At 40.9% G+C, this 144,179-nt stretch overlaps 6 protein-coding genes and 2 long non-coding RNA genes across 8 annotated transcripts; 5 read left to right on the top strand and 3 right to left on the bottom strand.

The window, feature by feature from the left end:
• Positions 1 to 13,644: 13,644 nt before the first annotated feature.
• Positions 13,645 to 36,383, top strand: LOC124278392 (acyl-CoA-binding domain-containing protein 5-like). The gene is made up of 12 exons (XM_046714107.1): positions 13,645 to 13,725; positions 17,451 to 17,571; positions 20,335 to 20,407; positions 21,984 to 22,203; positions 23,116 to 23,313; positions 24,789 to 24,876; positions 24,959 to 24,971; positions 27,833 to 28,292; positions 29,768 to 29,973; positions 31,387 to 31,416; positions 32,659 to 32,768; positions 34,019 to 36,383. Exons 1-12 carry the CDS (start codon positions 13,659 to 13,661, stop codon positions 34,032 to 34,034), a joined length of 1,602 nt encoding a protein of 533 aa, XP_046570063.1. The 5' UTR covers positions 13,645 to 13,658; the 3' UTR covers positions 34,035 to 36,383.
• A 4,669-nt stretch (positions 36,384 to 41,052) lies between these two features.
• Positions 41,053 to 43,547, bottom strand: LOC124278395. The gene is made up of 3 exons (XR_006899078.1): positions 43,381 to 43,547; positions 41,830 to 41,895; positions 41,053 to 41,140 (listed from the first exon to the last, which is right to left on the bottom strand). It is a non-coding gene; the product is annotated as an uncharacterized LOC124278395 (long non-coding RNA).
• A 7,311-nt stretch (positions 43,548 to 50,858) lies between these two features.
• LOC124278413 (procathepsin L-like) lies at positions 50,859 to 73,203 on the top strand. Its single transcript, XM_046714125.1, has 9 exons — positions 50,859 to 50,973; positions 51,307 to 51,437; positions 53,284 to 53,389; positions 53,710 to 53,859; positions 54,302 to 54,425; positions 54,667 to 54,767; positions 55,066 to 55,337; positions 56,402 to 56,532; positions 73,100 to 73,203. Exons 2-8 carry the CDS (start codon positions 51,307 to 51,309, stop codon positions 56,499 to 56,501), a joined length of 984 nt encoding a protein of 327 aa, XP_046570081.1. The 5' UTR covers positions 50,859 to 50,973; the 3' UTR covers positions 56,502 to 56,532; positions 73,100 to 73,203.
• Positions 60,173 to 65,752, top strand: LOC124278414 (procathepsin L-like). Its single transcript, XM_046714126.1, has 7 exons — positions 60,173 to 60,299; positions 60,854 to 61,003; positions 61,775 to 61,898; positions 62,346 to 62,446; positions 63,282 to 63,457; positions 64,575 to 64,670; positions 65,533 to 65,752. Exons 2-7 carry the CDS (start codon positions 60,878 to 60,880, stop codon positions 65,630 to 65,632), a joined length of 723 nt encoding a protein of 240 aa, XP_046570082.1. The 5' UTR covers positions 60,173 to 60,299; positions 60,854 to 60,877; the 3' UTR covers positions 65,633 to 65,752.
• Positions 67,177 to 73,203, top strand: LOC124278411 (procathepsin L-like). Its single transcript, XM_046714124.1, has 8 exons — positions 67,177 to 67,288; positions 68,532 to 68,662; positions 70,289 to 70,394; positions 71,002 to 71,151; positions 71,364 to 71,487; positions 71,706 to 71,806; positions 71,974 to 72,245; positions 72,969 to 73,203. The coding sequence occupies exons 2-8, from the start codon at positions 68,532 to 68,534 to the stop codon at positions 73,066 to 73,068; spliced, it is 984 nt and encodes a 327-aa protein (XP_046570080.1). The 5' UTR covers positions 67,177 to 67,288; the 3' UTR covers positions 73,069 to 73,203.
• Positions 73,204 to 77,797: 4,594 nt separating this feature from the next.
• LOC124278410 (procathepsin L-like) lies at positions 77,798 to 84,086 on the top strand. Its single transcript, XM_046714123.1, has 8 exons — positions 77,798 to 77,940; positions 79,736 to 79,866; positions 80,694 to 80,799; positions 81,333 to 81,482; positions 81,910 to 82,033; positions 82,271 to 82,371; positions 82,666 to 82,937; positions 83,686 to 84,086. The coding sequence occupies exons 2-8, from the start codon at positions 79,736 to 79,738 to the stop codon at positions 83,783 to 83,785; spliced, it is 984 nt and encodes a 327-aa protein (XP_046570079.1). The 5' UTR covers positions 77,798 to 77,940; the 3' UTR covers positions 83,786 to 84,086.
• Positions 84,087 to 90,884: 6,798 nt separating this feature from the next.
• LOC124278415 lies at positions 90,885 to 91,997 on the bottom strand. The gene is made up of 2 exons (XR_006899082.1): positions 91,162 to 91,997; positions 90,885 to 91,106 (listed from the first exon to the last, which is right to left on the bottom strand). It is a non-coding gene; the product is annotated as an uncharacterized LOC124278415 (long non-coding RNA).
• Positions 91,998 to 95,544: 3,547 nt separating this feature from the next.
• LOC124278409 (ankyrin repeat and SOCS box protein 1-like) lies at positions 95,545 to 101,261 on the bottom strand. The gene is made up of 4 exons (XM_046714122.1): positions 100,960 to 101,261; positions 99,309 to 99,529; positions 98,105 to 98,450; positions 95,545 to 96,355 (listed from the first exon to the last, which is right to left on the bottom strand). Exons 1-4 carry the CDS (start codon positions 101,147 to 101,149, stop codon positions 96,213 to 96,215), a joined length of 900 nt encoding a protein of 299 aa, XP_046570078.1. The 5' UTR covers positions 101,150 to 101,261; the 3' UTR covers positions 95,545 to 96,212.
• Positions 101,262 to 144,179: the final 42,918 nt, after the last annotated feature.

The raw sequence follows: 144,179 nt of genomic DNA on the forward strand, positions 1-144,179 counted from the left end.
TAGACAAATGTGTAGTGAGTTTAATGTTTAACTTGCCGTGTCGATACTAAGTCATCTACGTTTGCTAATTGATTTCTTGGTTTAAGTTTTGCGTCATGATGTTCAGTATGATATAAGAGAGACAGAGTGAGCAACTACATGCACTGTCTACGTATATCTAGAGGAAGACGATAATGGTATATATAAAGCAAATAAATTTCGGATTCTACCGAATATAGATCATGATGGCTGGTACACCTGTCTGCTATCTTCATGTGCTTTATGGAACTTAGTGATTTGTGGGCTACCTTCTTGCTATGCTGAAGTATATTGTGTGGTCAGGGCCATGTCTATCATCTACCTGTTGTGTTTTGTCAACTGTCTGGCGTCCAATGCCTACTATGTTCTTGTAGAGCATTAGTCAACTGTGTGGTCTGCAAAAGTCTACTATGTTCTTCTTGTGCTTTAGTCACCTGTGTGTCTTGCAATGTCTTCTATCTTGATTAGTGTTTTTCCCAACTGTGTAGCCTTCAATGTCTTCTATCATGATTAGTGTTTTTCCCAAGCGTGTAGCCTTCAATGTCTTCTATCATGATTAGTGTTTTTCCCAACTGTGTAGCCTTCAATGTCTTCTATCTTCCCAACTGTGTGTCTTGCAATGTTTTCTATCTTGATTAGGGTTTTTCCCAACTGTGTGGCATATAATGTCTTCTATCTTCCTTAGTGCTTTAGTCAACTGTGTGGCATATAAAGTCTACTATCTTGTGTGTAGCATATACTGTTGTCTATCTTCCTTAATGCTTTAGTTAATTAACTGTGGGGCATATGATGTCTTCTATCTTCCTTAGTGCTTTAGTCAACTGTGTGGCATATAATATCTTCTATCTTCCTTAGTGCTTTAGTCAACTGTGTGGCATATAATGTCTTCTATCTTCCTTAGTGCTTTAGTCAACTGTGTGGCATATAATGTCTTCTATCTTCCTTAGTGCTTTAGTCAACTGTGTGGCATATAATGTCTTCTATCTTCCTTAGTGCTTTAGTCAACTGTGTGGCATATAATGTCTTCTATCTTCCTTAGTGCTTTAGTCAACTGTGTGGCATATAATGTCTTCTATCTTCCTTAGTGCTTTAGTCAACTGTGTGGCATATAATGTCTTCTATCTTCCTTGCTTTAGTCAACTGCTTTAGTTAACTGTGTGGGCATATAATGTCTTCTATCTTCCTATAGTCAACTGTCTTCTATCTTCCTTAGTGCTTTAGTCAACTGTGTGGCATATAATGTCTTCTATCTTCCTTAGTGCTTTAGTCAACTGTGTGGCATATAATGTCTTCTATCTTCCTTAGTGCTTTAGTTAACTGTGTGGCATATACTGTCTTATATCTTCCTTAGTTCTTTAGTCAACTGTGTGGTATATAATGTTTTCTATCTTCCTTAGTACTTTAGTTAACTGTGTGACATATAATGTCTTCTATCTTCCTTAGTTCTTTAGTCAACTGTGTGGCATATAATGTCTTCTATCTTCCTTAGTGCTTTAGTCAACTGTGTGGCATATAATGTTTTCTATCTTCCTTAGTTCTTTAGTTAACTGTGTGGCATATACTGTCTTATATCTTCCTGAGTGCTTTAGTCAACTGTGTGGCATATAATGTTTTCTATCTTCCTTAGTGCTTTAGTTAACTGTGTGGCATATAATGTTTTCTATCTTCTTTAGTGCTTTAGTCAACTGTGTGGCATTTAGTGTTTAGTCAGTTATGTGGCCCGCAATTGTCTATAATCTTCTCTGGTGTTTTTGGTGGACTGAGTTTCCAGTGCTTCGTTTATTATCATACTTAGTGTTTAGCAACCAATTTGGCCCGTGCTGTGTCTACCATCTTCCTGTAATGATTATAAACTATGTGACCTAGAGCTTTGTCTGTTATCTCCCTACAGTTTGTTTCGGCAGTCTACGGCAGTTTCTTGTTGTCTACCGTTGACGATTACAATTTAGGAAACTAGCGAAATGCCTGCTGTCTTAATATAGGGTTTTGATAATCTGAAAGACCAGTGCTTTGTCTACCGTACTGCGTTAGTAATGCCATGTCCACTATCTTCTTCTAATTTTTCAGAAACAAGTCTGGCCAGAGGTTTGATAATTATCTTATTTTAATAGCAAACACAATTAATCAATAATATCTCAGTAGGTAATGTGTCCAGTGGCATGTTTTCCATCTTTATGTAGAGTTTCAGTAAATTGTACGAACTGAGGGAGTGTATATTGTGTTCCTGTAGTGTTTAGTAAAAGCTGTGACAATGGCCATACATGAGCCTAAACACAGATTTGAGAGAAGCAGGTTGTCAGTGATTTTGAAAAAGAATCTGTTTGAGCTAATGAACAACTCAGTATTTAGTAAAACTGTGGCGAATTTAAGGAAACGTGTTAATGTTAAGTTAGCCAGATCTAACGAGGAAGAAAGATAGTGAACCCAGCCTTTAACAGAAGTAAGATATTTGATATCAGCTTAATAGCATTAAGGCCTTTCATCCCATTGAAGTGCTTCAGTAAACTGTGTTACCAGTGTCATGTCTGCAGGGGCGGTGGGGTAGCCCAGTGGTTAAATCGTTCGCTCGTCACGCCGAAGACCTGGGTTCGATTCCCCACATGGGTACGAAGTGTGATGCCCAGTTCTGGTGTCCCCCGCCGTGATATTGCTGGGATATTTCTAAAAGCAGGGTAAACCCATATTCAGTCAAGTCAGTCAGTCAGTCATGTCTGCTTGTAGTGTTTTATTGAATTGTATAACCAATGCCAGGTCTTCTTTGTTATGCATTGTTTATTTTTCGTGAACACAAGTGTCATCACTGAATGTTAGTGACTCATTAATATATTTTTTAATCGCTGTTTGCCTTTTACACCTAGTGGAATCTGTTCCAATGGATAATTGAGATGGATTGCTCTCTATCGTGGACGATTGAAAATTAGTAAACAGTGTGACCAGCGCCATGCCTGCCATCTTCCTCCAGTGTTTCAACAAACCGGGAGACCAGATTATATCTACTATAAAGTATAAAGTGTTAGCGGTGCCATGTCTCCTTTCGTCTTATAATATTTTCAAAACGTGTGTATCAAGTGGTTTTACACCTTCCTGTATTGTCTAAGTAGATTATATGACCAACATTTGCTATCTTCTAGTTGTGTTTACCAGTCTAATGAACTTTGCTTTGTTTGTAATCTTCATGAAGTTTTGAAATAACCCCAGCGGTTTATTTGCTATGTTCATGATGATGTTAGTAAATTATATGCAGAGTGTTGCGTTTACTATCTCCACGTAGTGTTTCTGTAGACTGAAAGTTTTGGAAGTTATTATATGATATTTATATAGCGCACATATCCAGGCAACTAGTGCTTGCTCAAGGCGCTGGTATTTTTTCCCTCGATCACTGGATGTCAGTCTCAACGGCACATCGTGTTATCAATCTCAACTCCCTGGGGACCGTACAACTCTTGCAGCCACTAGGCGCACCGAGTTATTGTGGCCTTAATGTTTAGTTGGGTATCAATGAAGGACGTTGTGACGTATTTTCATGTTTTGTTGAACTGAATGACTAGAATTGTGTCTACTGTCCTACTGTAGTGTTTAGTAAACTGTATGACGAGTGCTTTGGCTGCTATCTCTATTTATTGTTTCTGTAAACTATATGAGGGTGTTGTGTTCGCCATCTTCGTGTAGTGTTGTAGTAAACTGTGTAAAGAGAGCTTCGTGTGATATGGCCTCGTCATGATTTAGTAAATGGTTCAATTAGTGTAACATTTCTCGGCCTTTACTGTTTAGTAAAGTCTGTAAAGAGCGATTTGCGTGATGTCTTCCCATATTGTCCACCATCTTCCAGTAATGCAATCTTCCAGTATTTTTAATTATTTTTTATTTTTGTAAATTATTTGTCTAATGTATTTAATGGGTCACACGTACAGGTAGTATAAACACAGGTGTTGTTTCTGTCTGCTTGTCATGTGTTGCACACTGGTGTAAACAATGTCAAACAATTTGACACACCGGTGAGTTGTTGAAAGCATTGACCTGAACGTAGTGTAACACGGGAGGAGCTACAACGAAATGCTATTTTCTGATGTTGGAACTCCCAGGATAGTACTTGAGGTAGCGAAGCAGGGTTTAGTGGTGCTTTCAGAATTATTCCAGGTACACCATTCTGGGAGACTGTTGAGAATTGAACCCGGACTTGCGGCGTGACGAGCAACTTGCTAACCCAGCTGTCCATATATAGTATAGAATTTAGGAGTGTCCGCAATGGAGGCGTGTAGAGTTTAGACATATACCGCCAGGCAAAAGAAAGTCTACACCCATGTTTAATGGCAGCTGAAATGAAATCAGCAAGAAGGGTTTTTATGGTCATGTACTTTACACCGGTATCATAGTTACCATTTTGACCTAAGTTATGATATGGCGAGATATGATATGATATGATATGGTGTGATATGATGATATGGTATGGTATGATATGATATGGTGTGATATGATATGGTATGGTATGGTATGGTATGATATGGTGTGATATGATATGATATGGTATGGTATGGTGTATGGTGTGATATGATATGATATGGTATGATGATATGGTATGATATGGTATGATATGATATGATATGATATGGTGTGATATGATATGATATGGTATGATATGATATGGTATGGTATGATATGATGATATGATATGATATGATATGATATGATATGATATGATATGGTATGATATGATATGATATGGTATGGTATGATATGGTGTGATATGATATGATATGGTATGTGATATGATATGATATGATATGATATGATATGATATGATATGATATGATATGATGATATGGTGTGTTATGATATGATGTGATACGACAAAGTATGTGTAATGCGATGTTATATGATGTGCTACATTTTGATGTGATATGACATATTGTGATGTGACTATATTATTCTTTTCTATGATATTGTGTACTATGTTCTTGTATACTATGGGCCTGTGGCCTTCAGTATGAATAAAGATTGATTGACCTAAGTTAGCAATGTTTCATCCTTGGATTATTTTAGATTATTTTGCGCAAATCAATTAGTTGAAAGTGTACCTTTGCCTACTTGCATATGATATTACACCGTGTAGCAGATCTATACACTACCAAGTATGGTTTGTTCACCTGTTAGTTGAAGGCTTTGATCACACTCCGGTGTATATCACACACCTGCTAAAGCTAGATCTACACTACCTGTGGCAGGGTCTTACACCTGCTTACAAGAAGCTAGATCTCACTGCCTGTGATCTTACACCGGCTAGTTGAGCTACACACTGTGTGTGGGATCTTACACCTGCTAGTTGAAAGCTAGATCTACACTACATGTGTGTGGGGTGTTACACCTGCTAGTTGAGGCTAGATCTACACTACCTGTGTAGGATTTTACACCTGGTAGTTGAAGCTAGATCTACACTGTGGGATCTTACACCTGCTAGTTGAGGCTAGATCTACACTACCTGTGTGGGATTACTCTACACTACCTGTGTGGGATAGTGCTGAAGCTAGATCTACACTACCTGTGTGGGATGTTACACCTGCTAGTTGAAGCTAGATCTACACTACCTGTGTGGGTGTGTTACACCTGCTAGTTGAGGCTAGATCTACACTACCTGTGTGGGATCTTACACACCTGCTAGTTGAAGCTAGATCTACACTACCTGTGTGGGATCTTACACCTGCTAGTTGAAGCTAGATCTACACTACCTGTGTGGGGTGTTACACCTGCTAGTTGAAGCTAGATCTACACTACCTGTGTGGGGTCTTACACCTGCTAGTTGAAGCTAGATCTACACTACCTGTGTGGGGTGTTACACCTGCTAGTTGAAGCTAGATCTACACTACCTGTGTGGGATCTTACACCTGCTAGTTGAGGCTAGATCTACACTACCTGTGTGGGGTGTTACACCTGCTAGTTGAGGCTAGATCTACACTACCTGTGTGGGGTGTTACACCCTCTAGTTGATGCTAGATCTACACTACCTGTGTGGGATCTTACACCTGCTAGTTGAGGCTAGATCTACACTACCTGTGTGGGGTGTTACACCTGCTAGTTGAGGCTAGATCTACACTACCTGTGTGGGGTCTTACACCTGCTAGTTGAAGCTAGATCTACACTACCTGTGTGGGGTGTTACACCTGCTAGTTGAGGCTAGATCTACACTACCTGTGTGGGGTGTTACACCTGCTAGTTGAGGCTAGATCTACACTACCTGTGTGGGGTGTTACACCTGCTAGTTGAGGCTAGATCTACACTACCTGTGTGGGGTGTTACACCTGCTAGTTGAAGCTAGATCTACACTACCTGTGTGGGATCTTACACCTGCTAGTTGAAGCTAGATCTACACTACCTGTGTGGGGTGTTACACCTGCTAGTTGAGGCTAGATCTACACTACCTGTGTGGGATCTTACACCTGCTAGTTGAAGCTAGATCTACACTACCTGTGTGGGATGTTACACCTGCTAGTTGAGGCTAGATCTACACTACCTGTGTGGGGTGTTACACCTGCTAGTTGAGGCTAGATCTACACTACCTGTGTGGGATTCTTACACCTGCTAGTTGAAGCTAGATCTACACTACCTGTGTGGGGTGTTACACCTGCTAGTTGAGGCTAGATCTACACTACCTGTGTGGGATCTTACACCTGCTAGTTGAAGCTAGATCTACACTACCTGTGTGGGATCTTACACCTGCTAGTTGAGGCTAGATCTACACTACTACCGTGTGGGATGTTACACCTGCTAGTTGAGGCTAGATCTACACTACCTGTGTGGGATCTTACACCTGCTAGTTGAGGCTAGATCTACACTACCTGTGTGGGATCTTACACCTGCTAGTTGAAGCTAGATCTACACTACCTGTGTGGGATGTTACACCTGCTAGTTGAAGCTAGATCTACACTACCTGTGTGGGGATCTTACACCTGCTAGTTGAGGCTAGATCTACACTACCTGTGTGGGATGTTACACCTGCTAGTTGAGCTAGATCTACACTACCTGTGTGGGATGTTACACCTGCTAGTTGAGGCTAGATCTACACTACCTGTGTGGGGGTCTTACACCTGCTAGTTGAAGCTAGATCTACACTACCTGTGTGGGATCTTACACCTGCTAGTTGAAGCTAGATCTACACTACCTGTGTGGGATGTTACACCTGCTAGTTGAAGCTAGATCTACACTACCTGTGTGGGATCTTACACCTGCTAGTTGAAGCTAGATCTACACTACCTGTGTGGGGTGTTACACCTGCTAGTTGAAGCTAGATCTACACTACCTGTGTGGGGTGTTACACCTGCTAGTTGAAGCTAGATCTACACTACCTGTGTGGGGTGTTACACCTGCTAGTTGAGGCTAGATCTACACTACCTGTGTGGGATCTACCTGCTAGTTGAAGCTAGATCTACACTACCTGTGTGGGTGTTACACCTGCTAGTTGAGGGCTAGATCTACACTACACCTGTGTGGGATCTTACACCTGCTAGTTGAGGCTAGATCTACACTACCTGTGTGGGATCTTACACCTGCTAGTTGAGGCTAGATCTACACTACCTGTGTGGGATCTTACACCCTAGCTGCTAGTTGAGGCTAGGATCCTACACTACCTGTGTGGGATCTTACCTGCTAGTTGAGGCTAGATCTACACACTACCTGTGTGGGATGTTACACCTGCTAGTTGAAGCTAGATCTACACTACCTGTGTGGGGATCTTACACCTGCTAGTTGAAGCTAGATCTACACTACCTGTGTGGGATGTTACACCTGCTAGTTGAGGCTAGATCTACACTACCTGTGTGGGATCTTACACCTGCTAGTTGAGGCTAGATCTACACTACCCGTGTGGGATGTTACACCTGCTAGTTGAGGCTAGATCTACACTACCTGTGTGGGATCTTACACCTGCTAGTTGAAGCTAGATCTACACTACCTGTGTGGGTGTTACACCTGCTAGTTGAAGCTAGATCTACACTACCTGTGTGGGGTGTTACACCTGCTAGTTGAGGCTAGATCTACACTACCTGTGTGGGATGTTACACCTGCTAGTTGAAGCTAGATCTACACTACCTGTGTGGGATTCCACACCCAGGTGTTACACCTAGTTGAAGCTAGATTCACACTACCCGTGTGTGGGGTGTGTGGACACCCAAGCTAGTTGAGGCTAGATCTACACTACCTGTGTGGGGTGTTACACCTGCTAGTTGAGGCTAGATCTACACTACCTGTGTGGGATCTTACACCTGCTAGTTGAGGCTAGATCTACACTACCTGTGTGGGGTGTTACACCCTGCTAGTTGAGGCTAGATCTACACTACCTGTGTGGGGTGTTACACCTGCTAGTTGAGGCTAGATCTACACTACCTGTGTGGGGTGTTACACCTGCTAGTTGAGGCTAGATCTACACTACCTGTGTAGGATCTTACACCTGCTAGATCTACACTACCTGTGTGGGATCTTACACCTGCTAGTTGAGGCTAGATCTACACTACCTGTGTAGGGTGTTAGGATCTGCTAGTTGCTAGATCTACACTACCTGTGTGGGATCTTACACCTGCTAGTTGAGGCTAGATCTACACTACCTGTGTGGGATCTTACACCTGCTAGTTGAGGCTAGATCTACACTACCTGTGTGGGGTGTTACACCTGCTAGTTGAAGCTAGATCTACACTACCTGTGTGGGGTGTTACACCTGCTAGTTGAGGCTAGATCTACACTACCTGTGGGGTGTTACACCTGCTAGTTGAGGCTAGATCTACACTACCAGTGTGGGGTGTTACACCTGCTAGTTGAGGCTAGATCTACACTACACCTAGTTGAAGCCAGATCTACACCTGCTGGAGTGTTACACCTGCTAGTTGAGGCTAGATCTACACTACCTGTGTGGGGTCTTACACTCTGCTAGTTGAGGCTAGATCTACACTACCTGTGTGGGATCTTACACCTGCTAGTTGAAGCTAGATCTACACTACCTGTGTGGGGTCTTACACCTGCTAGTTGAAGCTAGATCTACACTACCTGTGTGGGATCTTACACCTGCTAGTTGAAGCTAGAGCTACACTACCTGTGTGGGATCTTATACCTGCTAGTTGAAGCTAGATCTACACTACCTGTGTGGGGTGTTACACCTGCTAGTTGAAGCTAGATCTACACTACCTGTGTGGGATCTCACACCTGCTAGTTGAAGCTAGATCTACACTACCTGTGTGGGGTGTTACACCTGCTAGTTGAAGTTAGATCTACACTACCTGTGTGGGATCTTACACCTGCTAGTTGAAGCTAGATCTACACTACCTGTGTGGGGTGTTACACCTGCTAGTTGAAGCTAGATCTACACTACCTGTGGTGTGTTACAGCTGCTAGTTGAAGCTAGATCTACACTACCAGTGTGGGGTGTTACACCTGCTAGTTGAAGCTAGATCTACATTCTACACTTGCTAGTTGAAGCCAGATCTACAATATCTGCGTGGAGTGTTACACCTGCTAGTTGAGGCTAGATCTACACTACCTGTGTGGGGTCTTACATCTGCTAGTTCAGGCTAGATCTACACTACGTGTGTGGGATCTTACACCTGCTAGTTGAAGTTAGATCTACACTACCTGTGTGGCATCTTACACCTGCTAGTTGAAGCTAGATCTACACTTCCTGTGTGGGATCTTACATCTGCTAGTTGAAGTTAGATCTACACTACCTGTGTGGGATCTTATACCTGCTAGTGTAAGCTAGATCTACACTACCTGTGTGGGATCTTACACCTGCTAGTTGAAGCTAGATCTACACTACCTGTGTGGGGTGTTACACCTGCTAGTTGAAGTTAGATCTACACTACCTGTGTGGTGTCTTACACCTGCTAGTTGAAGCTAGAGCTACACTACCTGTGTGGGGTGTTACACCTGCTAGTTGAAGCTAGATCTACACTACCTGTGTGGGATCTTACACCTGCTAGTTGAAGCTAGATCTACACTACCTGTGTGGGGTGTTACACCTGCTAGTTGATGCTAGATCTACACTACCTGTGTGGGATCTTACACCTGCTAGTTGAAGCTAGATCTACACTACCTGTGTGGGATCTTACACCTGCTAGTTGAAGCTAGATCTACACTACCTGTGTGGGATCTTACACCTGCTAGTTGAAGCTAGATCTACACTACCTGTGTGGGATCTTACACCTGCTAGTTGAAGCTAGAGCTACACTACCTGTGTGGGATCTTACACCTGCTAGTTTAAGCTAGATCTACACTACCTGTGTGGGGTGTTACAGCTGCTAGTTGAAGTTAGATCTACACTACCTGTGTGGGATCTTATACCTGCTAGTTGAAGTTAGATCCACACTACATGTGTGGGGTGTTACACCTGCTAGTTGAAGCTAGATCTACACTACCTGTGGGGGATCTTACACCTGCTAGTTGAAGCTAGATCTACACTACCTGTGTGGGGTGTTACACCTGCTAGTTGAAGCTAGATCTACACTACCTGTGTTGGGATCTCACACCTGCTAGTTGAAGCTAGATCCGCAGTGCCTATCTATTAGTTTGAGACTTCATGTCTGCACTAGAGGGGTTTACAGTTGAATGCTGTGGCTGCAATTACACTGCCAAGGTGTTACATCTGATAGGTGATGCTTGGTGGGGGGTTTACACCTTATAGTTGAGGCTATATCCTCACTGCCAGGGTTGGGTGCTCCACCTTGTACATAAGGCTCCATGCCGGTTTGTCATACCTACTTTCATTCACGTTACGAAAGGTACACCGGGAACTCACTTTGTACTCTCATTACCTGAGGACATTTACTTAGCTCCGCCAACCTGCTGTCTGTGGGAATATCAAGACATGTTCAGCTTTCGGTTCCTCTTTGTCCAGCACACAAGTCGGAGTAGATACACACAAGTCGGAGTAGATACACACGAGTAGATACACTGACATACGTGAACTAGATTGAACATCGACTCTATGTAACAAGCTACGCATCACACATGGGAGGGGTTAGCCTTGTAGCGAATCTGCTCCCTCGTAGCTTTCAAGACACTGTTCCATGTCTCAGATGGGCACGGTCGAAAACGCCCATGATTTTGTTTCCATTGCCAAGATTCGGATGGAATATTGCTCAAAGAGGCCTTATCACCTTCTTACCAACACGTTTGTATTTTTATAGCAAACATTTCAGAGAATAAATGGTTATGTAAGATAACATCAGGCTGGCTGGTTACGATATGCGCCCTCGTCTTATCGATATCGTGTTTTGGATCAGTGACGCATTATACTTGCCGGTGTCACGCCCTTTAGGGAGCATAGTTGCAAAGGCTCGGTTTAGTTGCAGTCAAAGGGAGGTAATCCAATTCATACAGTTGACCATCACTAAGATGAACGTGTACAGTCGAGTAATATCTGTCAACTTGATCGCAGGGCGGGATAATTACCTGAGCAGATTTACGTCCCTTAGAAGAGCCAGAATAGTATGATCGTGGGGTGATGTTTTGGCCAGCACATATATACCCCTGCTTGTGACTGACCCGTGAAGGTCCGGGTTAGAATTGATCTTCAGTAACCTATGATTGTCGTAAGATGCGACTAACGGGATCGGGTGGTCAGGCTTGGTTGACACATGTCATCGGTTCCCTGTTGCGCAGATCGATGCTCATGCTGTTGATCACTGGATTGTCTGGTCCATACTCGATTATTTACAGACCGCTGCCATATAGCTGGAATATTGCTGAGTGCGGCATAAAACTAAACTCACTCACTCACTCTTGCCAAAATGATAAACATCTATGACTTAAACAACGGATTTAAAAGTTTAATACCCCCACAAATTATAAATTTACACACAAAAAAATCAAATATGAACATACAAGAGAAGTGTGGACAGAAGTAATATTCAGTGTTAACCATTTTATATGGAAATGGCCATACCTGCTAAAACACCTGTATCTTAATGAACATACCTAAATTTATTACCAATCCATATTAAACATATAACGTGTTTATCCCTTTCTTCATTCAGCTGGAGGAAATAATGAATGTCTATCTCTATACCATCGTATACATAGTACAGTGAAGCCTCGTTAATCCGGACGGTTGCGTTTCTCAGCAAAATCGTCCGGATTTCGAATAGTCCGGACTACTGAATCAAGACCCAAGTTCAAGCAAGAGTTGCTTCCCTTACTATTACAAAAAACGACATGACTCTTGATAAAACAAATAAGCATTTAATGTAAAGCTTATAAAACGATGAATAGCAAGCACAACAATAAATTATAGTTACAGCAAAAAAGTATTTCATAGTTGTTTGTGTTCTTTTAACCTTCTTCATTGAATTCTTCACATCAGTAATTTTACCGAGTGACATCTCATCGCCGATTGTCTCAAAATATGTCACCAGACTTTCCAGGTATTTCTCTGCCTCAGTCGAACTTGGTGGAACGGGGGCTGGATCACTTTCCTCCTCTTCTTCTCCTCCTCTGTATCCTCTTTGCGTAGATCGGTGCTCATGATGTTAACCACTGGATTGTTTCGTCCAGACTGGATTAATTGCAGACCGTCGTGATATAGCTGGAATATTACCGGTACTAAACAACAGTGTGTTGTATTAAACAACAGGGGTAGCCCAGTGGTTAAAGCGTTCGCTCGTCACGCCGAAGGCCTGGCCGGTTCGATTCCCACATGGGTACAATACGTGAAGCCCACGGGGTGATATTGCTGGAATACTGCTAAAAGCGGCGTAAAAGCGGTCTGTAAAACAATCGAGTCTGGACCAGACAATCCAGTGATCAACAGCAGGAGCATAAATCTATGCAACTGGGATACGATGACGTATCAACCACGTCAACGAGCCTCACCACCCGATCCCGTTAGTCGCCTTAAAATTACGACAAGCATGGGTTACTGAAGACCAATTATAACCCGGATCTTCAGGGGTCAGTTTTTTAAACTGAGCACAAGCGATGTTTATAGAATATTGCACAAAATCCACATCTATGGGCACTACTGAGGATGTGCTACAGTCAGTTAGTCCTGACTAGCAGCTCTGACAGGCGGTGGGGTAGCCTAGTGGTTAAAGCGTTCGCTCGTCACGCCAAAGACCCGGGCTCGATTCCCCACATGGGTATAATGGGTGAAGCCCATTTCTGGTGTCCCCCCGCCGTGATATTGCTAAAAGCGGCGTAAAACCCAACTCACTCACTCACTGACAAGCAGTGGTGGCTATGGGGATCGATGCATCAGCCTTATTTGTCTTGTGGACTCAGGGGCGATGGAGTAGCCAAAAAGACGTGTAAAGGTGATACTTGTTGTTGCCCAGCCTGATATTGGGGATAAACATCCTTTCTCGTCCTTTGGTATTAGTGCTGCTGAGTGGCTTTACACAATGGCATGGTGGACTTACTAAAACAGGTATACGTTCTTCGTCACTTTTCATCTAGGGATCAAAGGGCAAAGGTGATAACCTACCCCGACCCTAACAAAACTAACCCTAAGGATCTTGGCGGCTCGAGAGATCAGTGACGCATTCTGTTATCACCCCTCTAATCATTTTACTGCACTTCAAAGAACGATTCTTTTTCAGCGGTGTAAGGGAAGCAACTCTGCGAATGAAAACGGAAGACGGTGAAGTCACGTGATACAACAAGTAAACATGGATGCAACTCCAAAGGCCAAATTTGATGCGGCTGTCAAAGTTATACGATCCTTGCCGAAAAATGGTAAGCAAAACCAAGGTTTGCGATGTCATGAATTATAGAGAACAACGTTATCAGTGCTGGTGCTTCTCAACGTAATGTTTGTTGAATTTACGGCGCAGTTTTCATTACAGGTCGGATCAGCTCTCCCAGTCAAGTGACAACTTAGCTTTATCTAAGTGTGGATGATTAGATCGTTAAACCATCGTATCTTGTACGTCTTGACCTACAGTTGACATACTTGATGGTGCATATTCTAAGACAAGTCGAACATTTGATAACTCAGGAGTTACCATGTGTCAGCAGTTATTATTTGTCTGAATCTTCCGTATCCATGCAGATAATAGAACTGGTCACAACAAGAAATAAGTGACCAGATTATCTGCTCATTGTTGTTATTACTGAAAAAAGTTTATATCAGTATGCGAATAAGCTGCCTTTCAACTGTCCTGTCGCGAAAACATTTCGTTCTTGTTTAAGATTATGATTGACTGACTGACTGACTGAGTTTGGTTTTACGCCGCTTTTAGCAATGTTCCAGCAACATCACGGCGGGGGACACCAGAAAAGGGCTTCACAAATTGTACCCATGTGGGGATTCGAACCCGGGTCTGCGGCGTGACGAGTCAACGCTTTAACCAATAGGCTACCCCACCGCCCCAGATTATGATTGAATGATTGATTGAATGAGTTTATTTCACACCCCTTTAGCAAAAATCCAGCAATATCAAGGCAGGGGACACCAGAAATGGGCTTCACATATCATATATATAAGTATGCATATTGTACCTATGTGGCAATTCGGTCCCGGCTCTTCTGCTAACTCTTTAAAAACTAGGCTACCCCACCTCCCCTTTGAGATTCTGAAATGTTGCCAGCTTATTTGGCTACTGAAAATTTAACGATGATTTTGTTTTTGCTTATCTCTTTGTTTATCAAAATGTAAAATTGAAATTGAAATAAGAAGATCACCTGTTTTTATTGATAAATACAACATCCAAAATATTAAAAATATATTATCCCCTTCATAACATTTGGCTCATAATTTGTAATTTTGGATTACTATTTTGATAACTTAGCAAAATCTCACATATTTATTTACCTAGTGAAATTTGGCCCACCTAGTGAAAAGCTGCGCCCAAGGGTAGAAACATTTTCAGACTATTCCTCAATCTGGTTTGAATCAATTTCTGTTACACCACAGAAGAAATGGAGACAGTGAAAATAGAACTTTCCTGCTGATGAACTGTGGCCGTTGTCACCATCATCTACTGTCTGCCGAACAGTTATCGCCATATTTTAGTGGTATTTACAAAATTATTCTGCTATTCGTTAAATTAATGAAACAGAATTAATTATAATACTTGATTAGCTGTTCAGCCTGTTCACTGCTGCCGATCGTGTTTTTATATAATATGTCCGAAGGGAATCATGGCAGTACAAATAGATGTTTTCTCACAACTTCACAACCTCCAATAATTGATTGTGTGACTAGTTGAATGTTTTTTTAAATGTAGTTTGATAGGGAATGAAACAATGACTTTTGTGAACGTGACCTTGCCATTATATAGAGTGTGTGACATCCCCCCGACCATGTTAACACTTTTTTATAGGGTTCATCACCTTAAAGTTTAATTTTTCTCTTATGTTACTTACCATGAAGAATTTTCCTTTATTGTTGTCAAATACTGTGGGAAAAAATGCCGGAATTGTAATTGACCAGAACTGTGCAAGCGGCAGTAACTGTTCGGCAGACAGTAGGCCTGGTACATGATCAAGGACATCTGTACAATCTCCATGGGTTCTTTGTCTCTGGTATCACATTCAGTTTCACATATTTCATTCATTTTTGATATGATTATGAATATGAAATGATTACTTTCAATTGCCAGAATTGTAATGACAGAACTAAATTTGAGTCTTGTCTTTGGAATTGTTTTTGTTCATATCAACTAATCACATGACACCCCTCATCTATTTTACCGTGCATTTAAGCATGGTTGTTATTTGGTTTTGTGATGCTGGAGTAAAACATGCACGTAATCAATGAAATGACAAATGTTAAACCAGTTTCTATAACGATGCTGGCGATAATTGATCTTTTGTGAAAACTAATTCAATACATTATGTAACATGTGAGGGGCGGTGGGGTAGCCTTGTGGTTAAAGCGTTCTCTCGTCATGCTGAAGACTCGGGTTCGATTCTGTGCATGGGTACAATGTGTGAAGCCCATTTCTGGTGTCCCCTACCATGATGTTGCTGGAATATTGCTAAAAGCAGTGTAAGTCTAAGTTCACTCACTACCGGTATATAAGATGTAAGAATACTGCCCTAGTAAAGTTTTTGCTGTTAAATGTGGTTATCAACAGCATGAACAGACAGGGGTAAGAGTATGTCAAAACAAGACATTGAACTGATTTTACAAATATTTTCCAAAACTAATGATGGTAGCATATTCATTCTTCAGCTATGAAACCTGAACTGATGAAGCTGCTGCTGCATGATATTGTGGAAACCTGTTGTGCTTCACATGAGAGAGTGAAGAATCTAATTAACTTACTACAGGGCAGAAACATTAATTAAAACTCTCCCACTATTAACATGTTCATGTGCGTGTTATTGTTCAACTTGGGGCAGTGGGGTAGCCCAGTGGTTAAAGCATTTGCTCATCACTCTGAAGACCCGGGTTCGAATCCCCTCATTGGTACAATGTGTGAAGCCCATTTCTGGTGTTCCCCGCCGTGATGTTGCTGGAATATTGCTAAAATTTGCGTAAAACCAAACTCAGTCAATCAGTTATTGTTCAACTGGGGTCAGTGGGGTAGCCTAGTGGTTAAAGCATTTGCTCATCACGCTGAAGACCCGGGTTCGATTCCCCACCTGGGTACAATGTGTGAAGCCCATTTCTCGTGTTCTGGATAACAATGTGATTAAAAGATCATGAGTATATTATAATTTATAAATAGGACACACATAAATACAAGATAAATAAACATATGATCATATATTTGCTATTAAAACAATGGTAGATATTGAAATACTTCAAATGAAATGGGACTTATTTACCCCCTCAGGCATTCTCTTCCCACAGAGGTTACTTGTCATATCTTCCTACGAACCTCTGTTCTAACACGGCCATATTTCCCGGTTCTCGTAAAATCCCCTAGCGGCAAAAGATCGCAACACGAATTATCTCCCTTCTTTCAATCCAATCAGAACACGTTTTACATCGACTTAGATTCAACTTGACTAACACAAGCAAATGTGGGGCCACAAATATCCCCCATCTGCCGGGGACTTGTGTTGATATTACACACAAGACGTTTAATGGCTAGCTTGTCCGTTGTCAACGAGGGCGATGGAGACGCCACTGATCCGCCATAACATGACTGAGTTCTGTCTAGAAGAAACGTTTGCGCATCGCGCAGGAGAAGAGGTTTAGTTTTCTCAAAGCATACGGAAATTACCGAGGCCTTGCGAATGATCACTTTTGAAACAACGTCGCTGATTGCACAACTAAATCTGATGGCCTCCAATCACGAGTCTTGAACGCTCACACCATGAAAGGGCCGTATTAGAACAGAGGTTACGTAGGAAGATATGACAGGAGTAACCTCTGTGGGAAGAGAATGCCCCTCAGGGGGACGCCAAATTTCTGTGCTAATATGTTGTTTCATGTAATTTAATGTACATTAATGTAACTGTTCTAGACACATGATTTTTGTTTTTTGTCCACTCTTCTGGTTTAGGTTCGTTCCAACCATCCAATGAGATGATGCTTAGATTCTATGGCTTCTACAAACAAGCCACGGAAGGCCCATGTACCGATGTCAAGCCAAGCTTCTGGGATCTGGTCAAGAAGGCAAAATGGTTGGTATATACATGACATATTTTGCAGGGCTGTTGATAATAATTTCAGCCAGTGAATATTTAATCTCCTGTTATCATTCACATTGTTTATTGCCCATGGTGGCAGTTGTCTGATGGTATATTTTAATCCAAGGCTGTTGGGTAATTATTCACAACTCTGCAGACATTTTCTTAACAGTTAGGAGATAAACGTACAAATATTAGATGAATGTTAGACTGAATTGATAGTGTCTAAATTCCATTTGAAACCGAACGTATAGCTATTTCTAATATAAACCTACCTTTATAGAAAGTTATCACTTTATTAATATGCCATGATTAGACTTGTGATGTTATCTTTTCTATTTCCATGTATTGAAATTTTCAGGACCCTCTAAATTTTCTGGCATCCCTTAAAATCATACATTTTTGGGCCTTGGGCCCATATCTTCCAAAACCTAGAAACAATACTGGTGGCTGTACATTGTAATTGAGTTTGAATATTCTTATAATAGAAGGTAATATGATAGTGAGGTTCCCTAATAATTGTGGAGGAAAAAAACATATAATTGTATTTTTTGAGTTTTAATAAATGTTTTATTATTAACATTTCCATCAGGTCCGTTGTGTTGATAACAGCCATGTTGGTGGGCAAGCTGAAGTAGTGTATACATGCGCAGTGAAGCAGTCATAAATATAGACACATTTTCAATCCAAATTGATTGTGTCTAATTTTATTGATTGTCCAATCAAATTCGAGTATTTCACATAGTAATAGTAGAATATTTAATTGGCATTCCCATTGCGTATTGTCCATGTTTACAGTTGTCTAATGGTATATTTTCTTCCACTGTGTCAGTTTGTTGGGTATTTTTACACCAATGTGCAGACATTTTCTTAACAGTTCCCCTAAAATGTTGCTACAGGTGACTTCTAGTGAGTGAGTGAGTTTAGTTTTACTCCACACTCAGCAATATTATATAGCCATATGGCGGCGGTCTGGAAATACAGACAATCCAGTGATCAACAGCACGAGCATCGATTTACGCAATTGAGATACGATGACATGTGTCAACCAAGTCAGCGAGTCCTGGACCACCTGATCCTGTTGTCACCTCTTACGACAAGCATGGTTACTGAAGATCAATCTTTCACGGGTCAATACATGTGATTTGTTTGTAGGCTGCCCCAAGTGTGCAACAGGTCACATAAACTCACAGCTAGACACGTCTAACTAACAATAATCAATAGACAGTAATATACAGTCTCTATAGTGGGTCCTAATGGTCGAAGTGTTCACTCGTCATGCTGAAGACCCGGGTTTGATTCCCCAAATGGGTACAATGAAGCCCATTTCTGGTGTCCCCTACTGTGATATTGCTAAAAGCAGTGTAAGACCAAACTCACTTACTCACTCTTGACTTTTCACAAGCTGACATTATTGGAATTTGCTAACTATATGAACTAGCTTCGGTCAGGCCCATGTATAACAGAAGGCAATTTGTACAAGTCGTGGTGTGTGGTCTTGTGCATAGAACCCAGATCACAAATCAGTTGAAGTTAAGCAACGTTGGTCAGAGAGTTCTTGGATTAGTGACCCTGCTTGGCAAGTTGACTCCTGGGAGTTCCTAGGACTTCAGTCCTGCCTTCAACAATGTACATATCACACATGTGGTCTCACCTTAGGCAAGTGGGTTTGTTCATGAATTGCCTCTGTACACCCAGCAGTGAATGGGTACCCGGTGGATTAAGATGGTCATATGAATGTTAAACATCTAGCGCGCCACACAGGCACCTTGGGTGAACAGAGCTAATATAGTAATTTGTCCTTAGCACCACTGAACATCCTTGAGGTGGGTATTTGCTCTACAAAGTCTATATACAGTCAAATCCCGATGAGTCGAATGCCGGTGTCTCGAATATTATGCATAACTCGAAGTACCTGTCGGTCCCGACCATTCCCTGTAATAGTTGTCATCATTTGAATACCGGTTACACGAATTCGTCTAATAAATACACATGATGACTCGAGAAGGAAATTTCGTCCCATGCGATTCAAACAATAGTAATCTTGTATACATAAGCCCGAAGTCAGTCAATGAGAAGTTGATTGGTGTAGCAAACTGAGCAAATTAACAAACCAGCGCAGCTCACACCTTTCCGCCATTGACGGGTGAGTTCAAAAGGCAGATTAGTGATTTAACGGGAATCACTGTCTGTGCTAATCAGACTGGAACTGATAAGGTGCCCCTATTAGGGATAGGGAAATCATGAGATAAACAAATGCTTAGGTGGAGGAATAAGAACTGGATCGTCTTTTTTCTACCCTCATAGACATACCTATGTCTCGAATACATCGATAAGATGAATTTATTACTTGGTCCCCAGCGATTCGACTCATCGGGATTTCACTGTATATATATTATCCTGATTCCTGTAAGTAATAGACAGTAGTAAACTCAAATAAATATTTACAGAGAGGTGGGGTAGCCTGGTAGATAAAGCATTCACAGGTCATGCTGAAGGTATGGTTTCGATTCCCAACATTGGTACAATCTGTGAGGCCCATTTCTTGTGCCCCCAATCATGATTTAGCTGTAATATTGCTAAAACTCAGGGTGTAAAAGTGGTTTTAAAGCCATACTCACTCACTAAAAATGATACATGTGTTAAGACTTAATTCATACTGAAAAAATAGTAAGCAGTAGACCAAATATATGTCCGTGGACTGCTTGCCATGCAAGTTTATACAGTGCTGATGCCATATTTCTATCTTCTCACCAGGGAGGCATGGAACAAGCTTGGGGACATGCCAAGGGAAGAAGCTATGTTGAATTATGTGGATGCACTCAAAGTTGTAAGTAACCTGTTGTTCAATTAACTTGCCTTTTGTTACAGAACGTATTGGTCATGTTGCTAGCTTATGGCCAACATGCTTGTTTCACCTGAGATCATCGAGACTATACTTGTTTCACCTGAGATCATCGAGATGATGCCTCAGTCAGAGTGTGTGCCACCTGAGATCATCGACAATGCCTCAGTCAGAGTGTGTGCTTGTTTCACCTGAGAGATTGAGACAATGCCTCAGACAATGCCTCTGAGATCAGAGCCTCAGTGAGTGCTTGTTTCACCTGAGATCATTGGTGCCTCGTCAATGCCTCACCTGAGATCATCGAGACAGTTTCACCTGAGATCACCTGAGATCATCAAGCCGCTCTCAGTCAGAGTGTTTGTTTCACCTGAGATCATCAAGAGATGCCTCAGTCAGAGTGTGTGCTTGTTTCACCTGAGATCATCAGATGATGCCTCAGTCAGAGTGTGTGCTTGTTTCACCTGAGATCATCGAGACAATGCCTCAGTCAGAGTGTGTGCTTGTTTCACCTGAGATCATCGAGACGATGCCTCAGTCAGAGTGTGTGCTTGTTTCACCTGAGATCATCGGTGACGATGCCTCAGTCAGAGTGTGTGCTTGTTTCACCTGAGATCATCGAGATGATGCCTCAGTCATGCCTGTTTCACCTGAGATCAGAGTATACTTGTTTCACCTGAGATCATCAAGACGATGCCTCAGTCAGAGTGTGTGCTTGTTTCACCTGAGATCATCGAGACAATGCCTCAGTCAGAGTGTGTGCTTGTTTCACCTGAGATCATCGAGACGATGCCTCAGTCAGAGTGTGTGCTTGTTTCACCTGAGATCATCGAGACGATGCCTCAGTCAGAGTGTGTGCTTGTTTCACCTGAGATCATCGAGACAATGCCTCAGTCAGAGTGTGTGCTTGTTTCACCTGAGATCATCGAGACGATGCCCTGAGTCAGTGCCTCAGTCAGAGCTTGTTTCACCTGAGATCATCAAGACAATGCCTCAGTCAGAGTGTGTGCTTGTTTCACCTGAGATCATCATCGTGTGCCTTTCACCTGAGATGTGTGCTGCCCTCAGATCAGAGACAATGTGCTGTGTTTTCACCTGAGATCATCGAGACGATGCCTCAGTCAGAGTGTGTGCTTGTTTCACCTGAGATCAGATCGAGACAATGCCTCAGTCAGAGTGTGTGCTTGTTTCACCTGAGATCATCGAATGACAGAGTGCCTCAGATCAGAGTGTGTGCTTGTTTCACCTGAGATCATCGAGACAATGCCTGAGTCAGAGTGTGCTTGTTTCCCTCAGTCAGAGTGTGTGCTTGTTTCACCTGAGATCATCGAGACGATGCCTCAGTCAGAGTGTGTGCTTGTTTCACCTGAGATCATCAAGACGATGCCTCAGTCAGAGTGTGTGCTTGTTTCACCTGAGATCATCAAGACGATGCCTCAGTCAGATAGAGTGTGTGCTTGTTTCACCTGAGATCATCAAGACGATGCCTCAGAGTGTGTGCTTTTTCACCTGAGATCATCTGAATGATGCCTCAACTGTATACTTGTTTCACCTTACACCTTAGATCATCGAGACAATGCCTCAGACTCAGATGGTGGCAGATTTTATGGACACATTAGGGACCTTCTATGAACTGGTGGATGACAAGTCTCCCATAGGCAATGCAATCAACAGCAGCTCACTGAGGTCATCACCAGAACGTGAAGAGGGCAAGGTGCTGATGGTGAAGGACAAGTCGTCCCCAGACAAGGAAGATGTCCCTCGAGTCAATGGAGACATAAGTGGTGGGTGTACCATGCAGCACATTTCCTATTGTAGTTAAACCATTTGGAAATCTATAAGAACTACTGTTTTCTTCAAGTCATATTTCAACCATGAAAAATCTGGTCTTCAGCAACCCATGCTTGTCCTAAGAGTTGACTAACACGATCGGGTGGTCAGACTCGCTGACTTGGTTGACACATGTCATTGTATGCCAATTGTGTAGATTGATGCTCATGCTGTTGATCCCTGGATTGTTTGGTCTAGACTTGCTTATATACAGACCGCCATATAGCTGGAATATTGCTGAGTGCGGTGTTAAACAACAAACCAACCAAGATCAAGTCATATTTCATGTAGACAAATTTTCAGCAAACAGGTTTATGAAAAAGCATTTCATTTTTGTGGTCAAACCATAGAGTATTTTGATAACATGAGAAATCTGTAATAAAATCGTTCCTGTTCAACATGAGACATCATCATTAATGTCTCAGACTGTTATATGATTTATCTCTCACTTGTCTGTGTGTCACAAACTGATGTCAAGTCTAACATAGTATACAGATAGTAAACTAGTATGGGTTAGGGTTTAAATCATTAAACACATCAACTAAAAACGCCTATTCACTCTGCTTGTAGTGTGTTGTTAAAGCAACTTTGTAAATCTGTTGTTGAATTATGTGCATGGTATATATCATGAATATTTGGAAACATTATTTGAATTTAAAAGTTTTTTGAAAATTATGATTCTGTGTAGAGATTAGAATGAACATGGGAATATAAGAAAATTTACAAATATTAAAGGTATGGTAGTCTGAAAAGTCAATACCTTTGAGGATAACAAGAGGACAGAATTATAAACTTTAAAAGTTCTTAACACTGATAACCATGCCATGGATTAGTATCGAGATGTTAAACATTCTTGGTTTGTCCAGATGCATCTTCCACGAACCACTCAGGAATTGTAGAGGAAGCGTTGTTGCGGGCAGGCCTAGGTGGTGAAGAGGCCATCAATGAGGAAGCAGTGTCACAGACAGGCAGAGTTGGTGGAGAGGTCACGGAGACGGATACCCACCAGATTAATATCAAATCACTGGACCAAAATGACAATGTTAACAGCGGCAAGCAGAATGGTATGACAAATTTCACACTCTTTGTTTATAAAAATATATTATTTTTATCTTTCCAAAGTCTTACATTCTTGGCATGTATTAACAATGCTCAATAGAAAACTTGCCTATCTCTGTGCATTGTTCAAAGATAGTGAAGGAAGGGAGGTAACTGTTTTGTAGATATGAATTGTCTCCCTTTAGGCAGTACACCAATAACACATTTTGAGGAAAAAAACAACTTTCTTTTGTGAGTGCGACATTTACAGAGTCTTGTACCATTGTGAAGCCGGAATGTAACATGAGGAGGAGGGCATGTATATATTTACAGTATATAACCAAGAAAATACAGGAGCAACATAATTAACATAACATTGGCTAGGCAACAAGTTGATTGAAGCCACAGAATTAACAAAGGGATAAGAGATGGAAGCTAGGGATGTAAAATCAAGGGATAGTTTTGAAAGGAAATGTTTACACAGTTGACTGGGCTTAGTTGAGTCGTGCATCATAGGCTGATGAGATGAAATATCCCTGATCTTGGTTTATGGTGGGCGTTTGTTATATTATGATGTGAACAGCTACTGTGAGTTTGCACATGCTAAAATCAGTTTGATTGTTTGCAAATATGATGATGTCAGTCCAGTTTATTTTATGACGGGTTTGGTTTGCTGATTTAGTAACAGAAGTTTGCTGTTCTTTCACTTGAGTGTCGATGGGTCAGGATGTTTTGCCTATGTAGCCGTGTCCACAATCACAGTTTATTTTGTAAATAATATTTCAGGTTGTTGTTGTTGATAGTTGGTGATTTTGTTCTGTAACCTTGAAGAAGGTTGTTAAGACTGGGAGATGAGGAGAAGGTGCTTTCTCTGCCTGCTTATTTTAGGAGTTTGCTGATTTAATGAGATAGTTTACCTATGTGAGGTGAGGTGAGGTGAAATTGGGTTTAACGTCGTGCCTGAGAATATTTCGCTCATATGACGACGTGCATGCGTGTGTATGTATATGTGCGGCTGCTTGTACTAGCCCAGACTTAAGCTGGTTATATAGTGCTAGCCCACTGAGATACCATGCCGCAGTGAAGCATGAATACCCCACTCAGACATATTATACTGACTCGAGCCGACCAGTCCTTGTTGTACCCATTAATGCCGACCGCCAGACAGGGACCAACAAGTACCATATTTTAACGTCTTTTGGGTATGACGCGGTCGGGGATCGAACCCGCGACCTTCCGCTCTCCGGGCGAACGCTCTAACCACTACACCACGGAGGCGGTTAGTTTACCTATGTAGTGAATTGAGATCTTAATGTTGATGGAAGGTGATAGAGTAGCTGCAATGGTTATGTTGACTATTTGGGATGGATAGTTGTTAAGTTCTACAAAGATTTTCTTCAGGTGTTCAGTTTCTTTTTGTAAATTTGTCAAGCAGATGTTCCAGCAAATGATATAAAACAACAAACACTAGGGTTAGCTCAGCATGTTATGATTTTCACAGGAGATGATGATGAACATCCTTTGACCAATGGCATGGAGGGAGAGGGCCAGAGAGTAACCAATCACGTGAACAATAGTAACAGTGACCTGTAACCATGGTAACTCTGGAGAGTGACAGTGAGGAACATCTATATATTGACTAGTCCTGTAATCAGGGTAATAACTCCTACCTGAACCTGTTCTGGTAACCCTGCTTCCATGATATTCCACCATAGTAACATAACCCTATATATTGAAGTATTCCTGAACTATTCCATTGAACTAGTCCTGTAACCATGGTAATAACTCCCTGTTCTGGTATATTCAGCTGTTGGTAACCCTGCTTCCGTATATTCCACCATAGTAACATAACCCTATATATTGAACTATTCCACCATAGTAACATAACTCTGTATACCATGGTAATAACTCCTACCTGTATATTCAACTGTTCTCATACACAACCACATTATGTGGAACTGCACTTCTTACTATGGAAACACAGAGCCACTGTATACTCAACTGTGCTGGTAACCATGTGAACATAACACTGTTCTGGTAAACAGAGCACAATATTACCTCAGTCATACAACCATCGGGGTAATGAGGCAGCCCAGTTGTTAAAGTGTTCACGCTAAAATAGATTTTACAGATGGGAAAACTGATGAAACATAGATAACTTAAGTACCTATACAGACAAACTTTATGGATAAACAACTTCTTTCTTTGGTAGATGCAATGTTTCGATACAGATTCTTGTATCGTTGTCAAGCAAGTATGCTTGATGTTGAATGCAACAATACAAGAATCTGTATCAAAACGTCACATCTACCAAATTAAAGATGTTGTATATCCATAAAGTTTGTCTGTATATTACTCTCCAACTTCTAAACAATGCCATTCAAAGAAACTTAAGTACCTACCAAATTGTTGACAAATGCCCTTACTTAACACAATTTGAACCTTCATATTACACGTTTGGCATGACATCAGTACTGTGATTTCCTGTTACCTTAACAGAACTTGTATAGGTATCGATTAGGGTTTTACGCGACACACAAATGGCCGTCCAGTATGCACAACTGTAGAGACTGGATGTAGAAAATAATTATCTGCGTCCAGAGTGATGATATTATTCTTATTATTCTCTGTACCCACAACACATCTATGAATTTGCTAAGTGTTTGGTTGTTTCTTTCAGAGCAGTTACTTGCATAATTTCATCCGGCATGTTCTCATTTAGCCTACATCCCAATTCGCCTACAGTCTTAAAACAACATTTCATGGTCTGTTGACTGTTGATTACGCAATGGTAAACTAGTGGCACCCCTATGATCTAAAAGTGGACTCTTCTAGTTAAAGTAGTTGAAGGACAAAAAGAATTTATTTCTGTTATTTGTCAGTTATTTATTTATTCTGTTATTTGTCATTTCCCGATCACAATGATATTCACATCATATCACAAATTCACATCATATCACATTAGTATTAAGGAAGTTAACTTGTGCAGATGTCCATTTAGGAGATAAACATACTGTGTTGGAAAATTAGAGGTTTATAACGAAATTATAATAGCTCTAAATTTGAATAAAAACCCTACCTGTAGCGTGAAGTTTTAAATACTAAATTTAGAGCTATTATAATTTTATCTCCATTCTACCATAGCCGTGTTATTAAGATTAAAAATAATACATACTGTATTGGAAAATCAGAGGTATATAACGTGATTATATACCTCTGTATGACTTTGATTAACCACAATCCAGTATTTACTGAAGGCATGGTAGAATCTCACTTCAACTTGATAAGGTGACCAGCCGCGTCGAGGTCCTAAAGGGGTGATCTTCAGAACAAATGTATTATGTTACCTACAAATACATAAAAATACCAAAATAGTTCAAGCGTTTTGAACATTTGTGATGTGCTTTCTTTGAATACAAATGTCAGTTGAAACATTTGGTAGATAAAACTTTTCGATAGACACAGAGACCAAACAAAGAGAAAGCCTTAAACTGGTTGTAAACAGTCTATATCCACATGTCCTATAGATTTAGATAAACAATTTCCAAACTGTTCGATGTAATTTAGTTTTCGATGCATTTTCAAATTTATTTGTACTTACCGAAAGTTCCACCTGTTGTCTCCCAGATGAATAAGATAGATATAACAATGATTTGTTTGTGAAAAGAACACTAAGTGGTGCTATTTCACTTACACCAAACAAAGGTACCAAAATGATTCTATTTTCATAAAGCTTGAGGTTATAAAACATGAAAGAAACCATGATATGGCTTCAGACTTTCTATAGTCATTAACATATTGTGCATGCAGAACAACAGTGAATTTGGATGTTAGGCAACATACAATCCATCTAATCACAGGATATACAAGGTATGATGGTGGTATTTGTAGGTAATTCAGAAAATCAGCCTTCAACTTCACCGATCCACCAACTTGTCACTTTTAGAGATTAGTGATGGCAACTGATTTTCATAAGAGACAAATATGTTGACTTTACATTGGTAAAAGGAATTACAAGGTGCAAACAATTCTACTTTGGACACCTTATACCTATCTGTGTACACTTTTCGTTGGAATCGAACACATATCCTTATAACAACAGTCGATCAAGATGTAGTATGGCACTGACCAGTGAGTCAGGTTCATTATAAGAGTAGGGGTGCAATTTCTAATCCCAATTAGCCTACAGTATTTTTGTATGTGAAATGGGATGGGCGAATTGAGATGTAGGCGAATAGAGACTAAACCCTTTCATCCATCAGTCCACACGATCAATGATTCATTCCAGGCTGTAAAGAAATTGTTAAAAACATACAGTTCTCTACACTGTTACTTCACAGGACCCTGATATTGCCTGCAAGGACCCTTAGAACTAATAATTGGGGTCCCTGGACTCCTATGTTTGTGAGTCGAGGTAAATCATTATTCAAATATATATGTGAATGGAGCTTCTACAAATGTAAAACCTTCAAACACAGTCTGTTGATGCTTTGTTTGTAAATGGATCAGTTATATAATGCTACCTGCTTTATTCATACTGTTTAGGTGAATATTCCTCGTAAGGAGACTCGTCTCAGTGCTTCTACACCTCTCAACAAGGCCGGGAACCATGTACGCTTCAGTGAGAACAACATCGTCCACACTGAGGTGGAGGTACACTCGGGCAGAGTGTCTCCCATAGAACCTGACTCTGGTCCATCAGGGCTGGAGGCGGCCACAATGCCGGGAACATATCCCTTCAGCCAGGGCCGCTACCTTTCGGAGAGTATGTTCGTGAATGCCCCATCTCAGGACTCTATGAACATCTCAGCCACAAGCCAGTTGAGTCTGGGTCGTGCAAGACTTGAGCAAGATTTCAGTGAAGAAAGTGTAATATCCTCTGACCTCAATCAGTCCAGCAGTGAGACAGCGCAGATGAGAGGAGGTGGGGATACGCAGAAGGGACGCCAGGGGGGCTACCAGCCTTTGGACAAGGGACAGACTGGGACCACGAGTGGCAGCAGAGGTACGGTGATCTGGGGTTGTGTACACATGTATCTAGGGGTGGTAGGAGGGCTACCAGCCTTTGGATAGGGGACAGACTGGGTCCATGGGTGGCAGCAGAGGTACGGTGATCTGGGGTTGTGTATGGGTGTCTAGGGGTGGGTGGGAGGGCGTATTCCAGCCTTTGGACAGGTAGCATACCATGGGACCAGGGCTACCAGCTGGGCAGGCGTGTGGATAGGTTGGGACCACAGGTGGCAGCAGAGGCCATGGGTACACACTGTATCTAGGGGTGGGAAGAGGGCTAACAGCCTTTGGGCAGGGGACAGACTGGGACCACAGGTGGCAGCAGAGGTTTGGACAGGGGACAGGCTAGGAACACAGGTGGCAGCAGAGGTACAGGAATATTCAGTTGTGTACATATGTATCTAGTCATGGTAGTAGGGGGCTACCAGCCTTTGGACAGGGGACAGACTGGGACCACAGGTGGCAGCAGATTGAATATTCAGTGTGTACATAGGACAGATATGGTAGGAGGTTGCAGTCTTTGAACAGGGACAGACTAGGACCTCTGTTGGCAACAGAGATAGGGTCTGATTTGGCATGAGAGGACAGATATCTAGTTGCAGTCTGTAGACAGGGGACAGGCTGGGACCACTTTGCATTGAGGAACTGATATTATTTTCTTTGCAAAACATATGGTGATACAAACTAGGCTTTCCATTAGATTAATCATGTTAGAAATTCTTTCTGCAGTTATGAAACAGAGACAACATTAAATGACCTAACATAATGAATAGGAGTGGCCTAGCATCAAGTTAAAATAAGAAGAAACTGTAAGAATAGAATTAGTTTATTTGTTTTTGCAGTTAGTTTAAACAGGTGTATGTGGATGGTGTCAGAAGCAGACATAAAATCATTCTTGCGTCAGGGTAAGTCCATCCTCGATAATCTCCACGGTATACATTATGATCACTCTCCACTATACCCTGGATGCATCCACGGTCCGATAATTATATTACCTCCCTTGGCTGGCTTTTTGATCCAATCAGGTGTCTACGCCGGTAAGTTGAGCGAACCAATCACAACTCACTTTCGCTTCTTAAATTATCTAACCGTTTAAACTTGGCAACACAATTGATGCACAGGTACTCTGAAAGAGGTAGAAGGAGTTCTTTCATATATTTTTTTTGAAGTTACGGATCTGTCAATTTGTCTGTATTATTTCCTAAAAAAATCTTAGTGGCACTGCGAACAAACCTTCGCGACTGCGACCGCTATCTTTGTTGACACTGGCAAGCTCGGATGTAACGGCGGCTTCGCTGATTGCTACTGTGAGACTGCGGAGCCAGCCAAAGGGAGGTAATATAATTATCGGGCCAAGCCGTGGATGCATCCAGGGTATAGTGGAGAGTGAATGTAACATATACCCTGGAGATTATCAAGGATGGGTAAGTCAAGAGATCTGTGATTCGATTGCCATATCATGTGTTGCAGGTTCCAACTCAGGTTCAGGAAGTGGAAGTCGACGGGGGTTGTTTTCGGGATCAGGTGGGGGTGGTCGCCGAGGAGACAGTGACCCCAACAACCCGGGGGATGTAAACGAACAGATTGCCATCGCCATGGTGAGACTGCAGCAGGACATGAGTGGGGTGTTGTCCCGACTCAGCTCACTGGAGACACTGTCCAGGCATAAAGCTGAGGTAGGTTGGTGAAATGTGGTGGCTCTGTTTGCAGGTACTGGTGTGATGGATCAGAATGCTTGACCAGTGTCCAAGAGTTTGTTCTGGAAAATAATAAGACCCTCCTATCCATGTCAGTATGGTGATCTACTTTCAGTTGCTAGTGATCTATAGCCTGTTTTTATATTGTAATTCCTAAATAGTGTCAACTTTTAAGTCACTTGCTAGTTTTAAATCTCTAACTGTGATATTCTAGTTCTTTTACTGTCCTTTGCAGACAGACTTTAAGATATAACATTCTTTAAATATGAATTTTTTAAGTCATGATATGGCTGAAATATTGCCAAAGTGACTATAAATTTTACTCACTCACCCACTCACTCACTCCTATCTATGCCAAGTTATGTTAAGCCAAGATTTGAATGAGTAGATCAGATTATCCATATCTACATTTACATCAAGAAATGTAAATCAATTTTGAAGACATTGCAGATTTTTCTACAGAATCTGTTTCCATGTGTGATGTGTTATTGTTTGCTCAGTGCTCTATATGGTTTGCACAAAGTTTTCAATAAATACGGCTGTTAACATTGTGTTTTTGTCCCCCGCCGCAACGCGGAACAGGGGACTATGTATTCAGCAGCGACCTTATCTTCACCACAATACTTTGACTGCTTTTTAAAGGCGATATCTCATGGACTGTTGCACCCAATGTTTTCAAGTATGTTGACAGCCTACATCAGGTGATTATGCAGACACCAGTCATTTCAGGCATCTTGTGTGTGACCCAAAAATAAAAAGTAGTAAATATAGATATTCCATTCTTTAGCGGCGGGGGACATTGCCATATCAGTGGCAAACACTTGTTCAACTTGTTTTGAAGGTCTGGGTACTGTAAACCAGTCCAAAGAAAAAGTATCCCATTCTTTTGTGACAGAGTTATTGAGTTAATCTTTTTGTCAGGAATGTGTATGTTATCACAAGAATTTGGTGAATGGAACAGTCGTTAAATAAGGGCAGTCTATTTGAACTTCTTTTCATAAAGCTCGTTCACATGGTCCTGGTTTGCTGTGCATTTGTCTGTTTTACTGAAATGAAAAGTACATTGGTAACTGGCTTCAGATTATAAAACTTGCTCCAGTTTATTGTAATTAACAATGTGATTATTAAGTCACAGGGATCTTCTGTTGGCACTTGAATACAAGGGATTTCAAACCTTGAGTTTGGTTTTACACCACTTTTAGCAATATTCCAGCTATATAACGGCGGGGACGCCAGAAATTGGCTTCACACATTGTACCCATGTGGGGAATCGAAACCCGGATCTTCCGCATGACCAGCGAATGCTTTAAGCACTAGGCTACCCCACGGCCCTTCATACACAGTAGCCTTTATCTGAGAATCATGACAACAGAGAGTCTTGTTCTATTTCAGGAGGAGGTACAGAGGCGAAGGTCAGCAAGGGTGAGTATTGAAGGGAATGTTAGCGATGTAAACATGCTAATTCCTCCATAATCCCCTGACCATGTCATGCCAAAATACGTTAAGAGCTAGTACTTGTTGTTACTCTCCCCGGTGCTCAGCATTAAGGGGATTGAGCTGTCCCAGAGTCAATATACTCTTCAGGGATGTACCCTAGGGAACTTACAAAGGATCCAAAGGATTCTGATGGCCATATGAAGTTATTGTGAATGAAACATTGTTTCCGTTATGCTATTGTCAATGTGATACAATTATAGACTGGTGATGAGGTCAATACCTGTTTTTATGGACCAGCGAAAAGCAATATTGACCGAGGACGATATTGTTTTATTATGTAATTACCGAAAAAAGCTTCTAAAATCCAAAACATGTCCATTTAGTCAAGAAAAGTAATGTTATTTTCACTACTAACCAATACCGTTCAGTCAGCAATACTGTGACATGTAAACAATAGAATGACGTCATAGCTGGACGTGAATGTTGTCATAGCTTGACGTCATAGTAACTCAGGTCAATATGACTTTTGGTTGGACCTGGGTTGGAGTCAATATGCTTTTCTGTCGACGGTCACGTGACCGCCTCTAGACCAATCAGGTAGCCGGAAAAATATGCTTGCATAATAATGAGGTTTTATGCCGCTTATAGCAATATTCCAGCAATATCATGGTTTGGAACACCAGAAATGGGCTTCACACTGTACCCTTTTGTTGAATTGAATCTGGGTCTTAGGCTTGATAAGCAAAGGCTTTAACCACTCGGCTACGCCACCGGCCTTATCAATGTTATAAATAGGTAATAAACAGTTAAAAATCCACTTTCCTCTCTCATAACTCTCACAAACTTCCATCTTCTTAAGTATTTGAATAAGGGTTTAGAATATGAACAAATATTCTCTTTAACAAAACACATTTCCACACAGTGGTGACTAGAATGACCAGAGATGGGTGACAGATGGATGAATGGATGTATGGGTGGACGGATGGATGGATGAATGAATGGATGGAGGATGGATTAGTGGATGGATGGCTGAATGAAGTGATGCATGGATGGAAGTATAGATGGATAGATGGATGAATGGATGAAGTGATGTTGTCTACGATAGTTTTGAGACTGTTTGGATATGAAAACTTCATTCCATATTCTTTTCTTTATATATCAGAAATACACAATATATATCACTCACACATAGAAACAATATGAATATACATACACGTTTTATTTCAGAAACCCAGTTGGTGGCCATTTCCTGATCTGTCTATAAAGAGTGCAGCTTTTGTCATACTGTGGCCCTTCATTGCTCACTACCTTATCAACGTGCTCTTCAAGAGGAAAAGGTAGGTTTGTTTATTATTGTGTGGTCAACCAATGAAAGGCAGTAGATGTTCCACATTGTGTATGCATTGTAGTTAATCTAAATGATGATGATTGTTTAGATTGTGCTGCAGTACTCATGTAGTTGTTGATGTAGTTCTAGATTCTAATTCCAGAACCAGGGGTTGTTGTAGATGATGTCATAATTAGGGCTGTAACGATGCATCAAACTATCGATGGATTTCTATTGTTGAGTGGGGCGGTGGGGTAGCCTAGTGGTTAAAGCGTTGGTTCGACACGCCGAAGACCCGGGTTCGATTCCCCACATGGGCACAATGTGTGAAGCCTATTTCTGGTGTCCCCAGCCGTGATATTGCTGGAATATTGCTAAAAGCGGCGTGAAAATAAACTCAGTCAGTCAGTCAGCTATTGCTGAGTCTCCGATAGCAGTTTATTCGATGGTAGAAACCAAAAACTATTAATGCATCGATAGTATGTGTGACTATCGATAGTTTAGTAATTGACTTATGGTGATAAATGCGCAGCACAATGTACAGGAAGTACCAGATTCGTTCACTTTTATTTAGAGTTATTTGCCCGTTACCTGTTAACGGTTTACTTGATCTGGGTTTCAAGTTTCTTGTCAGTTATTGAAAGAGACTGAAACTATTTCAACTTGTTTTTATTTCATATAAACTATACATTCGTTGAAGCCGTTGTAGATGTTGTAATGGTAGGATGAAGGGCCATGTGCATTGTTTGATAACAACATGTCATTTGATAATAACCATAGGAAACAATATATGGCTCCAATTTCATATATTCCAAGCATGATATTACCTTCATACCCACGAAGGTCTGGGTTAGAATGAAACTTCAGTAACCCATGCTTGTTGTAAGAGGCGTCGTCTAACAGGATTGGGTGGTCGGGCTCGCTGGCCTGGTTGACACATGGCATCGGTTCCCATTTGCGCAGATTGATGCTCATGCTGTTGATCACTGGATTGTCTGGTCCAGACTCGATTATTTACAGACCGCCGCCATATAGCTGGAATATTGCTGAGTGCGCGTAAAACTAAACTCACTCACTCACCTTCCATATCAGATTATTCTTTCAACAGATTTTTGTCATTGATAGGCAGCTTAAAGGTTTAGTGTATAACCCCTGTAAGATCCAACACATATAGAATGTTGTGTTGACAGTACTACAGGGCAATGAGGTGATGGATGAGAAACATGGCTGGATTCTAATGCTATGTCCTCCTTTTTTCAGGAGATCCTTGCAGTGAGGTTGAGCCCATGCATTAGGCTGACAGTGGACCAGGATGAATGATAGCAGCTGTATGAGATTGTGTACATTGGCAATGTGTTATGTACAATTTCCAAATTTTATAAGACAACAATGAAAAACATTCAGATGTAGCTTTGATTGGTTCATATGTATTGAGAAAAATGAGTGATATATTGTTTTGAATTTATTTGGAATGACTTCATCTATCTCTGTTTTTCTGAACATTTGAACAGTTTCCTAATTTATGAGACAAAATGAATTCAAGTTTAGATTCAACATTGATTTCTACTAGTTTCTACATGTTTTCCCACCGTCTCATTCATAATGTTAAAGAAATTAATCTTGATTCTCAGACATCAATGCATTTGCAAAATAACAGTATACTGCTCAAATGGAGTTAAAGAATACGAATGGTATGACAGAGTAACTATTGAAATATGGAAGAATGGGTGCTCTTTAACTTCATTTGTGTAGCATATCAATTATAAGAAAGCATTTTGTTTCAGGGTGGGGTAGCCTCATGAAAGGTTTTCTAATGCAAAAGCCCAGGCTTGAATTTCTTCATAGGCATAATGTGTGAACCATCTCTTTTGAGCGTCTGTTGGTAGTGATATTGCTATAAAAATTGGAAAATTTATGCACTCCCTGTTACTTTTACAGTACAGAAAATATATATTTTTATTACTGGTGCACACGAGGCTATCCAATCATCATTGCTTTTGAATCAACTGTTTTATGGAAGCAGTTTTGATCTCCTCTATTCAGTATTGATTGCAAAGGGTTTATACTGTAGATGTTCTAATGAGTGTTATGTGCACGTATTAATCGTGGTAAGTGGAAAATCTTGCCATTAGTGCTACCAGCATGTGTATGTTCAATGATACAGATGAATGTGTTCTATAATCAGCTGTGATATTACTGGTATGATTTTCAGTGTGTGTACAGTTATACATGAACATGTTTCCATTGCAAGAATGTAGTCATTGATTGTTTTAAAAAATTCATAATAAAATGTGTAAAAGATGCATATGTGCAATTGGGAAGTGAGAAGCTCTGATTTTTGAAAGGCATGTTTTTATATGATGACAAATGGTAAATGGTATGAGTAAACACACCATGTGTTTAACAGCTTGAATCAATTGGAAGTATTCTTTGCTGTGATTGGACAATGTGGCAGTGTTTTGGAGTAACTGGGTTGTAATTGGATGAGCTTGCAGCTTTGAAAGAAGCTGTGCTTTGATTGGATTGGATGTGGCCTTAGCTACACAATTTTTGCACAAGTATGTGTAAATCCAGGAATTTTAATTAATGAACACTTAAGAATGACTTCAGTATGTCCAGCAAGCAATATTTGTAATCTCACTGAATGTGGCCTGAGATTACTGCTACAAGACATATTTGTTTCACTTAGAAGATAGTCATATGTGAGCACATTTCAGGCCATCTCAAGTCAGATTCTGTTGACAGTTACTGTACATTTCTGTGCTGGTCATCTTTTCATGTGATGAGCCTTGACATTCAATAAAATATTTTCATAGTCATAATGAGAAGTATTTTAGCAGTATTAGTGAATGAATGGCACCTTTCTGTGCAATGATTTGTGCATGGAGAAGACAGAATATCAGCTCTATAGTGGAAGGTTGACATATTGTATACTCGGGATTGACAGGTGTGTTCAGTCTTATGTGGATGGAAATCAGTGGAGGCATGTTTGGACTGACAAATGGAAACCAGAGATCAGTTTGGGTTAGTGAGATGTGAGAGGATTAAGGTGATGAATTGTTGATCGTGTTTCATTAAGGTCTTGAGTCACTCCAGGATCACTAGCATGGGTGCTGACATCTTAGATCTATTTCACAAACTAGTGTGGTTTTTATTTTGTAAAATAAAGGTGTCAGGAAAAATAGGAGGGGGCAGAGTACACACCCTTGCATTCCACCTATGAATCCACTGGTGTGTTGGAAGCAGCTTTAAACTCTTCCCTCACACACTGGTGGTCTGTTTCCTCCTTTAGAACTCCCCCCTCATGGTTCATGTGGATGTGTTACTCCAGAATGTAAATGTTTTCTTGACTCATTCACCTTGACCGTTACCTAATGCTGGTTCAGTGAAGTTTGTTTGAAAGCTGAGTTTCCATGACGATGAGTGTTGCGAGCAGGAGAGAAACCTTGAATGTATGATGATCTTTATATAGACTGACCTAGATTTGCTCACTGTATACATCTGTGTGTGTGATGACCAATACAGTCTCAAGGATCATATTGATGATGTACATACTTAGTTGATGTGTGTCTGTTGTACAGAAATATAATTATTAAAATCGAAAAATAAAATTTCCATGCTACAAGTGAAGTGTATTTTTTCATTTATTATCAGATACCATCACGACGTCAAGTGACAGTCATCTGACATCACATGAGGAAATACGTATACATTCAGCCAATACACATCTTGCCTGAAGCTCAGAGTTCAATATATATGATTTACCCAAAGTTCGTTTGTTGGGTTGGTTTAACATAAAGATTTTATCTCATCATCGGATGATGTTTCATATTTACAACACTATAGGACTAGTGTTCCAAATTATGTGAATTTTTATTCATTGTTATGATGCAACCGCTGCATGTCTGTTGGTCCTTTTATGATACTAACCTAGTATAAGGTTGTGGTGCTTCTCTGCCAGCATGACTACCAGTGTCTGAGCCACCGAAATGTCCTGCGCTGGGTTGCTCGTGGGATGACAGAAAGCAAGGGTCATTGGTTCGAATTCCAGGTTTGCTCTGATTGTGTTTCTTATCCTTGTCACCACTGGTGGTTTACACTTGCGTCACTTCTGGGTCATCTCCTACCCCCTCCATAATACTAGTACTAGTGTTGAGGCTGGTGTGTTGTCCAGACAGCCCGAACCTGTTCTATAATAATGTTAAGTGCCTTCACATTGTACAGAACCCTTCATGATTCGGGTTAGAATTGGTATTAGCAATCAATGCTTGTGAGAGGCGACAAAAGGCATCGGGTGGTCAGGCTCGCTGGCTTGCTTGACACATGTCATCGTATTCAAGTTGCGTTGATGGATGCTCATGCTATTGATCACTGGATTATCTGGTCGAATAGTTAAGAGATCGCTGCCATATAGCTGGAATGTTGATGGGTGCGGCGTTAAACAACAAAGAAACGGAAACAAAAACACATTATTTAGTGACAGTCCAAATTTGGAAAATATTTTTTTATCTCCATTACTGAGTGAAAGTGTGATTTAAGGCAGTTTTGACATAAGAGAGGCTGCAGTGGCTGTGTGCTGGTGATTAGGTGATGAGAGTGTGGGTTCGAATCCCAGATGTGACTCATAAAGTACTGAAAAGGTTTCAAGTCAAATATGAAATGTCCAAACATGTGTCAACGCAATAACCAAAGAACATTTACCTGAAATCAAATTCCTGTAAAATGAGAATGCTCTATTCCCCTTGTGTTAAAAATAACTTGACTGTTGATTATGACGGGAAGTCATCCAATACTATACTGAACATGTTTTATATGATATTGTCTGAGGGCATACCATTATCCAAAGGTACCAAATAAGAGATCGCTTTTCATTTTCTCCATTTTATTTTTAATTAGAAATATAACCGAATGTATTGTAATGGCTAATATCTCGTTATCCACATTTACCCACATATGTGAAATTTTACTAATACTTCCTTCAAAATATAATGGAAGCTTTTCAAACATTGGACATGGAGCATATAGTTAGGCCGAGTACCTTTTGACCGACCCTCTTAAGTACTTTCCCAGCATTCAGCTTTAATGCAGCTGAAAATAAGTACCATATCGTTTTAACACAATGTTTATTATTATTTTTAACGTATAGAACAGGGCCTAGATTTTCGAAGCTCTCTTAGCGCTAAGGTAGTCGTAAGTTAATGTTAATGTATGGCACGTACGACTATCTTAGCGCTAAGAGAGCTTCGAAAATCTAGGCCCAGGTTTTTAAACCATTTTGCAATTCATCGGATTTTTATATAACACTCACTGCGTTCAATGTGTGTTTAAAAAAATAGGGAACCCTCGTGGTTGAAGACGATAACACGTCGCAGAGACTGACGTCGTTGATGACGTGCATACTGCAGGTGCTGGTCACACTGAAGTCACACTGCATCACATTGTGGTCACCTGGGCTATGGACATGTGACCTATCTTGTTGGTACTATTTCCGACCTCACCATATCAGCATATTGATATGTTCACGCCGATAATAACACGCCTCCTGCGACGGCTGCGGTTACAGCGACATCACAGCGTTACGTGATCGTCATTATGATTAAATGACCTTGTCAAGTACAGTAACGTCATACGAAAACGATTTGAGTGAGTTGATTTTTACGCCGCGTTGAATAGTATTTCAGTCATATCATGTCAGTTTTGATATAGGAGGACAGACCACAGTTTGCCATTAATTTTGGTAAAGTCATTAACATGGATATTTTATTGACAAATCTAGAAACATAATCATGTTAAATGGTGATCGAACGCTCTAGTCATAAACATTGTGGTAACACCAAGGGACGCAACTTCACTCAGCGGAGAAGAGTGAGTATGGTTTTACGCCGCTTTTAGCAATATTCCAGGAATATCACGGCGGGGACACCAGGAATGGGCTTCACACATTGTTCCCGTGTGGGGAATCGAACCCGGGACTTCGGTGTGACGAGCGAACGCTTTAACCACTAGGCTACCCCACCGTCCCCCAGCGAAGAAGAGTTTCGCCTCCGAGGGATCACATCCCGGAATTCGTCTTTTCCTTTTCATATCTGCTATTTAAGGCCACTGACCGCACTCAGCGATAGTCCATCCACAAGACAACGGCTTGTAAAGAGTCAAGTCTGGGTCAGACAATCAGGTGATCGATATTGTGAGCAGGGTGCCATGGGTTACAGTGACACCTGATCCACTGACTCTCTTACGATCAGCTTGGGTTGCTGGAGACAAGTACTAGACCAGGAACGCCATAGTGCACGTGATTTGATTCTTTATTGCACTCCCAGCTCGACTTGAACATTTTTTGTGCAGATAGCGTCTGTAAGACCTGAGCAATGATAATGTAATATAGAAGAAATGCACATCTAAACTAATCCTCCTGTATTTTGGATATAGGCTGTATTATTCTGTGAGCAGCGTTAAACCCTTATCGAATTATTATTATTCTTGTTATAGCACAGAGTGAGACAACACTGAGATTAAAACTCCATATTCAAACAATCGAGATTTGTCACACACGATAGAAGCGTAAACAGATCCCAGGGCCGCGTCACCAGATACTCTGTTGTGATCGTGTAGGTCAGTTGTGATGACCGCGCTAAGGACAAGGTCCACAATCAACATACAATCACTCGTCGACTGTAATCGACACACGATATGCAACGTTTGCCTTGCTGTCACAACCATCCAACAGGGGGATCACTGTGACATTATCAGTGTGTGCCCCGGTAACAATGCTTTGTCTGAAGACGATGTCACATGTCTCTAGTTTGATGAAATACATATGACGCGGTACTAGCAGCCGTACAAAAATACACCCCCACCCCTCAAAAAATAAATAAATATGAAAGCAAGCAAAACAAAAAGCGCTGTCACATCAGAAATCGTGGTGGAAGTACATTTCTGACTATGACAGAAACAATTATGTAAATATAGCAGATTCACTTCAAGTATGCACTTTCAGTCTCTACGTTACTGTAACTCCCTACCATGCTTTGAATTAGAGTATTAGCCTTGAGTGCGGGCCTATTAAATGTGTTAAGTGTTGTCCAACGTTGTTATGGCGATTTATCAATAACGGAAGTCGAACAGTGGGCGAGTCAAGACATTTGTAGTTGATTTACTCAATTTAGTTTGACAAATGGTTTAACAATAGAATTTCAACGAAAATCCAATCGTCCTATTGTACTATTGTTTCCTATTTATCAGGAATGCCAATGATATGAACATTGTTTGATGTTTTTGTATAAGGAATTACACATTACCCCTAAAATTACCAGTATATGGAACTATACAGACGTGTTTATCCACCTGCTGGCCCATCCTTTTGTATCAAGTAGGACAGTATGACGCAAAATGAGGTTAAATGTTGCTTTCAAGAACGTTGCACTTATTTAGCGACGTACATGCAGTGTGTGCGTGCGTGTGTGCGTACGTTTAGGTGTCTGGACGGACATCAGAAGGTCGGTGACACGACAATCCCAGACACGTCGCACTAAACTCTTAAAAAGATAATACTTGTTACACTTCCTGAAACCCTGCATTGGTAAGATACAACGAGGACTAGACCTCCGTGTCTCTGTGGGGCACCAGTGTTAAACTGCAGCGAGGAATCCCAATGGGCTATAAGCGTTATTCTGCAATAATACATGCAGCAATACACACAGAAGCACGTGCATGCATATTGCTTTATAATATACGTACACTGAGTAAGTAAATATGGTTTTACGCCGCTTTTAGCAATATTCCAGCAAAATATGGTGGGGGACACCAGAAATACACCCGTGAAGATCCGCGTTACAATTGATCTTCAGCAACCCATGCTTGTCGTAAAAGGCGACTAACGGGATCGGGTGGTCAGGCTCGCTGACTTGGTTGACGCATGTTATCGTAACCCAATTGCCTAGGGCATTCATGCTGTTGATCACTAGATTGTCTGGTCCAGACTCGATTATTTACAGACCGTAATTCCATGTAGCTATAATATTGCCTAGTGCGGCGTTTAACAACCAACTAACCAACCAACCATCAGAAATGGGCATCACACCTTGTACCCATCTGGGCAAACGAACCCGGGCAATTTGTCTGACAAGCTAACGCTTTAACCACTAGGCTACAACTCCACCCATATTAGAAGAATTTTATTACAAGTACATTTGAAAACTATTTGTAGGATATTTGGAACAACAATCGGTCAGTGCCAAATAAAATGAACCGATCTTAAACAGTTTGAAAACAAATGATTTAATGTCTACCAAAAACAGATGAAGGGTGTCCATGCCACAAGAGAGCATTTCCCAAGGCGAGCAGAGAATAGCTGGTTCACTCGAAGACTGGATGATTTCAGGTCTGACAACAGAACATGGAAATTTACCGTTTTTACATGTCAAGATCACTGTTAGTTGACATGTTGACCTACAAGTCTTCCCAGAGGTCAACTTCAAGTACATACACCATATCGTCTTAAGGTAAGTAGGTACAAGAGGACCATCTTGATCGTACATTTAAACAACCTACACGGGTATTTGTGTGTGTTTTAGTCGCACAAAGGATTAAAGTTTGACTTAATCCTGCTTCCCGGTGACCGGGGCAGTTTAGTATCGGGTACGAGGCAAGCGACACCCTTCACTTGGAGTGTCGGAATCTGTCTAACAACCCAGTACAACACGGCTTGAAGATAGAATTGTCCTCAAAAATGATTATGTCTTTCACAATAAACTAAAGCCTCGATTGACATCTGGATTTGCGTAGTCATGATGCTTTATCAAAAGTAGGTGAACTCATAATCTTGTTTTCGGACAGGTTTCTATATAGAGACATTGGTCGTTTATTTTTGTTAACGAAGGCAGTTGAACTATGTATTTAAGCAGAAATAGGGTAAATATTTTGACATTTTCTCAATGATTACCCATTTTCCAAGCGATATTTCCAATGTATTGGTAATATGTTATTATCATTATTGAAATGATTTCACGTCTACTTTCAATTTTTGTTTTCACTCAGTGCTGCGTACACCTAAAATTACGAATACTACTTACCCCAAATTATAAAAGCACTTGTAAGTAGTCACTCTGCAGGACAGAATGTCGATCACAGATGTAAACCTACAATACATATTCCATGGTCATAAATGGTTGAGATTTCAAGTAAATGTAAATTAACTGAAAAATAGAAAATATACTGGAGTTTTTACCGACACCTACTCAAGAAAGTGTTTCATATGGTGAATAGAAATATCTGACACGTTGTATTTGCGCCCCACACTGATGAGTCCCCTCTAAAAGACCCACCCCCAAAAGAAATATAAACACAGAGAATTTACAGAAACCAAATAATATCATATATTCGCCCACGTACTTGTTTAACCCTGTACAACGACATTATCTCTAAAAGAAAGAGGTGTTATCTTATCACTGATAAACAAGTCGCTCCATGTGTGGAGTAAACAAAAACCGGCTTTAACCGGAAGCATGTTCCCATGATGATCTAGATACTGCACCGGCGTGTTCACTAAACAGTTGGGTCAGACAGTGCAAGGGTTATTGTTGTTCTTTATGAATACCGTGTTCATTTTTTTATAAATTCATCCTATAAAATTTGTAAACTAGCAAACTGTTATAACTGGCTGACCGCTTTCTTAAAGCTGCCTTTCAGGGTACGAATATGCTTGTAAATTGAGTGAGTGAGTGAGTGAGTGAGTGAGTGAGTGAGTGAGTGAGTGAGTGAGTGTGAGTGAGTGAGTGAGTGAGTGAGTGAGTGAGTGAGTGAGTGAGTGAGGAGTGAGTGAGTGAGTGAGTGAGTTTAGTTTTACGCCGCTTTTAGCAATATTCCAGCAAGATCACGGCCGGGGACACCAGAAATGGGCATCACACATTGTACCCATGAGGGGAATCGAACCCGGGTTTTCGGCGTGTTGATTGGACCCTTTAACCACTAGGCTACCACACCGCACCGCTTGTAAAATTGAAAATGTTAAGTCCGCATTTATTAATTTGGAAATGTTTGTACAAAACAATATATTTTAGAGGTACACTTTATAAGGGAGAGTTGTTTAGACCTGTCGGCTAGGGTACCAGATCTTAAGATTCAAAATAAAATTATTTGTCCATGATATAATTCTCCCAATTATACTGTAACCCCTTTAACAACACAGAAACCAATATTTCGAATTTTGAGAACTGAAGTATGATTCATCATTTGAAAAATACTCAACTCTTAAAATCTGGCTTTTCAAGTGAGTTAGATCATGGAGTGGAATACAGATCGGTTTGCTCCTCAAATGATTCCAAGCATTGTCATTATGAGAGTGTTGTCGGCTTATACATAAGAGTGAGTGAGTGAGTTTTGGTTTTACACCGCTTTTAGCAATACTCCAGCAATATCACGGCGGGGGACACCAGAAATGGGGCTTCACACATTGTACCAATGTGGGGAATGGAACCCGGGTCTTCGGCGTGACGACCGGACGCTTTAACCAGTAGGCTACCCCACCGCCCCGAATTATACATAAGAACAGTGTATGACACTGGCCCATGTGGTGAACCAATGATTCGAGATTATTTGAACATAATGCATACAATATGGCTCACCTGGACCGTCATACTATGTCCACATACAGATGCATCTGTAAGTTGGAAGATAAATGTCTTCTTACAAATAGCTGATACTCTGGAGATACTGATGCCGGATATGAGAAAACTATGGAATCCTAGTAAGGACATTATAGCGTAAAAGCACAAACTGCTACAGTTAACATAAGCGGGACAATACGACAATCGGCAATCTTCTAGCATTCCATAGAAAATCACAAAAATCAACGTTTTACGCATACTTCGCCGAACTTTCGGGGAAGGGGGGACCTATGATGCCTGAAGTAACACGATGATGATACCCTCATTGTACGACGGAATGTCACAGAAGACTTTTTAAATTCTGAATATTTTGGTTAAAATGGAGCTATGTCATATATACACAAACAGTATTCCTCTTTAAAGCACCAGCCATGTTATAATACAATAAGTACACGTGCTGTATATGCTTTAAGAACCAAATACTCGTAAAATTGTAACTGCAAAATATTTTAATTGGATTTAAACAAATACAAAAAATAAATTTGGTAACAGTTTACTTGAGATTATAAACTTGAGTATAAACAATGCCGGAAAATACATTTTTGGTCATCAAAATGTGGTACGAAGACAGTATCCAGTGCTTCCTGTTGATACCGTTGATCATTGAGTGTTCCAGGTAATGCAATGAGATCCAACTTGTAGTCATACCAAACGCTACCCCACACCATCAAGAGCTCAGCCACACCATCAAGAGTTCAGCCACGCCACCAAGGGTTCAGCCACACCATCAAGGGTTCAGCCACACCATCAAGGGTCAGCCACACCATCAAGGGTTCAGCCACACCATCAAGGGTTCAGCCACACCATCAAGGGTTCAGCCACACCATCAAGGGTTCAGCCACACCATCAAGGGTTCAGCCACACCATCAAGGGTTCAGCCACACCATCAAGGGCGTCAGCCACACCATCAGCCACACCATCAAGGGTTCATCACACCTCATCAAGGGTTCAGCCACACCATCAAGGGTTCAGCCACACCATCAAGGGTTCAGCCACACCATCAAGGGTTCAGCCACACCATCAAGGGTTCAGCCACACCATCAAGGGTTCAGCCACACCATCAAGGGTTCAGCCACACCATCAAGGGTTCAGCCACAGCCACCATCAAGGGTTCAGCCACACCAGCCACACCATCAAGGGTTCAGCCACACATCAGGGTTCAGCCACATCATCAAGGGTTCAGCCACACCATCAAGGGTTCAGCCACACCATCAAGGGTTCAGCCACACCATCAAGAGGTCAGCCACACCATCAAGGGTTCAGCCACACCATCAAGGGTTCAGCCACACCATCAAGGGTTCAGCCACACCATCAAGGGTTCAGCCACACCATCAAGGGTTCAGCCACACCATCAAGGGTTCAGCCACACCATCAAGAGCTCAGCCACACCATCAAGAGCTCAGCCACACCATCAAGAGCTCAGCCACACCATCAAGAGCTCAGCCACACCATCAAGAGCTCAGCCACACCATCAAGGGTTCAGCCACACCATCAAGGGTTCAGCCACACCATCAAGGGTTCAGCCACACCATCATCAAGGGTTCAGGCTCAGCCACACCATCAAGGGTTCAGCCACACCATCAAGGGTTCAGCCACACCATCAAGGGTTCAGCCACACCATCAAGGGTTCAGCCACACCATCAAGGCTCAGCCACACCATCAAGAGCTCAGCCACACCATCAAGAGCTCAGCCACACCATCAAGAGCTCAGCCACATCATCAAGAGCTCAGCCACACCATCAAGAGCTCAGCCACATAATCAAGAGCTCAGCCACACCATCAAGGGTTCAGCCACACCATCAAGGGTTCAGCCATACCATCAAGGGTTCAGCCACACCATCAAGGGTTCAGCTACACCATCAAGAGTTCAGCCACACCATCAAGGCTTCAGCTGCATGAATCATCTGGTGATATGCATCGGTACGAAGCCTCTGTTGGCAACAACGGCCGTCGGTAACGCGTAGAAGATAAGGATTGTCATAAGAACCAACGAACACTACACCATGTCATCAAGTTACGGTGTTCGTGAAGCCTGCTGCACGCCAGTTCCTTGTCTGTGAATATCTGAGGGAAAAGGACGTCTGATCAGATGGTGTTCCCTTATACCAGCAGCCCAAGCCTCCTTCTGATGGTACTGGTAAAGTGTTGGACCTCCACTCTCCGTTGCAGGCTCAGTTCTTCGGCATGGGTCATGGGATTGCTTCTTGCCAAACGATCTGGACTCGGCCATTGGTCTTACTCCAGTTCTTGGACAATACTTTACTTTCACCTTTCCTCACACGTGGACTAATAACCGTGAGGTTAATTTTCAAGTTAGCACCGACGTTACGACAGGACACCCCTGCATCGTGCGCGCCAATTACATGCAAGCGTGTACTTTCTGAATGTCTATGTTATGTCATGTCAAGAAAAGATTATCTCTAGTTCTGTCTTCTTTTATACCGTTTCAGAAACAAGCAGTGCACATACTGCTGTTATGAAAGTTATACCCCAATGTGCCTGGTGACCACATGACCCATGGCCTTTGAAGTACCAAGTGAAGACGTGCATCACTTCGGTTTGGTTTGGTTGTTGGGTAACGCCGCATTCAGCAATATTCCAGCTTGCGGTCTGTAAACAATCGAGTCTGGACCAGACAATCCAGTAATCAACAGCATGAGCATCGCTCTATGCAACTGGGATGCAATGACATGTGTCAACCAAATCAGCGAGCCTGACCACCCGATCCCGTTAGTCGCCTCTTACGACAAGCATGGGTTGCTGAAAACCAATACTAACCCGGATCTTCTCGGGTTCACATGAAGCTGATACGCCATGATGTTACTGGAATACTGTTGAAAGAAAACAGTTGATCATGCCAACTGTCTCAACATTTCATCATCATCATCATCATCATCATCATCATCATCATCATCATCATCATCATCATCATCATCATCATCATCATCACCACCACCATCATCATCATCACCTACACCACCACCACCATCCTTATCATCGTCATCACCATCATCATCATCATCATCTCAGGACCTTTATCCCCTTTACAGGTAGCCCAGACAGGGTATGAGACTCCTCCCACTGTCAGATCGCATCTAGCAAGAACCTTTCGGAGAATGTGTGCAAAGAAATAAACCCTCCTGCATTACCCAGAGTGTCAGAAGGGCGCAGTTGTGGAAATTAACTAAAGCACCAAGAGTGAGTGAGTGAGTATGGTTTTACGCCGCCTCTAGCAATATTCCAGCAATGGGCTTCACACATTGTACCCATGTGCGGAATCGAACCCGGGCCTTCGGCGTGACGAGACAACGCTTTAACCACTAGGCTATCCCACCGCTCCTAAAGCAACAAGAACAGTGGGGAGTCGGACATATTGTTTCTTGGAATACAAGTGTGACATGTGATAGACGAGATCTGCACATTTATCATGTTTTATTGAATCTTGTCAGTCAGATTAATGACAAAAAGGACAGAAAATTCAATGATAACAGTATTAGTTTTGTAAAATAACAGCGTCAGGTTTGTTGGCTTGGCGACGTCCGGGGCATATTCCGAAGACATATAAATGTCAAATTACGTGACGCCTTCTACATAAACGCAGGGGCAAAAGAAACGCTACTATTTAGTACTATTATCATTATTTGATATTTATGCATTCACCACCATGAGGATATGACCCCATATGTTGGATAGCAGGACACTTCAGGAGCGCCACAAGCATAACGATTAAAGAGAAAATGGTTTTTATCGAATAAAAGTAATTTATTAAAACGTACAAGGTGTGCAGGAAAGTCGGGTTCGACAACGTCAACAGCCTCCGTTGATCTGGAATTCGTTGGCACTGGTCCTACAAGAGGAATGGCGTAGGATCCCTGATAAAGACTTTTATCTTACCCTCATGTAAAATACTTTCATTTCATTGGTCATTGACGGTTTAACAAGTTTCCGTGTCACCCTCACAGGAGGTTGACAACTGGAAAAAATATTACCCGCTGCCACGGTAACCGCCAAGCTCTCCGCCGAGAAGCTGAAGAGCTAACAATCGTATGACGTCATAATATGACGCATGCCGTGCCCGGAGTTCGAAAACCGTTCGATCAGCTGTTTTTGTGTTCACTTTGTACAGATTTATTTTACCGACTTTCACTGCTTTATTTAAGCTATTTGATACATTGAGTGGTTTGCACACTCAGCTTAAACATAATTAACAATTTTTATTGCAGTTTTATGCTTGTCAGAATATGTTTCACTGATGTTAAAAATCCAGTCGAGAGGCAGACGTCATTTTGTTTACATGTCATATAGTCGGTAGCGATCTTTAGCATAAAATAAAATGATGTTTTGTACATTTGACAGGGCGGTAAGATAAATACGTTGTATGCTTCTCCCTCGGGTAATACGGTCTGATGTACGCCTCTTTGTAGCAGTGTCACCCGAGCCGGTAGGCGTAAAAGGCGTATTACCCTCGAGAGAAGCATACAGCTTAGCTCCGTTCAGCGTCGTCATCGACGCTCGATGTGGTCAGATTCGATATTAAGGGAGCAATGTCACACATTTTCGACATTATTGTGTCCTATATTATATACATTGGGGCATATGCACTCACTCTAGCTTCCTGTTGATACAATAAATGACTTATTATCCCTTACGGCTTGCCTGAAATCGATAATTGAAACTTCGAGGCGAACAGCTTCCAAACAGAGAACACTTGCCAGATATGGAATGTAACTAAACAATTACTCCGTACATCGAAAACTGTCGCATGCGGTGTTGTCGGTGTTTGCTCAACTGGTTTAATCCAAGGGTTCGCGTGAAATAATGTTCTGCCGGTAGAGGGCGCGAGAGTCGATTTAATGCAAGGTTGCATTAATTCATTCGAATTTTTTTATTTAATATTGTAATCTGAATGCGTATTTTTTGTGTTCTGTTGTTTGCGAGTTGAAAAATACATGTTGGCTTTTCTTTTGTCCGAGTATATTCTTGGCCCAACAACCATGGATGGAGTTGTAGACGAAACCACTACAATAGCTAAGGCGGTAACACAAGGATCGAGCCACGCCAAAATTGCGCTTGAAATAGTGTGTTTGTGTCAGCGAAGGGCGTCCATTAATTTTTTGTTGGATACTCTCATTACATTCATTACAACACCTAAATTTCCCATTTACATTGGTAGATATATAAAGGTAACCAAAAACTCAATTGTGTGAAATGTGGTCCTGTAATTATGAGTACCACTTTTTACTGATTTGTACTGTCTATGATGATCTACGTAAACGTTTTATCCCTGTCGATGTTTTCACCCATCCAACCTTGTGTAAATTTAATCGTCTGATGAGTAATGCTACTCCTCTGGTTTTAAGAAATCTTGCCATGTTCATCTTCTATGCTAACAATCGTCGTCGCTGCAGCTTGAAGGCTGCCAATGTATAACGTTGTACCATGGGCCGATGGCCTACATTTACATGAATAAAGACTATATATACATTTTGAGACAAAATATATATTTTACGGTTACGAGTGGGAAGTGAACCATCAATTGAAGTCAACATTGACATTGAGATGTAGAATGCCTTGTTTTCATCGCGAGTCATGACATGTTCCGCCGCGGGATCATCAGACAAATAAACTTTGATGTATTCAAAAGTGCACCATAAAATTCTGTTATTAAACGCCTCCATTTTAGCATACCGGGCCGTGAACATCCGGGTTAGAATTGGTCTTCAGCAACCATGCTTATCGTAAGAGGCGACTAACAGGATCGGGTGCTCAGGCTCGCTGACTTGGTTGACATATATCATCATATTCCAACTGCGCAGATGGATGCTAATGCTATTAATCACTGGATTGTCTGGTCCAGATCGATTTACAGATCGCCCATATAGCTGGAATATTGCTGAGTGCGGCGTTAAACAAAACAAAGTCAAAACAAACAAGCAATAAAATGCCGATAAAAATTTCGTATCATACTGAAAATTGTGTTATCTACCAGTCCTGTAAGGCGTACATCATGAGGCAGCTCTTGTCTCGGCATGACGGTCAGACATGCCCTGTAATCGCTATACGTAACCTACTGACCGCTACGTGCACGAGTGTTGATAAACCATCCACATAATCTGACATAGCGGCTTGAATACGTTTCACAATCCAGTTAAACCTTCAAATATCTCAAAACCAAAGATATCTGCGACACCCCACAGAATTTAAGAATCTTTTACATACGTGTTCTCGAATGAATCTGTAGTTTCTTTAATTGTATGGTATGGAGCTTGAATTGTTGTTAATATCGTGAACTTCCAAAACAACGATCACAGGGAAAATGCCTCTGGACAATTGCCGCCGTAACTTTCTTTCCCTGGAATAAATAAAAATAGTCCCCGGAATACAAACCACTATAATGATTATGAGTATTAATTTTAGGATTATAACTCTGTTTTTGGAACTGCCACCTTATGCCAAGTTTTATTTTTTATCATATATTTTGTCACTATACATAAGAAGAAATATGTACAAAGCAATGTTTGAGGATATACTCATGGAAACGAATAAGGGAACACACGAAAGAACAAGGGTTCTTTTATATATTTCCAGAATTTCGCCCACAGTGCAATATAAAGCTGGTGAAGAAACCTGGAAAAGAATAAAGGAACCCTTGTACTTTCATGTGTACCCTTATTCGTTTCCATGAGTATATATTTCTAATGGCTGATGTTGTAAGAAAATTGATGTTCATCATTGTTACAAAACTGTGGCAATACGCATGAGACACCCTACATGTTAAGAGTATCTCCTGATTCGGGGATTTCTCAGACAGGTAGATTCTCACTTATTCCAGGTATAATGTCACAATATACGTTTCAAAATGTCTTTTATCATGGACCATGAATTAAGACAACCTGAATCTAGCGTTTCAAAGCTTGAATGAACTTAATATTCAAACGTTGAACGTTTACGTCTTCTCCGAACTTTAGTCCTCTGTTATCAGTGTATGGGGTGAGGGGAAGGGGGCTGAGGTGGGGAGTGGGTCAGTTGCCCCGGGTGTTATCCTGATGACACAGGGATTCTCGCTCCTTAGCTGTAACGTTCCATAGCTGAACATTGTTTGACGTCATGGTTTTCACGACATGCCTTTGATATCCATTTTCAGAAGTTTTCACCAGGGACAACTGAAGGTCGTGTTCTCTTGGGTTCAGGCATACCCAATGACACAGTGTTTCGGTTCAAGAAACCTGTACCAAGTGACATATAGCCTTTATTTACACCACAGGTATACAATAAATTGTGTTGTTAAATCTGGCACTGGCCCTTACCCAGCGTAATTATTAGTCGATGACAAGCAGTACTGAAAATTCGATAAGATCGTGAACCACAACATAAGGTAAATATTTTGATGTGAATTCCCACGTCTCCCGATCCTCAGTTATCTCTTATCTGGGTAACGACACTAACTCGAAGATCACGTGAGGGTCACGAGCTAACTTCGACAGATATAAATATTGGTGTTTCTTCAGTAATCGTTACTATTTTGTGCGGAACCTAACCATCTTGACCGCAGTAAGTAGATGAGCTTTGTACTGATATTCGTAGACTAAAATTCAGACTCGATTAACTCAATATTAGTTGATTTTATAACCAGGCACATTGAATCAACGCATTGTACAAAATTGTACCTGTTACAAAATACCTACATGTATTGTATGATGCATTTTGGTATCGATATTGATTTCGTTTAAAATAGATCAATCCTTCAAATATTCTGTGCAATGCGTACCTTCCAGGAGATGTGACACTGTCTTCAAAATCAGCAACATCTTATTGTAGCTTTGTTTATTGATATATTAAGGAAACATCGAAAACTGTATTAACATATATTTTCATCATGAACAGATGTTTCGTCTGGCGTTAGCTGCTGTGTTGTTGGGGGTGGCCCTGAGTTTCCGGATTGATCTGGACGCGGAATGGAAGTTGTTCAAGGAGACACTCAATAAGCAGTACACAGACTCTGAGGAGACCCAGAGGTAAGCATGTACAGGTTAGGCTTAGGAAAGACGACACAGGGTAGGTTTAAGCAACCAGATACTGATTCGGTATAAGCAAGTAGATAATGGTTTAGCTTTAGCAAGCCTAGTTAGGAATACAAGGATAAAGTAGAATGCTTTTTGGCATACCGTAGAAAGCTAGATACGAGGTAGGCAGAAGCAAACAGACATAGGGTAGTCGGGAACATTGTAGCCATGGGCAAACCTAGGATAGAAGGATCTGTGGTAGTCAGAAGCATGCTGACACAGGGTAGTCGGGAACATTGTAGCCATGGGCAAACCTAGGATAGAAGGATCTGTGGTAGTCAGAAGCATGCTGACACAGGGTAGTCGGGAACATTGTAGCCATGGGCAAACCTAGAAGGATAGAAGGACACAGGGTAGTCTGTAGGGGCAAACCCATAGTCAGAAGCATGCTGACACAGGGTAGTCGGGAACATTGTAGCCATGGGCAACCTATTGTAGCCATGGGCAAAGTCCATAGGATAGAAGGATCTGTGCTGTAGTCAGGAAGCATGCTGACACAGGGTAGTCGGGAACATTGTAGCCATGGGCAAACCTAGGATAGAAGGATCTGTGGTAGTCAGAAGCATGCTGACACAGGGTAGTCGGGAACATTGTAGCCATGGGCAAACCTAGGATAGAAGGATCTGTGGTAGTCAGAAGCATGCAGAAGCATGCTGACACAGGGTAGTCGGGAACATTGTAGCCATGGGCAAACCTAGGATAGAAGGATCTGTGGTAGTCAGAAGCATGCTGACACAGGGTAGTCGGGAACATTGTAGCCATGGGCAAACCTAGGATAGAAGGATCTGTGGTAGTCAGAAGCATGCACACAGGGTAAGGAACATGCCATGGGCAAACCTAGGATAGAAGGGGTAGTCAGAAGCATGCTGACACAGGGTAGTCACAAGCATGCTGACACAGGGTAGTCAGGAACATTGTAGCCATGGGCAAACCTAGGATAGAAGGATCTGTGGTAGTCAGAAGCATGCTGACACAGGGTATCAGAAGGCCATGGGCAAACCTAGGATAGAAGGATCTGTGGTAGTCAGAAGCATGCTGACACAGGGTAGTCGGGAACATGGTAGCCATGGGCAAACCTAGGATAGAAGGATCTGTGGTAGTCAGAAGCATGCTGACACAGGGTAGTCGGGAACATGGTAGCCATGGGCAAACCTAGGATAGAAGGATCTGTGGTAGTCAGCATGCTGACACAGGGTAGCATGCTGACACAGGGTAGTCGGGAACATTGTAGCCATGGGCAAACCTAGGATAGAAGGATCTGTGGTAGTCAGAAGCATGCTGACACAGGGTAGTCGGGAACATGGTAGCCATGGGCAAACCCAGCGATAGAAGGATCTGTGGTAGTCAGAAGCATGCTGACACAGGGTAGTCGGGAACATGGTAGCCATGGGCACACGCAGCGCAGGAGGATCTGTGGTAGTCAGAAGCATGCTGACACAGGGTAGTCGGGAACATGGTAGCCATGGGCAAACCTATGATAGAAGGATCTGTGGTAGTCCAAAGCATGCTGACACAGGGTAGTCAGACCTTGGTGAGCCAGGAACAGGCTAGGCACAGTTACACACGGGATAAGTGGATCCGGGATAGGCAAAAGCGAACGAACACAACTGCAAGGAAGATTACTTGAGATAGAATTCGACTGGGTAAGCAGATCTGAGGGAAGCAGAAACAGGGTGGGCAGATATACATCACAATGTTCAAAGTATGACTCAGTACTGCCACTAAATCATTTTCCACACACGCTTATTGGTACTCTCACAAACGTACCATTCAAACACCACGAATTTTATATGTATAGGCGCTTCATTTTCGAGACGAATGTGGACTATATCCGAAAACACAATCTGGAGGCCGACAAGGGAATGCACTCTTACAGACTTGGTATCAATGAATACACAGATCTGGTGAGTAGAGTCAGTTTGAGATTGCTTTGGTAGTAAATTTGATACATTGATATGGGAAAGCTAGTTTGATGTTAATATACACTATAACAGCGATGGTAAATGTGTGCATTTGGAATACAGGTCCAGTACAGCGTGATGTATTTTAGCAGACAAGGGTTAAGTTCGTTTCTGCCATGAAGTAAGTCCATTTCTCAAAACAGGGTTATACATCTTTGTAGAAGTAAGGATGGTTTGTCGTATTCAGGGTATATTTGGAAATAGTCTCTAATAGTCCCAGAGTGGAATGCGTTTGCTTGAGGTCATGTGGTTTTCTTTCGCAGTCACACAAAGAGTTTATTACCATGATGAACGGCTACCGCATGGAACTGAAGACACCAAACTCCAGAGTCTACAGTAACGACTCTGTCAGCGAACTGCCCACCAAGGTTGACTGGAGAACCAAGGGCTACGTCACCCCCGTGAAGAACCAGGTGGGTGTTGCTGGTAGATTAAAATAAATGTAATCAAATATAGAATTATAGGTTATGCATGATTTGTCACGGAAAATGAAAATGAAGTTCCAATGAAAGTATAGTTCTGGATTGTGGCATATCGTTCCGAATTGATCTATCTAAATGTTATTGACTACAAATGTAAGTGATAAAATCGAGTCCTGTGTACGGTTCACGCTATATCACAATCGTGTGAATATAATGCCACTATGAAATATTAACGATTAAAAATTATTTTACAGGAAATCGTTTTTGAACAGAAGCTTAAGGATCATGCATGGTTCAAAGATGTGAAATATAGAGACTGCGCTTCCGCAATATTGTTCGACATAGACTCTTGTTGATTTTATTGTTGATGGACAAGTAAAATCGAAATTGAGAAGTCCCTTCCAGTAGAATACTAAATTATTCCTCATTCCAGAAACAATGTGGTTCCTGCTGGGCCTTCTCCTCAACTGGATCCCTGGAAGGACAACACTTCAAGAAGGAGGGCAAACTGGTGTCTCTGTCAGAACAGAATCTGGTCGACTGCTCCAGGAAAGAGGGTGAATATTTGAATCGAATCTTATTATTCCTGATCCGTCTTTCACTGTGTGTTGTTTTCCTTGGCTACCATGATCTTATCTCGATCTACTTCATTTCCAAATGATCATCATGGTTATCAAAGTCATCTCCTATAGTTCATCTTCCCTCTCCAGCTCAGTGTGTCCAGTCAGTTTCAGTATGAGTCGGTCAGTGTGTAAATTGTGTAGACACGGACATCAACCTATTCTCTATCTCTTCCAGGCAACATGGGATGTGGAGGTGGTTTGATGGACCAGGCCTTCAAGTACATCAAGGTTAACAAGGGTATTGACACAGAGGCCAGCTATCCATACAAAGGGAGGGTAAGAACATTCATCTACATAATAAATAATGTTAATGTGAAGATGTTAAACAGTTTATTGAACCTGGTTACTAAACTCGATTTTAAGCTTGATAACATGGAAATCTCTGATTTTGAAGGTAATGCCTACCTTTAATTATTCTTTCTAAAGTTTGACTTGTGTCTTAGTGTGTATGGTATATCCCAAAATTTGACCGAATTCTATCAACATGGGTCCGCATAACCAAGTGCAATTTCCTGAATATTTGATGTTTATCATGAACCTTATTATTACGAAAGCCGCTTCCTACTCCTTTTAGGACGAGAAGTGCCACTTCAAGCGTGCCGACGTTGGTGCCACCGATACTGGTGCTGTCGACATTAAGAAGGACTCAGAGGAATCACTTCAGCACGCCGTGGCTCAAGTGGGCCCCATTGCTGTCGCCATCGACGCCAGTCACCCATCGTTCCAGAGTTACAGGAGCGGAGTTTATGATGAGAGGGCCTGCAGTTCCAAGATGCTTGACCACGGTGTCCTTGCAGTAGGATACGGTTCAGAGGGTGGCAGTGACTACTGGTTGGTAAAGAACAGGTGCGTGGTGTAGTCCAACTATGTCCGAGTCAGTTCTCTGTGGTGCTGAACTGAGGTTTATCGTCAAGATTACTTCACTTATATTACGACTTGCGTGAACGTATGTGTGTCTGCGCGTACGAACCCCAAGCCCCCCTATGGTAGACTTGTGGTGGAAATTTCCAAGTATGCTGCACCAGTGACAAAAATGATGTCCGATGCAATTCCCTATTTTGACTGATACCATACGTTCCCGAATTATTTCAGGTGAACAAATGACTAGACTTAGCATATGTTTATGACGGGTGCCATCGTTGGGGCAGGATACGCTCACCTTTTCGCGAACTCCTGGTATCATCCCTATTTCATAGTGATTCATAAACACATGCTCTGTCCTCGTATCACGTGGTGGCAATCACTGGATTGTCTGGTAAAGACTCGATTTGTGTATAAGCAACATCGTACATCGTACATCGAACAAATAGCTTCTCATGATATGGTCACAATTGTACAACCGACTCTGCTTTTAGCAAAGACTTCTTATGAATGTGGAAAGGGTTTTGTCGCTTCTATTTATTTGCTGAAATAACTTTTTTCAGTTTTACATGAATAGCCTACTCAGATACAGTATACTTTGTATACTCCGAGTCGAACAGTTCTTGCATTATCCGAATTTCTAGCAGGGTTAAAACAAATACCATCGTTGGTATGACGAGACCAGTGACAGAACCTCTAACCACCCGCTCTCCAGGCAGATTCTCTTCCTGTTCACTACGGAGGCGATCGCTAAGCCAATGAACGTGGCTATTTCAGATATTTTGATAACTGGATTATCAGGCTTCGTGCTGCAGCCCTACGCATAGTTCTTTTTGCCTCGGGGCGGTGGGGTAGCCTAGTCGTTGAAGCGTTCGCTCGACGCACCGAAGACACGGGTTCGATTCCCAACATGGTTACAATGTGCTGCCTATTTCTGGTGTTGCGCGCCAGGATATTGCTTTAATATTGCTAAACAGACGTAAAACTACACTCACTCACTCACCTTATTCGCCAAATCTTGTGACACTGTTATATATCTTGTGTTGCAGCTGGGGCGAGACCTGGGGAATGAAGGGATACATCATGATGTCCAGGAACAAGAACAACCAGTGCGGTATCGCCACCCAGGCCAGCTACCCAACAGTCTAAACATGGCCGTTATATCGGTCTCAGATCTCATCTCAGTTCACTAATAGATCTTCCCTAGATACGCGTGTTCTTGTGCTTTTTTCCGTCTGTGATGTGTTCCAACCGATTGAACGTTCATATGTAAATAAAATATATTTTATTATAATTCAATGTTGGTCATATTTTGATTCAGTGTGTGAGTGAGTGAGTGAGTGACTTGGGTTAACGTTGCTTTTAGCAATATTCCAGCAATATCATGGCGGGGGACGCCAGAAATGGATTTTGCACACTGTACCCATGTGGGCCTTTCCCTGTTCCATGTTTTACCTTGAACATAGAAGGTGACGAGGTGTCAAATTTCACACACGCACGCACGCACGCACGCAAGCACGCACACTTACACATACTTACATTTGCAGTGTTTCGGCGGTTATTTTAGAAATTCGTTGTCAGTTCATGTGTTGACTTTATTTGCACGGCCGGCGATATTACGAATGAAATCGGTAGTTCTCCTCAAAACACAAATACGGTGACATGATTTGACTTTGACATATTTTCACACATGTTAAACTTCATATTTCAAGAAACACCATTGTGTACATATATGTATGTCTTTGTCTTTGGTGATTCTCATTCATGGTTAGTGTTGCTCAAAGAACACCACTGTCAAGATTTCTCTGACATGTGCTTGTACAAAGATGGCATATATATTGTTTATAAAGTACATGCCGTACAAGTAACAACAGATACCTGGTGTTTTCAATTGTGTGGATAGGTAACAGTAGTTAGTTTTAATGACGTTATTGTAAATATGCTTTGGCGGATACGCACTAATCACTGATACGTAGCAGCCACAGATGCTAGAGTACAACAGAATGAAATGTAGGTTTCAATTTCAACGATATCTGTCCATTTCAGACCTGCAACAAATGACTTTGATAACATCCAGTTGTTTCAGGGCACACACACGGCCGTTAAACTTCAAACGAGATTTGTTGTTTTGCTTTAACCACCGGGTCAGCCTGAACAGTTTACTTCGATGCGTAGCTAAGTCGTATATATTGTCTGAAGCTGTATTGTTTCTTAGCGTGCTTCTGTTTGAAATTACTTTTTTCGTCGAAGTGTAACTGTCGAAATGTACGCAGACCTGGCTTTCTCTCTCGCTTCCTCCCTCCCTCGCTCTATCTGACACACACACGCACGCACAGAGAGAGAGAGAGAGAGAGAGAGAGAGAGAGAGAGAGAGAGAGAGAGAGACACACACACACACACACACACGCGCAAAGACACACACATATACACCGAGTGCGGCGTAAAACAATAAACAAATATACATTCATGGCCTACAACTAAAGCAGTTTTTTCATCATGACGACAGAGAACAGATTTTCATTAGAAGTTGTCCTGATACCAGTCCAATGTATCCAAATCTATAGAATATATGTCATGCAGCCTAACACCCTTTGCTCATGCCAATAATGGTTGTCACCCCTCCACACCCCACCCCCCCCTCACACCCTAACCCCCACACCCCTCTCCAATTAAAAAAATTGAAGGGGTGACAACCATTATTGGCATGATATATTTTATGTTCCTTGACAATAGTTCTCGCTAATGTATTTGGCTATCTCAGGCTGTGGTGAATATTAACCTCATTTAGAAAACTATGGGCGATGTGTGTAATCGATATGTGTAATGTACCTCAACATCACAACTTGAAGATCTCAGATCTCGTGGCTTAGGCACGAGGTCTCGGATCACGAGATGTAAGGTATTCTGTGAATATTACTGAAATGGAAACAGACCCCAAAGAAGAAGGTAAATGGATTACGACGTTACCCCCTGGCCGAGGTTCCTTAATGACTAGTACACTAAACGCCAAAAGAAACGGTACCCTCCTTCCTTAATGACGGAGGTACCTATCTTCAGCTGGCGTTGTGATACGTGGACGTCCACTTTTTGGTTTGTCTACGGGGACCCCAGTGTGTCTGAAGCCCTAAATAAGTCTTATAACCGTGATACGATGGCATCCGAGGGCGTTGGCAACAGCATTGTATGTCGACCCCATCTGCACCATCCCAATGGCTCTTTCTCTCTCTTCAGCTGTTAATCGTGGCCTATTTCTCGTACTTGTGTATCATATCATGCATTCTAGGCTCTCTTTACACCCTATAGAATCATTCTACATGTGAAATGGATGCAAATACTGCTTGCATATTGCTGCGTTTTGGCGATTGATATTGCTATGTGTGAACAGAAAATGGAAAAATGTTACTTTGCAAACAAAAATGTTAACAAAGATGATTTTAGATGTTCCTAAACATTTTTCCACAATATCAAAGACACGATTTATTTGTTTTCACTAATGCAAATCAGCAGAAACTGTTTTAAGAGACTGAAATCATAGGAATGATTATTTTACAATTTTACGCACTCTACAGCAGTTGTTTCTTGTTTTAATAGTTGAAAAATGGTGACTTTAAATGGTTTATCTTTGTCTCAAAACAGATTTATATTTCAACCTTTCATTTGGACATCTAAATCACTGTTATTGGTTTATTTCGGCATGGCGGAAAATAGGACAATTTAACTCTTCTGAAAAAGATGCATTTCACCTAAATATGAATGCATTTGAGAAATTGTTTTCGTGATTTGCAAAAAGCTGTGTTGTTAAGCTTTCTTGTAAACTAATACCTTCTAACATATCTTTGAGTAATTCATAAATGTAGGAGGGTAACGTTTCTTTTGGCGTTTAACTCAGATGTGTACGACCGTATATAGATCGATCTTTTCTTTGGCGAATTTATTCACCTTACGAACCATCGTCATATGTTGACTCTAGTTCTATCTATGGGTTGACTGTAGAACCTGACAAGAGTGAGGCACTTTGACGTTTTCTGAAAAGATGTGTTTGTGATAGCGAGGATAAGCATTTAATTTATTTAATTATTTTACTTATAATTACATCGCTGGTATATACTAGCTGAGCTTTTCCTATATAATAGCCGAGCTTTCCACATATAATAGCCGACCTTTCCCCATATCATAGCCGAGCTTTCCACATATAATGTACGACCTTTTCCCGATATAATAGCCGAGCTGCCCACATATAACAGCCGACGTTTCCCCATATCATAGCCGAGCTTTCCACATATAATATCCTACCTTTCCCCATATAATAGCCGAGCTTTCCACATATAATGTACGACCTTTTCCCCTTATCATAGCCGAGCTTTCCATATATAATGTACCACCCTTTCCCCATATAATAGCCGAGCTTTCCACATATAATATCCTATCTTTCCTCATATAATAGTCGAGCTTTCCACATATAATGTACGACCGTTTCCTCATATAATAGCCGAGCTGTCCACATATAATAGCCGACGTTTCCCCATATAATAGCCGACCTTTCCACATATAATAGCCGACGTTTCCCCATATCATAGCCGAGCTTTCCACATATAATATCCTACCTTTCCCCATATAATAGCCGAGCTTTCCACATATAATGTACGACCTTTTCCCCTTATCATAGCCGAGCTTTCCATACATAATGTACCATCCTTTCCCCATATAATAGCCGAGCTTTCCACATATAATATCCTATCTTTCCTCATATAATAGTCGAGCTTTCCACATATAATGTACGACCGTTTCCTCATATAATAGCCGAGCTTTCCCTTCACCTGAGTCGTTTAATTTAATTCCAGACGAGACATCTACAACTACAATCTTCTGGTGATCAAGACACACAATGACAAGTACGACCAGGGCAAAACTACCTTCAGACTGGGGGTCAATCAGTTTGCTGACTGGGTAAATAGCCTCCATCACTGCTTCTGTATTCGTATAGGAATACCAAATGTAATTGTTTAAACGTCCAGGATGCATAACGTTGTTGAAAATATATCTGACCTAAAGCGTTCCAAGCTTTTAGTTTTGCTATGAAAATTAGAGGAGACTGTGATACGGTCAAACACCATTGTGTCGAAACTAAAAGAACCTGCATGAATATATGGAGTTATCCGAAGTTCGACACAATCGGAAAATGATGACGTAATCAAGATCATATTCTGAGACGAAACCTTTTCTTCGAGACAAGTGTAACTTCGACATTTCGAATTACTACACAACGGTGTTCGACTATTTTATATTTGATATTTCTCAATATTTTGTAAATCGTGCAGTTCTCACAGACCGGGATAGCCGGGTGGTTAAAGCGTACGCTCGTCACGCTGAAGTCCCAGGTTCGATTCCCCACATGGGTATAATATGTGAAGCCCATTTCCAGTGTCCTACGAAGTGATATTGCTGGAATACTGCTAAAAGCGGCGTCAAACCATACTCACTCACTCATTGATTTCCCACAGACCACTGGTGAGTACGCCTACTACATGAACGGATTTCGTATGAGCAACTTCACCCGCCACTCCTCCGTTGTACACAGAGCCAAGGCCACCGAATTGCCAGAGACAGTTGACTGGAGGCCAAAGGGGTACGTCACACCCATCAAGAACCAGGTGAGGAAAGTCAATAGTTTACTTAAAAAATATCAATATGTAGCACCAGGGATCAATAGAATAACTGATTTTGTCTTTGCATTTTGTCACCACAATGTGCGGTAGCAACTTTAACAATGTTTACATGTGACATATAAAGGCGACGAAACCCTATCCTCATCCGACCCGTGAAGATCCGGGTTAGAATTGATCTTCAGCAACCCATGCTTGTCGTAAGAGGCGACTAACGGTTGGTTGACACATGTCATCGTATACCAATTGCGTAGATCGATGCTCATGCTGTTGATCATTGGATTGTCTGGTCCATACTCGATTATTTACAGACCGCCGCCATGTAGCTGGAATATTGTTGAGTGCGGCGTAAAACTAAACTCTCTCACTCATTGACTTTCCTCATCCTAACTCTCTGCCTCGGATGCACGATTTAAACTATAACATGAGCTTGGGTGTAATAATTAATATCATATAGCAATGATACCAGATTTGGGTTAAAAGGTGACCGTATTCTAACCCAACGTTGTCACCGTTATGAACACACGCAAAGGCTAATCAACACACGTGTCGCGCCTTAAGACCCAGGTGGGCAAACGATGTCAATAGATCGTCAACCAAAAGCATCAGAGACACGTTTCCATGCAGAAAATCTTTACTCCCGTCTTTACACATTGGAAAGCTGTGGAAAAGTGGAAAGTGTGGCTTTGACTTAAGTAACGTGGACATTGTCCGTCTTCTAAACCCAGAACTGATATATTAACTCCACATCCCTTCCAGAAACAATGTGGTTCCTGCTGGTCATTCTCCGCCACTGGATCCTTGGAGGGACAACACTTCAAGTCTACAGGCAAGCTGGTGTCTCTGTCGGAACAAAATCTGATGGACTGCTCCAGGCCCGAGGGTGAGTGACTTTTGCGAAGCATTGTATCTAACTTCCGTTAGAACGAACCTGTTCGTAGAATAGTTCCTCTTAAAACAAATTCATAGCGATAAATGTTCTTTCTACCCCCTCAAGTGTCGAGGTTTCTCTTGGATTTAGTGTGCAGGTTTTTCAAGAATAGTACCTCAGATGATGAAAAGTGACATCCTCGCATGGGGTCAGGCAGTAAATACTAGTCTAATATTTTCAGGCAAATTGAATGGCCGGGACTTAGGGTAGGGCTGAATAAGCGTACGTTTTTTGAGAACAGCTAGTGATCTTCAGTGGTCCATTCAAATAATGATCTTCACAGATATTTTGCCCTTTACACAAAATGGAATCTAATTCTGAGGATAGTCAAGACTGGATATTCTTCTGCCCAAGACATATAATTAAATGTGTTCTGTAAAAACCTTTATTGTTTTTCAGGTAACATGGGATGTCAGGGTGGTTTGATGGACCAGGCCTTCGAATACATTAAGCTCAACAACGGCGTTGACACCGAGAAGAGCTACCCTTACAAGGCAATGGTGAGAGTGGTTACAATAAAGATGGTAGCTTATGAGATGTGAAGATCCGGGCTGCAATTTGATCTTCAGCAACCCATGGTTATCGTAAGAGGCGACTAACGGATCGGATGGTCAGGTTCGATGACTCGATTGACACATGACATCGTATCCTAATTGCGTAGAACGATGCTCATGGTGTTAATCACTGGGTTGTGTGGTCCAGTCTCGATCATTTACACACCATATATCTGGAATACTGCTGAGCGCGGCGTTATGCAACGATTTTCTTTTTAAAAAGTGGTTCCTCTTGTATGCTGACAAGAAGATACTCGTAATAAATTTCTGTTATTCAATTCAATCAGTTTATTTCGCAAAGAGGCCTTAGGCCCACGTTAAAAAACCATGATAATAATATTTCAATATTAAGTTTGTACTACATATATGAGGAACGTAATGCAAGCGCATCTTTTACATAATTTGCACAATTGGTAGCAAGCAAAAAATTATTAAAAAGAAGTGTATTAATGAAACAATGGCTATTGATGTACACTGGCATGCCTATAAAATATTTTTGACGAAGATCATGATATATTGGGCACTCAAACATAAAGTGAAATTCATCTTCAATATTAATACTGTTACAAAATCTACAGTCTTTTCTGCCTGGGTAATCCATCCTGTCTACCAGTATTTTTTTAATAAAGGAAGTACACCTATTCTTTGTAAAGTAATTCTACGTCTTGCATCTTTGGATTTAATAAAAGTAGATTTTCATTCAATACCGAAAATCTGTTTAACTGATGAATAAATCTAATTTTCTCTTGTAATACAACGGACTCCTATATGTATCTTGCAGAACGGCAAGTGCCACTTCATGCGGGAAGATGTGGGCGCCACCGACACTGGTTACGTTGACGTCGATAGAGATGACGAGATGGCTCTGAAGGATGCTGCTGCAACCATCGGCCCAATCTCCGTCGCTATCGACGCCAGCAAGCAGTCCTTCCAGCTGTATGAGAGTGGAGTATACAGGTAGGAACAAAGGACACACTGCTGGAAAGAAAACAATATAATTCAAAATAGAAATATATACAATATATCCAACCAACCAACCAAACAACTTCGTTACTGAACATCATCATATGTTGAGGGGCGGTGGGGTAGCCATATGGTTCAAGCGTTCATCACGCCGAAGATCCGGATTCGATTACCCACATGGAGTGAGTGAGTGAGTGAGTTTAGTTTTACGCCGCTTTTAGCAATATTCCAGCAATATCACGGTGGGGGGGACACCAGAATGGGCTTCACACATTGTACACATGTGGGGAATGGAACCCGGGTCTTCGGCGTGACGAGCGAACGCTTTAACCACTAGGCTACCCCCCACCCCCCAACATGGATGGGAAGGTAGGGTAGCCCGGTGGTTAAAGCGTTCGCTCGTCACGCAGAAGACCCGGGCTCGATTCCCCATATGGGTACAATGTGTGAAGCCCATTTCTGGTGATATAAGCGCTGGTTATCGATCTTAATCATAGAGATCGATAATTGTTAACTAAATATCGATCAATTATCGATACATATCGGAGACGTACTTATGATAAAAAAATGTCTGAAACAATGAATATATGTTTACATTACTGGTCACTGGTGATTGGTGACATGTTTCTGTATGGATTATTAACAAAACAGCGTACTGAACATAATTTAGAAGCAGACCATGAATAAAGTCTGAAATTTGCATATTGTTTGAGAAATTTGTACAAAATTTCTGTCCCAATTGTTAATGTACGATATGATCGATAATATAATTTTATAGTCATTAATAATCTTTCCTATCGGCAATATTTCCGATTATCGATAATTATAGCCAACTCAAGGTATTATTGCTGGAATATTGCTAAAAGAGGCGTAAAACTAAACTCACTCACTATTTATTTCTTGTAGAACATATACATGACGTACATAGTTGTGTCTGTCAAATAGACCACACGAGAAAAGAAACAAATACGTTTAAAATATCTTCCTGTTTCAAATTAAGCTATCAATTTCTTGTAGACAACGAAGAACCTAAATTTAACAGTTTTTTTTCATGGAATTACCATGATGACCATGTTTGTGTTATTTGAACCTTTTGTATTTTTGTTCCTAGCGATCCCGAGTGCAGCAGCACCCAACTTGATCACGGAGTTCTGGTGGTAGGATACGGCACCGAGATGGGCAAGGACTACTGGCTCGTCAAGAACAGGTATGTCGTCATTTCAGTGACAATACTTCTCTATATACTTTTCTATTACAACACTTTGGACACTAAAAGTGACAATATTTTCACTTATTGTCTTCAGATAGAATAAAATATATTCCTGCAGTTTTTATCTTAAAAAATACAATAATACAAATTTCTTTGGGTACAGTGTCAGGCTATTGTGAATTACACTGTCCATATTGGAATTCCTTCAAAATTACACTTATCTGTGTTTATAATATGCGTTACACGTAACATTGCTAATATAATATCCTGATACATCATCGTTCCGCCATATAGCTGGAAAATATGTCTGAATGGGGACTTAAACAACAAACAAACACACATCATCATCATCATCATCATTTAGCATCATCAACAAACAAACACACATCATCATCATCATCATCACCATCATCATCGTTCGCCATTTAGCTGGAAAATATGTCTGAATGGGGACTTAAACAACAAACAAACACACATCACATCATCATCATCATCATCATCATCGTTCGCCATTCAGCTGGAAAATATGTCTGAATGGGGAGTTAAACAACAAACAAACACACATCATCATCATCATCATCATCATCATCATCGTTCCGCCATTTAGCTGGAAAATATGTCTGAATGGGGACTTAAACAACAAACAAACACACATCATCATCATCATCATCACCATCATCATCGTTCCGCCATTTAGCTGGAAAATATGTCTGAATGGGGACTTAAACAACAAACAAACACACATCATCATCATCATCATCATCATCGTTCCGCCATTTAGCTGGAAAATATGTCTGAATGGGGAGTTAAACAACAAACAAACACACATCATCATCATTATTTTATATTTTGTTTTCAGCTGGGGCGAAGCGTGGGGCGACGAGGGGTACATTAAGATGGCAAGGAACATGAACAACATGTGCGGCATTGCCACCTCCGCCAGCTACCCAACCGTGTAAACTGCAGCCAATACCACATTAAAGGACCACACTGAGGCAGATTGTCAAGATCTCCACATGCATCTGTAGAAAGATACGGCAATGTTTGATAATTTTTCCAATAAAATGTTCATAATCAAGGAATAGTTTTATGTTTTGATATATGAGGACGCACACATAGACACAAGTTGCCGTCGTCATATAGCTGGAATATAGCAGTACTACACTACACAACAATTAAACAAACTGGAAGCTCGGCATGTTCACGTAAGGTTGTAACTACATGATGTGTTATGTTGTGTCTTTACCATAGTCAAGTATGCAGTCACCAGTGTGAATTGATAAACGCAAGGTATTGGGCAAGATATATTGTGTATGTTACTTTTATAGTCAAGCATGCAGTCATTAGTGTGATACAGACAACCCAACGTATGTGGCAAGATGTAAAGATGCATTGTGTATGTTACTTTTATAGTCAAGCATGCAGTCATTAGTGTGATACAGACAACCCAACGTATGTGGCAAGATGTAAAGATGCATTGTGTATGTTACTTTTAGATTAGTGTGATACAGACAACCCAACGTATGTGGCAAGATGTAAAGATGCATTGTGCATGTTACTTAGTCAAGCATGCAGTCATTAGTGTGATACAGACAACACAACGTATGTGGCAAGATGTAAAGATGCATTGTGTATGGTACTTAGTCAAGCATGCAGTCATTAGTGTGATACAGACAACACAACGTATGTGGCAAGATGTCAATATGCATTGTGTTTGTTACTTAGTCAAGCATGCAGTCATTAGTGTGATACAGACAAGAAAACGTATGAAGCAAGATGTAAATATGCATTGTGTATGGTACTTAGTCAAGCATGCAGTCATTAGTGTGATACAGACAAGACAACGTATGAGGCGAGACGTTCATATGATTACACAATGCCATTTGGAAAGTGGTCAAATGTAACATATGTTATATTCCGGATTACACCTTCTTAGATTACACCTATTCTGATACTTTTGTTGGGTTGAGTCCTATCCGGAAGTCGCGGTGGCTGAGCGAGTTAGGCGGCTGAGTTTATGTGCTGGCGATTATGTGCCTGTTTCTGAGGGTGTGGGTTCGAATCCCGGATGGGACCCAACCCAACAAAAGTACAAAAATCTGAACTTTACTAAGAAAGTGTAATCTCAAATATAACATATAACATGAGACGTTCATACATATTGTGTGCAGTTCTTAGGGACCGTTAATAACTTATGGCTGGAGTGTGCGTGTGCGTGTGCGTGTGCGTGTGCGTGTGCGTGTGTGTGTTGATTATAAGGGAGGGGGTCTCCAATGTTGTTCTGGGGAGGCAGGGGTTCATCAGTTTTGTACAAACATATACTACTACTAGGGGGTCAATCCAGAGATTGTTGTTACATTATGAATGCCCCTAGAAGAACGTACAATGTAATGGAGTAATTTGTCACTGGCCCTGTCTATGCCAGCAACCCCATTTTTAATCACGTGCACGTTGATATCTTGTGAACTGCACGTTTCATCATTATCTGGGGTAACGAGATCAACTCAGGTGCAGAACACGTGGGGGTCACGAGATAACTTTGACAGATATAAATACTGGTGTTACTTGAGCAGTCGCCACTGTTTGTTCACAGGAAACAAGCTCATTTAACCAAGGTAGGTGCCTCCATATCGGGCAGTAAATGTACCAAGGTACTAACTTCCTATGCATTTAGCTTACCTGGAACATGGGTGAATAGTGAATTGAGTTGAGTTGTGTTATGTTGAGTTGAGTGATCGGTTGAGTTGAGTGAGTGAGCACAAGATAGGTGTCATTATATAATAACATGTTCAGATATTACTATCATCTGATTCTGTTTGTTAGGTCATACTATTGAATTGGGTCACCAGTCTTGAAATTAACTCGGTTACTCAGCACCGAAAATGTCATATGTATCGTTTTTCTTGAAAGGTGAAATATTATAATTCTGCACATTTATCTGAATGGGGGCGCTGTGGGCGAGCTGGCTAAGGCGCCAGGCTAGTGATCCAGCGAGGTTGAGGTACCGGGATCGAGCCAACCTGTGACCGGGTGTAAAAACCTTGGAGTCAACTCTGTGTGCAGACTCTTTCCGTGTTGTCACAACCCCTAGTGTACAGTACACAACTGTGCACTTATAACAACCCACGAATCCGTTGGTATATGACCAGATGGTGGTCACATGAATACGTGCTAGTTGCGGGTACAGCAACGTGCAGTGAACTTGCACAAAGTACTGTGACTATGTGTCCCAGTCCACGCAGCTGTGAATGGGTACCTCGTTAGGGTGAGAAAGCTACAATAACTCGGTGCGCCTTGTGGCAGCAAGAGTTATATACTCCCCAGGGAGTTGAGATTGATAATACGATGTGCCGTTGAGATTGACATCCAATGATCGAGGGAAAAAATACTAGCGCCTTGAGCATGCACCAGTTGGGTGGATATGTGCGCTATATAAATATACTATAATGATAATAATAAATAATAATAATTACCTTTTTGCTTTTCCCAGATCACAATAACATGGTAATGTATCGATGAACTGTATTGCTGAAAGTCTATAAAGGCATTGAAATGAAAATGGTTTTAAGCAGCGGTTCCTCGGCATGACGAGGAAACACTTTAACTTCAAGGCTATTCAACTGCACTGATAATTACTTGGCGTGAAACTATTTTTGCAACATGCTCCCATTATTTGCCATGACTGTACCCTATGTAGCCTCAAGAACTTTCTGAAGTTAATCGTCAACATTATAGATTGTTTTTCATTTCCGAAAACGGTAACCTGACATATGGATTTGGATTTGGATTTGGATATTAGAAGTGATACTTTATCCTGTTTAAACATTCTTGTGAACATATATTTTTCATCATGTACAGATGTTCCGCCTGGCGTTAGCCGTAGTGTTGTTGGGGATGGCCCTGAGTTTCCGGGCTGAACTGGACACGGAATGGAAGCTGTTCAAAGAGACACACAATAAGCAGTACACCGAGAAGGAGGAGATCCACAGGTAAGTAGGGACTTGGTACAAAGACTGCGTAGAAGCGAACAGACACAAGATAGGTAGATACAGACTAGCAGGAAGAATCAGACACAGCGTGGCAGATTCAGGCATGTAGATACGGCGCAGGTAGATAGCAAGGAAAGGGAAGTTAGAAAATTATTATCCTGAAAATGAATATTCACATAATAGGGTAGGTTTACACAGGAGAGATAGGCAATCATCGGGTAGGTAGAAACTAGCAGGCATGGATTTGGTCGGCAGAGGGAAGGTAGACACTGGGACTCGCAGAGGCAAACAGACAAAGAGAAAGCAAACACGAGCTAGGCAGACACGAACTTGGCAGACACAGAGTAATGAAACACGAACTTGGCAGACACAGATTAATCAGACACGAACTTAGCAGAAACAGATTAATCAAACACGAAGTTGACAGACACTGAGTAATCAGACACGAACTTAGCAGAAACAGATTAATCAAACACGAAGTTGGCAGACACTGAGTAATCAGACACGAACTTAGCAGAAACAGATTAATCAAACACGAACTTGGCAGACACATAGTAATCAAACACGGGCTTGACAGACACTGAGTAATCAGACACGAACTTGGCAGACACAGATTAATCAGACACGAACTTGGCAGAAACAGATTAATCAAACACGAACTTGGCAGACACTGAGTAATCAAACACGGGCTTGGCAGACACTGAGTAATCAAACACGAACTTGGCAGACACAGATTAAGCAGAAACGAACTTGGCAGACACAGAGTTATCAAACACGAACTTGGCAGACACAGAGTAATCAAACACTAACTTGGCAGACACAGAGTTATCAAAACGAACTTGGCAGACACATCAAACACGAACTTGGCAGACACAGAGTAATCAAACACTAACTTGGCAGACACAGAGTTATCAAAACGAACTTGGCAGACACAGGCTATACAGACACAGTAATCAGACACTAGCTTGGCTGACTCAGAGTAACCACACACAAGCTAGGTAGACACAGAGTAATCAAACAGGATCTAGTCAGAACAGTTTTAGAAGACACTCAGGACCAGCATCAATGGGAAAGTAGGTAGAGAAAGGACAACGTGGTCTTTTCACTGAACGCTTTGGTATTAAAATGACATCATTTTCAATGATATGAACCCATTAAATTGGTGATTTGCATGATGAAACAGGTACTTCATGTCTAGTGACAAAATCGTTCACATTTGTTGGCACACAAGCAGCCTGACAGTGTATATGGACCTAGAGTAGACGGACAGAACATACGCTAATCCAGTTTAAGTTTGTTTCTGTGTTGCTAAAAGAGGCACTCAGCAAGATGCTCGCTCTATGACAGCGGTCTGTAAATAATCGAGTCAGGACCAGACAATTCAGTAATTCACACACTGAGCATCGATCTATGAAAGTGGGACACGATGACATGCATTCACCAAGTCAGCGAGCATGACCTCCCGATCCCGTTAAACACCTCTTACGACAAGCAGACGGAGGACTGAGGTAAACAAAGACTTTGCTCAATGCATGATTACACTTCATCAGTGACACTTTTGGCCTGTATGCTATTTATATTGTCTAAAAACCTCACTTTAAAAAATCATTTCCTTCATGTTCAAAGACGGATCATATTCGAGAAGAATGTCAACTACATCCAAAAACACAATCTGGAGGCCGACAGGGGAGAGCACTCTTACAGACTTGGCGTCAATGAATACAGTGACATGGTACGTTCAGTAATACTTTTCAGATATGGTAGTCGTCATTATTTCCTCAGTTACCGTCTGATTGTGATGACTTGGTGTAATCCACGAATGAGCTGAAATGTCCTTATAAAACTGATGATGTGACATGTGACACTCGAAACAAGGTCAGTGTACCATTGAACGGGGTCGTTGACATTGTACTTCTGACAATAAATGCTCTTTTCAAAATAGGACAAATCTGGTACCCAGCATCCCATGGTTTCGTAAGAGACTACAACATGTGTCGGGTGTTCCATCTCCGTGATCCTTGGATCACTGGAATGCCTGGATTATTGGCAGTCAAAGCAACTTTGATTGAAGTCTGCGAAAATGTTTTTGCTTTTGCTCATCATCATGCTCAAAATGTCTTAAGTTTCAGTCCACTAGTTATTTATTAACCTAATTACTAGGATACATTATGTAGGTGTCATACAGGGCATATTACAAAGTGTAGACAAAGGATGTGTTTGTTTGTTGCTTAACGCCGTGCTCAGTCGTATCCTAACTATGTGGCGGCAACCTGTACATAAGGTGATGGACCCTGGGTTAGTCTCCCTTTAAGTGTAATGTGTGCGGTTTTCCTTCGCAGTCACACAAAGAGTTTATTACCATGATGAACGGCTACCGCATGGAACTGAAGACACCAAACTCCAGAGTCTACAGTAACGACTCTGTCAGCGAACTCCCCACCCACGTCGACTGGAGAACCAAGGGCTACGTCACACCCGTGAAAAACCAGGTGGGTGTTGTCAATAAAACTAACCAGAGATAAACGTAAAACTGAATACTCTCTGTTCTGGGGCAATGGCAAGAAGACAAATAAAGCATCTGTGTAATACGATTCTGGGGTATTGCATGTTTCAAAGTACACGTTACTGCTTATAACACTGTAAGATGTAACCAGAACGTCATATAGTACAACATGACACTCAGATGTACCCTCCTCTTCAGAAAGCATGTGGTTCCTGCTGGGCCTTCTCCGCAACTGGATCCCTGGAAGGACAACACTTCAAGAAGGCAGGCAAACTGGTGTCTCTGTCAGAACAGAATCTGGTTGACTGTTCCAGGAAAGAAGGTAACGAATTGAATCAGAACTAGTCTCTTGAATCAGTACCTTTATCGCTATTGTGTCACAACCTTAAAGAAGTGGTCCTTCCAGTCTTCTCTCGATCTAAGTCTTCAAAGTCTACCATGGAATCTCCTGTAGTTCACCTTTCCCCCAGAAGTGAGTCCAGTCAGCTTCGGAGTCTGTAAGTGTGAAATTTGTGAAGACCTATTCTCTATCTCTTCCAGGCAACATGGGATGTGGAGGTGGTTTGATGGACCAGGCCTTCAAGTACATCAAGGTTAACAAGGGTATTGACACTGAGGTCAGCTATCCATACCTTGCAAAGGTACGAACAATTGTCCATAGAATATACATAATGTCAAAGTGTACAAGTGAATACTCGTTTCTGAGAAAAAAACTTAAAGCATACATATTTTACAAACGGATTGTATGTCTTACGTAGGATATGGCAAATATGAAATCTAAATGACCTTTTTCTGGTACTCCTTTCAGGATGGGAAGTGCATCTTCAAGCGTGCTGATGTTGGTGCCACGGATACTGGTGCTGTCGACACTAAGAAAGACTCAGAGGAATCCCTTCAGCACGCCGTGGCTCAAGTGGGCCCCATTTCTGTGGCCATCGACGCGTCTCATCCATCGTTCCAGAGTTACAAGAGCGGAGTTTATGACGAGAGGAAATGCAGCTCGAAGATGCTTGACCACGGTGTTCTTGCAGTAGGATACGGTTCTCAGGATAGCAAGGACTACTGGCTGGTGAAGAACAGGTGGCGACATAATTATACTCATCATAATAATCATCATAAGCAGTAGTGGTAGAAGGGCAATTATCCTGATGATGTAAAAAGTGATATGCACTTCAGTTGCCCACAGTTTGATGGAAGTGTATACAGAGAACCCAATACAACTAAATAACCAAGTAACTAGGTATGTAAAATGCTCAAATCCAACGAAGGTTGTCATCATTGACAAGTAACATTTGAGTGCTAAATCTCTGAAACGGTTCTTCAGTTCTGTTACAAAATTAAACTAAATAAAACTGACAGAAGATCTAAACACAGACAACAAACATAAAGGGCCACAAAGGTCACACAACATATATGGCATTTGAAAGTGATTCACATGAATGGGGACACAATTTATTGATATCTGCTCCTATTAATACAAAAATTCCCTCTGCTCCTATTAATACATAAATTCCCTCTGCTCCTATTATTACATAAATTCCCTCTGCTCCTATTAATACATAAATTCCCTCTGCTCCTATTAATACATAAATTCCCTCTGCTCCTATTAATACATAAATTCCCTCCAAACCCTATCCCATCTTTTATAAAAAGCAGTGAATAGTTTTGGCCTGTACAAATACGACTAGCTACAAACGCTGTTGATCAATGAAATGTTATTTCCACTAGTCCTCGAGATTATTCTGAAAGACGAATTTATAAAATTGGTGAATGGTAGTGAAAGTGGATGTATTTATGTTGCAGCTGGGGCGAGACCTGGGGAATGGAGGGATACATCATGATGTCCAGGAACAAGAAAAACCAGTGCGGTATCGCCACCCAGGCCAGCTACCCAACAGTCTAAGCATGGCTGTCATACCGGTCTCGGATCTCATCTCAGGACACTCCGTGATCTTGTAGATTCGCGTGTTCTTGAGTCTGTTTTTAGTCTGTAATATGTTGTAATGTTTGTATGTAAATAAAATATATTTCGTAATAATTCAATATTGGTTATCATTGTCACGGTTATTGATTCAACATATAGCAAATCTCATCCATCTTGAAATACATGTTCCAGTGACTAGTTATCAAATCACCAATGCCTCTTGTATTGTCAGTATATTGCTTTATTCTTTCAAAAGTACGTTAATGTTTAATACTTCATTCTCATTCATTCAGTATATGTTCTTATTTATCAATAGGTATGTTATGTTGGTTTGCATGGTTATTTCATGCACATCATGATTTATTCACAAGATGAGCATGATTAGGTTGAAGGTAAATCTCTGTCATTGATGACTAACAAGAATATCGTAGATAAGTACAGTTTTGTTCTTTCCTGAGGTTTTTTTTTTCGTCGATTCTACTGACGACCTACCAACTGCTTATTTAATTGCCACACATAAAGCCAGCATGTTAATTGAGGAAGAAATCTGCCTAAACCATTCATCGATGCTATCAACGTCTGGCTTGACTTTTAGACCTGAAGACATGTCCATTCTTCATTTGTACTGGATTCCAAAGCTACATAAAATCCGTACAAAAGAGATATATTGAATGGTCCAGCGAATGTACCACCAAATCCCTGTCTCAAAGATTAACAATAATCCCTAATACCATCAAGGAAGGACTATCTCTATATTCATTGGAGATATTTGAGGCAAGCGGAACCAGTACCATGTAGATTCTCAAAAACACAAATGATTTGCACAAATATCATAATTCTTTACAATCTCAGAAACGGACGAGTCCCATTCTGTTTGATTTTTCAACGTTGTCCACCACTGTCCCAGATGATAGAAAACCGCTTCCGTTGATTCACGAGGCATTTGTAAATAAACGTGTCGAACAAAGATATACCTACATATCTATCTCGGAAGGTTCTGGACAATTTGTCAAAAATATACTTAGCAGTAAAAAACACGTCAGTACGAATTCAAAATGAGATAGACACTGTAATCAAATCATTACAGAAATGGACATAATAAGCGGATCAAAAACATTATTGGGGTACAATATCTTGACACACAATTTCAAGACTTTACGTTAACGTTTGCAGTCCATTCAGGCTCTTGACTTCAGTATCTAGTGGACCACCACGAGCGGCAATAACTGCAGCACAGCGTCTATGCATGGAGTTCACCAATTGATTGATGAAGGCCATTGGCACTTGGAACCACACTCTGAGAAAGGCCTGGCGCAATAAATCGGCTGTGTTCGGCCTTGGTATGACATTATTCAGTCTCCACTGAATTTCACCCCAAAGATGTTCAATTGGGTTTAAAGCAGGACTATGGGCTGACCACTGCATAATGTTGCACGTTTCTTTTGATGCTTAGTATATAAGCAAATGTCATCTGAAGTTTACTGAGAAAATTAAATGCGATATTTGGCACTTTGTCATTGATAATTCCTTGGGGTGGGGGGGTGGTTAAAACTTTTGGCAAACTGAAAACAAGGTAATTTGGCCACGAAGTTTAACTTACGCTTAAGGTATATCGATGATTTACTATCGTTCAATAACCATCAAACAGCAATTGACTTGAACTGATTTACCCACCTGAACTTGAAATTTAAAAGACAAGTGAGACGGCACTGCTGTTTCATATTTAGATCTATGCATAAAGATTCAGAGTGGCAAAAGTCACCACTCCTGTTCAGAAATTGTTCGATCAAGGTTATAACATTCAGGACATCAGTAAAACGTTTACAAAGTTTAATGGTAGACATTTGGAGGACATTTCAAAATTTGATACATCAGTGACAAAAATTATGTCCAATGCAATTCCCTTCTTTGACTTTTTCAGGATAATAACTGACTAGCCTATACATATGTTTACGACGGGTGACACGGTTCGGACAGAATACACCCACCTGATATTTAAGTTCGAGATGCTTTAATAGTGCTTTCTATGACGGCGTTTTTAAGCGCTTTTTAATACTTTGACGTATTATTACGTCACTTCCTTTTCTGAAATCACCCATAACACGTCATATCCAGTTATCATTTCTTGTTTTTATCATTTTACGACTATTATGATGAAGTCACCTCCTTTTAACTTGATCTCTTATTCCAGTTGGTGCCAGAACTATCCACTCACTCAGTAAACTAGGATTCTGAAAACCAACTTACCTTGTGTTTGATGTACCTTCCGAATCTTCACAGACAAATACATATATACACGCGTGTATCTCAGAGTTCTCATATCAACCTGTCCGGAGAAAATACATTTCCATTCAGGTAGGCAGGTATCGTGTATTGTGTGTGGAAGAGGGGGGCCAATGCCGATTACTGAGATTAGGCAGTTAGTTTGTTTACCGGAGGAAGGCTGACTGGGCTGCAAAGTTAAATGATTGTTTGATCCTTGTTGGTCTGTAACCCAGCCATACCTAGGTGTCATCCATGAGCAAATGATGTTGGGTATATGTGCTGTAGAGGATGGTGACCCTCCTCTTTATTGAGCAGAAATCCAAAGACAAATATAAACGCGAAGGACTAAAAGGTCCCCCTGGAATATTTCCATTCTGGTTTGAATTGAATGTAAAATCTACACCAGCGCTAGTATATCGCAAGTTGAGTCAAGCAGTAACTCATTAAAGAGTAAATGAAGTAGTCGCCAAGGCAGTTCAATACAACAATATTTGAAAGCGACTTCAGAATCCATTCATGATGCTTTTTGTAGTCAATCTAGCATAGAGAGAGGTAAAATTGTATGTTTTGGCCTTTTCCAAAATCAGTTTGTGTACAAGAAATTGATCCTTGCATCCCCAACATCCCTTCCTCGCTCTCTTCAGCTCTCTATGACGTATCGCGTTGGAAGAGCAGTGCGGTGACTCAAGGATTGTTAATCACCCTGCAAATTTTTTAAATTTAAATTCAAGCATGTTATAGGTCGGACAATGTTTTGAATAATCATAACTATTTTGTTGGGAAGCAGTTTGTTGCGACCTTTGCAGAACCGTGGAGGAACAGACGTTGCGTCCAGCAGTTAATTGCAATTTGTTAACAGATGCGGATGGACGCGGGAAGCGGTTTCCAATAACGGTTTTGTATGGCATCAGGCCCTGGTACTGAATAAGATTTAAACTTTTAAATAACACAGGAGGTCGTTTATTATGATCACCATAACCCTTTGACTTGAGTAGCGTGTAATATATTTGGAGGATTGTGTTTGATGAATCTATTTTCTTCTTCCCTTTACGCTCGTTGTGTCCAGATCTTTATTTGCCTAACGAAATAAATAATTCGGAGAAATGTTTTTTTCTTTGTTGTTTTGTATTTCAATTTCAGTTTTCTTCAAACTGACTTTTACTTTCTTGACATTGAGTCCAATGTGTTGATAGTTTATTATTATCATCAGCACTATTGTTTCAGCTGAGGGCTATATGAAGATGGCAAGGAACATGAACAAAATTCCACCTCAGCCAGCTTCCTAACTATGTAAACTGCAGCCAATATCACATGTAATTGGCCACACTGGGGCCGATTGATGTCAACATCTCTACATGAATCTGTACATTGATTCATCAAAATGAATGTTTTTCAATAGAATTTTCACAATTCAAGTGCAATATTTATTGAACTAAAAGACACACATGCATGGTGGAAATGACATTCTACGTTATGTTTGTTACATAGTCATCACACCGTTTGATTACCTACCTGGGTACATTGTTTGCCAATTTCTGGTGTTCCCTGTCAAGTGTCTGTTGCTTAATAAAAGTATTCAGTCATCTTGTTACGTAGTAAACAAACGGTATTAGATCAAAAGAATATATATAATGTGTGTCTGTTACTATTCAAATATGCAATCATCTTTGTTACGTAGTAAACACAAGGTATTACGTGAAAAGTGCATATATAATGTGTGTCTGTTAGTTCGTTAAATGTGCAACCATCTTTGTTACCCAGTAAACACAAGGTATAAGGTGGAAAGTACATCTGCATATTGTGTATTTGTTACTTAGTCAAATATGCAATCAGCATTGTTGCGTTTAATGTTCAATGTCCAATAGAATTTACCTAATCAAAGAGCAGTTTACTTTTTGGGCTCCACGAACTTAAAAGCTGCACATGCAAGGTGGAAATGGTGCTTTAAATTGTGTGTCTGGTACGAGTCAAATATGCAATCATCATTGTTACGTAGCTTAGTTAAGCAAGCAATCATCAGATGGAACGTGGTTTAACCTGGCGTCTTGTATTAGTCCGGGTTTAAGCCTGTGTTATAGTATTTGCCCGCTGGCATACCATGTCACAGCCAAACATAGAGTCCTCTTAGTGACAAGCACTAGGCAGGGTAAAAACAGGTACCATCTGTTCAGGCATAACGAGGCCGTGGTACGAAAGGGTTGACCTGTCACTCTTCGGACGGACCCTCTGTCCACTAGGCCAAAGAGTCGACAGATACTGGCGTGTAGACATTTTCGTTGACTTTACCGATACTAACCCTCACAATAGAGTTTGGTTATGCAGAAATTGCAGTGTAGTGAAGTGCAATGTGTCACTGGCATTATTTTCGCAGGTAACCTCTCTTCTAATCACATGCACTTCTAACATCTTGTGAACTGCACATGTGGTGCACGTTTCATCATTATCAGTAACCTATCTTGGGTAACGAGACCAACTCAGGTGCAGAACACGTGGGGGTCACGAGATAACTTCGACAGATATAAATATTGGTGTTATTTCAGCACTCGTCACTGACTGTTCTCCTGGAAACTAGCCGATCTAACCACGGTAAGTACAGATCTCTATACAGGTAGGTTAGAGGACAAAAGTACTTTCTGGATTGAGTGAGTGAGTTTAGTTTTACGCCGCACTCAGCAATATTCCAGCTATATGGCGGCGGTCTGTAAATAATCGAGTCTGGACCAGACAATCCAGTGTTCAACAGCATGAGCATCGATCTACGCAATTGGGATACGATGACATGTGTACCCGATCTCGTTAGTCGCCTCTTACGACAAGCATGGGGTACTGAAGAGCAATTCTAACCCGGATCTTCACGGGGATTCTGCATTGATCTTGGGACCCTGGCGATGAGTGAGTGAGGGATTCTGTATAGGATATGTTTCATTTAATAATGAGTCTTATCACCCTAAGATTCTCATTGTCCTGTCATATTATCGGAATAAGACACCGGTCTTGAAATTAGCGCAGATATTTAGTTGTTAGAATGTCAAACTGTTGTACAATTCTGGACCCCGGGGACCTTGGCAAATGAGGTACAAACACACACAACATAATGAGGCGGACAGAGGATTGATTTACCGGTGCTGAAACAACTTTTGTGATGATATCAGTACAGATACAAAGTTTCTCCTGGACACATTTTTGAAGGGTTAATAAGTGCTATGAACTTACATTTGGTTGATTCATATATTTAGATGGGACATACAACCGTCGAGCATCGTTAAAATCTGTACATTTGAAAAGATTATTGTATTCATTACTAACATCGCTCAGTTCATATAATTTACGAATAAGATTATAGTATTATTCCATCTTCTTATTCGATTTGGCAAAAGGTAACACGATGTTCAAGAGATGCTGAAAGGAAAGGATAACTTATGGTTCAAGCTCATTGTCTGTTTTGAAGGTTCGATATGTTGAACATTTAGTTGAATTTGCAAGACCCTTGTTCCATGTTTGTGAAGGTGTACTATTTTATCATATAGTTAAATGCGAAAGACTGAGATTTCTGAGTTTGGAAAAAGTGACAAAACTTTTCCCTGCAGTGAAACTATGACTTTGCTGGAACTACTTCATGGCTCGACTAATGTTCTGTCAAATTCTTCAAAAGGCTAATGTAAATACATGCTTTTCACCAATGCACTTGGTCAGCAAGCCTTGAGCACCGGGTGATCAACCTCCAGCAAAGAAAACACGCATCAGTCTTGAGTTTACAGTTGGGAGAAATTGGATTTCCGTAATCGAACTTTCTCGGATTAATGATGTTTAAACAAACGTGGAAGCATATACCACATGTAAATTATAGTGTATCTGCATTAGGACCGCTGGGGTAGCCTAGTGGTTAAAGCGTTCGCGCGTCACTCCGAAGACCTTGACATTGGTACAATGTATGAAGCCCATTTCTTGTGTCCCCCGCCGTGATATTGATTGAATATTGCTAAAAGCGGCGTAAAACCAAACTCACTCACCCACTCTTCTGTATTATCTTTCAAATATTAACTATTTTCTATGCATATATCACGATACGATTTTACTGACGATCCGTATAGCTCCAAGTCAATAAAAGAATTGAACTGAACCACTTGCAATATTCTATTTAGTATATGCTTTAAATTGCTACGGTTTCCGGCCGTTCATAACACAATTTCACGAATTTCACGGTAGGGACAGCGTAAATGGGCTTCACACATCGTACCTACATGTATGTAAGGAATCGAACTCACGATCGGTTCTTCTGGGAACGTTTTACTACAGTGGTCAGTAAAATATTTCTCCAAAATTCGGAAGGGATACTTATCCCAGTTCAAATAGGTATGTGATATATTTTCTTCACGAACAGATGTTCCGCCTGGCGTTAGCCGTAGTGTTGTTGGGGGTAGCCCTGAGTTTCCGGGCTGAACTGGACGCAGAATGGAAGCTGTTCAAGGAGACACACAATAAGCAGTACACTGAGAAGGAGGAGATCCACAGGTAACCATGGATTGATACACGCATACACAAAGTAGTCTGACAGAGTGGCAGATACAGGACAGGTAGACGGAGTAGGCAGACATAGTGCAGACTGAATCATGCAGGGGTAAGGTAGTAAATAACTAGTTTGAAATGGGGTAGGCACGAACAGGATAGGTTTACAAGTAAGCAGACACGGACTAGGCAGACACAGTAAGTAGGGACGAGCTAGGCAGACACAGACTTATCAAACACAAGCTAGGCAGACACTGAGTAATCAAACACAAGCTGGGCAGACAGAGTAATCAAACATGAGCTGGGCAGACAGAGCACTCAAACACGAGCTAGGCAGACAGAGTAATCAAACACATACTCGGCAGAAACAGTTATCAACACGAGCTAGGTAGTCAGAGTAATCAAACACATACTGGGCAGACAGTTATCAAACACAAGCTAGGGCGACACAGACTAATCAAACACGAGCTAGGCAGAAAGAGTAATCAAACACGAGCTAGGCAGACAGAGTAATCAAACACATACTGGGCAGACAGTTATCAAACACGAGCTAGGACGACACAGAGTAATCAAACACGAGCTAGGCAGAAAGAGTAATCAAACACGGGCTAGGCAGACAGAGTAATCAAACACGAGCTAGGCAGACACAGTTATCAAACACGAACTAGGTAGACATAGTAAGCAAAACCATTGAGAGTGAGTTAGTGAGTCAGTTTCGGTCACGAGAACTTCAATCTCCTGATCCTTTTCTCACACTGGTACTTAATATCTATTACCATTCATTGTGTCTACAACGCTGCTCACATTAACCATCATTCCCTTCATCTTCGAAGGCGCATCATTTTCGAGAAGAATGTCAACTACATTCAAAGACACAATCTTGAGGCCGACAGGGGAGAGCACTCTTACAGACTTGGCGTCAATGAATACTCTGACATGGTACGTTCAGTAATACTTTTCAGATATAATCACATGAGTAAATCAGATAGTAAATCAAGATTTATGTACCTTTGAACAGGTCGTTGGCAATAACACAAAAAGCTCATTTGAATGGACAGTTCTCCTCGGTCTGGAGACATTTTCGTCTTTGATCTATCCCCGCTGAGGATAGAATACGTTCCAAGCAACTAATCGTGGGCGTTACACGAGACAAAATGGGTGGTCGTTCTCCATGACTTGGTTATTTCTGTGTCATGGTGCCCTATGGGCCGTTACAATATCTAACACTGGAATGTCCGGTCCATCACCTTAGGTATAGGCCGCCGCAACAAACAAAAGCCTTTATCTGGACATTGTATTACATCTTAGCAGCGCGGCGTAAAACTAGACTCACGTACTAATCAAAAACTAGTGGACTGAAATACACAAGACAATTTGAACATACATGTTGATGAACGAGCACAGTTGGAAGGACTGCCAATAATCTGTGTTAGTCTCCCTTTAACTATAATGTGTGTGGTTGTCATCCCCAGTCACACAAAGAGTTCATTACCATGATGAACGGCTACCGTATGGAATTGAAGGTACCAAACCATAGGATCTACAGTAACGACTCTGTCAGCGAACTCCCCACCCACGTCGACTGGAGAACCAAGGGCTACGTCACCCCCGTGAAGAACCAGGTGTGTGCTCTCAATAAAACTTACGTGAGATAAACATTAAAATATATATTCTCATGAGGTTATTTTTATTCTGGGCCAATGACAAGAATACAAAGAAGGCATCTGCGTAATATGATTCTAGAATATTGCATGAGGTTCTTGAGAGGCATATAGAAGTTGGTATTCAAGTATAAGACAAAATATTATGGATGTCAACTTCTTCTTATTGTGTACACAACGTTTCTGGGCGTTTCAGGTCAATGAAAAGGGGGCAAAGAAAAGCCCAGAAACGTTGTGTATACAATAAAGAAGAAGTTGACATCCATAATATTTTGTCTTATACTAGAATATTGCATGTTTAAATATACACTACTGCTAATATCATAGCAACATGCATGCAAAAGGTTATAGAGCACAACAGAACACTAAGGTGTACCCTCCTCTTCAGAAAGCATGTGGTTCCTGCTGGGCCTTCTCCGCAACTGGATCCCTGGAAGGACAACACTTCAAGAAGGCAGGCAAACTGGTATCTCTGTCAGAACAGAATCTGGTTGACTGTTCCAGGAAAGAAGGTGAAGAATTGAATCAGAACTGAGTCAGCCTCTTGAATTGATACCCTTATCGCAACTGTTGTGTCACGACCTTTACGTTAATGAGTGGTCCTTCCAGTCTTTTCTCGATCTAGGTCTTCAAAGTGTACCATGGAATCTCCTGTAGTTCACCTTTCCTCCAGAAGTGTGTCAAGTCAGCTTCGGAGTCTGTAAGTGTAAAGTTTGTGTAGACATCAACCTATTCTCTATCTCTTCCAGGCAACATGGGATGTGGAGGCGGTTTGATGGACCAGGCCTTCAAGTACATCAAGGTTAACAAGGGTATTGACACTGAGACCAGCTATCCATACCTTGCAAAGGTACGAACATTGTCTGTAGAGTACATGTATTGCAAGTGTGAAGATATAATGTATACAATTTTACAAACTGAATGTATATATTTCACAGGATATGCAAACGATGAAATATTAACAATATTTCCTATTTAAATCTCTTTCTTTTCAAGGTAATATCTACTGCTAACACATCCCATATTACATCTCGCCCAATTCCATTAATATCCCTCAGTATCATGTGTCTGAGAGCATTGTTCTAAATGATTATTGACTACCATGAATCTGAAGAGAATGCCAGTTTATTGGTACTCCTTTCAGGACGGGAAGTGCATCTTCAAGCGTGCTGATGTTGGTGCCACCGATACTGGTGCTGTCGACACTAAGAAGGACTCAGAGAAATCCCTTCAGCACGCCGTGGCTCAAGTGGGCCCTATTTCTGTGGCCATCGACGCGTCTCATCCATCGTTCCAGAGTTACAAGAGCGGAGTTTATGACGAGAAGAAATGCAGCTCGAAGATGCTTGACCACGGTGTCCTTGCAGTAGGATACGGTTCACAGGATAGCAAGGACTACTGGCTGGTGAAGAACAGGTGCGGTCATCATCATCATCATCATCATCATCATAATGAGTAATTGTGGTAGAAGGGGGATTGCCCTGATGATGTGTAAGCAATATCCACTTCAATTGTTCACAGTTTCATCCAACGAAGGTGGTTATCATTTATAAGTAACATTTAAGGGCTATAATTCTGAACCAGTTCTCCGTGTTTCAGTTTTGTCACAAGTTTGCAATTGAATAAAACTGACAGAAAATGTGAACTCAGAAAACACAAACATGTCTTTGAATTTAATTTAGACGCAAATTAATACACTTAAAAGGGTACACAATTCATGGACATCATCTTCTTTCACAACAGAAGCTGACACCTACACACGCATCTCCCTTTATAAAAACATAGGAACTAGTTTTGGCATGTATAAGTAGGACTAACTACAAACTTGACCAATGGAATAACCAGCAAAAATATTAATTTATTTGAATTGCATTTAAAGGTGATGAACATAAATGTGGACACAATGTATTGATGTCAGCTTATTTTAATACAAAAGTTGACACCCATATTATGATAATTTCCTTCCCATCCCCAACCCTTATCCACCCTATATTTCAAAACACAGTAAATGGTTTTGTTTTGTTTGTGATTTTGGATGGGACTAGCTACAAGGAAACGTTGATCAGGGAACTAAGGTTTTTGTTCACAAGACTATTCTGGAAGAATTTCTAAAACTGGTGGTATGGTTTGGCTAGTAGTGAAGGTGTATATATTTGTGTTGCAGCTGGGGCGAGACCTGGGGAATGGAGGGATACATCATGATGTCCAGGAACAAGAAAAACCAGTGCGGTATCGCCACCCAGGCCAGCTACCCAACAGTCTAAACATGGCTGTCATACGGCGCTCAGATCTCAGGACACTGCGAGATCGTATCATAGATACATCGTGTCCGTTTTAGGTCTGTGATGAGTGGTGCACGATAGATATTTTTCGTTGTAATTCAATGTTGATCGTCATTAATACAGTTACCATAATTATTGATTCAACATATAGCAACTTTCATGTGTCAGGCATACACGCTTTGGCGGCTGGATATCATGTCACGTAATATGGAACCTTTCGCGCCTGGTCGATAACACACAACCTTATATACTAGACACAATAAGTTAGGGACATTGATATTTTCATGATTGATATTTTATCAGTGTGTCAATGAATAAATAGATCATTATTCATAATTTCAAAATTTACGTCCAGTAGATTTGGTCTATTTTGGTCCAGTAAATTTGGTCTATTTTGTTAAAATTTTACATTTGAGTATTTATAATGATACGTGTATTTCATTCTCAATCTCTTTTTATTGAGTACTTTTTACCGATTTGGGGGGATAGGGGGAGAGATTATTCATGCCATGTCCATAACTGACCAATAAAAAGATTGAACATAACCATGTTATTGATTGATAACCTGGATGTATCCATATATATCATTTGTTATATGAAATATACGGCAAACGGTTATTAAAATGACCAGATGAGCAAAGAAATACAAAACAATCAATAATACCTTGGTGTAGTGCCCGTGATACTTGGTAATGTTCACCATGGTGAATATATCGCAACTGTGTAAACCAAACCGCGAGGACTGCATGTTCATGGTTATACCGGTTACCAAAGCCCAAAGGTTCTGCCTTTAGGCTGAAACTGGTCACCAGAATACGAGTAAGTAGTTTATGTCAAGGCAACCTGAAATGATCGCTAACGGAAAACCAGGAACGTCGTTGATAACGTTGCGATAGTCCACTCCCTCGATGACACCCAATCCACACAGTCATTGACAGTACCCACCCAATCCTCCTTGCTCATCCCTAATATGTTCATGAACGAATCAAAACAAACTAGTTGTGTGCAAACGGTGGGGCCTAAACGTTTGCATCTCTATATATACTACCCATCAAAGGATTAGTGAGTGAGTTTAGTTTTACGCCACACTCAGCAATATTCCAGCTATATGGCGGCGGTCTGTAAATAACCGAGTCTGGGCCAGACAATCCAGTGATCAACAGCATGAGCATCGATCTGCGCAAATGGGATACGATGACGTGTCAACCAAGCCAGTGAGCCTGACCACCCGATCCCGTTAGTCGCTTCTTACGACAAGCATGGGTTACTGTAGGTTCATTCTAACCCGGACCTGCACGGGTTCAAAAGTTTAGACTCACATAAAGCACTCACTACATGTTATATTATATATATATGGTTATATCGAAGATGACTTTCTCACCTAACTTGGGGGAACCATCTGCAAACCTCATGCAGATGAATTGCATGAGGACCATGCATCAAATTGCAGAAAACCATGTGCAAATATCGTGCATGTGAACAGCTGCGTTTTAGTGCAAAGTTTTGTTAAGAATTCTCCAAGTTTCATCATTTATTGAACCTATGACAATAGCCTTTTCAACGTTAGGTATTTGTTTTACAATACATCAATTCATGTGTAAACAGTACCTTTATACAGTATAGAATATTTTGCAAAATCTAGTTCAGAACAGTTGACTGAAGTAAGTGGCTACATTTACACTAGTGAGTCTAAACTTTTGATGGGTAGTATAGTTCAGTTTGAATACTCGTCATTAAAGCTCTTGTAAGTATACATACAAAGATGTTTGTGGTTATATTCTCCTTTAAAAATAAGCCACACAAGTCAAAAGATCCACTTAGGCATGATAATGGTTGATGTCAAGCCACCCCAATTACAACGGATGTATAAAAGGTGTGTCTCTCCAGGTTATATTTATTTAATTCAACTCGGACAATTCTGCTAACCGTGTCTACCCATTGGCCAAAATCCACATGCACACACAGTTTGTTGTTTAACGCCACACTCAGCAATAGTCCAGCTTTATGGGGCGGTATCTGAATAATCGAGGCTGGACCCGACAATCCAGTGATTAACATCATAAGCATTGATCTACGCAATTGGGTTACGATGACATGTGTCAACCAAGTCAGCGAGCCTGACCACCTGATCCCGTTGGTCGCCTCATACGATAAGCATGGGTTGCTGAAGACTAATTTTGATCTTCCCCGGTACGCACAGTGTGTATTTTCCTGGAGCCTGAATTACGATTCGCTTTAATGTTTTTTGTACATATCCCGTTTTAATAACATGCTTTCAGACTTGCCGTTTCACGTATTAGTCTGGTAGGATGGGTACAGCATTCAAGTCCCGTGGAAGTTTTGTGATGAAAGCAAGACATTGTGTTTTTTGTATTCATCAGACATGCTAGTTAAATAAAAAGTTTGGTTCCAAGTTGAAATATGGTGCAAATAGTACTTTTGAGCACTGTACAAAATGGTTGTGGAAAAGGTTGCTAAAAGGTCATCAGGTCATAATGGGAGAGTTGAATATTTAAAGTTTGAGGTTATTAACTTTATCCAAGTGTGTTTCTCTACTTCATGAAATATTTTATTAAAAGAAAACCCCAAAATATATTATTTTAAATTAACAAAATATATATAATGAACACTCCCTCTCTAAAAATGGCAGCTAGCAGACGAATTTAAGCAGATGTAGGTTTTTGTGCATTTTGTACGTACATGATCATCAACTCAATGTAAATCAAGTTATTAAAGAACAGTTATGTATGAAACAAAAAAGAGATGTTTATTTTTGTTTGGTGAGACTGTCAGTAAGGGAGCAGTCCTTATTTCAAAATGTAGTTGGTCAATATCAGATTATGATTTATCAATTTCTTATTATTACGCTTGAAGTTTTTCTTCTAGAAGCAGAGTTCTTTGCAAATAGATAAGAATATAATGAAATGATGGGGAGAAAACACTATTTTCTGCTTCACACTCTCTCAGTTAAATCTGAAAGGTAGACTGGAGCCGTGTTAGTCATGCTCTGGTATGCGAGACAGAATAGTTTGAAGGACAATCTGTGTTTCACGGGCAGCTAATGAATGTCCTTTACAGTTGGTGTGATGTGCTTTTTTTCTGGTGATCTGGGAGGTAATGCGAGCAGCTAAATTCTGTATGCATTGGAGTTGGTCAGTGACACAAGATGGAGATCCGGCCAAAAGGCTGTTACAGTAGTCCATACGAGATGTGACCAGGCTGAGGCAGAGGGTTTTTGAGGAAACTTTGGTAAGAACGGTCTGGCCTTTGATATTGTGGAGATGGGAGTAGCAAGTTTTAGTAACATACTTGACATGTTCTGTCATACTTAGATCTTGATCGATGACAACATCCAGATCGTTGACAGTGGAAGAAAGAGGAATGGTTGCTCCACAGACACCACACTAGTAATGTCACACTGCTTGTGTTTTCCAGCCTGTCCCAGAAGAATGGACTCTGTTTTCTCTTAATTTAATTTCAAGGCATTTGATGACATCTTCTGGCAGTCTGATGTCTGATAGAGAGAAATAACTTCCACAGCTGCGTGTCATCTGCGTAGAAGTGGTCAAGATTAAGGTTTGCCAAGTGGAACAGTGTAGAGGGTGAAGAGAATCGGACCAGGCACGGATCCTCGAGGGACTCCGCACTCAAGCCTAGATGCGGTTGACACAGCTCACCAACAACAACGGTTTGAGTCCTGTCCTGTAGATAAGATGTCAGCTAGGATAAAGCTGAATCCAAGTTCTGTATCAAGTCTTTTGAGGAGTCTCTGGTGATCAATCGTGTCAAAGGCACTGCTTAGGCCAAGTAATGTGAGCAGGGCCACTTGTCCTGTGTCCATACCACATCGTAGGTCATTCAGGATCTTCATCAGAGCCGTCTCTATGCTGTGGTGTGCTCTGCAGGCTGATATGAACACCTCGTAGAGGTTATGCCAGGAAAGGTGGCCCATGAGACGACTGGAGATTGCACGTTCAATGAGTTTGGATATAAATGCTAAGTTTGAAACAGGCCTGAAGTTTTTTGGATCCTCCTAATCAAGGCTTGATTTCTTCAGATGTGGCCTAACTAGAGCTGACTTAAGTACACTTGGGACATAACCAGAAGAAGTAGAATAGTTAATAATCAGCACTAATGTTGGTAAATATCAGTGAAACTATCAATATGAGTAAGGGGCGTGCCATCAAACATTTTTGGAGGAATATCAGCTTCACCCAAAGCCGCAGAAGACGAAATCTTGTCATAAATGTTCTTGGATCTTTTTGTATAAATAATCCGAAAATTACTTCATTGTCATCAGATGTCGGAAGTGTCGATTCAATGTGTTATTCAAGATACTGAAGAAAAGTTTGAACAGCAACTTTGGACTTGACTCATTGGCTTCAATCTTAGAATTGAGATGTTAATTTGTCTGATGACCGTTGTTGAGTGATTTTTGACTGAAATATACATTTGGCGATGAATCTCCAGGAAAGATTGTTTTCCATCTGCGTTCTGCTTTCGTCTTGTCTTTTTTTGCTTGTCGAACTTCAGCTGTGAAGTCCCAAGCAGATATTTTAGTGACTGGTATGACTTCACTGGTGCATGTTTGTCTATATATCAGCTCAGATAGAACTCTATTGTATAGCAGAACGAGACACTCAGCATCAGATGGTGGCTCAAGTATAAAGTCTTTAAAATTGTCTTTAAAAGTATCCAGGGAGCGCATGTTCTCACAACGAGTAATCTTCACATTTGGACTGGGTATTGAGAGGTCCAAGCTCACAAAGATATGGAAATGGTCAGAGAGCTGTAGATCCTATACAAATACACAACTGACACACGCGTCTGAAGCACGGGTAACTATCCAGTCCAGAGTGTGTCCACCTCTGTGGCTTGCCTCTGACGCAAGTTGTACACAGTTGTGGACTTCAAGAAGATTAAGTATTTGTTTAGTGTCATGGTTATTCTTGTCAAAATGGAAATTGAAGTCGTCTACAATGATAAGAGCTACTTCGTCAACTTATCCAGTCTTTGCCGAGACGGTGCCGAGCAGTAATTGCTGCCAAAGGTGGCCAAACAAAGAACTGACTTTGACGCCATCTTGTGGACTCAAGTAAACAGAAACACAACAGTAAAGGCTTTGTCTATAGACATTTGAATTTTCACCTTTTTACCATTGGGATTACATGAAATAATTGCTCTTAAACTAATGCAAGAAATTCTTCTAAAATGGCTTTGTGCGTTTCTGTTTTTGAAGGGTATATTTCTGGGTCGCAGTTTCATGTAAAGACCTCTTCTATAGTTGATAAACAGGGTAAAAAGTATATTCCCTTCTCATATTGTACTAGTTCTATACAAAATATATGCCTTGTGGAGAAATGGGGGTTTTAGTCATCATTATAACTGTTAGAGCTAAAAATAACTCGTATTATGTAAATTTATGACTACTTTCAGACTAAAAACATCTGGTGACTTACAGCATAAGAGAAATATATTCCGTAACCAAATATGCATGGTATTTGATATTAAAACCATTGATTTGTTCCGAGTTTTTGCAACTTTTTCAGTTCCCGGTTAAATTTTGGCGGCCATCTTGGATTTTGAGCTTAAATTAGCTTTCGCATCAATATTCCAATTGGAACCAAACATTTTTTTAATCTCCTTTAACATATAAGCACAAAAGAATATATGATTTGCTTTCATCAAAAAACTTTCACGGAATCCCATAAGCTCCTTGACTATATCTCCTACTGATAAAAAGATGGCAAGAACTGTCTAAATTTGGCAGTCACACTGAACATTGAGGACAAAAGGAAAAACATAATTGAGAGGGCACCCAAATGAAAATAGAATTAAATGATAACTTGACACTTAAATGACTTAAACTAGTTTATTTTGGTGAAACAACAATATCACAGCAACAATCCATTTGTAACAGAATCTGCATAACCTTCTGCTAAAACCAAGTTACAGGGGTGCTCCATCCCGCTTTTTCTGACACATGTCAACCTGCTGAGGTGCTGAAGTCCTGAGGTCATTGTTGGCACAGGTACTACAGAAAGATACATGGATTTCAATTGTGCATACAGAAAGATACCTGGTATACATGAGTAGATTGAGAAAGATACCTGGGATACATGTGTACATACACACAGATACCTGAGGTACAACAGTGTAGTACCTGTGCCGACAATGACTCCAAAACTCCTTCAATGGGTTAACTATATAACTTGCATCCTTTCTCCAAATCCTGGACCTGCCCCACCGTGGTTATAACTGGTGTGTAATTGTTAACAGTTAAATGCCAGATTGACATACTTCACGACATTTGAGTTGTCTCACTAAAGAGTTAGGTCAATAAGCGGTAACATGGTCATAACATTGCTTCAAACATGGTTGCTACACAAATGTAACAGGGTAGCTCAAATCTCATATAAGCTTAACTGTCTACACTGAGAAATAGAGAATCTCACCCTCACATCTTTTGATATCAAATATATCAACCTGAATTTAAAACTCCGGAGCTTACCAAGGTTTAAAAAGTTTTATAGATGAGTGCTGACATATTCAATATCAAAAGAAACAAGTATGAATACACAACACCATTTAGAAAGTGGTTAATCGTAACATGTTATATTTGAGTACAGATTCGAGTCAGTGTCGCAGGCTGAGTGGGTTAGATTGCTGACTGTGTGTGCTGGCGATTAGGTTCCTGACTCTCAGAGTGTGGGTTCGATTCCCGGATTCATGGTAACCAATGACATCGCAAAAGTTGTGTATCCTTCATGATTAAGCTCAACATCATAGGAAGTGGCTGGTTAGAAAACAACAAAACAATATTAAGTACTCAACTTCATGGGGAGGAAAAATAAACCTACTAGGAACTGGTCATTAATTACAGGGGTGGGTGGGCCTGAGGATTTTGATGCAACAGTGTATTGAAAATAATAATATAATTGTCATTTAATTATTGTCATGGGTTTTGGATTCCACAAATATGTGGAATACGTTTTAGTACCCGTCCTTCCCTCCATCCCCAACTGCGATAAATGACCAGTCATTTTGTTACAAAGTATAGTAGTCCTACAGATTAATTTTGTTTCGCTTTGACATTCCGGACACTGTTCCCAATTTTCATGGGTTCGGGTTTTGATAGGAACACAATATGGCACCCTCCACAACATTCAGTTACATGTGCTCTGGACAATACATCCTTGTAACTTTGGACATATAACTCTTTTTCCCTTTACAATAAATAAAACATTATGAGAATTTATGTCCTTCTTCTTTAAGAGGAACACTTTTTATGGAAAGACAACTTCTTTATTGGTCAGCATCAATTGATAATGGTGTAAGCATGTACACCAAAATATCACATCTTTTGTAATAAAGAGGTTGTCTATCGCTAAAATTGTTGCTCTTCATCATACCAGCTTCCAAATGCCACTAAAAGAAGTATTTCTTCTTTAGACAAACTAGACACAAGGACCACCTCCATTCATTGCATCAACAAAAATAGAACCTAGTATCCACAAATCCAATCTATATTAAAAAAAAATATACAATGACAAAAACGATAACATATTGCACTCTGGACTACTGCTACTGTCACTGATAAACACAATCACAGGTTGGGCTCTTGAACTTTGATAGGTTAAATTGCCCCATTCTGTTGAGCTTGTGGTTATCACAGTGCAGCATCACACTCTGGGATCTTGAATACTTTGTGGGATAGTTTTATGGAATTGTGTTCTCAGTCTTCTCAACAATATCCCCAGAGGTATTAGTGATCCCTAATTAATATATTCAAAATATTACAGATTCGCTATTTTGAGTGTTAAGTGGAACAAACTTCATTATCCTGATAAACTGAACACAAATATGGCATGAGATCCAACTTTGATACGAACTTGAAAGTTTGTTATAACAATATCAAACAACTTACAAACTTCAATGTCAACACATTCTGTTCTGATCTACCCAATACAACATAGTGTAAAGGGTGGTGTTTTGAAGGGTGACTAAAGAAAATGTGAAACAATATTGTTCCTAATGAATAATGAATGGACATGCTACATGTCCAAAACCCCATAAGCAGTATAATGTTAAGGTCCCTGTATAATATATGGCATGCTTGGATTTTGTTCCTTTGTGGTTTACCAACTATTCAACAATATTCAGCCTCTATATGTAGGCCAGTAGAAACTGCACTAAACTTCAAGTCTGGACCAAGTCTGGATCACATCCAGTGATCAACATCATTAGCATCAATCTACACAATTGGAATGCGATGGCATGTGTCAACCAAGTCAGCGAGTCTGACCACCTGATTACATTAGTCTCCTCTTATGAGGCATGTTTTGAACCTGCTGGAACACAAAATCCCATCAAGAAGAGATGGATGGACATGCATTATTATGTAAACCTTGACAAAAGTTCACTATTACAATATAAAGGAATCACAATGTCATCACTGCACTGGAATGGGTAGTGACAGTTCTTCTTGACAAGGCAATCATGTGCTAATCTATAATAGTGCATACAAATGATATGTGCTTGTGGTTGAGTTATGTCAACAAACTCCTCCAAGAAACAGTTATCTCCATTAGGTGTATTAGAATAGTGAGAGGGTCGTGTTTTACATGGCTGCAAACAGCAATTCTGCAAAATCATGATATGCTGGCCTGGTGTTAGCCATAAGCCAATCGTAAACCCCTAAAATCCCAATCTTAGCGTGACGTTACGATCGGCATACCGTTCCACTAACCAATCTTACCTAAGTCAATCGTAAAGTTAAGATTCAAAGTCTAAGTTGCTCATGACCAACTTAGGATAGCTAAAATCAATCGTAGAGAAACCAAAATGGTGGCTTTCCTATTCTATGTGAAAAATAAGAGCGAGCATTTCACCGTGAGCGTCCCCTAAAGTCCTCCATGAAATGAATTTGTATATTTCTGTGATGTAAACAAACACTGCACTGAAGCCTTACAAATGTCAGGCCAGTCTGACCACTGTCGTCATGGGAACACAACCGAGCGAGTCGGTATAACACATTTGTAAAACAATATTGCAACGTCATGGTTAAGAATAGGGACAGCCGTGAAGTGAACAATGTTCTGAAGCAAAAAGATACAAATATGTTTGAATTCACTGCGCATATTTGGTGGGGGATTCTAAAGGCAGGCCGCGTGTTATTCAAGACCACTGACAGATTCTACATACGTTATAGCCTCGTCACGCCTTGTTTATTCTGATTGACAAGGGCGGTGGGGTAGCCTAGTGGTTCAAGCGTTGGCTCGTCACGCCGAAGACCCGGGTTCGATTCCCCACATGGGCACAATGTGTTAAGCCCATTTCTGGTGTCCCCCGCCGTGATATTGCTGGAATATTGCTAAAAGCGGCGTGAAACTAAACTCAGTCAGTCTGATTGACAAGGTTCAGGCACATATTAAAAGCTCTGACACAATTGACATTTTTAAAGTCCAGACTTAAAACCTGTTCTCAGTATATTACTTATAATCTCGGTTGTAAATATTCTCGTGTAAATTATCTGTACACAGCGCTTTGAGCATGCCCAAGGATGTGGAATAGGCGCACTATAAATATGCATTTATTATTATTATATTATGCTTGATACCCAGCGTTCACACGCACTTGCACCTGAAACCAAGGTGCTCACTACCCTAATATTTTGCTCTAGGTTTTTTCTCCACGTTTACACTTGGTTGGAAAAATACCCATGAAGGTCCGGGTTAGAATATTGAACTTCAATAACCCATGCCTGTCGTAAGAGGCCACTAACGGGATCGGGTGGTCAGGCTCGCTGACTTGGTTGACACATGTCATCGGTTCCCAACTGCGCAGATCGATGCGCATGCTGTTGATCACTGGATTGTCTGGTCGAGACTCGATTATTTATAGCTAAGATACATAGCGTTCACTAACATGAACGCTCATGTTAGTGAACGCTATGCATCTTAGCTAGATTATTTACAGACCGCCGCCATATAGCTGGACTATTGCTGAGTGCGGCGTAAATCTAAACTCACTCACTCACTCAGTTGGTTCGTAAACTACTTCCGTCATTTGCTAGACTATGCAAAGAGAGATAACTCGTGCCCTGCATTCCTCTATCTCTCGCACGAAAGAGTCTACGATCGGCCTAAGATCGGTTAGTGGAACGGGTGGAACTTTTAGCTAAGACGATTGTAAAATTGGCGTAACTTGCTAAGATTGATCTTAGATAAGATCGGTTAGTGGAACGGCACCCTGGTGTTTGAGGTAAGCCATGATGCAAATTCTTAGATGATTATTACTTAAATCTTGAAACCCATGTGCATGATATGGTACAAACCAAACATGAATCTACAGTGGCATCAAGGCTCATATTGTCACTGTAGGGGTATTAGCACTTTATTACCCACGTGGTCAACGTGTGGGTAGTTGCATACTAATCTCGTACGTCACAAGAGTGTCGTATCGCGTTGACCTGTGTCGTAACGACTTGACCTGAGACTCTAACGATTTGATTGGATAACCGATGACCTCTCAGTTAGGTCACGTTGAGACGGAACTACTTTTCCATTCATAACAAACATGTGATTCTACTTATACCTAATATATGCATTGTAAACATTGCGAACGTTGCCGTATCGCGGTTTAATTGTGAGACGAAATGAGACATTATATCCGTCGAAAACATAAACGCAATGTTTCCACCAGTGATGTTAGCCGAGTGAAGCAATTGCAAACCAAGGAAAGAGGTGCTACGGAGTAGTTTATTGTAGGTGGCTGTACGAGGCGATGACAACTGACATGCATCGTGACGTCGGTTACCAAGGGGACAGACGAGAATGGCGTAGTGACGTCAATACAGTGTGACGTCATGCAAAAGTGACTACAGAACAACATCTTCCGCAACCTCTTTATGAAACCGGTTTCGGTTTGAAACCATAACAATAACAAAATACGCTATTTTGTCAGTTTAATGCATGTAAGACGTGGGTAATAAATAAAATACCACACTCGGTCTCATTTCATACGAATTATACGATACTCGTGACCTTCCTATGGTTTCTGACCTATATATGAACCTTGCTGCTAGTTTTAAGTGTTAAAAGATTCTCTAAGAATATAGGCTGAGATCTGAACCTGTGTTCTGGCAAGGGGATGGTGGGGTATTTTAGTGTTAAAAATAGACCAAGGTTCGATTCCCCACATGTAAGAATGCCCATCAGATGTCAGGCATGAGATCTGAAAACAATACTCACTCACTGTGTTCTGGCAAACCTCTAAACATTCAACTGATATACACAGGGAAAGTCCTATGACAGAGTCAACCAAGTCATTCTAACCATCTAATCCTCATCCTTACAATATGTTGTACTGATGATCTGTTACATCAGTGAGTGTGTGAGTGAGTTTAGTTTTACGCAGCTTTTAGCAATATTCCCTCAATATCACGGTAGGGGACACCAGAAATGGGCTTCAGGCATTGTACCCATGATGGGAATCGAACCTGGGTCTTCAGCGTGATGAGTTTAACGCTTTAATCGCTTTAATCACTAGGCTACATCAAAATGGGGCGATGGGGTAGTCCAGTGGTTAAAGTGTCACCTCACCACACTGAAGACCAAGGTTTGATTCCCACATGGGTACAATGTGTGAAGCCCATTTCTGGTGTTTCTGCAATGACATTGCTGGGATATTGCTAAAAGCTGTGTGAAACCATACTCACTCACTATTCAGTGAAAAATATCTGCTATCTACTACTTGTATTATCACAAAAGTACACACAAGAGTTGTCTCCCCTTGCTTGAGGGTCATTGCAGAGAGGACATCTATGTAGCCATACAGCCTACTGAGGTTTGGTGGGAAGATAGTTGCAGACATCATGAACAGGTTCATCATTACATAACATAAAAACTTCCAGGACATTCTTACAGCTTCTTCCTCAAGGTGAATAGGTTTAAAGATTTTGCCAAAGAAATCCTATCAGTCATGAAAGAAATATATATTAAGGGGTATACCCTTTAACAAAAAATTCATGTGTGTCTCATATCAACACAAAGTATTTTTGCTGATGCAGTGAAGAAGCCTATCGATTTATGCTTACAGACTGAAGACTTGTGTTGGTCAAACTTAAAAGTGACTAGATACAGTGGTCACTGAGAAAGCAACTCTGCAGTAGCACCCAATCACCTTCACTTTACCATCACGGGTGTCAATCTTCACGGAACATCTTGTGTGGCTGTAACAAACACATTATTGAAAACCTTGATTTGTCATTTGCAGTATGTGCTGAATTTGTCAATGGAAGGCCATATTCCTGGCATGTCACCTGTATATGTCACCTGTGCATGTCACCTGTGCATGTCACCTGTGCATGTCACCTGTGTATGTCACCTGTGCATGTCACCTGTGTATGTCACCTGTGTATGTCAGCGTATGTGAGGTAGTCAAGCAGTGTGCTGGGTAGACACAGGGAGTCCAGCCTCTTCAGACGGTAAGACCGGCTCAGAGCATGGTAGATACATAATCTGCAGCTAGACTTCAGACTGCGGGGTTCCTCTGAAACAGTGAGTGCAGGATAGTGGTGATTGCATTAATTGAAATAATCGAAGACTGGTCGCAGTGCCTAAATAACTAAGCAATTGATCATGATTTCTCATAATCGAACACAAACAATTTTGGAACACTTGTTTGAATTAACAATATTTTTCACAAAGTTGGTTTTGTCTGTGTCATTAATCTTACATTCCATAAGCACTACAAGCTTGTTCCAAGTCATGACTGAATTAATCTAAAGACTCCAGGACATTTATGTTCCTAACATACTAGCCATCCTTTAAAGATGCGAAATTTGCAAGAGCATTTTGTGCAATTTGCAAAAAAACCCAAAGAACTACGTTTTTTCTTTATTTTGTGCAATAACAAACATAACAGAAAAATTTGATAAATGATGCTAACCAATTATTTTCTATGATTGATCGGTTGTAATCACCCAATCATCAGTTATGAGATTTTAACCAATTCCCAACACTAGTGCAGGCTGCTTAACATCAAAGTTTGCAATATACCAGCTATACATATGATCATTACCAGATAGGCAAATGAATGAAAGCACGAGCAACAATACACTATTATTGGATTACAACAACAAGCAACCTGACAAATTCAATCCCCACACCGCTCAATCCATTTTAGTCAACAAAAGTACGTTTCTGAGCACCAATTTCACCCCAAAATCCCCATCGGAAATCTCTGCAACAGAGATTGGAGGACTACAGGAGAGATCAAAATTTAAGAGTTTAAATATGCAACTTTCCTTTCATGTATATTATTCACCTATGACATTAATATTTCAGTGAGTCACATCTGATTTATACTGCAGTCAACAGCTATATCATCAAAACTGCTAAATAGCTGATTGTGGTCTGTGAATTAACAATCAATCACAAAAAATGCCACGTTAACCCAGTCACCAGTTTGACCATATATGTGACATATAGACAATTTTCCCCCAGGGTCTTTAAATATAAAACATTTCAACTGGAATATAAATACTTTACATTGCTTCAGATTCTGCTCTGATCTGAGTGATGGAGTCAGTTGAGTCTCATGATGCTTTGAAAAGTCTCAGTTATGTCAATACTTACAATTAGAGCCAGACACAGCTTTTGGTCTGTTAGTCTGAGACTATTATTATTATTACACTAATATTTGTATAGCGCCGAAAATCCAGCTCAGTTGCTCAAAGGCGCTTTGTCTAGTAACAATCTAGCCAGACTAGTTGTCTAATTCCTGGATACAGTTATTTAACGTAATCCTTAGACTGAAAATGACTGACTGACTGACTGAGTTTGGTTTTACGCTGCTTTTAGCAATATTCCAGCAAAATCACGGCGGGGGACACCAGAAATGGGCTTCACACAATGTACCCATGTGGGGATTCGAACCCGGGTCTTCGGCGTGACGAGCCAACGCTTTAACCACTAGGCTACCCCACCGCCCCTGACTGAAAATGAAATGAGCAAAGGACTAGTTGTATGTGACAAGTGTTGTTTACTCTTGACTAGTGTACCACTTTCTATATGAGTATTGGTTCGGTACTGACAAACCAAACATGGGATATGAACCGCTAATCAGTGGAGCCTGACAACATAACGGAAACAACTTTGTACAGTGAATTACAGCAGCTCTGAACACTGGGCTACCTGGACATCCTAAACAGACATGAAAAACTCCTGAATGTTGTCAAGACTATGATCTGCAAGAAGTAGCTCTGTTGGATGAAGACTATAAGTATGGTGAGCTTACCTCGTATTGTGCAGATGTATTGAAGCACCTTGTCTCTCTCAGCCTCAGGGTATCCTGACAAGTCATACTGCCAGGGCAACTTGCCATGATTGTCTCTGGTAAACACCGACACTCCGAACTCATACAACAGCTGCAGGAACTCCACTGTACACTTCTGCTTCACTGCGATGTGATACAGGGGAGCTGCCTCCCTAGAAAGGTTCTGAATGTTGGCACCAGCTCGCAGAAGGATTTTCACACAACCAAACTGCTGGTATGCTACGGCTATCTGGAGGGGGTCCATGCTGAACGGCCGAAAAACTCGGACATTCTGACCTGTCACATTTGCACCAAATTTGATCAAGATCTGAAAAAACAACATTCTATGTGATTGGTTGCTGTTTGATGATTAAAATGCACTAAGCAATATTCCCACCATATGAATGATATTACAAGGTTAGGAAATAATGAGTTTAGACCAGAAAGTGATCCTACAATCCACATAGTCATGTTGTGGTGTCTAGGAAACGTCATGGACATGACTGTTCATATTCTAGCATCTGTGTCAGGTCTCAGATAAAACTGTGTCCTTGTTCTTGACCCAGGCTAAAGTCAGGGAAAGGATTGTCTCAGTGATGTGGACTGATATGAAGTCTTGTAAAGCCCAGCGACTGTAAGCTATTCACATGCAGTGTGCGAAACTTACGCTGGTCCTGTGGTCCCTGACTAGTAAAAATTCATCAGGACCACTAAATCAGTTTGCAGTGGTCCTGGTGGCCAGTGAAATGTTTCCCCATTTAAATAGTTAAAATTGTCTTTATTCAAATAAAGTAAAACTCGCAAGTCGAAGCGATTACTCAGGATCACTGTAAAAAGTAAATCGTAAATTCAAGAGATGTTAATGAATGTTATTTTGGACCAGTGAAGTACAGACAGGACCACTAAGTATTGTCCACTCACTGGTCCTGTAGTCTAGTGGAAATTTTGAAAGGTTTCTAACACTGCATATGCAATTTGAAACATATGCAATTAGTCCATGTTTGGCTGCCTGTGCAGATTCTGAAGGCAACAAGTCTGAAGACCATACCATTGCTTATGATCTTGTACTTACAATTCTAGTAAGTTCAAGAGGTACATATTTTTTCATAAAACTAAAACTTGGCAGGTTTAGGAAGCAATTTTTCAAAGATCCTGCTCCAGATCTTTAACTAGAGAATGATCTTACCTCGACCATGACCAGGAAGCCACTCATGGCTGCTGTGTAGAGTGGCGTGGCAACATTCTCCTCACTGCCTTCAGGGTTTGCTCCATGTTGGAGGAGAAGGTGGGCACATTGATAATGGTTGTTCTTCACCGCTACAAACAATGGTGTCTGACCTTTCACATCAGAGATGTCGATGGATGCTCCAGCCTCAAGTAATATTCTTGATGCCTCCACATGACCTCCTGAAAGCAATAAATCCTTCAATTCAATCAAAATGATTTTGTCATGTATGAGTAGAGGCTACTGGCAATAGATCTCCTAGCCTTGAACTGAATGTGTAAACTTGGTGTGGGGCGTGGTGGTCGAGCTGGCTAAGGCGCCAGGCTAGTAATCCAGCGAGCTTGAGGTGTCACAACCCCGTGGTGTATTGGTAAGAGCCCGGAGAGCGGAAGGTCGCGGGTTCGATCCCCGACCCGCGTCATACCAAAAGACGTTAAAATATGGTACTTGTTGGTCCCTGCCTTACACTCGGCATTAATGGGTACAACAAAGACTGGTTGGCTCGGAGTCAGTATAATGTGTCTGAGTGGGGTATTCATGCTTCACTGCGGCATGGTATCTCAGTGGGCTAGCACTATAAAACCAGCTTCAGTCTGGGCTAGTACAAGCAGCCGCACATACACGTACACATGCATGCACATCGTCATATGAGCGAAATATTCTCAAGCACGACGTTAAACCCAATTTCACCTCACCTCACTGTCACAACCCCTAGTGTACAGTATATAACCCTGTGCACTTAAAAGAACCTATGAATCCGTCAGTATATGACCAGATGGTGGCCACATGAATACGTCCAAACACCTAGTTGCGGGTACAGTAAACTTGGACGTGCAGTAAACTTGGACAAAGTACTGTGACTATGTGTCCCAGTCCATCCAGCTGTGAATGGGTACCTCGTAAGGATAGGAAAGCCACATTAACTCGGTGCGCCTAGTGGTTGCAAGAGTTGTATGCTCCCCCAGGGAGTTGAGATTGATATACGAAGGCCGTTGACACTGACATCCTATGATCGAGGGAAAAACAAAGCGCCTGTGAGCAGCCAACCTGGAACTCGGCGCTATATAAATAGATTATAATATAATAAAATAAGGTTGTTGCATCTGATTTGGAGCGCAATAATGCGTCTGCCTATCACGCTGAAGGCCTGGGTTCCATCCCCGGTGGAGGCACCTTGGTTCGGGTCCAGGTGGGCACATTTGCATAGTATCCCTGGTCGGAAAGAGTTCCATACATACCCCCTGACTATTTTATGATTTTTTTTTTTTAAAAAGGGCGCTTTCATGTATGTAAAAAGGTTTTTTATCTCATTTTCAGTTTGTTTTCCATTTTATGGACCTCTCCCATGTTATTAAGGTACTTTTCATTACTTACATATCTTTTCTGTGTAGTTTTTTAAAATTTAGATGGGGGTACGTAAGGAACTCAAACCAGGAATCACCATAATCATCAATCAACAGCTGATCAATGACATCATTTTCTAATGCGTAAATGACTTCTTGTGGTGTGGCTGAGCTTTGTTTTACTGTGGTAAGGAGTCACCACTGAAGTCAGTGAAGACACTACTTAATGTTTGGCCGATAATCTAATGCCAAGGGCTATAGTACTATACCAGTGGCGGCTAGTCTCAGTGGTGTGCATCCCAAATGATTCCGCTTGTCAATCTGGTCTTTGTAGATGTCTTGAACGAGCAGTTTCCGGAGCGTGTGTGTGTCGCCGCAATGCGCACTCTCGTGCAGCGCTGAGTCCGCTGTCTGGAACTGACAGTCATAGAACCGCGCTGCAATGGCATGGCTGATCATCCAGAGGGCACAGTTTGTCGGGAGTCTAATAAATGTCGGAGCAGTAAACTCCAACCAACGAAGACATCTGCGTTGTTTACTTTTCGATTCGCCAAAGCCATGTATACTCAATACAGCATGTTGATATCCAGTGAGTGCACCAGGCATACAAAAGAATTCGCAACCTTCGCTGCGTGGAGCTATAATTGTTGGTTTAGAGTTACCTCCCCATTTTTCAGAATAGATGAAACGCCGTATAATATACGGTTCTGTATCAACGCAGGTGAAACGGATTGCTGGTATGGGAAAACTGTTTTATATACTAGAAATGTTTTTAATTAGCTAGGAGTAATTGTATTTATGTTGATTTGTATTAATGTTGATTGGTCTGCACCGTATATGTTCGTGTATACGTCGTGCAGATGAAGCTGTACAGCTGTGCAGGGCCCCGTTTCACAAAGCGATCTTAGCGTTACGACTGTCGTCGTATGGCTATATTTTAAGACATGTTTTACGTGATATTACATACCAGCCTGTATTTATATGTTGTCTAAGAAATGTTTTACAATTGTTTCAGGATTTAAATTAAGTATCAAGAATAAACTAATAGTGCGAACAACACCTGTGACTGTTGATGTCATGGAACAGTCCAGGTTTCATTTACCATTTATCTTTGTTGTTCGTTGATTTCATGCCGACTGTCTTGTTTAAGGGTCTACTTTCCAGTTAACTTATTGTTTCAACTTGGTAATGGCCACGTAACAAGTTCAGACTTCAGAAGCGAACCCTCAGCTGAATGTGAGCTTCAGTACCTCAAACACCAAATGAACGCATGAACTATCTTGGATAGACAAACACAAGGAATATATGAAACACTTAATTATTTTCAGAGTGAGTGAGTGAGTTTAGTTTCACGCCGCTTTTAACAATATTCCAGCAATATTACGACGGGAGACATAAAAAATGAGCTTCACACATTGCACCTATGTGGGAAATCGAACCCGGGTCTTCAGCGTGACGAGTGAACACTTTAACCACTAGGCTTCCCCCCACAAGGGATGTAACAAACTCTTAATTATTTACAGAGTAAGTGAGTGAGTTTAGTTTCACGCCGCTTTTAGCAATACTCCAGCAATATCACAGCGGGGGACATCACATTGTGCCCATTTGAGGAATCGAACCCGGGTCTTTGGCGTAACGAGCGAACGCTTTAACCACTAGGCTACCACACCGCCCCAATTATTTTCAGAGCAAATTGTGTGAGAGGCGTATGCTAGCGATGAGACAGGGTCCGTTTTCGCTACGTTTTTTATTGATTCGATAATGCTATTTTACCAACCGATTTATCACTTTCTTTTTGGGGGGACGGTTGGGTAGCCTTGTGGTTATTAAAGCTTTCGCCAAAGGCTAGGTTTCGATTCCCCACATGTACAATATGTGATGCCCATTTCTGGTGTCCCTCGCCGTGATATTGCTGGAATATTGCTGAAAGCGGCGAAAACCTTAACCGACTCACTTACTTTATGAAATTGTTTCTGACAGTCGTCTCCAATCCTCTCCAATCTCTTGTATTAACAATCTTCCTCACTAACAATGGTTTTCACAAGTAACAGAAGAAGTAATTTTAGTGATACATTCATTGCCCAGTAACAGGCCATAACCGAAATTAGTTGACTTTAAAATTAAAATAAACATTAAATTTTCCTTTCACACTATGTCTAAAATTATAATCAGATAAGACGGCTTCCGGTCGACAGGTCGAAATATTTAATAGACACTTTAAACTGACCAATGGTTTTGTCACGTGACATACGTAACATCAGGAATGGCAGCCTGAGGTCAGGCTTTTATCTTAATACATTTCTCTTAGACTAGCAGTCAGAACTGTATTCATGAAAATCTCGAGCATCAAACATACTTTGAATAAAAGGTACCTAATTGAATAATTTTCAGCCTTAGTGTCACAAAAAATAATAGTTTCTTTTTTCTTGATATTGTAACAAATAATTTTCATCCAAATGCAAATGAACTATTTTTTTTAGTTATAAGAGTAAATCTGTTATATGTTATCCATACACTCTTCACAAAAGAAACGCACGGGCTTTTCAGCAGTTCATTTCGAATATTTTGACAGCAATCGTCATTAAGACTATTCCTATGTCCACACATGTGCAGTGAGTGAACTGAATTTATGCCGACAATCACATCAATACATATGTTCATCCGTATGTCGAATTTCCTTCATCAATGTACAAGCTTAATTGAGTGAGTGAGTGAGTTTAGTTTTACATCGCACTCAGCAATATTCCAGCTACATGGGTTACTGAAGGGTTACTGAAGATCAATATTCTAACCCGGACCTTCTCGGGTGTTTAAAACAGTAACGTTAAATGGATGCAAACATGTCACAGGAAATGTTTGTTTGTTTGTTGCCGCACTCAGCAATATTCCAGCTATATGGCGGCGGTCTGTAAACAATCGAGTCTGGACCAGACAATCCAGTGTTCAACAGCATGAGCATCGATCTGTGCAATTGGAAACCGATGACATGTGTCAACCAAGCCAGCGAGCCTGACTACCCGATCCCGTTAGTCGCCTCTTACGACAAGCATGGGTTACTGATGGTTCATTGTAACCCGGACCTTCTCGGGTCACAAGCTTAATTGACTTATGCACACTTAAATCAGATTAATACGTTCCCTTATTTTTTACCTGTGCGTCTCTTTCTTCTTTTTTTGCAGAATTTATTTACATATTCTCAGATATTTAAGGCAGAGTTCGTAAATTGTGCTGCGTAGGAAGACTTTTTTTTTCAAATATTAGGTTTTACATGACGCCGTCGATATCTCACAGGAGACTCAACTAATATACTACCCTTTCCCCGGTGTGCAGTGTGACTGGAGAAAGTTGTATTTATAGGGTCTAAGATTAGCGTTGGTCGTTATCAGGTTCATGTCAGCCCCATGGCTTACAAAGAGCTTTCCACGAAACAGTAAAGAGGACTTTATTGATTCTTGAATGCATTAATGTGTCTGTATATCAATAGCAAAAAATACCCACCGATCCCATTCACTGCAGGAGGTCTCTCTTTCACCGATTAATCATCTGTTTCGAAATATAAGGTAATTAACATACAATTATCTGCTATTTTCCATTTGCAACCGACAAACCGAACGCTTTGTAAAAATATGATAAAGTTTGTATGATTGGAATTAGTTGTGGCTCTATATGTGTATGTAATATTTTATTGTCTATGAATCAACATGTTTCTAGGAAAGTAGTATCTATTTGTAATTTTTTGTGTTCATTGTAGTTATTTAAAATGTGTTAATAAACTGACGAGCAAAAGAAAGTACACAGGTGTAATTGTTGTTGCAATCCCAAATATGCGTTCTAACTAATAAAATTACTGAAAAACATTGATTGTATAGAACGCAACCATCATGTTTCATTTGCCAAAATGCAACCAAAAACATTTGTACGTGTTTTGCACGAATTTTTGCAAAATTGTGATTATTGTCCCATGCACCAGCACTTTTCTGACAGAGAGTATAAAACCTGTTTGTCGTGAAGACTGAACAATCACTTGAGAGAAATCTCGAGAGGAAATGCCAAGACTGACGTCGGCGCAACGAGAACGGGCCAAAGGAATGACACAAATGGGTGCTGTCAACAGCGATATTGCAAGGACATTGGGTTGCACAAGACAAACCATAATTCGGCTGTTTAACCGTTTCAGTACGACAGGCCAGACATGTGATCGACCCAGAAGTGGACGTTCCAGAGTCACAACACCCCAAGAGGATCGCTATCTGCGGGTTATTCACCTACGCAACTGGATGTTGACGGTGACGTCATCAGCAGCCACATCATTGGGTCATCGCGTAAGCCGATTCACAGTGACAAGACGACTTCGTCCTGCTGGCATGTATGGGCCTTCCGGCCGCTGCGTGGAATGGCCTTGACCTTCCAGCATCGTAGGAACCGTCTGCAGTGGTCATCACTACATCGCTGTTTATTGTTACAATGTCATTTTGCTGATAAAACACGTGTATTGCAGTGTGCTTCAACATACATTTTCCATTTCATCAAAAGGTTTTGTTATTTTTATCTTATTGGAAAACACAACCTGTGTACTTTCTTTTGCACATCAGTTTATGTCCAACAGGTCAGTGTTCAAACTGTACATGTATTTAGAAAACCCGGGGTCACTTATTATTTAGAATAGGTAAATATGACTCGTATGTTGTTTTCTTTCACATTGCACAAATATCACGACGGAGCATAATAGAGATGAGATATATACATTATACTTCGACTGATAGGCACTCTCAGCAACATTCTAGCTATAACGCGTCTGTCCGACTGAAGGGCACTCTCAGCAACATTCTAGCTGTATCACGTCTGGCCGACTGATGGGCACACTCAGCAACATTCTAGCTAAAACACGTCTGTCCGACTGATGGGCACTCTCAGCAACATTCTAGCTGTATCACGTCTGGCCGACTGATGGGCACACTCAGCAACATTCTAGCTGTATCACGTCTGGCCGACTGATGGGCACTCTCAGCAACATTCTAGCTGTATCACGTCTGGCCGACTGATGGGCACTCTCAGGCTAAAACACGTCTGGCCGACTGATGGGCACACTCAGCAACATTCTAGCTGTAACACGTCTGTCCGACTGATGGGCACTCTCAGCAACATTCTAGCTGTATCACGTCTGGCCGACTGATGGGCACTCTCAGCAACATTCTAGCTGCTAACACGTCTGGCCGACTGATGGGCACTCTCAGCAACATTCTAGCTGTATCACGTCTGGCCGACTGATGGGCACACTCTCAGCAACATTCTAGCTGTATCACGTCTGGCCGACTGATGGGCACTATCAGCAACATTCTAGCTGTATCACGTCTGGCCGACTGATGGGCACTCTCAGCAACATTCTAGCTATAACACGTCTGTCCGACTGATGGGCACTCTCAGCAACATTCTCTCTATAACACGTCTGTCCGACTGATGGGCACTCTCAGCAACATTCTAGCTGTATCACGTCTGTCCGACTGATGGGCACTCTCAGCAACATTCTCTCTATAACACGTCTGTCCGACTGATGGGCACACTCAGCAACATTCTAGCTATAACAAGTCTGGCCGACTGATGGGCACACTCAGCAACATTCTAGCTATAACACGTCTGTCCGACTGATGGGCACACTCAGCAACATTCTAGCTGTATCACGTCTGGCCGACTGATGGGCACACTCAGCAACATTCTAGCTGTATCACGTCTGTCCGACTGATGGGCACTCTCAGCAACATTCTAGCTATAACAGGTCTGTCCGACTGATGGGCACATTCAGCAACATTCTAGCTGTAACAGGTCTGGCCGAGTTATGGGCACACTCAGCAACATTCTAGCTTTAACACGTCTGTCCGACTGATGGGCACACTCAGCAACATTCTAGCTATAACACGTCTGGCCGACTGATGGGCACACTCAGCAACATTCTAGCTATAACACGTCTGGCCGACTGATGGGCACACTCAGCAACATTCTAGCTATAACAGGTCTGTCCGACTGATGGGCACACTCAGCAACATTCTAGCTGTAACACGTCTGGCCGACTGATGGGCACACTCAGCAACATTCTAGCTTAAACACGTCTGGCCGACTGATGGGCACTCTCAGCAACATTCTAGCTATAACACGTCTGGCCGACTGATGGGCACACTCAGCAACATTCTAGCTATAACACGTCTGTCCGACTGATGGGCACACTCAGCAACATTCTAGCTATAACACGTCTGTCCGACTGAAGACCACAGTCTGCAACATTCTAGCTACAACACGACAATTCATCTGAAGGCCAAAGTCAGCAACATTCTGGCTACAACACGCAAAGTCAGCAACATTCTGTATCTCGTCTGTCCGCTGATACAACACGACATTCTAGCTTCATCTTAAGGCCAAAGTCAGCAACATTCTAGCCAAAGTAGCAACACGCTACAACACGACAATTCATCTTAAGGCCAAAGTCAGCAACATTCTGGCTACAACACGACAATTCATCTTAGTCAGCAACATTCTAGCTACAACAACAACGAGTCAGCAACATAGCTCATCTTAAGGCCAAAGTCAGCAACATTCTAGCCATTAAACGACTTTCCGACTGAAGAGCATAGTCAGCAACGTTTCCACGGCGGTTTCGCTGTCAGCAGCATTATGGGGTTGCAAATAGATCCCAGCTGACGGATCATCAGACTCGGCAAGATGGAGGTGCAATAGGTGGGAAAAGATCTACATCTGGGTTATTCCCGCGTGCAGCTCACAACGCTTAGTTATTCCTAGAGGCTTCAGTGTTTCCATATCAACCAATTACGCGCAAATAAAATATCCCCCGCAATGGCGAAATACTCTTCACGAACTATGTCAACCAGTTGTGGCAAATATTGGCATCATGTACACATAAATCAAGATCTGTAAGACAACATAAACACTGTTCTTCACATTGATCTAACGAAAACATACAGATGTAAACTATTCACATACTAGCATGCTTGTATCAACAACAGGGAGCTTTCACGGTTTGGGGTACCTCAGTAATGTTGATACTGGAAAAAGAGTGAACGTGTACCAACAAAGTGGAAGGGGCTTACTGAAAGGTTTTTAAGTTCTGCTCCGGAAAGGATCACTACCACCAATTTCAGTCAAAAATGCAAAAATATTTTATTCAGAAACCCCAAGCTATAAAACCCCAGATCATCACCAGATCTATCTATGTGCCAAGTTTGGGGAAGAAATATTTCTCACAAAAGACGAATTTGCACGGACGGACGCAGTCCATTTTAATACCCCCGCCAATGCGTTAACAATGTACTGCTTTGCTACATCCTGAGATCAAAATGTAACACTATTGTAGAAGGGAACATGATATAATATACAAGTTCGGACAACAGATGCCTTTGTTGGACAGGATGACTGCCAATTATCAGTATATAGATAATACTAATGTTCTGTTGCTGTACAGCATTAAGAGACAACCAGCTGGGTTTATATCGTTGAATCATGTAGTTAGGGTAATATTTTGAGATAAATCAGCGTTTGTCTTATCTGTACTATTGTCAATCAATCAATCAATCTTTATTTCATACTGAAAGGCCACAGGCCTGTAGTACATTGATTAATCATGTGCGGGTAGTAGAGCATTCTTTCGGAGAATAAAAGCTTTATGGATATATATGGACAATCTTTCTATATGTGTTTTACTGGAATTATTCATCAATGATATAAACTTATGCATTTCAGGATGTACATAATAATATTTCTTTATATATCTATTTCTTAACGATAAGTATGCTGGGCAAACACATAAAAAGTGAAATTCATCTTCGACCTCGTGTAAGTTGCACATTTGGCAGATTCTACTTTCTTTCTCAATACCTTGGTATCTCCCAGTTTCAACATATAAATCATGCGCGGAGCAGCGGAATCTCGCCAATGAAGATTTATATTTCCTTATGGTCAAGACTGAAAGATAATGTTCTGCATATATGGAATATTTTATCATTTTGTAGTAAAAACATTTATTAGATAATGAGAGACTAGTTAACCAATTTTGAAGGAATATATCTTTAAGTCTTTGTTTAACTGTACAGACAAAGTGAGAATGAGATTCTACAAATTGTTCATGCCAGGCATTGCCGAAGCCGATAGATGATAATAACTGTTTTATGTCTGTTACCCAATTACGTTTCCCATGGCTATCATATAGTATCATCATTTCATAACATTTTCTTGGCAATCTGTGTGAGGGCATTGTTAATAATTTCAACCAATATCTAATAATTTTACATTTGATTCTATGTACAATGGATATCTTCCACATTCTCCGTAGACAATACAAGTTGACGTGGCTGTTTTACGCCCAGACATTTCTTGCATGCATACAAATTGACTTTTCTATGACATCAAAAGTTTTAAAACCCCATACTTCTGCACCATATAACAAAATTGGGTATATTTTGGCGTCAAATATTTTGAAAAAGACTTGTAAGACAAGTCGCCTAAAATATGTATATATTTTATTATACCTATTAATATTTTCTTTGCTTGTATAGCTGCCTGTGATGTGTGTACTGCCCATGAAAGATGATTGGTAAAATGCACGCCTAAGTATTTATACGAACGAAGGTTTTTTCCAGTCTATTTCCCTTGAAGAACCATTTTTCATTATTGGCTAGCTTACCTCCATTTTAAAACAACTATCTTTGCTTTAGCCTGGTTTACAGTTAGTTTCCATTTATCACAATAATTCTCTTGTTCAATAATTTCTCTTTGTAGGCCTTTAATTGTGCTTGAAAACAATATGATGTCATCGGCAAATAGTAACAGGAATATTTGCATTATATCTGGATGTAGTTGGATACCGTTTGAACAGTTTTCTTGGATTTGGGTTGCTAGTTCATTTATGAAAAATGTAAATAGAAAAGGGCTTAATATACAGCCTTGTGTGACTCCTAATTGGCTCGGAAATGTATCTGATAATTCATTATTACTCCTTACACAAATTTTCACATTTGCATATATGCTCCGCAGTAATTTTCCCATTTTGCGACTGACACCATGCTTGTCTAAGAGATTCCATAGTTTGTTCCTGTTTATTGAATCGAATGCCTTGGAAAAATCTACAAATAAGACAAAGAATTTTTGTCCCTTTTGATTAAGATATTTCTGAATGATAGAATGTAAAACAAATATGTTATCAATAGTAGTGTATCCCTTCTAAAAAGCCAGCTTGTGATTCTGTTATCTTGTCTAGAGTATCTGCCCATTTAACTAACCTCTTATTTATGGTAGATGTAAATATTTTGCTAAATATGCTTAATAACGTTATGCCCCTATAATTTTCAGGATTGTTTACGTCTCCGTTCTTATGTATAGGAACTATTATGCAAGTGGACCAGGATTTTGGGAAGTATCCCTTTTCCAAGATGATATTAAATATCAGTTCTAAGAGTGGCAATAGTAAATCTGTAGAGTGTTTAAAAATTCAGAGATGGTAGAGTCTATACCAGAAGATTTATTAGCTTTTAAGTTTGTGATACTATGAAGTATTTCCTCCTTAGTAATTTGTGAGTCAAGAATATCTTCTACGAAGCTTGGACTAAAATCAGAACAATCAGAATTGTTCACTTCTGTGTCAGACTTGTCACGTAATGCACTGTCATTATCCGAGTGGGAGAACAGGTCACTGAAATAATTGTACCAATCTTCAATTTGTGTATTATTTCGCGAATGCGCTTGTCCGTTTATTTGTTTCAGCTTGACCAGAATGTTTTGAATCATTTATACAATTCTCTAATTTTTGTTGTTTTACCTTAAAATATTCATTTCGCTTTTGTCTACAAAGTGCATGGTATGCATTCCTACTGTGGTGGTATTTTTCTAAAGTGTCTGCGTCTTTCGATTTCCTAAATTTGTTTAAATATCTACATCTTTCTTTTTTAAGTTTCCTGCATTCAGTATCGTGCCATGGATTTTCATATTGTCTACTGGTGTGATTTATTTTTTTCATGTCGCTAGCAGCTATGCAAAGAGCTTCAGTTATCAAATCAACACTTCTATCGATATCAGTAAATGCTGAATCCAGAGACTCACTAAGTAGTCCTTGTACATTGTCTGAAAGAATATTTTGTCTAAAGTGGTCTAATTTATCCTGTTCCCAAATAAATCTAAAGGATTTCTTTTCATTGTATTGGGGGTACCCATATGAGTGAAGCGCACGTAAACACAGAGTGAGAGGTAGATGGTCAGATTCTGTGCGGGACGGGATTGAAAAGTCACGAACACTGTCAAACAGTGATGACGACGCTATAGCATAGTCTACTACACTCGTGCCATTAGCACCAATATAAGTAGAATCACCTACTTCAGCATCCGATCCACATCGACCATTCATTATGTGGATATTTAATACAGAGCACAAATTGAGAAGGCACTTCCCAAAATTATTTACAATTATTTAGAAATTTTAATGTTAAAATAGTCTATAAGAAAATCCCACATTGAGCTTTCTCCACCTTCTGTGTATTCAATAATGTCATCTTCAACAAAGTCTAGGTCTGTACCTGTACGGGCGTTAAAATCCCCTCCGCACAAAATATGTACATCTTGCATATTAGACAGTAAATTATCTTGAAATAAAGTGATACCATTTTTACAAAGTAGACCAGCTTTGTTGTAATACGTGGATCCCTGTGGGTGTATATAGGCACAGGCATATAACACATCAATGTCCAGTTTAAAGAGAATCTTATCAAAGATGAGAAAAACACAATTTTCCGTAATTTTAGACCACAAAATGTACTTCGTCAAATGATGTTTTATCATCACCACTATCCCACCAGAGAGTCTGCCACCTATAGAGATCCTTTCTGCCGGTTTGTTAATTATGTCATAGTCTGGAAACACATGTTCAATATTATCATCAGAGGTCCATGTTTCAGTTAGACCAACAATGTCAAACTGCCTTATAAATTTTACAAAATCAATATCTCCTAACTTGCTTGATATACCTGCGATGTTCCAGAAAATAAAGTTAACATCATTTTTGATGTCAGTTGCTTTATCAGTCTCATTGGGATTTTTGTGATGCGTCGTAAAATTACCCTGGCCTAACCCCTATCTCCTGTGCCTCCTGTCCGGAGGGTGCGGGCTTGACCTCAATCGCCGACGCTTTTGCTGTTCCCCGGGAGCTCTAACCCTGTCTGTGGGTGTTGACTGGTCATCACGATTAGAATTCTCCTTGGGCTCCCTGACAAGTTTATTCCCCTTATAATAGTATCTTGTGTCAGGGTTCTCCGCCCGTAGACGATGTAGCTCCTGTCGTTGGTATTTGGTCAAGTCGTTGGCTATGCCGTAGCCATCCTCTCGTAGCACCTCCCGCATCTTTAAAGAGTGCCATTTATCTTCCCAATGGCACATCCTGACGATTATGGGTCTGACCTTATCCTGTTTTGGGGGAGATAGTCTGTGGGCTCTTTCAATATCTCTGGGGGTGAGGGGCTGTAATTTCTTAACTTCTCTTGCCTTGTTGAGAATCTCGAGAACTTTTTCCTTACTCTCTGTGTAGGTTAACCGTGTTGACTCTGGCACCCCATATATTACCATGTTGTTGCGTCGACTTCGTTCTTCTTGATCTTCAAGTCGTGATTCTAGATGGTCACAATGACTCTCCATTTTATCAAACTTTTCAGACAGAGCATCTACATCTAACCTAAGCACGTCTTGTTCCTCCTTATGGGATATAACATCTGTCTTTAAGTCACTTACTTCGCCTTTATTGATCTAATGTCATCTTTCACTGAGTTTATATCTCTCGACAGTCTATCATCGGAGTCCTTGATTTGGCTAATTATTTGACTAATTATGGCCTTTCTCATATCCTCTAGGTCTTTGCTAGTGTGTCCGGGCCCGGGGTTAAGTTCAATATCACCCGCCCTGTGTACCATTGATGGTACATACGTTGACATTGATAAGGCAACTTTGATCAGATTGACCGGTTTTCGGTATGTCAACAAACATGTCGACGTGGCAGTGGACACCTCACAAATCTCGCCTTTCCATAACGCAGGTTAGCAGTAACCTCGGCATTTTGAAATACTACATATAAATTACTGTTTTTCTCGTATTGTTTTGCATAGTCACTCGTGATACCCCAGAGTGTTTTTTGCCAACGGTCAAATATTGGGCTTGTTTGTTTTAGCTTCTTGGCTACTTGTCTTAAATGTAACAGTATTGCAGCTGTATCACAGCCAGTCTGGTCACTGTAGGGAGGGGGGTGGGGGAAGGGGTGGAGTGGGGTGGAGAATGGGAGTTCCATGCGCAGCAGGTCACATCGTGGTCTGTCTCACAGGCCTTGAACTAGTCTGTCATACACACCCAGAAACAAATATATCCAAGAATGCCCATGCAAGTTTAGAATATGTGACAAGTCTAGATTTCCACAGTTTCAGTTGTTTTTCACTTCAGTTCCACAGTATTGGTATTGATTAATGATTTTTCAAGGCACAAAGTCTTGTCCACACGAGTGACCTCACCTAAACATTTATGTATAGAACATTCCCTGCGGACATTTTTCGATCAGATTACATGGCTCTGTCTCACTACTTCCAATATAAAAATAGGTTTTTTTTCCTGTTCGATGCGAAATTAGTTAAACTGCCATATTTTGTGCAGACAGAAACTTTTTGAGAATATAAGTGACTTTAGAATTTTTGTGAGATCCAGTTGTCCAGCCATAGGAATCTCAGGAGATGGTACCATAAGCTGGTATTCCTGCTTGCTCTCAAAATAGATTTTGAGACCCTTGGTACTCCTTACCCCTAAAACTGCCTACACCGCTGACAGTAGCACGGGGAGGTGTTGGGGGCAGTCGCTGACAGTAGCACGGGGAGGTGTTGGGGGCAGTAACTATTCCTGTCACACACAATTACAGCAGTTATTGGTGATAAGAATCTTTGTAGATGTTATGAATTTCCCAGAAATTATCCCTCTGCATATGTGTTTAGTCTCTGAAAATGAAGAAACTCAGGGCTCCTTTTCATTATATTTGATTGTTTGTATTATGAACTATTTTTTTTCTCTGTAAAATATGTTCATTTCAGAGACTAGTTGTTAGTCTATCCTTGAACCAAATTATTTTCCTTTTTGCCCAGCTCTTTCTGCAGTGCTAAAGCCCTAAATGAAGCAAGTCTAGATTATCTCGGGTTCAGGTTCTGAATCTCACATTTCCCTGGGGCTCCTTTTCAATTTAAATGGAATTATTTGTTTCGGTCAAAATTCAATATATTCAGAAACTAAACGTAAGTCTAGTCACGGACGTTCACCACTTCGGTGAAACCTACAGACACGTAGATGGCGTTGTCAGTGTCAACACGTGTGTCAAAATGTGTAAAAAAAATTCAGTGTCAACGTTTGTAGAATAGTTTTCGGAGTAAATATTAATGACAAAATTTGCAGTATGGTTATTAATATCAACATCAATGTCGTGTACATGTTTGGTGACAGTGGTAAGATTCTTACTATAAGTATTTTGTATATTTAATACATCAGCAACATTCTCCTTGTTATATTTCTGTCATTGCGTGGGGACTGTCAAACTGGTTATACTCTTGTAACATATGTTATATTTGGGATTACTCTTTCTAAATTGCATTGCGTAATCATGGTTATACTCTTACTGAGATGTCTTAGTCTCTGAACAGACCCGTGAAGATCCGGGTTAGAATTGATCTTCAGTAACCCATGATCGTCGTAAAAGGCGACTAACGGGATCGGGTGGTCAGGCTCGCTGACTTGGCTGACACATGTCATCGTATCCCAATAGCATAGATCGATGCTCATGCCGTTGATCACTGGATTGTCTGGTCTAACCTCGATTATTAACAGACTGTCGCCGTATAGCCATCCTCGATATAACCACGGTATACGTTCCGATAAATCTCCACAAGCGTATACCCCGGAGATATCGAGGATGCCATATATAGCTGGAATATTGCTAAACTCATAACATAGCATCATTCTAGGATTAAGAATATACACAGAAAGCAGATCTATAAACGATATTCTTATTGCCATATAGTGTTTTTCTGGAAAATGTTCTTTTCCTTTGGACCTAACTCATTATAGAAACGGCACCAAACCTTATCCTTCCTTGGTTATTTGTTGTGTACAATGTTGGATGATTATGCATATGTAAATCCATATTGTTAAAATCATTATAACGATAATTACATTTTAACAATACATACTTTATGACAACAGTAGCCTTTGCTTTTGAGTATATTTATTCATATACGGGCGACTAAATACAAGTTCCTTTGAAAGGTGTCATCTTCCCATTTACGCATTCGTGTAATCATTTTGAAATAATCTTTAAAAGTAGTTTATTCATATCTACATTTTACTTCCCTTAAGCACTGACAAAAATATATTTAAAACACACATTTAAATCACAATTAACACCATGGCACTTATATCAATATATGTGTTGGGTTTTCTTTTCAACACATGTAAAATAATTCTTAAAACAGATTTGTTCAAATCAGTAATTGCTTGTCCCAAATAACACACTTAATGTCCCAGTATTTTTTGACAATATTATTTCAAAAACGCAACCCTCGTCAAAAGGAATATCAATCCCTTGAATGTAAACGGGATTTGACACTCATTCCTTTTTCAACCCGGCGTTTTCAGATAAAAGCGAGAAACTAGATAAACCTATTCAAACATACCGCCATGTAAAAAATCTCTCACTGGACTTGCCCAGTTAAACTGTTAACCTTACACTATAAATTCGCTGAAAACAGACGCTCGAAAATGGAAACAATATTGATGTTGTTCATTTCACTATTTTACAACGAAAGGGATACTGTGTATGTATTTCATGTAACATGACATCAAGGTAACGGATACTTGATATAAAATTATGACATAATGGCAGCGGATATTGGGTATATTTTCTTTGTTATTAAGATTGAGGATACTTTGTATAAAACTGTGACATAGCGATAGCGGAGACTGAGAACATACAATGTTATAAAGAGTGCGAATATCTTATATCACATTTTTTAGGATATCGACTATATTGTGGATCATCATGTTAATGTTATAGCGACAGCGGATATATACTCATGCCAATAATGGTTGGCACACCAACCCCTCCCCCAACCCAACCCACCAACCCCAACCCCTCTCCAATAAAAAAAATTGAAGGGGGTGACAACCATTATTGGCATGGGTATATTTGTTTATCACCATGTTATGATAAGTTATATATAACCATAACGATAGCCAATATCATCAAATATTACCATTAAATACAAGGACGAATACCATGTATACTCTGGGGAAAAGAAACGCAAAAGTAGAAAAAATGCATATACCCGACGGGGTTTTGCTTATACTGATACAAAAATAATACCAAAATGAATTTCCCATCGGGGCGATTTGTGTGGGTAGGATAAACATCGGCCCAAGTAGGGGAAACTCAAAACTGAAATCACGTGGGAGCAGCCAAACGCATCAACATGAAATGAACGTGCAACATTGTTGGGCTTTGAGAACAATGTAGTTGTTTTCATTTTTCTGTCAGCAGAATTGTACAGCAAGTGACATGAGTGAAAGCATGCTACGACTCAATGCAACAACGCCATGCAGGTTGGCTACTCGTTTTTTTCACCTATTGCCAAGCACCATTCGTAACTCCTCGTGCCATTCCGGCAAGCCAGATGGCGACTCATACCCCTCTCGTGGCCATGTTTACGACTGGGCTTTGTCTAAGCACCCGGAGATGAAAATAGTCTAGGACTATTTGCAAGGAAAGATAACTCTGAATTTCCAAACATGGATACTCCTAGAAATTTACAGTACAGAAGTCACTTTCAGTAAGTTTCTTATGTGGTTAACAAATATCAGTAACAAGATAATTTTATAATCACGGAAATAATAATGAAAATCGATAGTCGTAAATAAACTATTTGGCTCATTTCACATTTTACTACGCGCGGTTTGATTGGTTTGCCATGATTCCTGGCAATAATGGCAAACCATACAGGTACGAGTCTTCTTGTAGGTCACTGAAAGAGGCGAGTAGTTACGAATGCCAGACGTAAGGGTCAACACGTGACATACCCTGATCCAGTCGACCACGTACCTCGACCGCTACAGTAATACCAGGATTGCAATGGATGCCATCCCGGACGGATGGCCACATCAGCGATGGAGACGTGTTTGTTTACATCACGGATCACGTGTTTTGCTTCTCCGTACAGACGGAAGATGAGTTTTCAGAACTAACTTAGGGGAACCAACGGCAAACCTTATGCAGATGAATTGCATGAGACTCATGCATCAAATTGTTGAAAAACATTGTGCAAATATCGTGCATGTGAACAGCTGCGTTTTGGTGAAAAGTTTTGTTAAGAATTCGCCAATTTTCACTGATTTTTATCATTTATTGAACTCATGATAATAATCTTTTCAACGTTACGAATTTGTTTTACAATACATCAGTTTATGTGTAAACAGTACCTTTAAAGAGTATGGAATATTTTGCAAAATCTAGTTCAGAATAGTTGACTGAAGTAAGTGGCTACATTTACACTAGTGAGTCTAAACTTTTGATGGGTAGTATAGTTCAGTTTGAATACTCGTCATTAAAGCTCTTGTAAGTATACATACAAAGATGTTTGTGGTTATATTCTCCTTTAAAAATAAGCCACACAAGTCAAAAGGTCCACTTAGGCATGATAATGGTTGATGTCAAGCCACCCCAATTACAACGGATGTATAAAAGGTGTGTCTCTCCAGGTTATATTTATTTAATTCAACTCGGACAATTCTGCTAACCGTGTCTACCCATTGGCAAAATCCACATTCACACACAGTTTGTTGTTTAACGCCACACTCAGCAATAGTCCAGCTTTATTGGGCGGTCTCTGAATAATCGAGGCTGGACCCGACAATCCAGTGATTAACATCATAAGCATTGATCTACGCAATTGGGTTACGATGACATGTGTCAACCAAGTCAGCGAGCCTGACCACCCGATCCCGTTAGTCGCCTCTTATGACAAGGATGGGTTGCTGAAGACTAATTCTGATCTTCCCGGGTACGCACAGTGTGTATTTTCCTGGAGCCTTAATTATGATTCGCTTTAATGTTTTTTTTGTACATATCCCGTTTTAATAACATGCTTTCAGACTTGCCGTTTCACATATCTCCTACTGATAAAAAGATGGCAAGAACTGTCTAAATTTGGCAGTCACACTGAACATTGAGGACAAAAGGAAAAACATAATTGAGAGGGCACCCAAATGAAAATAGAATTAAATGATAACTTGACACTTAAATGACTTAAACTAGTTTATTTTGGTGAAACAACAATATCACAGCAACAATCCATTTGTAACAGAATCTGCATAACCTTCTGCTAAAACCAAGTTACAGGGGTGCTCCATCCCGCTTTTTCTGACACATGACAACCTGCTGAGGTGCTGAAGTCCTGAGGTCATTGTTGGCACAGGTACTACAGAAAGATACATGGATTTCAATTGTGCTTACAGAAAGATACCTGGTATACATGAGTAGATTGAGAAAGATACCTGGGATACATGTGTACATACACACAGATACCTGAGGTACAACAGTGTAGTACCTGTGCCGACAATGACTCCAAAACACCTTCAATGGGTTAACTATATAACTTGCATCCTTTCTGCAAATCCTGGACCTGCCCCACCGTGGTTATAACTGGTGTGTAATTGTTAACAGTTAAATGCCAGATTGACATACTTCACGACATTTGAGTTGTCTCACTAAAGAGTTAGGTCAATAAGCGGTAACATGGTCATAACATTGCTTCAAACATGGTTGCTACACAAATGTAACAGGGTAGCTCAAATCTCATATAAGCTAACTGTCTACACTGAGAAATAGAGAATCTCACCCTCACATCTTTTGATATCAAATATATCAACCTGAATTTAAAACTCCGGAGCTTACCAAGGTTTAAAAAGTTTTATAGATGAGTGCTGACATATTCAATATCAAAAGAAACAAGTATGAATACACAACACCATTTAGAAAGTGGTTAATCGTAACATGTTATATTTGAGTACAGATTCGAGTCAGTGTCGCAGGCTGAGTGGGTTAGATTGCTGACTGTGTGTGCTGGCGATTAGGTTCCTGACTCTCAGAGTGTGGGTTCGATTCCCGGATTCATGGTAACCAATGACATCGCAAAAGTTGTGTATCCTTCATGATTAAGCTCAACATCATAGGAAGTGGCTGGTTAGAAAACAACAAAACAATATTAAGTACTCAACTTCATGGGGAGGAAAAATAAACCTACTAGGAACTGGTCATTAATTACAGGGGTGGGTGAGCCTGAGGATTTTGATGCAACAGTGTATTGAAAATAATAATATAATTGTCATTTAATTATTGTCATGGGTTTTGGATTCCACGAATATGTGGAATACGTTTTAGTACCCGTCCTTCCCTCCATCCCCAACTGCGATAAATGACCAGTCATTTTGTTACAAAGTATAGTAGTCCTACAGATTAATTTTGTTTCGCTTTGACATTCCGGACACTGTTCCCAATTTTCATGGGTTCGGGTTTTGATAGGAACACAATATGGCACCCTCCACAACATTCAGTTACATGTGCTCTGGACAATACATCCTTGCAACTTTGGACATATAACTCTTTTTCCCTTTACAATAAATAAAACATTATGAGAATTTATGTCCTTCTTCTTTAAGAGGAACACTTTTTATGGAAAGACAACTTCTTTATTGGTCAGCATCACTTGATAATGGTGTAAGCATGTACACCAAAATATCACATCTTTTGTAATAAAGAGGTTGTCTATCGCTAAAATTGTTGCTCTTCATCATACCAGCTTCCAAATGCCACTAAAAGAAGTATTTCTTCTTTAGACAAACTAGACACAAGGACCACCTCCATTCATTGCATCAACAAAAATAGAACCTAGTATCCACAAATCCAATCTATATTAAAAAAAAATATACAATGACAAAAACGATAACATATTGCACTCTGGACTACTGCTACTGTCACTGATAAACACAATCACAGGTTGGGCTCTTGAACTTTGATAGGTTAAATTGCCCCATTCTGTTGAGCTTGTGGTTATCACAGTGCAGCATCACACTCTGAGATCTTGAATACTTTGTGGGATAGTTTTATGGAATTGTGTTCTCAGTCTTCTCAACAATATCCCCAGAGGTATTAGTGATCCCTAATTAATATATTCAAAATATTACAGATTCGCTATTTTGAGTGTTAAGTGGAACAAACTTCATTATCCTGATAAACTGAACACAAATATGGCATGAGATCCAACTTTGATACGAACTTGAAAGTTTGTTATAACAATATCAAACAACTTACAAACTTCAATGTCAACACATTCTGTTCTGATCTACCCAATACAACATAGTGTAAAGGGTGGTGTTTTGAAGGGTGACTAAAGAAAATGTGAAACAATATTGTTCCTAATGAATAATGAATGGACATGCTACATGTCCAAAACCCCATAAGCAGTATAATGTTAAGGTCCCTGTATAATATATGGCATGCTTGGATTTTGTTCCTTTGTGGTTTACCAACTATTCAACAATATTCAGCCTATATGTAGCCCAGTAGAAACGGCACTAAACTTTTGATGGGAAGTATATATCTCATAACCTTTTGAGGTTTAAAAAAAAAAAAAAAAATCTATTTATTGTATAACCATAGCATGTATTTCGTATGTAATCCCGTTCAAACGATATTGCTATTACCTGGACATAACCATGAAGACATATTGACATATTATTCTATGTATATTACTATCCACTATTGTATTAGTTACATAGGAGATGGGAGTGTCCAGGCTTTCCAACTATGATTGGTTGGTTGATTGTTTAACGCCGCACTCAGCAATATTCCAGTAATATGGTGGCAGTCTGTAAATAATCGAGGCTAGACCAGACGATCAAATGATCAAAGCTATGGGCATCGTTCTAATCGATTGGGATACGTTGACATGTGTCAACCAAGTCAGCAAGCCTGACCACCCGATCCCGTTAGTCGCCTCTTACGACAATCATGGGCTAGTGAAGACAAATTCTAACCCAGACCTTCACGGGTCCTTTTCAACTATGTCAATAGTAATGAGATAGTAATGTTGGGTTCATTTTCCGTTGAACAATGCGGACCTGTTGGTTATCATTCGATCTTGTATTAAACCTGTACATCCACCGTTACCTGGAATCAGTACGTATCTTGCTGGAGAGTGCAGTCGTGGGTATGGGTGGTGCAAGGCGCCAAAATTCCCCGTGTAAAGTTGTGCCCCTCGTGTGTTCCGGATGCTCTGATTGTGTATCTTGTTCGAGATCATGCCGGTTTTATTGAGCTACCCCATTGACGCGAGGGTAACAACACACAACACCATATACAGCACATAACACCACAACAGCATTTTTTACACTAATCATTACATCTTTTTGTAGCCCTTGTCGTTTTGAAGCACGTGCATGTCGACGCATGGCTGGTCACTAGCTTGTGACTGCTACCCCCTCTGGATCAGCCTATGGATCCTACGGATCATGCAGAAATACCACTGACTTGAATTTTATGAGTAGGTATGGATTAATGTGTTTTTAAAACTTTTTTACTCAATCAAATTAAAAACTTAACAATTATTGAATTGAATCCCACAGTGGAGGTAGTGTGGTCTTCATTATAAGTACAGATATGTATCATGTTTCCAATCATCCAGGTAAGAATACTAACGATGAAAACTGGATGGCGGCATTATTGGACAAATAATGCATGATGTTTCGTGACGCTACAACGCGAGCTTCACACTGATGCAATTGCTGGAACAGAAGTCGATAACGTGTGTGACCTCCTTGGGCGACCGCGACGGCAACACAACGTCTCCTCTTCATAGGCAAGAGAACCTGTCGGAACACTCTAACTTAAAGTCGTAGCTATTGGTAAACGAGTGCTTGCCCAAGTTCTTGCAAATCTGGTGTTCATTCATTTGTTGTCTTAACAGGAACATTATAACCGAAAGTCGTAGTCATTGATCGACGAGTGCTTGCCCAAACTCTTGCAAAGTCTGGTGTTCGTTCATCTGAGCCAGTCATAGGAACACTCTAACCGGAAGTCGTAGCTACTGGTCAACGAGTGCTTGCCCTAGTTCCTGCAAAGTCCGGTGTTCGTTCATCTGCTGTCTTCACAGCTCGCCCCAAATGTGTCTATTGGGCTTCAAGTCTGTGGAAAGAGGAGGTGAGCCCATGACATCAACACCGGTGTTACATAAGAACAGAGACCCTATATCGGGATTTTGAAATGTCAGTTCCCGGACCATGTAGCTCTATGAATGGCAGAATGACAGGGGCCAAAAAGAAGTCCCGAAGCGGCTGGTACAGGGTTAAGCCGACTCACGGCACGCTCACATTGATTTGTGTTGTATACTAGCTTATCTATTAAACATCTAGTTTTGATGCATATCCTATTTAGCACTGTCTGCGTGCTTGTATTCGAATGAAGGTGCGATCGCTAAGGTGATTATGTTTACATGTTTCATGTCAGTCGCCAAGACCATGTTCAGACACCTATCAGTAAATACAATTCCCTCACTCACCCTTGTGCAGCCACATATGCACAAATTCCACAAAACGCAAGCACACACACACACACCCACGCACGCACATGCACACGCACATACACACGCACACACGCACTTGCACTGCGAAATAACGTTATAGATACGCCAGTATCACCACTCTCCATCGTGCGTCTTGCGTAACTTGTTCCGATTTACCACCATTTATTACATTAGACATGTCTATTACATTCAACGTTCACAGAAAATAAATGACTTGCGACCTGATTGGGGGAACAATCTTTATCAGCTGACAGCAGCGAAGCAAGGAGAAACGGCTCAATTATTCATACCCACTTCAAGGCCGATGCATGAAGGTAAGGTTGTCAGAATTATTTCCTTTGTAATAATCAACGATCTCTATGTTTCTGTGTCAAAATGTTATCATCCAGACCTTAAACACACGATCCTGTATATATCTGTCCACATATGTGCACAAATCACTTAGTCACACCTGTGCATACCTGTGCATATCTGTGCACACCTGCGCACTGGCGGTCATGTCCCCTCATGGCGGACAGAAAGTCAGGATCAGATTGTATTTATGGTTGCGATTTAATTAAATTTAAATGTTTTTCGAAATGTTTTTGTTCTTACTAAAATCACTTTTAAATTGAATATTTTGATTGTACACCTGCTTCCATTATATGCTTCATTGACACATTTATTCCTGTGTTCTCGCGTTCAGCATGTTTAGGTCGTCGGTGGACGGACTGCTTCTCATCAAGTTATGAATAATAGGTTTGCACATTTGTCACTTAAAATACCTTCGAAATTTCACTAATGAATTCATGAATTTACATTTAATCTTATTTCCCCTGTGTTAGTCTAGACAGATTACATAATTATGATAGGAATCTGAAACAAACACACCAAAATGTATGTCCTGTTTGAACAACAGAAACACGACTCGATATCTCAATCGTTTTTGCTTTCTCTTTAACATGTAACTCTGCAATTGACTTCTAGATAACTTTCAGCTTGTCAGGAAACCAGGCTGATCAACCTTGAAGGCTAGTGCACTGTGACAAGTCTTTCTATAAAGTGTGATTAATTCTCATGTGTGTAACCGTAGTTGAGAAATTTACTTAAATCGTAATATGCGCCTAATCTCTTGTAATTATAATATACATCATTTAAGCTAACAATCTAAACTACTCACCCCCGACTCCACTCACTCACCCACCAACCCTCTCACCCACCCAACCGACAACACACTCACTCACGTACTTACTCACACACCCAAACACCAACCCACTCATGTACACACCCACCCAGCCACCAACTCACTCACCCACCCACCCACGTATCAATCCTCTCATTCAATCACTCGTTTATCTACCCAGCAACCTACCCACTCACTCACTTACCAACCCACCCAACAACCATCTCATTCACTCACTCACTTACCTAATGAACCACCAACCCACTCATTTACTCACTCACTTATCCCACCCACCTATCAACCCTCTCATTCACTCACCAGCTCATCTACCCAGCCACCAACTCACTCACTCACCAACCCACCTATCAACCCTCTCATTCACTCACCAGCTCATCTACCCAGCCACCAACTCACTCACTCACCAACCCACCTATCAACCCTCTCATTCACTCACCAGCTCATCTACCCAGCCACCAACTCTCTCACTCAACAACCCACCTATCAACCCTCTCATTCACTCACCAGCTCATCTACCCAGCCACCAACTCACTCACTCACCAACCCACCTATCAACCCTCTCATTCACTCACCAGCTCATCTACCCAGCCACCAACTCACTCACCCACTTACCCATCCACCCTCTCATTCACTCACTCACTTACCCAACGAACCACCAACCCACTCACTCATTTACTTACTCACCCAGCCACCAACTCACTCACTGACTTACCCATCCACCCTCTCATTCTACTCACCCATCCAACCACCCACTGTCTCACGACTGACTCACAAACCCATCAGTAGCTGTAACGTAAAATGTTAGTTGCTTAGATGTATCTACTTTCAACTTCAGTGTGTAACACGCACCAAATCAAATATCAATACCCAGAACACAATCTCGATTAATCAACAGCCGCTACTGCTGTGTAAATTACAGGGACAGGGGATTGCATGTATCCAAGTAAACACGGCGGAACTTCCTCACATCTCCCGCACGTTCGTGATCCCACCTCTTTCCCTTCATACATAATTAACACTGGAATCTAGGAAATCTTCTGGTTCTTCACGGTCAGGGAGCCACAATTACCACGGTCGACATGACACCGGCATCAGCCATCACGGGCATCTACAACCGCCCTTGGACGGGACTGTTGTCGAAGAGACACTCCTTACACTGCTCTTATCAGCTATACTCAGAATTTACCTTAATGAATATCATCACCTTTATCAGTGACGGAAATACTTCCACGCTGTGTCCACCAACTGCGTAGCGGCCAATACAACTCCGCTACACTCCTAGATGTGTCATGTGACCTGTCAATAATCACTGATCGGAGTAACAGATGAACCGTTACCACAAGCAACCGATGACGACAGTTGCAATGTCGAACTAAGAAAAACCTAAACGCCAGATTTTAGGTACTACAGTTAGCGCGCTGAACTCGCTGGGCTACCCAACCGCCCCGGGTGATACTCATTATTATGGGTACTGGCATAGATACAAGAACAATAATTGTTTGCGACATGTGATGTCACTTCAGTGTCTGAACGAAGTACCCTCAGCTAAATAAGTCAAGCGTAGTGTAGAAAATACTTGATTCTGGTTGGTCAACCAATTTTTTCGTTTAAGAGCGATAGGTTGCAAAGCTTTACATTTAGATTGTATTGAGGGCTTGTCCAAACTTTTTAGCGACAATCATGTGCAAGCCCGGGTTTTTTTCTATAACGGTAGCTACGCCCCTGCCAGAGGTTGAGGTATGACCTTACATCACTATGACCAGTCATTACACACAACTAAAAGTTAAATTGTGAATTTATTCAAACGTGAAATTCGTTAAAATATTGCCACAGTCACAACACAGCAACCACTGATTTCAACAGTAGACGTATTTTCATGTACAATTTGCTCAGTCACGGTCAGTAGATATTTATGATATTTAAAAACGTACGTTGTGAATCGTAAAAATTACAGGCATATCAGGTAATATATTTTAGGAAGGTAGGCCATACTCATCGCTGAACGGAAAGTTAAACTTTAGAGCAACGTAGAAATGTGACTATTATAGACTACTCACACTTTGCTAAGGATCACAAAAATTCTCAACTTTACTTTAACGTAGATTTATAATTTGAAATTGTATCCGTTTAAAATGGATAAATAATGATATGGTAACACATCTTTAGGAAAACAGCCACTTTTAGCTAACCGTATGCACTTGATACATGAGTAACCATAAAAACGGTTTTCATGGCACTAATTATTCATTTTGCAAATCATGGAACGAGTCATTGATAAGTACACAACACCTGTCAATAGCAGGTATGGGATCCACAAGATGAAATGACATACTGAAAACTTGGATCCATGCTTACAATAGGCTTAGATATTTAAACAAAATTTGACCCCACATCATAGTTCTCTATTGAATCAATTATTTAATCCTTAGCAAAGTGTGAATAGTATATCTAATGCACCACACTGACCGGTGAGACATCATAGTATGGACCTTGAACGACGTTCTTCATTTCTATGCCCTACCTAACCCCGGTAACTGATGGCCAACGCCTTCACCTACCAACTCATCCAATCGCGCAAGACCGTTACATCCAGGTTAGACCACATCCGGGCCATATTGTTAAAAGCGGCCTAAAGCTCACTCACTCATAATCCCGTCAGACCTCTCTTCCTGGATGAACCCCAGCCCAGTATTTACAGCAAAACACATAACGCGTGTTTCTATTCTTGTGATACCCTGCTGTCTCTGTCATAAGACAGGGCGCCAATTAACAAGTCTGCGACGACTTTGGGCAACGTCTTCAGGCTGCAAGACAGTTACGTATATTTCAGGAACTGTCCAGAAACCTGTTTGGAGCCAGATTCGAGCGGGATTCCTTCTGCCTTCTTCCAAAGATTTGCCGACTCATTGAGACGGCGATGTGCGGCCTCAGTCGCTCCTACACTGGGCCAGATACGCTATTGATGGTCACGACAACACTTGCCACTTGTGGTGACCTAGTTTTTGGGGCTATTTTGCAATAAACGTTTTCTTTCATCAAACAATCAAACCCATTTGTAATGAGATGTGTTCTCTGTTATCAAGGTCTTTACATTAGAAGCATAACATCGCTAAATATATATGGGCAGTCACTGCAATAGGAGACTAGTCATTTGTACAACAAGCACTACTTTGGCTTTCGCAAATGAGGTTAGTGATAACAGAATACACTTTATGCAGTTAATGCTACTGAAAATTGATCTGCCACACAGGGACTGGCTTTATATACCAGTAAACATGACCTGTATAAACTGTCTACTTTCCTTTTTGTAGACCCTATTAAAATGCTAATGAGTCTAAGAGGACAAAACACGTTTAAACTGAGCTGTCCACTTCTTTATGGTGATAAAAACATATATAATATCAGTGCAAAAAATGAAAGGTCTTGGCTATCCTCAACAATAGATCCCATTTGGTGTAACGGGACAATATCTCAGAAAAGATACATCACTGAAAAAAAGCGTATCCTCTCCTATATCTTCATGCATGGATGGGACCCGTTAAGTTCCTAGTTAGAATTGATCTCGGGGTCTTCCCACTTGTCCGGCACCTATTGTTTAAAGGTTCTCCCTGAGAACAAAAGGTGAACTTCGTATTTTGCTCCCCTGTGGGTCTGTGATATTTGGTCACCCAAGCCGGTTAGAGAATATTTGGTTACCCAATATTTAATGATGACTTTAAGTACAAAAAGAAAAAAAATCTCACACAGTTACACAATTATTTTGATCTCTTGATCTATAGTAACCCATGCTTGTCGTAAGAGGCGACTAACGGGATCGGGTGGCTCGCTGACTGTTCATCGTACTGACTTATCACAACGAAGCTTTGCGAAAAAACATAGATTTTTACAGGTGTACGCCTCTGAGATGATAAAATGTCAAAAAGACAAATTATTACAAAAAACATTCTATGTGAAGCTGCCAACTTATCAATCACTCTTCATAATATGAACACTTTCTGTTCATCTCAATTTGATAGCAGTTCAAGATCCTACCAATACCTGCCCAACGAGTATTACAAGAACAGCGCATATAACGCGCTCTACCATATAGAAATAAATATAGGCTATGTATAACGTTTTTCTAAGTGTATATTTCTATGAACTGAGAATGTGAGCCTCCACATCTTACCTCTGGATCAAAGTCTCACATAATATGCTTGTTACACTATGCTTGGCAACAAAACTGTGTCCTTCACCTTCTGTTCGTACAAAACGAACTGAATATACCGGCAATTCATATTAAATAGGATAAAAAAGGCTGTTTATCTCTCATCGCCTTTTATGGACATCGCCCGGAACTTTGTAATCTAGACAATCATACTGTCCAATCATATTCTCCGTGGTTCGCAGACCAGCACAACACTACCAGCTTTGTTTACCAGTCGTATTCAGACAAACTCTGATGACACATCAAAGTGATAGCCCACAAAACAGCCTATGGACATGACAGTACTGAGTGTAAAGAAAAGAAATACTTTACCGTAAGAAGTGTAACACTATTCGCGGTAAGTGCTATTTTAAATGTACGACTGAAATTTCACATATTACTTTTCATTTTTCTTGACTGGTTTTAACTAGATTTAGTGAAACGTATCGCATCATTTAGTAAAAATTAATTGAATGAAAATATATTTTATCATGTTTTTAGTCTTTTTACCGACAGCACCATGAACAAATTCCACTTATACATAATACCTTATTTGTGAAATTAATATACCATGATTACTATAATACAAATATACTTACCAAATATTTTGGATCATTTTCAAAAATTAATTTCCCTCTGACAGTGGCACGTGAGTCCAACTTAATTAAAGTATATAAATTCGATTAATATTTTAATTGCTCGATTACAGTGATTGCTTCGCATTAGATACAACCACTGTTGGCCAAAGTGATACTAGATACGTAGATACTCCTGGGAAACATGTAGGAAGCAGAAGTGCCGTAAGTCCCCTTGATTCCCAGGAACGTGGTTTAACTTTGGGCGCTAGTGGTCTATAGCCTTGTTTTAATTAATACAACATGGTAGAAAATATATAATTTTTAATGAAAATTGATTAGTTTTATAATTAAATGTGATATTGAACATTCTATTTTCTGCCATTTGTATACAGACCTTTAATATTATTCAAATTAATTGTTCTCATCGCTTTATGGCTGTAATATTGGCGATGCGATGTAAAGTTTTAACTCACTCACTCACGCTATTATTTTCGAATGCCTCTGTGCACACTATTCAGGTTGCTTGAGGTAGATGGTTTGAGTCATACTGAATGATATCACTACTGTGCCGAATGGTGGCCGTAAATGTACCCGCAGGTAACTGCCATGTAAATAACGCATTCTTTATGTCCATTGACATCACCTGCAATGACTACGTACTATGGCCTTTCTAAGCTGTTAATTTTTTTGTTAGTTTGTCGGTGATCTTTGACAAAACCAAAGGTCTTTCAGCTTCATGCGACACAACGGAATACTGTTCATTAGGTGAGATGATACATTCATGACGAGCTCCTGTTGCGCCCTAAATTCTTAGAAATGTTTGCGAAAGATTAGGGTGTATTGAACTTGATCATGATGTCCCGTCTGTTGAAGATACAGGGATCAGTTGAGGTCCAGGGATCTGTTGAGGGTCCAGGGATCTGTTGAGGGTACAGTGATCTGTTGAGGTACGGGGATCTGTTGAGAGTACAGGGATCTGTTGAGGGTACATGGATCTGTTGAGAGTACAGGGATCTGTTGAGAGAACAGGGATCTGTTGAGAGAACAGGGATCTGTTGAGAGTACAGGGATCTGTTGAGAGAACAGGGATCTGTTGAGGTACATGGATCTGTTGAGGTACAGGGATCTGTTGAGGTACAGGGATCTGTTGAGGTCCAGGGATCTGTTGAGGGTCCAGGGATCTGTTGAGGTACAGGGATCTGTTGAGAGTACAGGGATCTGTTGAGAGTACAGGGATCTGTTGAGAGTACAGGGATCTGTTGAGAGTACAGGGATCTGTTGAGAGTACAGGGATCTGTTGAGAGAACAGGGATCTGTTGAGAGTACAGGGATCTGTTGAGAGAACAGGGATCTGTTGAGAGTACAGGGATCTGTTGAGAGTACAGGGATCTGTTGAGAGTACAGGGATCTGTTGAGAGTACAGGGATCTGTTGACAGCAGGGATCTGTTGAGAGAACAGGGATCTGTTGAGAGTACAGGGATCTGTTGAGAGTACATGGATCTGTTGACAGCAGGGATCTGTTGAGAGTACATGGATCTGTTGAGAGTACATGGATCTGTTGAGAGTACATGGATCTGTTGAGAGTACAGGGATCTGTTGACAGAACAGGGTCTGTTGAGAGTACAAGGATCTGTTGACAGAACCAGGGATCTGTTGAGAGTACAGGGATCTGTTTACAGAACAGTGATCTGTTGAGAGTACAGGGATCTGTTGACAGAAGAGGGATCTGTTGAGAGTACAGGGATCTGTTGAGGTACAGGGATCTGTTGACAGAACAGTGGTCTGTTGAGAGTACAATGATCTGTTGACAGAACAGTGATCTGTTGAGAGTACAGGGCTCTGTTGACAGAACAGTGATCTGTTGAGAGTACAGGGATTTGTTGAGAGTACAGGGATCTGTTGAGAGTACAGGGGTCTGTTGACAGAAGAGGGATCTGTTGAGTGTACAGGGATTTGTTGAGAGTACAGGGGTCTGTTGAGAGTACAATGATCTTTTGACAGAACAGGGATCTGTTGAGATTACAAGGATCTGTTGACAGAACAGTGATCTGTTGAGAGTACAGGGATCTGTTGACAGAAGAGGGATCTGTTGAGTGTGCAGGGATCTGTTGACGTACAGGGATCTGTTGATGGTACAGGGATCTGTTGAGGGTACAGTGATCTGTTGCGAGTACAGGGATCTGTTGAGAGTACAGGGATCTGTTGAGTGTACAGGGCTATGTTGAGGGTACAGGCATCCGTTGAGAGTACAGGGATTCATCCTCAAACAATCGGCAGTTAAACAATTACTGTTCAATCACACCACCATTAGTTTAACACCGACAATTACTGTTCAATCACACCACCATTAGTTTAACACCCACAATTACTGTTCAGATCACACCACCATTAGTTTAACACCCACAATTACTGTTCAATCACACCACCATTAGTTTAACACCCACAATTACTGTTCAGTCACACCACCATTAGTTTAACACCCACAATTACTGTTCAGTCACACCACCATTAGTTTAACACCCACAATTACTGTTCAATCACACCACCATTAGTTTAACACCCACAATTACTGTTCAATCACACCACCATTAGTTTAACACCCACAATTACTGTTCAATCACACCACCATTAGTTTAACACCCACAATTACTGTTCAATCACACCACCATTAGTTTAACACCCACAATTACTGTTCAATCACACCACCATTAGTTTAACACCACAATTACTGTTCAATCACACCACCATTAGTTTAACACCCACAATTACTGTTCAATCACACCACCATTAGTTTAACACCCACAATTACTGTTCAATCACACCACCATTAGTTTAACACCCAAGGTTACTGTTCAGTCACACCACCATTAGTTTAACACCCACAATTACTGTTCAATCACACCACCATTAGTTTAACACCCACAATTACTGTTCAACCCACACACCACCATTAGTTTAACACACCACCATTACAATTACTGTTCAATCACACCACCATTAGTTTAACACCCACAATTACTGTTCAATCACACCACCATTAGTTTAACACCAATTATTAGTTTACTGTTCAGTCACACCACCATTAGTTTAACATCCACAATTACTGTTCAATCACACCACCATTAGTTTAACACCCACAATTACTGTTCAATCACACCACCATTAGTTTAACACCCACAATTACTGTTCAATCACACCACCATTAGTTTAACACCCACAATTACTGTTCAATCACACCACCATTACGGTTCAATCACACCACCATTAGTTTAACACCCACAATTACTGTTCAATAACACCACCATTAGTTTAACACCCACAATTACTGCTGCTTTTAATTCATAGAAAAACAACATTCGGTGAGCGAGTCATTTACCAACGTCTAGTATTACGAAAGCACTTTTCAAGGAAAGTCAAGATAGTACATGTTACTGCAGTTTGTTCATATTATCTTATCGCTGGTATGGGATGAGCGGCGCTACCTTTTATGGTATAATAAGATACTGTACTAAAGACGTAAGACAATAGGTTAAATTTAGTCTTCCTTGAAAACTGATAACACGAGAAAACGGTATCGTGTGTGTTATCTTTCTTATCATGATGTATAGTATTCTCAGAAATTATTGTTTCTGCAAATATCTAATACATGAATATAAACTATAATAGTTTTACTTAAATTAATATGTTGAGATATGATTCTCTTTCAGTCTAAGTGTCTTTACAGTACTTTGTGAGACCTCCTTGTCCTGCAATACACGACTGTATGCACGACTGAATACACTAACGATCAAAGTGTGACAGGAGATCGTGTGAACATTTTGGACAAACTGGAGTAGAAAACACACACACAACACACACACACACACACACACACACACACTATTGATTTTAAATTGTAATTACAATTTGGTGAGTTTGTAAGTGAGTTTACTTTACGTCGCTTTTAGCAATATTCCCTCAATATCACGGCGGGGGACACCAGAACCCGGATCTTCGGCGTAACGATTAACTCTGTAAACACTAGGCTTCCCCACCGCCCCAAATACAATCAAGAAAAGTAGTCTGACCATTTTCTGACCTCAAGTCATCACCGAGAAATCGTACCGGATCTGGAATTTGATATCACTCATGTTTGATATCATTTATCTGAATTGGTCCTTTCAAAGTATAGGTGTGTAAGAATACTTACTTCCTTGTAGCTCTTTGATTATCATGATGATGTTGTTAGAGACATTATCAGAGACTGATAAAGACACGTTGTACTGAATGTTGGGAATAGCGGATTGGGCTCGAAAGGTTTATCTGATTAGAAAGAAGTATTACCCGAAAGTTAATGCTGAAGTAGAAAGCACCTGGCTGAAGGCTACTAGCACAGAATGCCAATTGCCCCTTGTCAGTACACGAAGTAGATGATCCAGACTACCAGTTGTCAGCCTTGGTGGCTGAACGTGTTAGATCGCTGACTTTGTGTGCTGGCGATTGGGTGTGTGGTCTCGAATCCCGGATGGGACTACACCCCCAAAAGGTACTAGAATATGTACTTGACTGGGAAAGTATAATCCACATATTAAGTAGACTACATGTGACCACTTTCTAAATGGCATTGTGTATTCATACCGAAGGGTGTTGTCTGGGTAAATCAGAAACATATATAGATGTAGGCTGTTGAGTAGGTATGACTGAGAGAGATTTACCAGAGGTGTTAAAGGTGTAGAAGGGATGTGGGTGTATCCAATTAGGGGTTGTATTGATATGATTAAAGAGTCCGCTCGTCACGCCGAAGGCCCGGGTTCAATGCCCCACATGGGTACAATGTCTGAAGCCTATTTCTGGTGTTCTCCGCCGTGATATTGCTTGAATATTGCTAAAAGCGGCGTAAAACCACACTCACGTACTCACTCATTGCATTGATATGAAAGAAGGAGCTTTTCCTAGACGTGACAGTGATGGATGTGCCCAAACGATGTTGTCTGGGTGCCAATGAGGAAGAGGTACCTGAAGGTTGTTGGGTAGGTATGAATGAGAGAGATTTACCAGGAGGGTGTTATTAGTGATGGACTGACTGACTGAGTTTAGTTTTACGCCGCTTTTAGCAATATTCCAGCAATATCACGGCGGGGGGACACCAGAAATGGGTTTAACACATTGTGCCCATGTGGGGAATCGAACCCGGGTCTTCGGCGTGACGAGCCAACGCTTTAAACACTAGGCTACCCCACCGCCCCTTATTATTAGTGTTGGAAGGATGTAGACGCATGCAAAGGGTGATGCATTGAAAGAGGTTTTGTGTATCTGAATAGGGTTTCTATGGTATTAAGGGTGGAAATATACCCGATATTTGTGTTGAAGTAGGAAGGACGTAGATGTACCTGAAGGATGTTGTCTTGGTATGAAGGGAGTAGATGTACCTGAAGGATGTTGTCTTGGTATGTAAGAGGTAGATGTACCTGAATGATGTTGTCCAGGTATGTAAGAAGCAGATGTACCCGAAGTATGTTGTCTAGGTATGGAAGAGGTAGATGTACCCGAACGATGTTTTCTGGGTATGAAAGAAATGGAGTACCTGAAGGATGTTGCCTCAAAAGATATCTATTATAAAGATATTTAAATCTTTAATATATGTATAAGTAAATCACCGAGCAGAGTTTATTTAAATAACTACCGTAGTGAGGGTGATTAAACGGCTTACACCACGAGGGCATACTTATTTAATACGCGTGTAATGTATTAGGCATGATGAAGATTATCAAAATAAGTACACTTTTATTGTTTTTAAATAGAATTTATTGCCCTATGGCTGTTAATCAGTTATGCTAATAAAACACTTCCGAGATCAATAGACATAACTTTCCCTAGTGGTTTAACTAGTGTTAGAATGCTTACACAACCCGACTGTCAGGCCCGTGATATAAAGTCGGTACTCGTCTAATCACAAAACTTAAAGATAACAAACTTCCCTTTTACCTTATCTATCTGTGTCATAGAATCAGGCAATGAAACGTCAGACGTTCTTGCTAGCATGTTAATTTTACGATGCAGTGTCATATGGAAGGTCACAAGGTAGCTGCACCTTAACCCTGCATGTTCGATTAGAGCACGCCATGCTGGCTTTAGATAACCTTCTTTACCATTCTTATCAGTTATTGTTTAACTTTTAGGAAATACCACACTATCGCTCAGTCTTTCAAGGAAAGGTTTCAAATCAAACTTTCAACGACACGTTTCAACGTACGTCTGTTGTACGCTCTGTGCTAATGATTTGTGTTTATCGCTTGTTCTTGTTTTTATAATTAAACATTCACACTGCATTTCTTCTTAAATAGATCAAGTGAACATATAAATAAAACCGCACTTCACAGCTGAATTTAATACCTACAACATAGGTTCTAGTGATGTGTCTATACATTGTAAATACGTACCAAACCAAGTCATGTAACTGCAGCAAGGTATACTAAACTCACTCACTCACTCACTATAACACTTGCTGACCCACAACACCTATTGGCTTACAATACATGCTGGCTCATGACACATGTTGGCTAATAATATATGCTGACTCATAACACATATTGGTTTATAACATATGCTGACTCATAACACATACTGGCTTATAACACATACTGGCTCATAACACATACTGGCTTATAACACATTCTGACGCGTGACACCTATAGGCTTATAACATACATTCTCATAACACCTATTGACTTATAACACATTCTGACGCATAACACATACCGACATATGAGTCATGGCACATGCTGGCTTATAACATATGCTGACTCATAACACATATTGGCTTATAACACATTCTGACTCATAACATACCGACATATGAGCCATGATGCGCACCAACTTGTAATATGTAATATAGACAACATCGCCTCACCAAGGGGATCACCAGCGGCATCATCAACACCATCACCATCACCACCACCAACGTATAGATGGTACAAATTGATACAGTTAGGAGCCATTTAAGTACTGGGGAGAGAAGGCTCCATTTGTGACTGAAATTATTTATTTTATTATATTTTGTTGATATATGATTTTCCACAAAGAACATTTTTTCAGAGTTTGTATATATAAAGTTAGATTTGGAAGCATATTTTAATACTGCATATGTGAATATGTCTCTTTGCAGCAATGATGATGTGATTTAGTATTTTATTTTCATGTGGAGTACCAAACCAAACCATGTCTTTTGATAATATCAATGGACGAGGATAAAAATAGTTCAGCCAAATTTGTAGGTTTTTAAAAAAAATGTGTCTCCTGACATTTCCAGGACACATGACACACATTCTCAATTGCATAATTGTAAAAACAACACAAACTGTTATCGACTTTTTCCATTTTGACCAATTCCCTTTTGTATAAATAATACCTTGTAGAAAGTCTATAAGCTTTGCATCTTGTAATCCCTTCCGATACACTGTTTTTCAAATCAAAGTCAGTTTCAGCAAATAAAAGCTGCCATTTATTAAAAATCTTAGGATATTTATCATTGCAAATACGTTTATCATAAAAACTCCTGCAGCCTTTTGATGCTTTTACTAAATTTATCTGGCATTGGTTAACATCCAAATTGTTCAAACATTCAATATGTTCAATAAATATCTATAATCTAAAAAAGTACCTTTAATGCAATATTTTTCTTTTATAGATTCTATTGATAGTAATCCATTTTCATCACATATATCCCTAATATTTATAATCCCTTTTTCTACCCAATTTCTTTATGAAATGTGTACAGTTTTTGAAATTATGATTGAACCATAGTCGTTAGGATAGATTTTTCATTGATGTTATTTGGGTCTTGTTTGTGAAATAGTTTCCATGCTGTTAGTACATAATGCCAAAAAGGGTTTTCAATCTCAATACAAGATTCAGAACTTGCTCCAAAATCAAATAAATCTTTGAAAGGTATATTGCACGGATTATTTTTATCACATTTTTTAAAAATAAAGTCTTAAAGTGGATAATTTCAAAGCATCAATAAATCTATTTGCATCAATCATTCTCAATACTTCTTCTTCACATTCATTTTTAATTACAATCCTCTTTATTTTATCATTTTTATCATTCCAAGTGAATTAAAACAGTTTTTCAATACTTCCCCTACTTCTACTTCTACTACTACTACTACTACTACTACTACTACTACTACTACTACTACTACTACTACTACCGACATTACTATTGCTGCGCTTCCTATTACCAGGGGCGGTATGGTAGCCTCGTGGTTAAAGCGTCCGCCTTTCACGCCGAAGACCCAGGTTCGATTCCCCACATGGATGCAATGTCTGAAACCCATTTCTGGTGTCCCCCGCCGAGATATTGCTGGGACATTGCTAAAAGCGGCGTAAAATCAAACTCACTCACTCACTCCTACTACTACCATTAAAACTATTACTAGAGACGACCACAACTACTATCAGCTTCACTATCATAACAAACTGACCTGGGAATAACAACAATCCAAATGGCATTATCATTTTGCGCATGTGTTGTGAACAGATGGTGAATTCTTTTTCAGACTACAAGAAAGGCCACCATGGAATGGCCGCATTTTGACGTTAAATGCGTATTAGTTGCAGGTAAGACATTATTTAATGCTACATTCATTCAACGTCTATATTTATTGGTAGGGCTGTGTAGTGGCAAATAAATTGTATTGCAATATATTGCGAGTCAGGTACCCGTATTGCGATACGTCTTTCGATATCTGGGAACTAAAGTGTTTGAGAGTAAGTGACACTAATTTTACATCTCGACTGTATTTTCTACATTATAAGTCCCTAAACATACGTGTTATGGTTCTGATAACAGCGATCTCAAATTTAGGTTGCATAGTCATGGATCCTAATTTCTTTTTTCATAGGATTTATTGCATTTTTGCCGTTTTGTAATTGAATAACGAAGGAACACATTTGTTGTGAATGAAAGTGTGTATATGTTAATTATATATTGTTTGTTTTCTTTATATATTTTAATTAGATACTCACAAAAACTTCATAAGTTCTTTACCCAATCTATCAGTTCTCAGAAAACAACTATCGCAAATTGTATCATTGGAAAAGCGTATTGCGACATATCAGTATACCGGTAATACCGTGCAGTCCTATTTATTGGTCAGAATTCACCGACATTTCCGAATTATAAAAAAACCCTCTCATCAATTGTATGTATGTATGTATGTATGTATGTATGTATGTATGTATGTATGTATGTATGTATGTATGTATGTATGTATGTATGTATGTATGTATGTATGTATGTATGTATGTATGTATGTATGTATGTATGTATGTATGTATGTATGTATGTATGTATGTATGTATGTATGTATGTATGTATGTATGTATGTATGTATGTATGTATGTATGTATGTATGTATGTATGTATGTGTGTGTGTGTGTGTGTGTGTATGTATGTATGCATGTATGTATGTATGCATGTATGTATGTATGTATGCATGTATGTGCGTGCCTGCGTGCGTGCGTGTGAGTGTGTGGGTGTGTCTTTATTTGCATCTGAATTTGTAGAGATATATTTATGCCAGTCGTAAATTTTAGAGCTTTATGTCGCAGTTTTACTGACGTCTGTGAAGAGTGCTACAACTGAATTGTCAACAGCAAGCACGGAGCAGGTCACATCATCCACTGGAATGTCTACAAGCACAGTTCATACGTCCTCACTGACGAGCGAGATTTCGTCCAGCATTCCGACCTCTTCCTCCAGTACAGAGATAATATCAGAATCCACAAGGGGATCAACTACAAATACTACAGTTGAATTCTCTACAGCAAGCACGGAGCAGGACACATCCTCCACTAGCAAACCTACAAGCACCCAATCCTCTGCAAGCACAGCGACTTTTTCCTCCAGTGCTGAGATAGGATCGAACTCCACACAAGAATCGACTACAAGTTCTACACTTGGGAACTCGCCAACATCAGAAACAACTTCAACATCTCCTTCTCAAGCTCAAACAGACCTCTCCTCACCGTCATCTAGTAGCTCGAAACCAGGAACGTATGCTGTATCCCAAAGCTCTGCACCTACATCTACAGAGGAAGTGACATCGCCCACTGAGACATCAACAGAGAGTGCTACAACTGAATTCTCAACAGCAAGCACGGAGCAGGTCACATCATCCACTGGAATGTCTACAAGCACAGTTCATACGTCCTCACTGACGAGCGAGATTTCGTCCAGCATTCCGACCTCTTCCTCCAGTACAGAGATGACATCAGAATCCACACAGGAATCGACTACAAGTTCTACACTTGGGAGTTCGCCAACATCAGAAACAACTTCAACATCTCCTTCTCAAGCTCAAACAGACCTCTCCTCACCGTCATCTAGTAGCTCGAAACCAGGAACGTATGCTGTATCCCAAAGCTCTGCACCTACATCTACAGAGGAAGTGACATCGCCCACTGAGACATCAACAGAGAGTGCTACAACTGAATTCTCAACAGCAAGCACGGAGCAGGTCACATCATCCACTGGAATGTCTACAAGCACAGTTCATACGTCCTCACTGACGAGCGAGATTTCGTCCAGCATTCCGACCTCTTCCTCCAGTACAGATATAACATCAGAATCCACACAGGAATCGACTACAAGTTCTACACTTGGGAGCTCGCCAACATCAGAAACAACTTCAACATCTCCTTCTCAAGCTCAAACAGACCTCTCCTCACCGTCATCTAGTAGCTCGAAACCAGGAACGTATGCTGTATCCCAAAGCTCTGCACCTACATCTACAGAGGAAGTGACATCGCCCACTGAGACATCAACAGAGAGTGCTACAACTGAATTCTCAACAGCAAGCACGGAGCAGGTCACATCATCCACTGGAATGTCTACAAGCACAGTTCATACGTCCTCACTGACGAGCGAGATTTCGTCCAGCATTCCGACCTCTTCCTCCAGTACAGAGATGACATCAGAATCCACACAGGAATCGACTACAAGTTCTACACTTGGGAATTCGCCAACATCAGAAACAACTTCAACATCTCCTTCTCAAGCTCAAACAGACCTCTCCTCACCGTCATCTAGTAGCTCGAAACCAGGAACGTATGCTGTATCCCAAAGCTCTGCACCTACATCTACAGAGGAAGTGACATCGCCCACTGAGACATCAACAGAGAGTGCTACAACTGAATTCTCAACAGCAAGCACGGAGCAGGTCACATCATCCACTGGAATGTCTACAAGCACAGTTCATACGTCCTCACTGACGAGCGAGATTTCGTCCAGCATTCCGACCTCTTCCTCCAGTACAGAGATGACATCAGAATCCACACAGGAATCGACTACAAGTTCTACACTTGGGAGCTCGCCAACATCAGAAACAACTTCAACATCTCCTTCTCAAGCTCAAACAGACCTCTCCTCACCGTCATCTAGTAGCTCGAAACCAGGAACGTATGCTGTATCCCAAAGCTCTGCACCTACATCTACAGAGGAAGTGACATCGCCCACTGAGACATCAACAGAGAGTGCTACAACTGAATTCTCAACAGCAAGCACGGAGCAGGTCACATCATCCACTGGAATGTCTACAAGCACAGTTCATACGTCCTCACTGACGAGCGAGATTTCGTCCAGCATTCCGACCTCTTCCTCCAGTACAGAGATGACATCAGAATCCACACAGGAATCGACTACAAGTTCTACACTTGGGAGCTCGCCAACATCAGAAACAACTTCAACATCTCGCTCTCAAGCTCAAACAGACCTCTCCTCACCGTCATCTAGTAGCTCGAAACCAGGATCGTATGCTGTATCCCAAAGCTCTGCACCTACATCTACAGAGGAAGTGACATCGCCCACTGAGACATCAACAGAGAGTGCTACAACTGAATTCTCAACAGCAAGCACGGAGCAGGTCACATCATCCACTGGAATGTCTACAAGCACAGTTCATACGTCCTCACTGACGAGCGAGATTTCGTCCAGCATTCCGACCTCTTCCTCCAGTACAGAGATGACATCAGAATCCACACAGGAATCGACTACAAGTTCTACACTTGGGAGCTCGCCAACATCAGAAACAACTTCAACATCTCCTTCTCAAGCTCAAACAGACCTCTCCTCACCGTCATCTAGTAGCTCGAAACCAGGAACGTATGCTGTATCCCAAAGCTCTGCACCTACATCTACAGAGGAAGTGACATCGCCCACTGAGACATCAACAGAGAGTGCTACAACTGAATTCTCAACAGCAAGCACGGAGCAGGTCACATCATCCACTGGAATGTCTACAAGCACAGTTCATACGTCCTCACTGACGAGCGAGATTTCGTCCAGCATTCCGACCTCTTCCTCCAGTACAGAGATGACATCAGAATCCACACAGGAATCGACTACAAGTTCTACACTTGGGAGCTCGCCAACATCAGAAACAACTTCAACATCTCCTTCTCAAGCTCAAACAGACCTCTCCTCACCGTCATCTAGTAGCTCGAAACCAGGAACGTATGCTGTATCCCAAAGCTCTGCACCTACATCTACAGAGGAAGTGACATCGCCCACTGAGACATCAACAGAGAGTGCTACAACTGAATTCTCAACAGCAAGCACGGAGCAGGTCACATCATCCACTGGAATGTCTACAAGCACAGTTCATACGTCCTCACTGACGAGCGAGATTTCGTCCAGCATTCCGACCTCTTCCTCCAGTACAGAGATGACATCAGAATCCACACAGGAATCGACTACAAGTTCTACACTTGGGAGCTCGCCAACATCAGAAACAACTTCAACATCTCCTTCTCAAGCTCAAACAGACCTCTCCTCACCGTCATCTAGTAGGCTCGAAACCAGGAACGTATGCTGCACCCCAAAGTTCTGCACCTACATCTACAGAGGAAGTGACATCGCCCACTGAGACATCAACAGAGAGTGCTACAACTGAATTCTCAACAGCAAGCACGGAGCAGGTCACATCATCCACTGGAATGTCTACAAGCACAGTTCATACGTCCTCACTGACGAGCGAGATTTCGTCCAGCATTCCGACCTCTTCCTCCAGTACAGAGATGACATCAGAATCCACACAGGAATCGACTACAAGTTCTACACTTGGGAGCTCGCCAACATCAGAAACAACTTCAACATCTCCTTCTCAAGCTCAAACAGACCTCTCCTCACCGTCATCTAGTAGCTCGAAACCAGGAACGTATGCTGTATCCCAAAGCTCTGCACCTACATCTACAGAGGAAGTGACATCGCCCACTGAGACATCAACAGAGAGTGCTACAACTGAATTCTCAACAGCAAGCACGGAGCAGGTCACATCATCCACTGGAATGTCTACAAGCACAGTTCATACGTCCTCACTGACGAGCGAGATTTCGTCCAGCATTCCGACCTCTTCCTCCAGTACAGAGATGACATCAGAATCCACACAGGAATCGACTACAAGTTCTACACTTGGGAGCTCGCCAACATCAGAAACAACTTCAACATCTCCTTCTCAAGCTCAAACAGACTCTCTCCTCACCGTCATCTAGTAGCTCGAAACCAGGAACGTATGCTGCACCCCAAAGTTCTGCACCTACATCTACAGAGGAAGTGACATCGCCCACTGAGACATCAACAGAGAGTGCTACAACTGAATTCTCAACAGCAAGCACGGAGCAGGTCACATCATCCACTGGAATGTCTACAAGCACAGTTCATACGTCCTCACTGACGAGCGAGATTTCGTCCAGCATTCCGACCTCTTCCTCCAGTACAGAGATGACATCAGAATCCACACAGGAATCAACATCAGAATCCACACAGGAATCGACTACAAGTTCTACACTTGGGAGCTCGCCAACATCAGAAACAACTTCAACATCTCCTTCTCAAGCTCAAACAGACCTCTCCTCACCGTCATCTAGTAGCTCGAAACCAGGAACGTATGCTGTATCCCAAAGCTCTGCACCTACATCTACAGAGGAAGTGACATCGCCCACTGAGACATCAACAGAGAGTGCTACAACTGAATTCTCAACAGCAAGCACGGAGCAGGTCACATCATCCACTGGAATGTCTACAAGCACAGTTCATACGTCCTCACTGACGAGCGAGATTTCTTCGTCCAGCATTCCGACCTCTTCCTCCAGTACAGAGATGACATCAGAATCCACACAGGAATCGACTACAAGTTCTACACTTGGGAGCTCGCCAACATCAGAAACAACTTCAACATCTCCTTCTCAAGCTCAAACAGACCTCTCCTCACCGTCATCTAGTAGCTCGAAACCAGGAACGTATGCTGTATCCCAAAGCTCTGCACCTACATCTACAGAGGAAGTGACATCGCCCACTGAGACATCAACAGAGAGTGCTACAACTGAATTCTCAACAGCAAGCACGGAGCAGGTCACATCATCCACTGGAATGTCTACAAGCACAGTTCATACGTCCTCACTGACGAGCGAGATTTCGTCCAGCATTCCGACCTCTTCCTCCAGTACAGAGATGACTCCAGTACAGAGATGACATCAGAATCCACACAGGAATCGACTACAAGTTCTACACTTGGGAGCTCGCCAACATCAGAAACAACTTCAACATCTCCTTCTCAAGCTCAAACAGACCTCTCCTCACCGTCATCTAGTAGATCGAAACCAGGAACGTATGCTGTATCCCAAAGCTCTGCACCTACATCTACAGAGGAAGTGACATCGCCCACTGAGACATCAACAGAGAGTGCTACAACTGAATTCTCAACAGCAAGCACGGAGCAGGTCACATCATCCACTGGAATGTCTACAAGCACAGTTCATACGTCCTCACTGACGAGCGAGATTTCGTCCAGCATTCCGACCTCTTCCTCCAGTACAGAGATGACATCAGAATCCACACAGGAATCGACTACAAGTTCTACACTTGGGAGCTCGCCAACATCAGAAACAACTTCAACATCTCCTTCTCAAGCTCAAACAGACCTCTCCTCACCGTCATCTAGTAGCTCGAAACCAGGAACGTATGCTGTATCCCAAAGCTCTGCACCTACATCTACAGAGGAAGTGACATCGCCCACTGAGACATCAACAGAGAGTGCTACAACTGAATTCTCAACAGCAAGCACGGAGCAGGTCACATCATCCACTGGAATGTCTACAAGCACAGTTCATACGTCCTCACTGACGAGCGAGATTTCGTCCAGCATTCCGACCTCTTCCTCCAGTACAGAGATGACATCAGAATCCACACAGGAATCGACTACAAGTTCTACACTTGGGAGCTCGCCAACATCAGAAACAACTTCAACATCTCCGCTCTCAAGCTCAAACAGACCTCTCCTCACCGTCATCTAGTAGCTCGAAACCAGGAACGTATGCTGTATCCCAAAGCTCTGCACCTACATCTACAGAGGAAGTGACATCGCCCACTGAGACATCAACAGAGAGTGCTACAACTGAATTCTCAACAGCAAGCACGGAGCAGGTCACATCATCCACTGGAATGTCTACAAGCACAGTTCATACGTCCTCACTGACGAGCGAGATTTCGTCCAGCATTCCGACCTCTTCCTCCAGTACAGAGATGACATCAGAATCCACACAGGAATCGACTACAAGTTCTACACTTGGGAGCTCGCCAACATCAGAAACAACTTCAACATCTCCTTCTCAAGCTCAAACAGACCTCTCCTCACCGTCATCTAGTAGCTCGAAACCAGGAACGTATGCTGCACCCCAAAGTTCTGCGCCTACATCTACAGAGGAAGTGACATCGCCCACTGAGACATCAACAGAGAGTGCTACAACTGAATTCTCAACAGCAAGCACGGAGCAGGTCACATCATCCACTGGAATGTCTACAAGCACAGTTCAT

This window comes from Haliotis rubra, unplaced genomic scaffold (genome assembly GCF_003918875.1).
Source record: "Haliotis rubra isolate DU_JTF1 unplaced genomic scaffold, ASM391887v1 Scf236, whole genome shotgun sequence".
NCBI classification, from domain to species: Eukaryota; Metazoa; Mollusca; class Gastropoda; order Lepetellida; family Haliotidae; genus Haliotis; species Haliotis rubra.

Coding starts and splice junctions, on each gene's coding strand:
- LOC124278414 (XM_046714126.1), top strand. CDS start 60,878: ATGAACGGATTTCGTATGAGCAACTTCACCCGCCACTCCTCCGTTGTA. Junction 63,458..64,574: donor TATGAGAGTGGAGTATACAG/GTAGGAACAAAG, acceptor TTTTGTTCCTAG/CGATCCCGAGTGCAGCAGCA. Junction 64,671..65,532: donor TACTGGCTCGTCAAGAACAG/GTATGTCGTCAT, acceptor TTTTGTTTTCAG/CTGGGGCGAAGCGTGGGGCG.
- LOC124278409 (XM_046714122.1), bottom strand. CDS start 101,149: ATGATCAGCCATGCCATTGCAGCGCGGTTCTATGACTGTCAGTTCCAG. Junction 99,530..100,959: donor ACTGAGACTAGCCGCCACTG/GTATAGTACTAT, acceptor TATTGCTTTCAG/GAGGTCATGTGGAGGCATCA. Junction 98,451..99,308: donor GCTTCCTGGTCATGGTCGAG/GTAAGATCATTC, acceptor TTGTTTTTTCAG/ATCTTGATCAAATTTGGTGC.
- LOC124278410 (XM_046714123.1), top strand. CDS start 79,736: ATGTTCCGCCTGGCGTTAGCCGTAGTGTTGTTGGGGGTAGCCCTGAGT. Junction 81,483..81,909: donor TCACCCCCGTGAAGAACCAG/GTGTGTGCTCTC, acceptor CCTCCTCTTCAG/AAAGCATGTGGTTCCTGCTG. Junction 82,938..83,685: donor TACTGGCTGGTGAAGAACAG/GTGCGGTCATCA, acceptor TTTGTGTTGCAG/CTGGGGCGAGACCTGGGGAA.
- LOC124278392 (XM_046714107.1), top strand. CDS start 13,659: ATGGATGCAACTCCAAAGGCCAAATTTGATGCGGCTGTCAAAGTTATA. Junction 22,204..23,115: donor AGTCAATGGAGACATAAGTG/GTGGGTGTACCA, acceptor TGGTTTGTCCAG/ATGCATCTTCCACGAACCAC. Junction 23,314..24,788: donor TAACAGCGGCAAGCAGAATG/GTATGACAAATT, acceptor TGATTTTCACAG/GAGATGATGATGAACATCCT.
- LOC124278413 (XM_046714125.1), top strand. CDS start 51,307: ATGTTTCGTCTGGCGTTAGCTGCTGTGTTGTTGGGGGTGGCCCTGAGT. Junction 51,438..53,283: donor GACTCTGAGGAGACCCAGAG/GTAAGCATGTAC, acceptor TTATATGTATAG/GCGCTTCATTTTCGAGACGA. Junction 54,768..55,065: donor GCTATCCATACAAAGGGAGG/GTAAGAACATTC, acceptor TACTCCTTTTAG/GACGAGAAGTGCCACTTCAA.
- LOC124278411 (XM_046714124.1), top strand. CDS start 68,532: ATGTTCCGCCTGGCGTTAGCCGTAGTGTTGTTGGGGATGGCCCTGAGT. Junction 68,663..70,288: donor GAGAAGGAGGAGATCCACAG/GTAAGTAGGGAC, acceptor TCATGTTCAAAG/ACGGATCATATTCGAGAAGA. Junction 70,395..71,001: donor TCAATGAATACAGTGACATG/GTACGTTCAGTA, acceptor TTTCCTTCGCAG/TCACACAAAGAGTTTATTAC.